Raw genomic sequence first — 132,584 nt, forward strand, 5'->3', positions numbered from 1 at the left:
ATTATTAGAAGCCATGGAAGACTGTTATCCCTCTTTACCTAGTGGAGAAACTTTGGAGATGGAATGTGAGGAGACTGTGGAAGAAGAAGAAGAATCCCAAGACGAAGAAGCCATCATGATGAAGATCAGATGGCCAGAACAAGAAGCCCATTTAGTCTCCTGTTTTGCTACAGTCCTGGCAGAAAAAAATGAAAGAATTGATCAAGGAAGAGTGTTATGGATGTCACAACGATCATCCCAGTCAAATTCAACACGACAAATGTCTAATGTTGAGTCAAGAAGAAAAATTGGACGAATATCTGGACAAAGCTTGGGTTCTCATCGAGATAGAATTCGTGTTGAATGAGTGGTATAAAGACTTGGATAAACATTCTTCTCCTCCATTAACGTCTCTGGAGTGCCGTCGCATCGAATCTCTCTTTGACCAGAGTAAGAAGTCGGAGCTAAACGCCTTTTACTTGTCAGACATTTTCAAGCAAAAAGTCAGGATCGAATTTATCACTTATCATTACCTGTGAAGAAGAAAAAAACCCACACAAAACATGGATACCTGGGAACTTTATTATCTTTTGAACCACAGTTCGTATACTGCTTCTTGGAATCATGTCGTATGTGCTAAAGATGAATTCCCTCATCGCAAACCTCAAGACCATCAAGCTTATGTGATCAACACGGACGACAGTCATCTCCCAGGAACCCACTGGGTAGCCGTCTACTTTCCTCAAGAAGGATGTGTTTAATATTTTGATTCCTATGGATTGCCTCCTTTGGAAGACGATATCATTGACTTTATGAGAAGAAATGCTCAGACCACCCGATTCAATAATGTGAAATTACAAGGCATATATTCCTTGGTGTGTGGACAGTACTGTGTGTATTTTCTGCATCATCGCAGTCTGGGCTATTCTTTAGAACATTTAGTAACTCAATTTGATCCTCGTTCTTCTTCTAGAAACGATGTGAAAGTAGATCGATGGTTTTGTGACCATTATACTGGTCTTTTGTCTCAAGCTAGGAAACGTAGTGTCCATCAATGGTCTAATGATTTCCAACAGTGGAAATCACAATTTCATTCGCAACGTTGCCAGCCCTGTCCAAAATAATGTGTTAGTTGAAAAAAAAATGTTTGTGATTAGAAAAAAAAATGTTTGATGTTATATTGTTTGATTATTGTTAAAAATGTTAGAGTTGCTTGTTAGTGTTAAGTGATTTTGAATAAAAAAATGTTGTGTTTTGAAGAAAAAATGCCTTTATGGTTTGTTTGGCTATAGGAATCTTGATTCATGCTCTTTGACTTCTTACTATCCCTCTCATGACACTCATTGAACGGTCCGACTCGAAAACCGTGTGGGGATGTTTTCCTTCACGTCCGCGCTTTGACTTTAAAACCGGGGCAGTTTCCAGTCTAACCATCCATTGCCGACTCATCCTCCTACGAAGATGTGCTCCAAACTAGCTAAGCTAATCGAAGCCTACGTGAATTTGCATAGGGTCAGACACAGTCTGATACCGAAGCCAGAAGAGATAGAGAATGTGAGAATGTTAAAAGTCACAGAAGACCTGATAGAAGAGCTCTTCAGAGAAGAAATTAACAGGGAGAAAGAAGAATGGACAGAGAAGTACAGATTTCAGAAATAGCAGAGAGAGCAGCAACAGCAACAACAACAACAGCAGCAGCAGCAGCAACCTGAACCTGACAGAGGCTTTGTCGACTGTCGTATCGACACCAAAGAGTTCTTCTTCTCTTTCCGAAGAAGCAGACCTATCGTCAGAAAGTCTATCGTCAGAGGACGTCGCATTCTTAGAATATAAAAGATCGCCATAGCAAACAAAAAACAGCCCTTTTCAGGGCTACCCATACCTCTAGAAAAGAAATAACAATCGATTTGCCAATGTGTGTATGTAGAGTAGTGTGAATATAAACACTCACTCTTTTCTGGTGTGATTGTATGTGTTTGTGATTGTAAGCGATCAAGTACGTTTGTGTGGATAGTAGATAATGATAATGTTTTTATGCTGTTTGACGTGTGTGGAGAGTATATTTTGGTTTTGATTTGATTGCTTTGCGTATGTGGATAGTATATTTAAGTGATTAATGAAAATTTTTAGAATAGTGATGGGTAGTATAAAAAAGTGAGTGAGTATTTCTTTTAGGTCCGCGCGTTGTTTGGTCATGATCTAGGTAATATAAGTTTTGTCTTAGGGGGATGTTTTCCTTCACGTCCGCGCGTTTTAAGTGATGATCTAGGTAATATAAGTTTTGGGTTTTAGGGGGATGTTTTCCTTCACGTCCGCGCTTTAACTATAAATTGAAAATCGCTCGGCAGTCTAGCTACCCTTGTTGATTGATCAACACTAGAGAATGAGCAGAAGGCTGGCGAAACTGTTAGAACTTCGTGTGCACCTGGAATATGCCAGGCTCATACTGAATGAGCTGGCCGCAGACGCTATAGTGGAAGAAGGAAGGATGAAAGAGGAGGAGAGAAGAAAAAAAAGAAGAGGAGGAAAAGGAGAGAGGAATGGCTGTACCACAGACACAACAAGGAAATTTCAGAATCCCAGAGACAGAAGATTGGGATTCTGAAGCCATTCATTCCGCCTCTGCACTCCCAGCAAAAAGAGTGAATGGAGATTGGAGTAGGAGATGCGTTTGCGGTGCCGGGTCGGGGATGTGCAACCATTAACCATGTGCCCTGGAGTTCAAAACAAACAGCCCTTTTCAGGGCTACCCAATACTCTAGAAAAGATATAGTAACCCATTTGCCAATGTGTTTATGTAGAGTAGTGTGAATATAAACACTGACTCTTTTTACTAGTGTGAGTGTATGTGTTTATGTATATGATTGTGTGTTTATAAGTGTTAGCATACGTTAGTGTGGATAGTAGATTATTGGGATTTGATTTTAATGCTTTGCGTGTGTGGATGGTAGATTTTGGGTTTGTTTATTGCTGCTTCGCGTATGTGAATAGTAGATAATATGAGAAGAGAAAAGTAGGGGATGTTTTCCTTCACGTCCGCGCGTTGTTTGGTCATGATCTAAGTAATATAAGTTTTGTCTTAGAGGATGTTTTCCTTCACGTCCGCGCGTTTTAAGTGATGATCTAGGTAATATAAGTTTTGGGTTTTGGGGGATGTTTTCCTTCACGTCCGCTCTTTTCGTATAAGAACCCACAACGTTCGTCGTTCGCACCATTCTACAAAGAATAAAAAAGGAGATGGCTTCGAACCACCTTGATAAAATGAACAAATTGCAAGACGTCCTGGACAATTTGGGCATGATGGAGCAAATGTTAGTTAACCTAAACGAGGATCACTATTCGTATAGTCCCCATCGAGTGAAGATGGAGATCAACAATTTAAGAAAAGTAAAGGAAATCTCCAGTGATTTGTTGAAAGAAATAAAGGAGGAGAAGGAAGATGACGAGGAAAGGATAAGGATGAGAGCATGGAACGAAAAAATTGAAAAGGAAGAAGAAAATGAGAAGAGGAAGAAAGAAGAGGAGGAGAAGCAGAAAGAAGAGAAAAAGAAGAAAAAGGAGGAAGAAAAGAAAGAAAAGAATAGAAAAAGTGTAGGACAGAAAATAAGAAGCTGGTGGAGAAATAGAAGAAATTAGAAGAAGAAAAAGAAAACCAAAGGCCCTTTTCAGGGCCACTCCAATATCTCGAAAAGACCTTGACTTTCATTGCCTACCCCTTTTTATTTTTTTTTTAAAACAAAATAGAGACCCCTCCCTGTTTCAATTTTCGCCTGTTCCATTTCCATATACCCGTCAGGTCGGGACCATATTGAAATAGTGTCCCGACCCTGTTCCATTTGACGCTAAACAGTCCCAAATTCCCATGTTAAATTTACATAGACCCTATACAGTCCCAGGGTTTTTGTCCATGTTAAATTTACATATACCCTATACAGTCCCAGGGTGGTTAATGTTAAATTTATATAGACCCTATACAGTCCCAGGGTTTTTGTCCATGCTAATTCCCATAGACCCTATATCGTCCCAGGGGTTTTGTCCATGTTAAATTTACATAGACCCTATATCGTCCCAGGGGTGTTTTTAATGCTAATTCCCATAGGCCCTATATCGTCCCTATATACTACTAGCATGCTCACTAGGAAGGCACCATGGTTTATCCATGGTATAGATATTTTGACTCCCTTGCTAAAAGGTTAATGAATTGTCGTCTTGGCGGATTTTTGGAGATATATTCTGTGCCGTTTTTAAAAATAAAGATAGTACTGCACTAGTGACCGCTTAGCGACAGTCTGTAGGGTTATTTAAGCTTTATCTGTTGAGTCTGATTTGGGAGGGGTGTTTCTTGGTTTGGGTTCACCCTTTTGTGTATGGTTATTTAAACTTTCCTAGGCTTAATGGTGCCCCACTTTATGCAGCTGGGCCTGAGGGTCTTTTGGGGTTTGGACCACCTCATATTTTCTTAAGTTTAGGGTCCTAACTAGCATTTGGTTGCCGCATTGTGCAGCCGGGCCTGATGGTCCTTGGGGTTTGGATAACCTTATATGTATTAATTTTGGGGTTATAGCAAGTTATTTATCTTGATAGACTTTGCCGCCTTGTGCAGCAGGGCCTGATGGTCTTGGGCTTTTTCTACCACCTTGTATATTCTAGTTCATGGGGTCTTATCTAGATGTTCTAATTGTTTATAGTGTCTCGAGGAGAGGCTGTACTTAGTGCAGTTGCGTTTGTTGTACTACATTTACTCTGCGGTTACCTTGTGGTAAGAACAGATGTTAGTGTCCTTAATTTCATGTTGTAGGATTGTGGTGCCCTAGAAAAATAATTAATTTCCATGGTGGAACGAAGAATGTCAAGTAGCTCAAAAACTAAAACAAAGGCCCTTCATCGATTTAAACACAGAGGGAACTCCAATGACTTTAGGATTTACAAAAATTTGGAAAAAGAAATTAAAACAATGCAAAAGAAAAATCCTGGCAAGCATTCTGCTCTAACATAAACTTCAAAACCAACGCAAAACAGGTATGGGACAAGATAAAAGCAATAAAGGGGAAAAGCAGGCAACCAACTCCCAAACTGACTGAAAATCTAACCAATGAAGAAAAGACAAACTGCTTGGCATCACACTTTGCAAGCATGAGCAGCAACTTCAACCATACCCAAAATTCCAATAGCACCGCCAAAATGTAGAACAAAAGTATCCAAACCTTTTCTCCGACCTAGGATCCAAACAATCTAAATTAAATGAGGACTTCACGATAGCAGAATGGATAGCTGTACTTGCTAAGAAAACGGCAAGCTCACCCGGAGAAGAACAACTTGGCTATGAAATATACAATACATCACGGAAAACATAACCGTAATCATACTAGATCTGCTTAATAATAGCTGGCGGAAGAACCAACAATCCAAAAGTTGGAAAAAAGCTATCGTCATTCCAATACCCAAACCTGGAATAAACCCAAATGACATCAACGCATATAGACACATATCTCTAACTTATAACATATGCAAAATAATGGAAACTATGATTAATGACAGACTAAAATACCATCTAGAAAGCAACAACTTCACTGAAGAAACACAAAGCGGCTTTCGCAACAAAAGATCCACCCTGGACCAATTGTTCAGACTCGAAGCAAGCATCAAGCTAGCATTTAATGCAAAACGCAAATGGAATAGACATCTAATCTCAGTATTTCTCGATCTAGAAAAAGCATTCGATTTGGTCTGGACAAAAGGTCTCATTGCGAAACTTAATCTATGCGAAATAACTGGCCGCATAACTGGATAGCAGACTTCCTAACAGATCTGAAGATACTGACAAAAGTAGGGGATAAATATTCAGGTATATATCACCTAGAAAACGGTACGCCACAAGGAAGCATGCTGAGACTATAATTAACAAAAATAAGGTAGATCTATCCCAATTTGCTGACGATAGTACGTTTCTCGGTACATTCTTAAATACGGCGGTAACATGTTTTTCGTCGTACCCATTTCTACCGACAGGTAATCAAATTAGGTGAATTTCCAGATGGTGACTTGGGATGAGCTATATGTAAACAGAGAACGGACTTACACAAGATGACATCATTTAATCCCGTGAAACTGAGACGTTGTTCTAGATCATCCAATGCATGTGTATTTATGTGGGAATCTACATCCAATGATTATCCGGTCTGGGTGAGATGGTCAGTGAACAACTCCGAATCCCTGATTTGTCTGTTACGAAGAATAAATATATAAATAAATGAACAAATAAATAAATAAAATAAATAAATAAATAAATTTAAAAAGAAAGTGTACACCATTTTGCCACTATAGCAAGACTGAGCTCGCAAGAACAATGAATAAGGCTTTTTTTTTCTTGCAACGTAATAGTATGTTAACTACTTGCGTGTCGAATTGGAGATCAGTGGATAACATTTCCATACTTAGAATACTTTGTTATGTATATTAATTTGCATTGTTTGTAAGTTTTTATAAATTCATTATATGATACGGATACTCAACTTTGTCCAAAACCATGTTCGAGATTGTTCATGACTAACGGCACTGACGTTTTTTTCTTTTGTTTTTTTGGTAAACAAATAATACCTAGCTAATATCTTTATATGAGTTAAATATTAGGACCATTATCAATAGAAGTAAACATATTTTTGGAGGTTTGGGCCAAGGATATTGGTATTCCCCATGAAAATGCCTAGCCTAACTGAGGTTTAATTTACTACATCATTATTATACTTTTAGTAACAAATTTTATCTTGTAAATAACCCAGAATGTTCTAAAATGGAAAATTCCTTTAAGCCATAGTATTTACAGAAAATGATAATTGTAACTTAGTGTCAAGTAGAGGGCATTGCAATCTTACTTAGCTAGGAATGACTAATTCTTGATGTCAGATCCTGGTGCAGAATCATTTGTATTGTTGTGTTCAGTTTTAATTTGGACTTGTTTATTTATTCAATTTATTATTTACTGTAAAAAGAAAGTGCTCTTAAATAATATTCTTGGACAGAAACATTAACTTGGAGTTATAGTGAATTTCGACAAGGACGTCTTGGATTATTTTATTGTGATTAATTGGAAGATTGTTAGTACATCATTATATTTCATGCTACTGGTACATTGGCAACATTCAAGACAACGGCGCTGGATCTTATTTCGAACATGAATGGAATATGATTGGAACCTTATTCATTAGGACTCGTAATAGAACTTTTGGACTATATGGGATTTAGTTCGCAATACTGTAAGTTCTTTTTAAATTTTCACTTTGTATTCTACGGAAATAAATTACTTGGTTCCATTTTAAAAAAATAAAAATTGTTGGTTTTCGTTCTTTTCTATTACCTAGTTTAAAACACATAGAGTCCTAATAATGTGATATACGGGACCAAAGATTGTTCTCCTTTTCAATACGATATGTAACAGCGCAGTCTTTTGTCATAATCGGGCTTTACGGTAATGTCCCATTATGACAGCAGATGGCGTTTACCACACTATTCCAAATTGCCTTATTCTAACGTATTACATGCAACCTTTATTGTACTGCATTGTAACTTCCAGAATGTTAATGTCTTCATCCCGTTATAGTAATTAACTTATGTTATCGAATAAATTGTCAGAATGCAGAGAGTGTATGTGGAATACTGACGTGAATGATACTAAACGTATGTACACATAATCATTGGCATGAAATTTGAAGATGCACTATTCCAATAACACACATATCAAGTTCAGAAAGAAAGATTGGCAGTTATAAACTAGAGTATGCATCTTAAAGATAGAAACTAAATTTTTTAAAAGAACAAATATAGATAGTGTGATAATAGAAATAATAAAACTATGTCAGTGAACTATTTCATTAGCTGTTTGCGGACCTAAAGCATTTGCTAAATCCGGAGTCAGTAGATGGATGAACGTTTGAGTAATGAAAGGGAGACTGAAAACGCCTGAGTGATGGTATGGAAACTGTAAACGCCTGAGGGATGGTATGGAGACTGGAAACGCCTGTGTGATAGTATTGAGACCGTAAACGCCTGTGTGATGGTAGAGAGACTGTAAACACCTGAGTGATGGTATGGAGGCTGCAAACGCTTGAGTGATGGTATGGAGACTGTAAACGCCTGAGGGATGGTATAGAGACTGTAAACGCCTGAGTGATGGTAGGGATACTGTAAACACCTGACTGATGGTATGGACATTGTACACGCCTGAGTGATGGTATGAAGACTGTAAACGCCTGAGGGATGGTATGGAGACTGGAAACGCCTGAGTGATGGTATGAGACTGTAAACGCCTGAGTGATGGTAGGGAGACTGTAAACGCCTGAGGGATGGTATGGAGACTGTAAACGCCTGAGTGATGGTAGGGATACTGTAAACACCTGACTGATGGTATGGAGATTGTACACGCCTGAGCGATGGTATGAAGACTGTAAACGCCTGAGGGATGGTATGGAGACTGGAAACGCCTGAGTGATGGTATGAGACTGTAAACGCCTGAGTGATGGTAGGGAGACTGTAAACACCTGACTGATGGTATGGAGATTGTACACGCCTGAGAGATTGTATGAAGACTGCAAACGACTGAGGGAATGTATGGAGACTGTAAACGCCTGAGGGATGGTATGGACACTGTAAACGCCTGAGGGATGGTATGGAGACTGTAAACGCCTGAGTGATGGTAGGAGACTGTAAACACCTGAGAGATGGTATGGAGATTGCAAAAGCCTGAGTAATGGTAGGGAGACTGTAAACGCCTGAGGGATGGTATGGAGACTGTAAACGCCTGTGTGATAGTATTGAGAATGTAACGCCTGTGTGATGGTATTGAGACTGCAAACGCTTGAGTGATGGTATGAAGACTGTAAACGCCTGAGGGATGGTAGAGAGACTGTAAACTCCTGAGTGATGGTAAGGAGACTGTAAATGCCCGAGTGATGGTATGAAGACTGTAAACGCGCGAGGGATGGTATTGAGACTGTAAACGCCTCAGTGATGGTAGGGAGACTGTAAATGCCTCAGTGATGGTATGTAGACTGTAAATGCCTGAGGGACGGTAGGGAGACTATAAACGCTCGAGTAATGGTATTGAGACTGTAAACTCCTGAGGAATGGTATGGAGACTGTAAACGCCTGAGTGATGGTAGGGAGACTGTAAACGCCTGAGAGATGGTATGGAGACTGCAAACGTCTGAGTGATGGTATGGAGACTGTAAACGCCTGAGTGATGGTATTGAGACTTTAAACACTTGAGTGACGGTACTGAAAATGTAAATGCCTGAGTGATGGTATGGGGACTGTAAACAGCTGAGTGATGGTATGGAGACTGTAAACGCCTGAGTGATGGTAGGGAGACTGTAAACACCTGAGTGATGGTATTGAGACTGTAAACACTTGAGTGATGGTACTGAAAATGTAAATGCCTGAGTGATGGTATGGGGACTGTAAACAGCTGAGTGATGGTACGGAGACTGTAAACGCATGAGTGGTGGCAGGGAGACTGTACACGCCTGAGTGATGGTATGGAGACTGTAAACGCCTGAGTGATGGTATGGAGACTGTATACGCCTGAGTAATGGTATTGAGACTATACACACCTGAGTGATGGTACTGAAAATGTAAATACCTAAGTGATAGTAGAGAGACTGTACATGCCTGAGTGATGGTAGGGATACTGTAAACGCCTCAGTGATGGTATGTAGTCTCTAAACGCATGAGGGAGGATATGGAGACTGTAAACGCATGAGGGAGGGTATGGAGACTGTAAACGCCTGAGTGATGGTAGGGAGACTGTAAACTCCTGAGGGATGGTATTGAGGCTGTAAACATCTGATTGATGGTAGGGAGACTGTAAACACTTGAGTGATGGTATGGAGACTGTTAACGCCTGAGGGATGGAATGGAGACTGTAAATGCCTGAGTGATGGTAGGAGACTGTAAACGCCTGAGAGATGGTATGGAGATTGTAAATGCCTGAGTAATGGTAGGGAGACTGTAAACACCTAAGTGATGGTATGGAGACTGCAAACGCTTGAGTGATGGTATGGAGACTGTAAACGCCTGAGGGATGGTAGAGAGACTGTAAACGCCTGAGTGATGGTAAGGAGGCTGTAAATGCCTGATTGATAGTATGAAGACTGCAAACGCGCGAGGGATGGTATTGAGACTGTTTGTTTTTATTTTGCTTTTTTTGTAGGGTTTAACGCCATTTTTAAGCACAAGATAGGCTATACATGGCGGCCAGTATAATTGGTGGAGGAAGAACCCTGGAAAACTCCGGGAAGAACCACCGACCCACGACAAGCTACTGGCAGGCTTTCTCACCTACCAACGTTAGCCGAGCCTGAGACTCGAACTCACGCAGACAGAGGTGAGATGGCAGTGATCCGTAACGGTGAGTGCTTTAGACCACTCGGCCACTCGGAGCCCCTATTGAGACTGTAAACGCCTGAGTGATGGTAGGGAGACTGTAAACACTTGAGTGATGGTACTGAAAATGTAAATGCCTGAGTGATGGTATGGGGATTGTAAACATCTGAGTGATGGTATGGAGACTGTAAACGCCTGAGTGATGGTAGGGAGACTGGAAACACCCGAGTGATGGTATTGAGACTGCAAACACTTGAGTGATGGTACTGAAAATGTAAATGCCTGAGTGATGGTATGGGGACTGTAAACGCCTGAGTGGTGGCAGGGAGACTGTAAACGCCTGAGTGATGGTATGGAGACTGTACACGCCTGAGTGATGGTAGGGAGACTGTAAACGCCTGAGTAATGATATTGAGACTGTACACACCTGAGTGATGGTATTTTGAGACTGTAAACACTTGAGTGATGGTACTGAAAATGTAAATGCCTGAGTGATGGTAGAGAGACTGTACATGCCTGAATGATGGTATGGAGACTGTAAACGCCTGAGTGATGGTAGGGATACTGTAAATGCCTCAGTGATGGTATGTAGACTCTAAACGCATGAGGGAGGGTATGGAGACTGTAAACGCCTGAGTGACGGTAGGGAGACTGCAAACTCCTGAGGGATGGTATTGAGACTGTAAACACCTGATTGATGGTAGGGAGACTGTAAACACTTGAGTGATGGTATGGAGACTGTTAACGCCTGAGGGATGGAATGGAGACTGTAAATGCCTGAGTGATGGTAGGAGACTGTAAACGCCTGAGAGATGGTATGGAGATTGTAAAAGCCTGATTGATGGTATGGACTCTGTAAACACCTGAGTGATGGTATGAAGACTGCAAACGGTTTAGTGATGGTATAGAGACTGTAAACGCCTGAGGGATGGTATTGAGACTGTAAACGCCTGAGTGATGGCAGGGAGACTGTAAATGCCTCAGTAATGGTATGTAGACTCTAAACGCCTGAGGGACGGTAGGGAGACTGTAAACGCTCGAGTAATGGTATTGAGACTGTAAACGCCTGAGTGATGGTATGGAGATTGTAAAAGCCTGAGTAATGGTAGGGAGACTGTAAACACCTGAGTGATGGTATTGAGACTGTAAACACTTGAGTGATGGTATTGAAAATGTAAACGCCTGAGTGATGGTATGGGGACTGCAAACAGCTGAGTGATGGTATGGAGACTGGAAACGCCTGATAGATGGTATGGAGATTGTAAAAGCCTGAGTAATGGTAGGGAGACTGTAAACACCTGGGTGATGGTATTGAGACTGTAAGCACTTGAGTGATGGTACTGAAAATGTAGATACCTGAGTGATGGAAGAGAGACTGTACATGCCTGAGTGATGGTAGGGCGACTGTAAACGCCTGAGTGATGGTAGGATACTGTAAATGCCTCAGTGATGGTATGTAGACTTTAAACGCATGAAAGAGGGTATGGAGACTGTAAACGCCTGAGTGATGGAAGGGAGACTGTAAACTCCTGAGGGATGGTATCGAGGCTGTAAACACCTGATTGATGGTAGGGAGACTGTAAACATTTGAGTGATGGTATGGAGACTGTTAATGCCTGAGGAATGGTAGGGAGACTATAAACTCCTGAGGGATGATATTGAGGCTGTAAACACCTAAGTGGTGGTAGAGAGACTGTAAACACCTGAGTGATGGTAATAATAATAATGAGTACTTTGTATAGCGCATAATCTTTAGGAGCTCTAAGCGCTTTACAACATTAGACAACATCTATAATATAAAAAAAAAAAACATATAATGATATTACAAAAACAAACACCATGAAATTAGAAAACATTAAGAACATGCTGAGAATATTTAAGGTAGGAAACATTGTTAGGTCTTTAAGTTTGTTCTTGCAGTCGAAATAAGTCAGTTTTGAGAACCCTCTTGAATGTGATCACTGTGTCTTTGTGTCTAAGTTCAATGGGTAATTCATTCCACGTTGCTGGGCCCTGGTATGCAAACGAACGCTGTCCATATGACTTTGTTTTCATAGTGGCAATAATGAGTATATGATTGTCAGAAGAGGAGCGTAAGTATCTTGCTGGTGTGTACACATGGATGAGGTCGGATAGATATGTTGGACTAGAATCCGACAGTGAAACGTAGCACAAAGAATAAATTTAGTGCTTGATTCCGGATCGAATGGATAGCCAGTGTAGGGTACAGAGCAGCGGGGAGGTGTGCTCTGATCGTGGTACTCTACGTATGATCAGAGCGGCTGTGTTTTGAACCTTTGGAAGTTTCTGGAGCAGATACTGAGATGAACCGGATAGAATTAAGTTACAATAGTCGAGTCTTGAAAGTACTAATGAACACACAAGTGTTTTAGTGGCATCACCTGAAAGATATTTACGAATTGAGCTGATGCGTCTCAGCTCAAGATATGCAGCCTTGCATATGTTCATGACATGTTGGTGCAATGTGAGAGTACTGTCCAGAGTAACACCTAGGTTTCGTACTGATTGTGTGAATTTAATGTTGGTGCTGCTGATATTTATTGTTTGAGGTAAAGGATGTGAATAAGAAAGTCTTTGTGTCGTGATCAGAATGGCCTCAGTTTTATCATCATTCATCTGTAGCTTGTTACATGTCATCCATGATTTCACATCAGAAATGCACCTCTCTACACCTTGGATGGTAGCATCAACTTCAGTTGGGTGGCTAGATTGGTATATTTGGGTGTCATTAGCGTACAATTGGTGAGACACTGGGTGATGATCTATGACACTTCTCCGGATGAGAGAGAGAGAGAGGTATTAATAACATCAGTTAGTGAAGGCAATACTGGATCTAAGCACTCAAGCAGCAGTGAATCAAGTTCACATGACTTTGGTGCACTCTTCATCACGATTATACGTACGAAATCCATAGAGACAGGTTCAAATGCTCCTAATGGTTGCCGCTCAAATTCTGTATCCCAAATGTATGGTGACGACGAGTCAATTGAAATTGTGGTGTCAAGGTTATCTCTAATGGTTTGTACTTTGTCACGGAAGAAATTTGCAAACATGTCCGGAAGGTCGACTGGAGAGAAGGTAGTTGGAAGTGGTGTATATTTGTTTCTTGACATTAGCTTGTTTGTAATCTCGAAGAACTCTTTGCAGCTGGAACTTTCCATGATCTTAGTAGTGTAGTGTGCTGATTTCGCTGCATGGACTATATTTGTGAAATTCTTCTTAGAGGCTTCATATATTTACTTATGAATAGTGAGTCTGGTTGAAAGCCAAAGCCTCTCAGCTTTACGGCGGTCTCTTTGCGCAGTGCGAAGCTGGTCCCTAACACTGCTATACCATGGAGAACACTTTTGAATTGATACTCTGCACTTGGTAGTTGGTGCATGTTTGTCGAGCAATGAACGCGGGCAGTTATCAAGTTGATCTGCGTTAGGAGGAAAGCAAGTTGTTAAGTTAGCTTGGATGTCGTGCATTAGTTTGGTTCTATTTATCATACGGAGGTTTCTCTTAGTAGCAGATAAAGGTGGAGGGTTAGGGACTGACACGTCAAGATGGCATATAATGCAGAGGTGATCTGATGCAAGGTCATGGGATACCAACGAGGACCGTAGAATATTATCATTATGTCTATGAAGAATCCAGTCTAAAATGTGACCATGTTTATGGGTGAGTTATTTAACTGACTGTGTGAGGTTGAAAACATTAATGGAATCTATGAGTTTTGATATATTTGTGTTTGCTCCAAAAAGAGACAGCCAGTTTGTTTTTTTCTACTAGGAGAAGGGTGGTATAGGCAGAAGCAATGGACTAGTTCAAACGATGTGTGGTCGAAACTGAATGTTGTGGTGTGGTTAAGACGTTTTATCATGGTGTTCTTTGTGATGACAGCATTCCACTTTCGCGAGAATTACGGGAGAACGACTTGATTGTGTTATCAGTGGATGTTAGATCCGCACACTTGGGCTCATCGCCTGATGTTTTTAGCCATGTTTCTGTCAGGAAAAATAGGTCAATATTCTGGTCGTTGATAAAATTAACTATTTCTGTGCGCTTTTGCGGTGGTCCTACTGAATGGGCATTGAATAATGCAATACGCAGAGGTATCTCCTGGATAGTTGACACAAAGGTTGACGAATTAATAGAGATTTTAATTAGATTATCTAAATTAACGGTCGATTTTATTTTTAAATTGTTGAGCCGAAATAAGGGATATAACTGGAATTCTTCTTCCTGTTCTACGCCGGCCAGCTTTGCAACAAGTTTCTTTTTTCGTTTCTGTATACATTTACTTAATGATGAATGTAGTCCCAGTTCGTTTAGTCTAGAGCACAATGTAGTGTGGAGTGCCAAAGAGTGATCATTTAAAGCAATTAATGAGTGTCCATCGTAGCATAAACGGGTTGACTGGCGAGTATCACGTGATGGCAGTTTGTTCAAAAACAGTGGAGCAAGACAGCTGAGAAAAAGTCTAATTGCTCTCATTTCCAAAACAAGGAGATGAAGAAACACATACGAATTTAACAGCCAATACATAATGAACACAATAACGAAGATGAAAACAGGCAACAAGCACATATATCATGAAAACGGCAATAAAAAACGGAACAGCTGCTTCAAGCCGGTTAAGCAATAGCGGCCATCTTGTTATATCTGGTAGGGAGACTGTTAACGCCTGAGTGATGGTAGGGAGACTGTAAATGCCTGAAAGAAGGTAGGGAGACTGTAAACACCTGAGTCATGGTAGGGTGACTGTAAACGCTTGAGTGATGGTAGGGGGACTGGAAACGTTTGAGTGATTTCAGAGAAACTGTAAACGTTTGACTGATGTAGGGAGACTGGAAAAGTTTGAGTGATGGTATGCAGGCGAGAAACGTTTGTGTGATGGTAGGTAGAATGTAAACGCTTGATTGATGGTAGGGATACTGGAAACAAAGAGTGATGATGGGGAGATTAGAAACGTTTGAGTGATAGTATGGAGACTGGAAACGATTGGGTAATGATAGGGAGACTGGAACTGTTTGAGTGATGGTAGGGAAACTGGAACCGTTTGAGGGATGGTAGGGAAACTGTAAATGCTTGAGTGGTGGTAGGGAAACTGGAAACGTTCGAGTGATGGTACAGAGACTGGAAAGTTTTAGTGATGGTAGGGAGACTGAGAACGTTTGAGTGATGGTTGGAAGACTGTAAATGCTTGAGTGATGGTAGGGAGACTTAAAGATGATATAAGAAAAGATATGACAATTACATCTCTTTGGAAAGGAATGGTCTATTATGCGGAAGTCAAGGAAGACAGCCGTATTACTATCCTCGATATAGCAAGCGATTTTCATATTTCATGCGGAAGTGCAGAAAATTTCTGACCAAGAGATTATGAATGTACAAGGTTTGTATTCATTGGGTGTCCATATTGATTGATAAAGAGCAATAGGATTTAAGGGTAAAGATCTGCGTGGAGCTTTAATACTGACACAAATCTGAGGCTATTATTTCCTAAATAAGATCGTAACATGTTACAGTTTGGATAAACTGCTTTTAATCTGAGAGCAAGAAACAAAGCAGTGCGTAGATGCACACAGTTTGTCTTATCCTATAAAAGCAATTTTTCCCTCTCTGCTAGAAAGATTAGGTATGTTATGTTTTGTAAAATACAATGTATACTTTTAAGTCACATGACACAAGGGAACACCACATTGCATGAACAATACTTTAAGACAGTAATCAAATAAAAATGTTTTTGAAGATAATCACAAAATGTGTCCCGATATACTGCGGGTGGTTTTATTTTGCACCAGGATAACGTCCCTCAACCCTGCATAAGTTTGTACTGTATTCCTTACAAAAACTTTGCGTTGAAACCCAAGATTGAGCCCCTTGCAACTTCTGGCTCTCTCCAAAATTGAAAGATTCGTTACAGGCAAACAATTACGAAAGTGAAGAAGAACTAAGTCACGGAATCAACCATTCGCTAAGAATGTTGTCACGTGACGGGCTGCTGCACGTGTGCATGGCACGAGTCACAAGATGAGAACAAGTTCATTAATGGGAAAATAAAATGACTGAGAGGTTCGCGCTAACGTTATTGCAAACAGGTAACTTTATCTTTATATGAATTGTTATAGAAGCTTGTAATCAACTTGCTTTTATGTAATTATAACTGTGACAAACAGAAAAACAAAATCGTAGCAGGTAGGTTTGACGTAATGTTCGGGGTAAAGAAAACATGGATAAACTTCGCATTCAATTCGTCAAAAATAAGCAGGAACAAAATATACTTCATTATTGATTTTGTTCTGTTGATCTCATTTGTTGATATCGGTATTATTATTTTCCTATTGACCTCATTTGTTGACATCAGTATTGATAGTTTTCTAATGACCTCATTTGTTAACATAAATTTTGTGTATACTAATAAAGACATAAATATACGTTGAAGCTGTAAATGAAGTGTGGACAAAGGGAGACAACTTCCAGAAGAACATACGTGACGGCTGTATGTATTGCGTGGAATTAGCCTCACGATTACACTAATTGCATGGGGAATATTGAATTTCTAAATAAAATATTTCGGTCAGGGGCGTAACTACATCTCCCGCCACCCCTACAATGGAGGCGGCGTATGGGGATTGTAAACAGCTGAGTGATGGTATGGATACTGTAAACGCCTGAGTGATGGTAGGGAGACTGGAAACACCCGAGTGATGGTAATGAGACTGCAAACACTTGAGTGATGGTACTGAAAATGTAAATGCCTGAGTGATGGTATGGGGACTGTAAACGCCTGAGTGGTGGCAGGGAGACTGTAAACGCCTGAGTGATGGTATATATGATTATTACGAAAATGTTTTATTTAATTTTTCTTTCTTTCCGATTGGTGCAATCTCCATATCGTGATTCCCGTGGGAACATCTTTTAATTTATCTTATTTTGTGTTGCTTTTATCGATGTTGTATTGAGTCAATAAGGCCTGTTGTTCTCGAACGAAATGTTACGAATCATACAACTTTTTCCTATTAATCAATATGACTATACAATTTATGATCATGTTTTCCTATCCCTGAAAATGTGATATCTAAAATGTCAACTGTTTCGCCTGGTCTTTAAAATGGAACAAGATGGTTGTGTCATTTAAATATAAGTTTTGATGGCATTTCTTTGGCTTCTTCATTGTACAATATTTAGTAGAACTGCATTTACTTACCCATGCAAGATATAATAGGTATTCTAAATTTATAAAATGTGTGTGTGTGTGTGTGTGTGTGTGTGTGTGTGTGTGTGTGTGTGATTTGGATTTTGAATGTAGCTTTAACAATTTTTCAGAAATAACGTGACGATGTCTGCAGTGTGGCATTTTATAGAGATGTCTAACACTGGGGCATCATGTCGCAGACACATAGCATGATGTCCCACCCAGTCACATTATCCTGACACCAGGCCGATCAGTCTTAACACTAACCTCTTAATGCTGAGCGCCTAGCGAGGCAGCTGTTAGTACCAATTTTATGAGACTTTGGTATGACTCAGCCGGGGTTCGAATCCGTGACCTTCCGCATCACATGAGAACGCTCTACTACTAGGCCACTGGAGTGGTCCAGATAAAATATTTTTGAAGAATGTAGTTCTGTTCCTAAATATAATATTGTACTATGAATCCTTACAGTAGAGGGATCAGCAGTTAATCAAAGCAGAATGTTGCGGTAAATGCCGTGAATGCAGTCTAAGTTTTGTACGATTAAAATTTAATCTGAATCCAAATCAAACAGTTTCAGCAGCGAGAAAGGAAGTTTTTACGTGTTTGAATGCGGCAATCTGGAGAAAAGAGTTAAATCACGAAAAAGAAATTAGAGGAAAAACATTATCAAGATGTGCAAAGTGTATGGCCATTTTGTGTTGGAATAAGAACGGAAAAGGTATATCATATATAATCTTAGGCGCTATAATTAGCATAAGTACGTATTTTATGTAGTCCATCCATATTGCTTAGATCTACCACTAAAGCTCAATAAAGACAACCATGCCTAGTCCAGCAGTCTGTAATAATACTTTGTAGGTGGGTCGCGAAGAGAGGGAGAGGGAAGATGATACAAAGTTTGACTCCACTGTCACATGAAAACACATCCGCTTCAGTCCAAGCCAGACAAAAAGAGAAAGCTGAACTTGTGTGAAGGGCATAAACTGATTAGGAGATATAAAAAATTATGCATATATATTTCTTTTCAGTACTATACAAACATTTTGCCTGATCAGGTACGGTCTCACTACGTTTCATATTTCAAAAAGATCGAAATGAGAAAGAGATAAAGGGTTACCTGGTGATATCTACACAATCTTGGATATAAATTCGAAATCTAAAACTTCCATACAATTTATTGATGTCTGTTAACATATTTGATCTTTTTCTCTACGTGTTGAAGAAGATCTGCCTAGATGAAACTCGGACAGACGGCCAAGACACCGTGACCACCATTTTGTGCACACGGTTAGAAAAATCTTACTCAAGCAAATCCTGATCGATCAAAAAGCTGCTGCATTGGTCAATTTCGAATCAAATTTCAGTCTGGTGTGAAATTTATTAATGGAATTGATGAGTCCTGCTTTATTACAGAACGGCTGGTACAATTGTTTCACCTAAACAATGATCCCCATATTTCTAAATTCAAAATGATTGCTAAAACATGACATCAGCACTAGCTGATTGCGTGGATGTATCATAAACTATACTTCAGTTACTAAAATATTTTAATGTCTGTTTAGTCGGTGCAGAAGGGCACTGTAGCAATTTATTAGCATTCTGTCCGCCAGGTTGTCAGCCATCAGGCTTTCTTGGGCATTGACGTGAGATTAGTATTATTTCCTCCTGGAGTTGATTAGTTTTATGAATATTGCCCGTTTTGTCTCGGAACCTTAACATACTGTACTACGTAACATCACATCAAAACGCCACTAGACACATTCATACGTATACCTTAACGATTGTTTCTCTCTGTGTATCATGTTTTCATACATATGGTTAATGTCCCAAGCTACCCTCCACTCATGAATTATCCTAACCAACTAGCCAACTCACCGTAGTACAATCAAAATTTCAGTACTATACATATATCCCAAACCATATCCCAACATATATAACTGTTTTAATGATGGACATATGGTACTGTACAAAAGTATCTCTCGATTTTTTATAATATCGCTATCTTGACTTCACAGAGTTGAATCAGCCTTATCACTCAGTTTAACCAAAGACGGATTTAAACAGATTAGATGATCTTCCTATGTTTAATCATTTCATATTACTTAAAGTTACTTATATATATATATATATATATATATATATATATATATATATATATATATATATATATATATATATATATATATATATATATATATATATATATATATATATATATATATATATAATTACAAATATACAACTAACAGAACATTTTTAACCCTGTATGATAGTATTATTTTTCATTATATTATTTATAATATTTATTTATTTATTTGTTTATTTATTTTGTACGCTAGTAGTTTATTATTCAACAGCAGAAAAGAAATTAAAAACAAAAGCAAATCACAATGACACCATTTAGACATGTGTACCATTTATTGTTTTATAACATTGCATCGTAGTGCGTGTCCATTTTTTCACCCAAGAGTTACAAATGCATTCAATTGAACACCTGGTACTTGAAAAGCGCTTAGACACTGCAAAGCTTTACCTATCGTTCCAATAAATAATGCCGTCGCTGAAATAAATTGTTTATAGTTTATCTTGCAGGAGTACTATAAAAGCTTCATGTTGCACCTTTTAAATTCATCCCAGACACAAATTCAACTCAATTTTATTTACAGTCAACTTAACACACAGGATTTGCTCCGTAAACGGATGCTATCATCTACATATGTATTGTGCATTAAACTTTGAAAGGTTGACAAGCTCTGCAATATACAATAAGGCAAGATTAAGTTGGAGTTAAGTAAGCTATCGACTGGCTGTATCTATAAACTAGGAGACCTTCCTGGACAGCTCCAAGCATATAAACAATTACAAGGTTGGGCACTGAAAACCAGCGCTACTAATGAAAGTTCAATCATTAAAATATATAAGATGATATAGGCGATGAAACTGGAGAGACAAAGAAGACGGAGAGCTCAAGGAAATAAAATATTGCACAGTATACGTGATTTAATTTATGCATTATGGTTTGCTAAATACATCTATTTAAAAAATTTGTTTACATGAATTGTTTGGTTGGTAATTTAATATATATATATATATATATATATATATATATATATATATATATATATATATATATATATATATATATATATATATATATATACGAACCAGACACAAAGATCAATACATTGCGGGAATTTTCATTTGTCAATTCTGCGTGTTATTTAATATCAGATGTCAGTCGCTCTTTTGTTAGCCATTGTTCAATTGTTAATTGACACTGGAAACGGAAAACGCCTTTTAAAAGTGTTCCTTTCACAGCTCACTTTCGAAACTTAATTTATGAGTTGAAAAATCGAATCAGAAAAGGGTAATCATCAGGTACTGTATATGAAAAGTACAGGGAGCAATATGAAATGATATGCGAATCACCTAACACCTCTGCTGATGAGTGCTGGAGAAAGATTAAAGCTCACCTGGGGGGGTACAGTGCAGTTGGTTTGAATATCCTTGATATCTGATGTCAGTATTTCGTCACAAGAACTCAATATGCAGCGAGCAATGAAACCAAACGTCCAGTAAATTCCAACGCAGAGGAGTTTGCATGATAAAGGTAAGATATAATTTGATAATTAAAACAACCTTGAGTGAAAATATAATTGATCACAATTCTTTGTCTATTTCGCCTTCTGAATGCCTCTCTGCGCCTCTAATGCCTCTGCCTTTCGTTCATTCGGTATTGTCGCATTTTCGTTACAGTGTGTACATACACATGGGAAAATTTAAATGCAGATATCGCAAAAACATAGGAATATACTTCAAACAGCTATCACAAAAATTTGTGGAACTATATATATATATATATATATATATATATATATATATATATATATATATATATATATATATATATATATATATATATATAGAGAGAGAGAGAGAGAGAAAGAGAGAGAGAGAGAGAGAGAGAGAGAGAGAGAGAGAGAGAGAGAGCGTGTGTGCGTGTGTGTGTGTGTCTGTGTGCCTGTGTGTGTCCAGTCCCATTTTGTGGCGCTACTGAGTCTCACCCAGGACGAAATGACTTAGTGCGCACGAAACGAAGATAATAATGAATTGTGCAGCTATAGACATACGATGAATTTGGTCAGTGTTTCAAGATCTCGCATGACCAGTGCAGGCCTCGGTCCTCTCATAAATGAATACAATATCGCGTTCATTCTCGATTTTTCAGATCTAACGACCCACATTACAATGTTTCGTGACCTACTTCACACAATAAATTTTTGTTCCTAACTAATATATTTAGTAATGGGATGAAGTTACCGTATTCGTAGAGGTTTTCTCTTCTCTTGTTTCTTTTATTTTAAAAGATTTCTTTGCATTTGCAACTCAAAACGTTGGGTTATAATTTGTACCCGTTTTGTATATATGCCTGCGCCCATATATGTCTTTACCTATATAATCTGAATATTTCATAATGAAGCGAAAGTCCTCCTCTAATTCTTAAATAAAAATAACGGATGAAATTCAATATTTATATTCATAATGAAATTCAGTATTTATATTCATAATGAAATTCAATATTTATATTCATAATGCATTTTGTATTGAACTGAAATTGCAGTGTTTTGAAATATAACTGCATAATATTTTTCATGACTTGTCATTAATAATAATAATAATAATAATAATAATAATGATTATCACCATCATCATCATCATCATCTTTCTTTAACGAAAATAATACATTTGTTTATGACTGACCCATCTGCCATGTGGTCCTCGTTTTTTGTAATTGGCTATGTTAAAAACAATACAAGACCATGCACATAATCAGGTATCGTCACACACACATTCATACATATTTAATATGAATGACTATCTGTGACTATACTGGGAAATATATACCTGTGAATAATATTCTACACACAGGTACATATATTTCAGCATAATTCGTACGTATTATATACATATATATATATATATATATATATATATATATATATATATATATATATATATATATATATATATATATATATATATATATATATATATATATATATATATATATATAAAATAAGATCTGGACATATTATTTATGGATATAATGATAAAGTTTTCTATTCAAAGCCTTTAATGTGTCATTCCAGCTGTCAAGAAAGAATTTCTTTAATGATATTTTAAAGGAAGCAAGGGAATTTGAGTTACGTATCATCCGTGGTAAGGAATTCCATACAGTAGGTGCTGATACAGTAAATGAGCTTATGTAATGATTGGTTTTCGACCACGGAATCTGGAGATCGTTGTTAGTCGTCGATCGGTGATTACGCTCAGTAATTGATGATCTTAATTAGGTTAGAGATCTAATCTGAAGAAAGACTGTTTAAAGACCTATATGTCATGATTCCCTTACAATAAAGGATACGTTTTGTATAGGTAGCCATTGCAGACGTGAAAACAAAACATTGGAGGGAGTCATAACAGGAAGTTTCAGTATTATTCGGGATGTCCTTTTCTGGAGTTTATCAGTTCTGGACGGGTTAAAATTGTACGTGTTTCCCCATATGGTACAGCCATAATCTATTAGTGGTAGTATATAACCCGAAACATACAGTTCAAGTGATTGGGGAGGTAGACAGTTGGAAAGCAGTTTTAACAGAGTTATTCTTTTGACTACCATTGCACATAGGTGATCGATATGTGTATTCCAGCTGAGATGTTGATCAATGTAGATACCAAGCAGTTTTTGAGTTTTGACAGTAGATACGTCAAAGCCATTTTGAGGTAGAAGTAATCAAGTATCATGACTTATTTTCGTTATAACCCAACACAGTTAACAATGCCAGGGTGTGGCTCTTTGTAATTCTGAGAGAGAGAGAGAGAGAGAGAGAGAGAGAGAGAAAATACACATCATATGACGAATGGTCCTTTCTCATGCAATGGATCAATCAAGATATCGCGCCCACCAGAGGTTAGGAATACATCTGAAGAAACAATATAAAGACAAAATGTAACAACAAACAGTGAGATACTTGTTTCTAAACTCGCCTGGGCGCTTTAAATTCTCATTGAATCTTTGTCGAAGGCAATTACAAAACAGACAAACAAAACAAGCAATAAATACAAAACGAACGCCTAACTTGCAATTTTATCATTGATATTCAAACAACTAAGTTGCTGTGTTACCACTGAAGTTCAAAAGAAAAATGCGCGACGTTAAAATTGTCAAGCAACACCTCCATTAAACATCTTGTGGCAAAGATTTAGTGAAATTCGAAATCGCCAAGGCTAGTTGAAAACGGTTTATTTGCACTGCTTGTTGTCATTATATATATATATATATATATATATATATATATATATATATATATATATATATATATATATATATATATATATATATATATATATATATATATAATGTTAATTTATTACCACCCATATAGATTCCATGTCTTTGCGCATCCAAGGCGGTTGTCTTGTGACGTCATTTCTGACGAGGATGATACCATAATTAGGAAGTTATGTTCAGTAATTAATGTAACGGATATCTCAATCAACGTTAGTATGAGAAAATGGCTAAAATGCTTGGATTAACAGTAATAAAGTTAAGCTTCGAAGTTTTTAAATGATATGAAGCACTTGCATGGACTTGCAGTCTATGTATGTATGTATATATGTATGTATGTATGTATGTATGTATGTATGTATGTATGTATGTATGTATGTATGTATGTACGTACGTACGTGTGTGTGTGTATGTATGTACGTATGTATGTATGTATGTATGTATGTATGTATGTATATACGCACGTACGTTTGTATGTAATGCGCATATACGTTGCAAAATTAGACGAAATGTTATTAATCTTTATATGATTACAAGACAAGATATTTAGCGATTTCAAGTCTAAAATATCTTCCCATGGGGTATGTGAAAATGTATAAAGTTTAAATTAGAATTCCCAATCGGAAAAAGAAATCTAGATCTAGCCCATACTGTTGAATAGACGTGTTTCAGAGTATGTTTTCACTATCACAAATGCAAACTTTGGGTTAAAAGGCTTTCAAAGCCTTTTGACGGAATTTAGCCCTCTTCAATTCATCTGAAAGACATCAATAATATCTAATCAAACAGAGCTGCACAGAAGCGGGACACATTAGGCTATTTGAATTTACAATCTCTTTCTTGCATAAATAAATGAGTGAAAATCTATTTTAATATTCTCGACTGTATGGATAAAGTGATAAAAGACATAAGTGTACACAATTACTGGTGTTGTGCAAGCCCATCTACCACAGTATACACGTATTTAACCTAGTTAGCATTGTGTCAACACTTCTTCTTAAACGTTGTTGATTTTTCTCATTCTTTTTTCCGTGGTCTATTCATAACATCCCACTCTACTGTTACGGTGAACAATAAGCGTTCGATTAAATTGAAGTTATCTGACGGGAAGATACAGTACAGGAATCAATTTTCATAACTGAGCAGCACTTATAATTACTTGCCCGTATAACTATACTGAATAAGATAGTGAAATTAAAACGCAAAACGGGAAAACATATATTAAGCTTTTAAATAGGCATCAATAGTTACTTAGGTTATTTTGGTGTTTTGTTAAGATCGGTAAAACCAGACTGGATTTGAACTCGAATTAACTCTCAACATGCCACGCATGGCCTATGACACCTTTTCTTGTCGAGTAATATCACAGTTTATCGATTTAATCAGTTTCGTTTACAGATTTGTCTTGTGCTACGAGTGAGTATATATACACATTTTCCCAACGAAGATTAATCTAAACAGCATGTATTCTCACGTTGTGTATTTTACTGATGTGGTCAAGTGTGTCGGTGTGTGAGAGTTGTTGCTTTTAAGAACTGAACTTTCATAATATTAATTTTTCCCACATTGTTTTTTTTAAAAAATGTTATTAAATATTTTAGTCGTGAATTTTTGTTGAATTACAATCAAATTCAATTTAATTATATACCTTCGCAATAATTAACTGATTCTTATCAATTGGAAGGTACTTTCCAAATTCCCTCAAACAAATCAAAATTATGGTCGATTGAATTCGGTGGAAATTGCTTTGATCAGTGCATATTCTTATGATGTTATACGGTCCATTATAATCTACACGACCGCTCCGGTGGCCTAGTGGTTAGAGCGTCCGCCTCGGATGCGGGGGTCGTGGGTTCAATCCCCGGCCGAGTCATACCAAAGACTTACAAAAATGGTACTAACAGCTACCTCGCTTGGTAGTTATTAAGAGGTTAGTGTTAGGACTGGTCGGCCTGGTGTCAGGATAATGTGACTGGGTGTAACATCATGCTAGATGGCTGCGGCATGATGCCCCAGTGTTAGACATCACTATAAACTGCCACACTGCAGACATCGTAGCAATATGACTGAAAACTTGTTAAAGCTACGTTAAAAATCCAAATCACACACAATCTACACAGCCACCACTACCACTGCCTAATTACTATTATTATAACTACTGCTACTCGCTACTAATATTTCAACTAAAACTACTGATTCAGTTACCACTGCTACTAATACCAGTACAGCCATCGCCACTACCACTACTACTATCACCACTCTGATTTCCACATTAATACCAACAATGCTGGTACTCCTACAGTAGCAGCAATGGTTGTAGTAGTAGTAGTAGTAGTAGTAGTAGTAGCGTCAGCAAGAACTGTTGGTAGTAGTAGTAGTTGTTGTAGTATTTGCTAGTAGTAGAGTCATCACTATTTTATGTCTGCGATAGTTCTTGATATTAACTGGAAGGAAACGTTAAATGATGTAGTGGAACAAATTTGGAAGTGCATTGTAATTTGAATATCTATGAAGACAATTGTCCAAACAAAGCCGTGATCTAAGTACATGTATTAAGATTCTTGCTTAGATATTCACAAGGACTTATGAAAATACATGTCCTATCTTTCAGGTTCAATCTCTACTTGGGATTACTGTTTAACAAATCTGTCAGACGTTGTTCAATCAGAGTCGGATATTGAAGTCGACGGTATTGGTGTCTTCTAAGTGTGTACTATTCAAGGAACACAAGATCAAAATTTAAAAAATAAAGAGAGATAATAATGCAAACGAACGGTTTCTCCCGGTCGTCGACAATGTCCGGCAAGCGACAAAGCGACGACCCTATCAAGTCTCCAGTTAAGTTTGATTATAGCGAAATATACAGCGAAAATGATGAACTAGATGAGGAACTAGACTTGACCAAAACGCATATAAATAGAGCGCAGTATCGAGCGCGCTCAGATTTGGATGACAATATAAAACAAGTCAAGAAAAATGCTGAGGGTATGAAAAATTTGCAAGAAGCTATAAAGAATTATGACTCAAAAGAACTGTGTAGAAGCATTTCTCGGAGAGACATTAAACCTGTCCGAAAACCTAACGAGGAAACCAATGAAAATACGACAGCCGGTCTCGAGAATAGGACTGGATCAGAGGAGCATGTTGTCCGTGAGAACAGTACAGAGAACAAGAAAGAGTACGAAAACAATGCAAAACCAAGGAACACCCTGACCATGTTTCTGATGTCTCTTCACAGAATGCAGACTGCGAAACAAGTAAAGAAACATTCATTGAAAGAGGAGGATGACCAGAGCGAAGAATCTTATCCGCTGAAGACGCAGACTACTAGTATCCAATCTGCCACCCTAGGAAGAAGCCGGAGTTTTTGCTATGGTCGACCCAGAGCCGACAGCCTCAATGCCCACATCAAGGGGATGAGGCCACGGATCGCTTCATCAAGCACATACAATGCAGACAAACAGCATTCGCGTTCTCGTAGACAATTAGAAAGTATCAGCAAATTGGAGCAGAGTTTTAAGTTTGATAAGCCAAGCGCGTATGAAGAGAGACGGAAGACACTACTGGCCAATTCGAAAGAAAATGCCGACCTACAAATGCGTGTTAAGGTTTTTCTCAAAAACATTGACGAATTCAAAAGCAAGAGCAAGACCAATTCGTTGGAGGAAATGTTCAGTCGTGGTGTTCATGTTACACAGAGCCACACTGTTCTTGGATGAATTAAAGTGATCATTGTTATAAACAGATTCAAATTCAACTCGAATTCCCGTAGAACAAATCCCGGATCCCCGCCTGCGTGTATCAGGAAAACGAACACTTTCTACTAAAGATAATCTTTTATCGTTTATGAGTACGGGAAATCGAAATGATTACATGGTTGACTATCCGAGATGGAAGTTGTAAATATAATTTTTAGGACTGTAGTATGCTATCTTAATAGAATTTGAAGTATTAACTCAAAGAAAAAAGTTAGCAAAATATATTGCACACATTTTATATTACCTATGATTTGTAAATAAACGGGAATCATCCCTAAGTAATCTATAACGTAATTGGTTTAAGCACGAAATCGTTGTGTACAACAGAATACAGTTCGAATTTTGGTTGCAGATGTACGTCTCAAGTGTAGGTTCCCACTGAAATTCGCCTGTAATTTTCAGATGTACGTCTCAAGTGTAGGTTTCCACTGAAATTCGCCTGTAATTTTCAGATGTACGTCTCAAGTGTAGGTTTCCACTGAAATTCGCCTGTAATTTTCAGATGTACGTCTCAAGTGTAGGTTTCCACTGAAATTCGCCTGTAATTTTCAGATCAGAATAGTCATCTGTTCATGAAACTATTAGTTTCTATGCCATAAAGGGAAATTTATGATTTAGACCCTGTTTCTATGCCGAAAAGGGATATCCACGATTTAGACCCTAGTAGTTTCTATGCCGAAAGGGAATTCCGTGATTGTAGGCCCTATTAGTTTCCATGCCCAAAAGGGAAATCCATGATTAAGGCCCTATTGGTTTCTATGCTGAGAAGGGAAAGCTATGATTTAGGCCCTATTAGTTTCCATGCCCAAAAGGGAAATCCATGATATTACAGCCTGTTTACAATAGGTGAATGAATTACTACCTGTAAATTCTCAATTTCCTTAACAAAAGAAAATTTCTATCATCTAACAATCGTGTCGTTAATGCTCTTCGTATGATCCATTCGATCTAGTACATACAACTGCTTTCTGAAAGAATTTTATTCGTCATCAAAATGAAGAGACCTCCCCTAGAGTTTACTTACTGCATCTAAATGTAAACTTTACATTATGAATAGAATCCAGAATTCTGACTGCGTGCGTTTAATGCTGATTTAAATTTAAGATTACTTTGGTGAAATCGGAACTAGAAGAGGTAAACGCCAAATAAATCACCTCTTCCAAAGAACAAGCAAATCTATTCCACTGATGATATAACGGTAAAAGAACAGAAGAATATTAGCTGTTGAAATGAAAAATTACCGCTTTCTATGAGGCTACCTGTACGGCGTAAAAAAATGCAGTTTCTTCCTTTGCAAACGTTCGAGGTTGCTTAGGGTTATGATCAAATAAATCACGTATTCATCATTGGGTTGTTAGTTTATTCAACAAGTGATTTTTAGTTATTTCACCAAGCGTTTGTTGATATATTAACCAAGGGTGTGCAGGTGTGATTGTAACACTTGTGTGAATGACATACCCACAACTCATCATTAGCGTTATCTTCATTTTTATTGTTTGAAAAAGGCTTGATATTTATCTTCATTGACTGCACCCTTCATGTACCCTTCTAATATATATTATTAAATTGCTTACCAATCATAGCCATCAGTAAAAGTTAAAACAATGAATGCACATTACTGTAATTATCATCATATAACACGGTCATGTTACGAACAAATTAGACATCAATTTAACGTGGATTAACGCACTGACTAGTCTTGGAGAGAACTATTTTCATAGAGTAATGCACTGGTTAGTCTTGGAGAGAACTAATTTCATAGATTAACGCTCTGACTAGTCTTGGAAAGAACAATATTCGTAGATTAACGCACTGACTAATCATGGAGAGAACTATTTTCATAGATTAACGCGCTGACTAATTTTTGGAAAGAATTATTTTCATAAATTAATGTAATGACTAGTCTTAGAGAGAAATATTTTCATAGATTAACCCTCTGACTAGTTTTGGAGAGAACTATTTTCATAGATTAACGCACTGACTAATCATGGAGAGAACTATTTTCATAAATTAATGCACTGACTAGTCTTGGAGAGAACTATTTTTATAGATGGACGCGCCGACTAATGTTGGAGAGATATATTTTCATAGATTAACGCGCTGACTAATCTTGGAGAGAAATATTTTCATAGATTAACGCACTGACTAGTCTTGGAGAGAACTGTTTTCATAGATTAACGCACTGACTAGTCTTGGAGAGAACAGTTGTCATAGATTAATGCACTGACTAGTATTAGAAAGGATTATTTTCGTAGATTAATGCACTGGCTAGTCTTGGAGAGAGCTATTTTCATAGTTAATGCACTGACTAGTCTTGGAGAGAACTATTGTCATAAATTAACGCACTGACTAGTCTTGGAGAGAACTATTTTCATAGACTAACGCACTGACTAGTCTTGGAGAGAAATATTTTCATAGATTAACGCACTGACTAGTCTTGGAGAGAACTGTTTTCATAGATTAACGCACTGACTAGTCTTGGAGAGAACAGTTGTCATAGATTAATGCACTGACTAGTATTAGAAAGGATTATTTTCGTAGATTAATGCACTGGCTAGTCTTGGAGAGAGCTATTTTCATAGTTAATGCACTGACTAGTCTTGGAGAGAACTATTGTCATAAATTAACGCACTGACTAGTCTTGGAGAGAACTATTTTCATAGACTAACGCACTGACTAGTCTTGGAGAGAAATATTTTCATAGATTAATGCACTGACTAGTCTTGTAGAGAACTATTTTCATAGATTAACACACTGACTAATCTTGGAGAGAATTTTTTTTTATAGATTAATGTAATGAAAAGTCTTCGATAGAACTATTGTCATAGATTAATGTACGGTAATGAAAAGTCTTAAAGAGAACTATTGTCATAGATTAACCCTCTGACTAGTTTTGGAGAGAACTATTTTCAAAGATTAATGCTCTGGTTAGTCTTGGAGAGAATTATTTTCATAGATTAACGCTCTGACTAGTCTTGGAGAGAACGATTTTCGTGGACTAATGCGCTGGCTAGTCTTGGAGAGAACTATTTTCATAGATTAATGCACTGACTAGTCTTGGAGAGAACTATTTTCAGAGATTAACGCTCTGACTAGTCTTGGATAGAATTATTTTTATAGATTAACGCACTGACTAATCTTGGAGAGAACAATTTTCATAGTTAATGCACTGACTAGTCTTGGAGAGAACTATTTTCATAGATTAACGAGCTGACTAATCTTGGGGAGAACTATTTTCATAGATTAACGCACTGACTAGTCTTAGAGAAGACTATTTTCATAAATTAATGCACTGGCTAGTCATGGATAGAGCTATTTTCATAGATGAACGCGCTGACTAATCTTGGGGAGAACTATTTTCATAGATTAACTGCACTAACTAGTCATGGAGATAGCTATTTTCATAGATTAACGTTCTGACTAGTCTTGGAGAGAACTACGTTCATAGATTAACGCGCTGACTAGTCTTGAAGAGAACTATTGTCATAGGTGAATGCACTGACTAGTCTTAGAGAGGACTATTTTCATAGATTAATGCACTGACTAGTCTTGTAGAGAAGTTTTATCAGAGATTAATGCACTGACTATTTTTGGAGAGAACTATGTTCAAAATTAACGCGCTGACTAATCTAGGAGAGAACTATTTTTATAGATTAACGCGCTGCCTAATCGTGGATCGAACAATTTTTTTTTATAGATTAATGCACTGACTAGTATTGGAGAGAACTATTTCCATAGATTAACGCTCTGACTCGTCTTGGAGAGAACTATTGTCATAGATTAACACACTGAGTAGTCTTGGAGAGAACTATTTTCATATATTAACGTTCTGACTAGTCTTGGATAGAACTATTTTCAAAATTAACACGCTTACTAATCTTGGAGATAACTATTTTCATAGATTAATGCTCTGACTAGTCTTGGAGAAAACTGTTTACATAGATTAATGCACTGACTAGACTTGGAGAGAACTATTTTCTCTAAAAGCGGAAAATCGTTTAAACCACCTGCTGTAAAGTAACTGTTGACATGGTGAATGTTGTCGTGGTGAATGCTGTCATGGCGACTGTTGTCATGGTGAATGGAATGTTTTAATGTCATGATTAGTGGGCACGTGCTTTTTGTTAGCTAAATCTCAATATATCTATTCAACCTTTACTTAAAAATATTTATGGATTCTGATATCTTGGTAAATCTGCACGACTACAAGTTTTTTTTTTTCTTCTTCGTAGGACCATCATTGCAACGTGAATCTTCGGATGGGATTTTGCATTGTATGTCTGGGGTTGTAGCCCTGGATGTAATGTTCTTACAAGATGTTACAAAGTTTTACATTCATAGTGTTAGAACTAGTTGGTAGAGATATTTGGAATGTTATTTGCTTTAATTAAATTAAATGAAACAACCAAGTGTTTAATGTAGTAAGCACTGGAGCCACGAAGTTGGATATTTTCAAAACGTTTGCTTGGTATACGTTACCTCTTATGTTAATTTATTTTGAAAATGAATCTTACTAGAAAACATATTTACTGATTGTCACAAGTATCTCAGAACAAATTTCTGTGTGCCAAAACAAGTACAAACCTGTCTGTACCCGCAATCATGCTAAAATTTTATGGATTAATTTTTATCCTATGTTTATAGTTTCTATCGTACGTTTTAATACAAAATGTAGTTTGTTTTGTTCATTATATTCTTTTTGTAAATATTCACATAAACCGGTCACTACCCGAAAGTATCCACATTTGTTTTGCTGTCAACATCTAAATGATACTGTAACGTGCTGACCCGCTAGTACCAATGGAAAATAACCTGTTGGAAAATTTATTAGCAACAAAAAGAAGGAGATCATTACAGATATATGATGGAATAAAATATTACCTTTCTTTCTGGTATCTTTAGACGGTTAAGAGCAAAACCATTTATCTCTAATTAACTTCTCACAAAAATATACTTTTACGCTATTTAGACCAAAATCATGGCTAGGAAATACATAATTAAACTGACTCTTTTCCTGGCCCATCCTCATTCGCCTAAAAAAGAAAAATATATTTTTTTAATTATATCAAAACTGATGAATTCTTTAAATGTGATTGCTTATATATAAAAGACAAATCTTTAAATTTGACCCACCGCCACCCCCACACACCAATAATACTAATAATAAACATTTCTTACTTATCTTTAGCATAAATGTAACGTATATTTCCTTTATTTTATTGCAGTTGGTGGTAACAGTTGCATTATAATTACTCGCTCAAGGCCTGATCTGACACATCATTCATCAACTGTCGGCAATGAGATAAGACGCTATCATGTAGGGCTGATTGATATATTGAAACTATAACTGCAAAAAGTATAAACCAAGCTTGCGTATCTGATAAAACAGTATTATTTCGGCCTACTATTATGCGATAGATTAAGGTGCATTTGTGCACGATAGGAGTTCAAATGGTTCGTATTATAATACCGTCCCAATGACAACTTATTATTTCACTTTCATTTAATAGGCCTAGCACTTCAATAACTGATTTATAGATTGTGCTTGCTTAGATTTATACCGCCCGAATATTAGATATAATTTTCTATCTAATATCAATTGTACCAGTAAACACCATGTAATCAAACCGATCCTTGAAACATTGATTACCCTCAAATATCAAATTCTTAGGAAGACAAACGGTGTTAGACCTATTTTTTGTACCATTATAAGCATGTGATAAGTGTGTTGTTTGAGAATCTACGCTAAGTGGCGTGAAGAATGTATTCAACCATTTCAAAACTTTAGATACACTTTATGAAACAAAGGTGCAACCTTGCCAATGATTAACAATGGTGCCATGACCTAACAATTTTAATCTTCTACTAATCAGCCGCAAGAGTGAAAAGAATATTATGGGAAGAAAAGCATGTGGTCAAAAACAGACCTATTTCTTGAAAGACTTAGACTTATTTTGCCTTGTGAGAGGACGCTATACGTTCATATTATATATGTTGTATTTCATACACTTATTTATGGGCTATTTCCCCCCTCTTAAAATTGAGTATTACTTCCTTATTGGACTGTATTTCTCAGCTTCATACAAGGAAGGTTTACTGGATGTCAAGAAGGTGTACCCAGTATTGAGATGGACTGGCCAAACTACTTAGTGTGTAGAATAGTTGGAATCATTTTTACCTTTCTCTTAACATAGAAATATGATGAGCACGCAGTTACTCAGCAGAACAGCCAGTCTAGGTTTTTAAACGAGGTCTTGGCTCCGAGGGTAGGAGGCACACGAAAGGAAATATAGTCGATAGTCTCTGAGAGACACGTAACCAGGAGTGTAAGGACGGTTTTGCAAATGGGGAAAAATGAAGCTAACTTCAAAGCAGACGGTACATTGTCTTAAATTCATGTTTTTTTCTTTAATCATGTCTTAAGATAATTGCTTGAATTTATTTGTTTAAATGCCATACGAATCATGTATGCTTATAATGATTATTATTAGGTTTGTTGGATGTTCATGCCTTGCGAATTGTTTCTTAGCAATTGCTAGTATAAGCTAAGAAATGAATTTTGTTTGTTCTATTTGTTTAACTACAATGCGAATACTTTTATCCAATGAATTTGATTGTATTACTGTTTGAGATGCATGGTGGGACATAAGGCTATTTATGTTCAGCCTATGTTTGCATGTGCCATGTAGTTCAACATAGTGATTAATAGTTCATAATGCAGGGGCTTAACTGTCAGGAGCAGGATATCGATCAACTAATAATGGTAACTATATATATTGGAAGAATACATTAAGTTTCCTGTACTATGTTAATGGTATATGGAAAAAGAAAAAGCGGGTATGTAGGCCCATACGACAATGTTTGTATAGAATGCAAGGTTGTGATCTGAAACCAATTAGCAATTAGTGTCTGTTTTGAAATACGTTACTGTTTAATTCCGAAAACGAAGAGAGAATGTATATTTAGTTCAGGGTGTGAGAAACACGAAGTCAGTTTTAGTCCGGATTTATTTTATTTAGTCTTTTGTTTAGGAAATAGCTCCCAAGACTGGAAAGAGAGTGAACAACCAGTAAGAGACTGGACGTAGACAGAGGCCACTAAAAGCAGGAACGGAACGAGGAGGCCAAGGGCCAAACATCTGGAGGAAGACATTGGCCATTAAAGGCAGCAGCGCATGAGGAAGCCAGAGGGAACAATTCGATTCCAACCGACTAGATGTGTTGAGTCTGGAGAGTGACCTGCAACCAGTTATCAGGTTATTCAGATATGCCAGACAATTAAGTTCGAAACGATCACTCAGTCGATTTCATGATGAAATTTGCCGTATCAATGTAAGGGATCTGCTAACTGCGTTTTAGAACTTTGTGTTAATTTATTTTTCTGCTTCAGGTGCACCCCACAGTTGGTCTTTTACAAGTTTATTTTGTTTATTTAAGTAATTCAATTTTTATATTCTGCATACGGGGGCTCTTGTTATTCTGTTATATACGTCTGTTCAGATCTCCAGTTATTCCATCAAATAATTTCATATCTTAATATAACAACGTGGTCGAATGTCCTCAAGACATCGATAGCCACCATGAGAAGGAATTAAACCACGGTGTTTTCATCTTCACTATCCAAGGTTCCGATGTGTTGATCCTATCTACGTCTGGGCATATCGTTCAGATATTTCGGTCCTTAGGGTATGTGAATTTTATTCGATGGGCCGGCAAGCCACCGTACCTAATCAAAATCAAGTTGTTCAAATCTGAACACTGTTCCTACAAGATCGAAACAAGTGGAGCTCACAACTGGAATGGACCCATAAATAAGCAATTTTCCACTACCGGTCAGTGTTTGTACAAATACATCATTTCCCTCTAATACACATGTATTGGCTTCTCTATGGTATATAGTCATACCTTTGATCTTAAACTTGCAAAGTATACTTTTGAAGTTGATTGCCTCCACTGTTTTCAGCGAACGTACACGCTATTGATTATTTGGCATTACATACTAAGAGAGACAACTCATGAAATCCAGTAGCTGTCACTAGGACAAAACTCTGAAATGTCTGTACAATCCGCCAAGATGTAGAGTAGGTTAACACATCGGAATCGTGGCTAGCGAAGATGCGGTTGTTTTTCGATTTTAGATTCTTAATGTTATTGGATTATGTGTACTGTTTGTATTGGGGGATGTGGCTCTCATTCCTTCCCCCAGGAGTAATTAAATAGTACGCTGTGCGTGCATTAAACAGTCATACATGCTCCATTGGAGCGAAAATCACTTTAATCCAAGTAAGTAAGTAAGTAAGTACTGTTTGTATTTTGTGACTACTTTGATTTCATATTACTCTAAGTGAATGGCTTCACGTCACAGTTTCTTACGAAACCTCATACTAAATAGCACAATGATCTGTATAAAATGTGTATTTTGGATTAAGCATGAAATTCAAGAAATAATTTCTACTCTTGTAACACTACAAATAAAACTGAATTAACAACATTCAACTTCGTAAAAAAACCACGAATGATTTTTTTTCATTATTACTATTTATCTTGCCGAACAATTTTAACCTTTTTAGCGAGGCATAGTTGCGCAATATGTATGACTTTTGTGACAGCGTCCTTGGAAAGCTGCGTCAAGTAATTTTTGCTTAGGGTTGGTTAATGCTAAACCAGACTAAAGCACAAACTGTTACGAGTTTTACTACCAACTACAAAGTAATTCTTTGTCATGATATTTGCATGCTTTCTCTGACATAGTGCTGTATACGGTCATGAAACTTGATACACTCATATGCCTAAAGGTTTATAAAGAACACAGTCATTAATTTTGACGCACATATGTACTTACCTTCACTCCTATAGAAATATACTCAACAGAAACCGTCATTTTATTTCAAGCATAAATTATTTTAAAAATTGCTGCAACTATAATATGTTCTCCAATACTCTTCTGTGCATGCTTACATCCATCCGAAAGTTCGCGTGTTACATCATGCGTTTTGACTCAATTCAAACGAATTTACGCAACACGAATGTAGTCATTCTGTCTGTTGACTGTGTTGTTTTTGGAGAACACATACTAGTGGCATTCTTTAAAGCACCCTCTCCCCTACTATGACCCCTCACAGCACAGGCCACCTATTTTAATTTCAATTTCTTATCCAGAACTGTCTACAAGTAAAGAAAACAAACTGTAAAACATGTTATAGGCCTATATTAATATATATATATATATATATATATATATATATATATATATATATATATATATATATATATATATATATATATATATATACACACACACACACACACACACACACACACACACACACGTGTGTGTGTGTGTGTGTGTGTGTGTGTGTGTGTGTGACGTCTACCCAACCATTGTCTTGTATCGCACATGCTCTTCTGTCTGGGTCTAACGCTGCAGCCTTTAGGCACAATAAATTTCACACGTCTTTAGACCCTCTTACCTAATCGAAATTTTAGTGCGGCACCAGCGAAAGAAAGCTATGGTTATAGGCGTCGAGGGTTCACTGCCGCTGTCACGTGAGTTCTTTAATATACATATTAATACTGGCTGTCCTTTGTTTCCGACATGATCGCATTAATCATTAGCAATTGTTATTATTTGACGCCAGTCTGATCGTATCGTGTCATATATTTTGTTTCTAGTGATTTAATTTGTACACATCACAAGAGAGAACAGGGAAAGATTTGCACGCATAGTCACGTTTTCCCCGTGTTGCATACAAAAATTAAATTCTCCAAGGGAGAAATTACGTCAATGACACAAAGTTGAAACTGCTAAATTATTCAAGTTTGTCAAGTGTAACCATCATGAATGCATTTTTGGGTCTTTGGGCAATAGCAAATATTCTGCAAAAGCACATGCTTAATTGAACCAGGATGACTACATCTGAGGATATTTTCCTTAGAGCTAATTGTTACTATTTTATAAGAAATTTTAGTTTATTTAGATGTCAGTTAGGGAACAGTGTAACAGCGCCATATATGATGACATTATTTCACAAATTAGATAGGTACTAGACCAGTTAGACGTACACACTAGCGCAGTTACAGAGCGAAAATAATCAAATGTTTCAACTACTATGTATATATAACTCTGTAAGTTATCATTACAGTAAAAGTAAACAAATCTGTTTAGTCGTGTTGAAAGCAGCGTGATTTACAGATCAATTGGACTGTATTTCAGATCATAACACGGGTCAGTTTTCTATATCCATGAGAATCAACTTGGTGTTGATAGAAATCACTTCAAAACATAATCAGATCAAATACAGTTCGCGATCAAAATTAATATAAGATCCGCGATTAGGAATTGATTCTAATGGTGTGCATAAAAAGCAAGAAATGCAAAAAATACAAAAAGAATAAATGCAATTTAAAACGAAATGAAAATTGCTGAAAAAATATGATCATTTCCATCGTGATTCTTGAGCAAAAAAGACGCGTTGCACAATTATTATATGTACGCAACACGCTCACTAGGAAGTCATAGGCAAAAAGGTTTTAAGAAAACGATTATTTTATGAAACACTGGTCAGATCAAATTAGGATTTGCTGTAAAAGAAATCTGGCCTCCCTTGGGTTTGGGAAATGATGCGCTTGAGATAAAATCACCAATTGAGAAAGCAATTATAGACGGCGAGGTTTGAGATAAATGTCAATGATCATATTACACTTGCTAAAAACTAAATATATCAAAGTGAAATGCTTCCTGTTAATTATATAAAAAAGAACGGAGTCAGCTAATTCGGTATTCTACATAACAATGCTAAAATACAAAATAAGAATAAGCACAACTTTTTGAATACCTTCAAACTAGAATAGAATTAAGAAATATGTATGTATGTATGTATGTATGTATGTATGTATGTATGTATGTATGTATGTATGTATGTATGTATGTATGCATGCATGCATGCATGCATGCATGCATGCATGTATGTATGTATGGACGCTAAAAATATCGCACAATCAAAGACAAAGTGAAAAAGGTTAAATCTTTAAAAAGAATGCCAAATTCACAAAAAATATCTAGCAGATTTTTAAAACGTTTCAAACCTTCTCAGCAGGAAAATTATAACAGGAATTATATCTGGACAAATGAATGAATCCATCGTTCTTCGTACGACAAGAAGGTAAATATATTGGACCTGCTCTACTTTACAGAGTCAGCTGAGGTGGGGGCAGGGGCTAATAAGACATTTGAATAGAAAGAATTTTAATTTATCATAGCCAGAGGATAGAAAATTAAAAAATGTAAATACGTACAGACTTGTAAGAAGCTTCATTTACATAAAACCATTTTTGAAAAAGATCGTCATTGGATAATTTCAACAATTTGATTTTGTAAATGTTAAATTAGACTTAACGATTAGACTTATGAAGATTCTGACATAAGACGGTCAACAACTTGTGTAAGGTCTTAACAATAAATTATTAACATAATAAACACAAGAACAATATATAATGTAATTTAACGAGTATTCGACAGATTACATAATAAATGAAGAGAAAAAGAAAAGACCACATAAATTGTATAAATTGGAAAAACCATTTTATTTTACGGAATTTGTTTCTAAACAACAAGCGCTCATGCAGATTAACCAACAAAAGACATTTCGAACAGACACAGTAATGGGTTCGATATATGTCCGGTATAAAATAGATGACAATAGAACATTTCAAAATGAATTTTACATCTATGTACCTGTGGATAAGATATTGGAAGGATGAGACAATGATAAGAACGTTCACGTTGCAGAGTGCAAACTGCTTAGAACGACTAAAAGAGAGCGTGAGGAAGACACTAACAGGCTAAACATTATTAAATCAATTGGTCCTAATATCTATTAAGCTGGAAGGTAACAGTAAAGATAATTCGATAGATATAATGCACGAAACGGTTTGTAAAAAATTGTAAAATTCAGCAGCTATTAAGATCAGTTTTAAAGTTCTGTAAATAATTTATTGTTATTTGTACCATAGGAACAACCCAAATCATCACAATGAAATATCAACGGCGATCAACACAGATAAACACAATCCAACTTGATTTTGTCTCCATCTCAAATCAGTTCAAATAAAATATAAACCAATTGTTAATAAAAGCATATAGTGTATTGCGATGCTTGAGGTAAATTACATCACTTCTTGAACATTCAAATAAAAAATTATTGTGTGAACATTTCATTTTAATATGCTTGATTTATTTATATTTACTACTAGTAAAATTGGCAAATATAGTATAGCGTCTTCTACAAAATCACTGGATTTTATAAACGATCGAGTATATTAACCATCAAGTTTTGATGTTTTGAAAATATTGCTGTATTTGGGGCATTTAATCTGCACGTTCCTTACTGTTTGCAATGTTTGAATAGCATTAGAGAATGAGTTCAATCACTGTATAAACAAAGACTTGAGCATCTCGACTCATTTTGCTGCTGTCATCAATCTGTGACGTGGACGTCGATGGCTCGTGGGATTTAATACAGTCAATGTTTCCAGGCAGTGTAGTACAACTATGGAATCATATTTCGATAACAAAAACTAATAAATATGTTCAAAAGCACATTTTATGTGGTCTAGAAATAGGTGAGCAAGAAAATCACGATTTCAGTTGATGATAAATTATTTTAGAATTAAACACAATTTATAATGTTTGACATAAAATTAAATAGAAAAGAATTAGCACATCATAAGAAACCCAGAAAACATTTTGAGCGAGTGCTTCACAAAAGCTGGACCTGTCGAGTAAAACACCACAGTTAATGATGTGGTAAAATAAAAAAGTGACCAGATGTTGACCCCAAAGTACTGGTTCAAAAGTATTTACAAAACACGAAAATGTTTCCTACATTGCAAGAAACGCAACCTAAATATCCGCTTGAACCAGCAATCACCATTTGAGATCTACTAAAAAGCCATGATACATACTGTGAAACGCATAATAAATTCAAATTAATTTTTTGATAATTAAATATCTGATGGTAAAATATTGATTATTAGCACAAAAAGATTTAAGGTGGATAATATTCACCTGTAGTGAAAATATTTGTTATTATACAATGGAAAATAGAGTTAGACGAATAGAATCAACGACACTGGGCATTGCAGAGCATGACAAAGGTACAAGGTACACTAAAAAAGACATCAGCAAAGAAACGGACACAAACAGAAAATATGTATTGCTAGAACACTTTGACGGTGTTCAACGCATAGAAGTTCAAGCAATTGGACAGTTGAACAGAAATTGTAGAGGAAATTTAAAGCAATAATAAAATGTTAGAGATAAAACTAAAATTAGGCGAAAGGAGAAAATATTCTTTAGATAGTTGTAACAATGGCTGCTTTAGATAAACTGATATTAAGCAACAGTTGCTCAGGCTACACAACATCGTACTCCTCAAACTCTTGTTCTACATGAGTCTACTCATTTCACTCTCCATTTTTGTTACCTATTGGTGATGTTTTTATGTCATGTTTTCTTTCTCTGGTACGTTATCAATACAAGTTCTCCCCTTCAACCACTAAACCCATTCTTTTTAAATTTGTAACATTATAGTAGTTCGTTATATTACAAAACTCAAAAGTTTTCATGATCCGCCATGCTACATTCTATGGATTGTATTCCATCCAGCTATACTGCGCCGTTACCTCTTGCAGGTGGATGCTTTCAGGGCTTGAAACGTCATTTTTATGAACAGTCTATTGTCAGCTGGTTTACAACTTTTCAACAATTCGTCATATCAATTGCATTATTTCACAACCCCATACCTTTTACCATGCAACATTTTTACTAACATGCAATTTGACCTTTTTTTGTGTCCTACTGCGTAGTGAAGTATTTAGTATTTTACTTTCCAGAAAATCGTAATTTGTTTTGTTGTAAAACGCTCTTTCACAACTTCTTTAAAAGCGTTGTGTATGCAATCCTTTTTTCCTTCACTTATTCAACCCTGGATTATTTCAAAGAAACATTATTGTATAGTCTTTCCGACGATATTAATGTCGTATTTCAACTGGTCTAGTAGTTTTTAAGTTTGAAAAACAATATCCTCAGGTTCCCCCCTCAGTGTGTCTGTCTGCCTGCCCTGTCTGTCTGTCTCTGTCTGTCTGTCTGTCTGTCTGTCTCCCTCCCTCCCTCTCTCTCTCTCTCTCTCTCTATATATATATATATATATATATATATATATATATATTTATTGATTTATTTATTTATGTGTGTGTATGTGTGTGTGTCTGTATATATCTCTATGTGTGTGTGTGTATGTGTGTGTGTCTGTACATATCTTTGTGTGTGTGTGTGTGTGTGTTTGTGCGCGCTATGGCCAATGGATTAGTTCTAACACTAAGAAACCAACCATTTCATGTAGATTATTCATTACATATTACTTTACAAACACATATTAAGCTTGTAAACGACTGATTGAAAAGAAGGCAGATCCAGTTTGGAAAACAACGTTTTAAATACTGAAAGTAAGAAACGAAGATACATATTTCATATTCAGAAATTGGGAACTTTTAATTTGTGGCATTTTGTCACCCTCACATACCAATGAAACTATGCTCTACTTTTGTCAATGTCCCCATACCGCTGTAACATCAGGTATTATTTATTACTGTAGTGACGGAGATGTTTATTTGATTATATATAACCGAAGGAAGTCATCCTTTTAGTGTATTAAAGAACCAGTTAGGTTTTTCGCTGTTTGTTTTGAACGTCATATATATTATCTCGCCTTATTTGTAGGTGAACTAAACATAGGTATTATCCATAGCATAAATAATTTAAATCCACATACGACATTCTGATAACCTCTCAGTCTGGCATGTGCAGGTTTTGCAATTTTAAAGTTATTGTTAATGGGGTTAATATAGTGCGTGTAAACATTTCATTTATTTTGCAGACCACCACCTAAAAAACTGTTTAATAAATATCAAAGCAGTTTTTGAACTTTCTAATACAATAATTGACATTTACAGCTGAGCCTCACAGAACTTCAAAACTTACTTTTAAATACATAATTGATGTCAAAGGCTCTAAATTTAATTAAATTAAACTCGCTAGGCTTATTTGTAGGCTCACTGTTGAATTTGGCTGCACACAAGGTAATACAATATTCAGTCGATAGTTAAAATACGATCTTACATATTATGTTTGGATAACATAATTTGTGTGCATGGGAGATATTTAAATTGACGTGGAGTTATGTGTACCCAGATCCCACTTTCGTACGTATTCCCAGTATAAGTGCGAAAAACACCCCGTTATTGTTTCCATAAAAAAACTGTTCATCAAATCATACCAGTTATTTGAAGACAGTACGATCATTTTGGATTGAAATTTGCTGTGGCCGCCTTCGTAAATGTAAAGTTAACAACTTCATGCGACTATGTCTTTTTGGATGAAGTGCAATACAAGCATATCTTCATTTTTACTACTAAACTATGGTGAGACGTAGTTTTATTTTGACGAAAAACGAGGAGGAAACAGTACAGAGGCCGTCAGTGTATTATGATTTGGATTTCTTTTATCGTAGCTTTAATAATTTTTCAGTCATATCGCGACGATGTCTGCAGTGTGGCAGGTTATAATGATGTCTAGCACTGAGACATCATGCTGCAGACATGTAGCATGATGTCCCACCCAGTCACATTATCCTGACACCAGGCAGACCAGTCCTAACACTAACCTCTTAATGCTGAGCGCCAAGCGAGGTAGCTACTAGTATCGTACTTTTATGTCTTTGGTATGACTCGGCAGGGGTTAGAACCCGCGACCTACATCATCCTAGGCGTACGCTCAAACCACTTAGGCCACCGGAGCGGGCACAGTGTATTCGGAGTCCACTCTATGGTTGTTTTTGTTTGTTTTTTTTTTTTGTTGCTTTAAAACGGGCTTTGTTGCGTAAGAATGCAGGCTCACTGCAGTAGAAAAGCTGGCTGGAGGCGCCATAGACAAAATGCGAAGATCATTATAAAATGATACTATTTTCAGGGTCTTACAAGCTTTGATTAAATTTAATTTTAGTACAGAAATTTTAAAATTTTGTTACCTCTGATGTCCTGACTACATCGATATGACAATTCTTGAAAAGTCTTAGAACAGTTCAGACTGAGTAATCATAACAGTTTTGTAACTGTTCCATGCTCCTTTGTGCTCAAACAGACAGTGTATAGGAATTTACTTCAAAAGCATAAAAGGCACCCAGATTCCAGAATATTATTATTTCCTTTTTTATATAGACAATTATAATCAACACACATACAGATTATGCCGAGAGAGTGAGAGTACGCGCGTGAGCGCGCGCATGTGTGTGTGTGTGTGATGATCGTATGCTACTTCGACACATTCTTCAGTTTACAATAAAAATGCATAATTTAAAAACTATTAGGTGATCTAATAGAGTTTGCTTTGATAATTTTTAAAAAATCCTAAAGGATTGAGACATCATTTATACTGACCAAAATAATCCGAACTTTTCGATCATTTGTACATTGTTTCAGCGTCCGTCAAACACATGAATGGGAAACTATCTCATACCACCCGATTGCTTTCTGCACGTAGAGTAGTCTTAAAATATGAAGATTTATTCATGTTGGTAAGCTTTACCATTTTCGGTGATACTTGTGGTTTCTGGCACGAGTGACTTACAGAGACTCGTAATGTTTGTATCTGGATTTAACGGTAATGGATAACTCTACAGTATAGTAATTAGACGGTTTGGCAGACACTTTTTCATCAAGACATTATCTTGAAAATTCTGTTTATATAAAAAAATAAATGTTAAGATGTACGAAAAGTGTTTTTATACGAAATTCTGAACTTATAATATAATTCAGAAACAATCGATATACTTCATATGACTCAGATGATATATTTCTCCTTTTACAAAGTGAGTACTTCGCGAGCATTGGAATTGTCGCTGTTATTTTGCGGATATCATAGGATGAGACAACACTCAGTATGACATACCCAGTATGACATACTTGTTGATATTTTCATTGTAACATTGCACCGAAGTATAAAAGGGTAGCACGTTGTTGTATAATATCGGTAGGAATCAATCATACATCAATTTTACTTGACTTTTTGAATTGATTGTAGAGTTTGTATCTGGTGCATCAAGGCAACATGCCACCTTCTGTCGCCAACTACATTGCCTTAGTGCACGCCTTAGTTCACGCTCTTTTCAGACAAAATCGCACTTTGTAGCCGAGAGCACGTTGTTATTTAGGGCATGTTTAGCAGCAGTTACACGTATAAATATATGCAAAATTTTAATTTTTTGGTACATGTATGACATGTTCTGACTGTTCGTAGGCTTCATAGGCCTGTCTTTTCCAAATGTACTCTACTTACAGGGCCGTAGAGAGCGATCACGTACCCTGGGGTAAGAAACACCGGGGCCTCTCCTAGTTCTTGTTCAAACAAAATGTTTCTTTCATAAAATTAAAACGTATTGTTCGGCCCGGGACCACTTACTGGCCCGGGCCCGGGCCTCGGGAATATATCTTCTGTTTCCACCCACCCCACCCTCTTTTCAGCCCTGTCTACTTAACAAATGTCCTTCTAGGGTCGTCTGAAGTTGTTAATTTTATGTTTGCAAGGTAGTCACCTAAGTATGACGCCACATCTTCATTTAAAATGTTGACATTTATTAATGTGTCATGATAGAACTAAGATAATAAATGCGAAAATGATTTATTTGTACACAAGGACGTTAAAGCTAAGTTGATAGACAGTGGTTGAATTATTCATAAGTGATATGATTAAATTATGTGCATTAACACGTCGCTATACATAATCGTGCCGACAGATCCGACCGCACCTGTTGTATTTTCCAGTATCTTAATTACGAAATACCTTTTTTTTTTAAAACAAACGCTCAAGAACAACGTATAGAATCTGTTCTTTTCGATAATGCTGTTTATATTCTCAAGTGTCAGACCGTTTTTAAGCGCTTAGAATATAAACAAACGATTGACTCTTGAATTAGTCGCATTTACTTTATTCTCACATTTGAATCCTACACATCATATCACATCAAAAATCACATCTCGGTTAAATTTAGAAGATATATTATTTTCAAAATAAACCAGACATTGTTCTTTCCCTTTAAAATGCAAGTAATAAGTAAACATAATTTGCTATTTATCCTTTACTTTTTCAACGTTTGTGACGTCAAGCTCAAGGGTTGTGTGTAACTCGTCATGGCAGGTGGTCTTTTCTTGGTAGTACGTTTGCGACAACTCTTGGATCACTTTACCAAATTCAATTCGTACGCATCACGCAAAAGTATATGCCATTTTGGTTTTACCAATAAGCAAATAAAGATTGCAAAGTGCCTGCAAAGACGCCATCGAAGAACAAAATAGACTCTTGAAACATTTTCAATGCCAATCCAACAGCTGAAAATCTGAATAAATACCGCTTATACCCAACTAAAACTCGTCGTACCATTAGAAAGATCAAGAGGAACACTCCAAAGTCCTATGCCTCTAGACTGAGCTCTCGTTCTTCAATTAAAACAACATGTACGAAAAACTCACTGGCAAAGTTGAAAGCAGCTGTATCAGTCAGAGTGCATACCATGCTAGTGCCCTCTGACAGTGGAACACATTGTTATCCAGTGTGTCGACTTCCACCCTGTGAGACAGAAGTAATTTGATGTGACCTATTTGACAAAAAACTGTATGTACCACCCGAGAAAATCTTGGAGTGCTGGTTATGATGTACCACCCGAGGAGATATTGGAATGAGGATTTTTAAAAAGAAACATTTGGCCGTATGTTTTAAAGATTTCTCAGTTCGAGGAGAAATTATTTGGCTCAAATGTGCTGAAACATCAATGGTATCTAGTTTTAATGGTACCCAGTAATGTTATAAGTTCTGTATTATTCAGATGATTTGGCATATACTATACTTTGCACGTATCGGCTGCACTTGCGCTTTAATGATCTAATACAATTCGAACATGCAAAGATCATAATTAAATTTATGAATATAATTTGAAATTGTTTTTAATATAACCTAGTTTTGCTATATATTTTTTACTTTAATACCATACTACCATAGGTCACTGTATTTCTAAATTGCTGGCTATCAAAGGCCACTTCGAAATATCCAACAGTTTGGCAGAACCGTTGATCCAAAATGAAAATCGTTTATCGTGACTAACACCCCAGTCGTTGATTACTGATGCAGTGGGGTAAAAATGAAAAAGCTAGTCTACTCAAATGTATGTGTTTCCTAGTAGCAACGCTTTAATAGGGCTTACCAGCATTATTTTAAATGTCACCATATAGCCACTATTTTGCTGTTTTACCATTACCAGCTGCTGCATACACTGTGATTCCCCTCGTGTTTATCTGTCTGTCCAGCCTTATGTCCATTACAAATTATAATTAAATGCCGCTTAATAGATGAAGTTGTTATAAATCTTTGATTTAATTATATCTGATTTAATGCATATTTATTTCAAGTAATTGTTTGTTAGTTTTTTTTAAAAATATTTTTCATTACACGATATTGTAATGTAAATTTATTCACTAAAGATGATAGTTTTTATTTAAAAAAATTATTTAGCTATCAGAAACCGGAGTGATCATTCTTTTTCTACAAGGAACTGTAGACTTCAACACTACAGATTGCAGCATACGTCATCGTCTTCCATCTTGGATTATTCCTAGGGATTCGAACGTGAAATCAGTAGAACATTTTGTTATTAGGACTACTAAAAAATATTTCTTGGATTATTCTTGGATTAATTTTGGACTTGATTCTATAAAACCGTAAGTTCATATTTTTTTCATTTTTACAGGATTTTTCCAGGGAAATAAATTATTGTATTTTTTTCCCAAAGCTTCTTGTTTTCACTTTTTCTTGTGTTACTGTTTATTCGAGCCTAAACAAGTAAAACATTTTCACATGATGAAGCGCATGGGGACCAGGCCACAAATATTCCGACAAGTCTAAATTTTAGTCCAGGCTTAAGACTTTGATTTACTAATTTTAAGTCAAACTCATATCAGCCAATCAGATCGTTGGATTCTAGACTTGCACATGTCTAGACTAGAAATTCTGTTGGTTAAAAGGGGTTATTATCTTTAAACTGGTTCCTAGGGGCCCAGGCGTGTGGCCATAATATTACATTTCTGAATGAAAGTGTTTGTGTGTGTGTGTGTGTGTGTGTGTGTGTGTGTGTGTGTGTGGATCGCCTCCAGGAAGAATTTTTTTAAAAAATATGACTTTTTTTGCAGCATCACTAAGTAAAGGTTTGATGTGGTACAGGCTGCTGAGAAAACGTGTTGGAGATGGAAATCTAAAGTTCACTATTATTATTCACTGATTTATTAGTCTGACCACTGTAACCACATAATTATTTTACAATGAATCGATTTTAGCTAAAATGGAATGTTTGTGGGCATTGTGCTATAATTGTCAATATGTGTCGTGTACTGGACATTGTGTTGATCAGAGTAAAGTTACATGTCTAGGGACATTCCACGGTAACCGAACCGGGTTGGTCCAAACTAATTTTATCCTTCACGAAAATGACTGATTGACTCATTAATATTATTGAGGGGGGGGGGTCAAAACAGTGGACCATTGTTCTGTAAGTATAAAGCCACAAAGGTTTAGTTAGCCAAGTATATCGGCTTAAACCCAAATAAATATTTTTTGTTGGTCAATTATTCATTGCAGGCTACAGAAGGGATGAATAAATGGCTGACATTGACCTAGAACGATTAAAGAGGAAAGCAATTATCAGGAAATGTAGTTTTTATTGGAAAATGTACACTTGCGTTATAACCAACATACAAATATCTTATAGGCATAAGCAAGAAATAAATATCCATTTTTGACTTGTAAAGACAACAAACTTTGAATCTGCGTACAATTACAACATTATGAATTTACAAATTGACCGCAATACTACTAAACGATTCCAATGTATTCGATTTATGATAAGTTAATTTCAGTCATTTACACATGTTTCTGCTAGTTACATTGCAGATGGTTAAATATAATGGACTGGTATATTGTAATATAGATGAGATTCATTTATTATTTGTAAGTTAATCCCAGATTGCAATAGTATGAACGTTGAAATTTAAAGACAACAAGCAAACTATCAAACAAAATAAAGTAAAAGAATCTTTCGTCATTAATAAAATAATGTTAAATCTGAGTATATTGATTTATATTTCTTACGTAGTGTGCCTTGGCAACCTTCATTAGCTGAATTTCATGACATCTTTTTCATTTCATGGGCGCTTTAGCCTCAAAGATCACTACTATTAGGTTACAGACTTAAGGAGAGACAACTTTGTCTCAACTCATCATCATTCCTAATGCGGAAGGTAGCTAATAGTGGTAAATGTTATATTTGAAATTATTACATTCAAACCAAAGACCAAAGTCCGCAAAGAAAGCAATGTACATATAACAGTAACATAAATATATTAAACATAATTGCATAACAGTGCAAATAAGCAATACAAATTTATGTACAATATTTGTAGACCTAGAGACCAGCTCCAATTTGTAAGATTTATTAAAATAATTATGGTTACCGAAACAGCCGAAGATCTTTTTCTTTAAAATAATCTATATCACGTCCAGCGCGAAATAAAAAATGAAATAATGTTTTATGAGCAGCCTATCTTGCATAAAAGAAGCCACGCGCAAAAAAGTAAGTTATTAAAAATATATAAAATATCTATTACCAAGAAGCACATGAAAATCTGTTATGTTTGCTCTTTTGTAATTCTGCCGTACAGAGTCCTGTCTAAATTTAATTGAGCAGTTACATATGAGAGCTTAAATAATAAGGAAACGTGCATAATAGTCGGTTCCAAGAGATATTACGATCTAGGCATGATGACAACTGAATGCCCTCACAATTCACTCTATACGTTTTTCATACTATTATCCCCTACACCAAAATCATCGAAATCTTTTACTCAACTCTTCCAGAGCCATTTCACACAAAAATTCCTTACGTGGAAATTTAGACTAATTATTCCAAGTCATAGCCGCGATGATCAACGAATTACTTCGTCGGAAGTGTATTACTTTACTTCTTGCAAGTTTTGTGCCAATCCTGTGAAACAACCTTTCAGATTAATGGACCAATGTATATTCTAAACTAAACACAAATATATAGGCCTATAACGTCATATTAAACTATCCACAGGACACCTTTAAATTGCTATAGCAACAGAAAAAGGGTCTGTCACTCAAAAAGTTTTGATAAATGTGAAAGAAGTACTAGTCTATTCAATAATCGGTCAATAAATGAATAGTTTATATTTTGCAAACCTCTGTCAGTTTTGGTTCCTTTAATTTGTTCTTAGTATTTTTCTTTAGCCGGACATCCTGGCGTTCAGAACAAAACAAGAAAGTTGCTTATGACTACAGTAGCATAGTATATGAAAGACCCGGCACTATAGATGACAAACAAACGAGAAGTTCCATTTTTTCGGTCAGCTTTTTGCATCTTCACTCGCTGCTCGCTGCAATGTCGCTCCCCTGCTACTTAATACGATATTTTATCACACAAAAATGACACAGTGCCTAAAACCCACACTGTACTACAATAAATGGATGAGCACATATATTTCTTACAAGATATATTGGCAATTTATCTTGAAAATGATAGAATATTCAAGAAATGCATTTTTATCTGCTTAATAGTGATCTATTTAACTGTATGTATTATTTGATATGTTTATATTACTCATTTGTCTCTTTTATTTTGTTATTTTGTTATTGCACTAAAAGGCTCGTTTGTCCTTTCAACATCGAAACAAAATTGAGGACGAAAGTAGTACAAAAGTGGATGCTAGGATAACTGAAAGGTGTTAGTTAACACGCTTCAATTAATAACATGAACTAATTAATATAGATAATCAAGGCAGATTTAGGCCACATCTAAACAACATCCTACACAATCAAACCTGTAAAAGAATTAAATCAGTGGGATACAGAAGGAATCACGAATACACTATGGACTTTTTGCAAGATATTAAACTCTGCAATTATTGTGGCAACGGCTGCAAAAACAAAAGAACACAGCTATGGCACCAGAGTGGATGTCTAAAGATCTATTCCACTCGGTGTCAAACCACGCACAATCACATAGCCTATCACGAGATCTGATATAGTGATTGGTATTTATATATTTTTCAATATACCTTGTTGATGGTAGTTTTAAACCAAGTAGGTTTTCTTGCACCACGCTATAAATTGCCGTTAAGTTTGCTTCTAACGATGCGCGGTAAATGATATTTGTCATGTTCTCTCTTTCAGACGTTTTTCATGAGCTAGCCCAGTTTATTTGAACGTAATCCTAAAAACCTTGATCTGCAAATTTTCAGGGTTAAAAAGTTGTTGTTTTCTGCACAATTGCAATACTTACTGATACATCTTGCAGAAGTACTTTAAAAATATTCATTAAACCAAAATAGAATTATAGTTGTGAGTGGTATTAAATAAAGCTATGATATTACGTTTGTTTTCATCACCGACTAGTTGCAACGATCTCCCTTTAGGAAACTATTTCACGGCAATTGAGAATAACGGAACAAATTGTTGCATAGTTGGCTGGTTTGGTGAAGACTCTAGTTTTTAAATGATGTAGCATTCGTTATCAGGCAATGTGATATTTGCAATGAGCTAAAAAACATAACTTAGTTTTAATTATTCTTCTGAGAAGAAAATTTATTTTCAATGTTTCCATGATCATCCTCAATTTCATCTTTTAACTCATTGCAACGTAACTTAGTTTGTTCAGACTTTCTGCTATTTTTCTAGTTTGTTGAATAAACTGTTTAATTGATCTCTCCGTAGTTTAATGGTGTTTGACAGGTTTAGTATTTTCTAATTTTGATGCGTTTAATTTGATCGCTCTCGTGAAGATATTTGATTTCAACACATTGTGAAATAGTTCATTGTCGAGTAAGGGTAAGATGAACACTGTTTAGACATCCTAGCCAGGCGACAGTTAACAAAGTCGGTAACTACATGTCACTCATAGGTACAGACTATTTGTCACAAAACATCACTACTATATGCTAACTACTTGTCAATTAAAATTACTAAAAGGTACTAAAAAACGTAAATGAATGTACGAAAAAGTCACTAACAGTTAGTAACTGAATGACTATAATATGTACCAAACATTAGCAAGTGAATATCACCAGAACGTACCAAAAGACCTTAAGCTGATATGCAAAAATATTACTGAAATAATTTCATCTAGTATAATCATATCAATACAAATAGTCGAAGATAAAAGGATTACAAAAAGAGAGACGATGTTGGTCCATTGTGTTAAATACTTAAATATACATACTGAAAGTGTCATGAACAAAGACTTGTAGATGAATTCAAGAAAACAAAACAAAAAATTATGGATAGATAAAATGTGTGCAATGCTGCATGGAAAAGAAAAATTAAAATGCCAAAAGAAAAGAAAAAAGAACCGTTCATCATAAATATGGAAGAAAAATGAAATGTAATGATAAGGCTTCACTTTAAATAAAAAATTCACTAATTTAAAAAAACTTACTGTAACAGTTCTTGCAAATAAAGATTGACTAGTTCTAAAGCAAAAAATGTGTTTAAATTTTCGCTATTATAGCTGTTCACCGATAAATAATATAGTTGTGTATTTGATAAGAATAAATATCGAATTACTGTTAAACACGAATCAAAAACCTCAAAGAAGCAGGACATGATGGTATAGACGACGGCAAAGTCAATGAACATCTACGAAATGAATCCAAACTTTAAAAAATTAGATAAGCTTAGACATCACCTTTTAGTAAGTACGATGCGGATGAATCTGAAAGTCAAAGAATAGAAGGTCTAAGATCCTGAAGTAGTTCAGCTTTGAAGAGTGATACGTGAGCACCAGAGAATAATGATCAAACAGACTAACTTAATATAAAACTAATGCATCAAAGTAGCTAAAATTTAAATGTTGAAGAGAGCTTATAAAAAGGTGAACTGGAAAGGCAAAGAATGGAAATAACAGATGGTCCAAAACATATACAGGGAGTAAGCAGACTACAACGTAGACAACAAACAATTTGACAAAGTTTAATTAAGATTATAAAAGACTGCGTAATTTAAGAATATAGATGACGAATGTGGAAATAATCAAAACCTGTTCTTTAGTCATATAGAACCAAAACGTGTGAAGAAAATGGACGTTAGGAAACTTAAATATGTGAATCAGTGCAGTCCAACTAAATGATTGTTCTCACCAGTAGAGGACATACACTGAAAGGAAACAAAGAGAAGGTTTCATTCAAATAATTGTAAAGCTACTCTAAATTAAATTTAGATGAATTTATACTCTGTACTCTTAACTTGGTTTCATGACACTCTTATAAAATCTGATTCAAAGATACCTGATAACACTAAATAGATATTTTCCGACAAATATCTATTGTATTACGACACATATCGATTTTATCACGACAAATATCGATTTTATCACAACAAATTGTCAATTAGAGTATTCACCTCCCGGAGGAAGATCATACTAAGACCTGGGTGAAAATAAAAAAACAAAAGAAAACTTGTATAAACCTCAATAATATAATTGATAAATCATTTATTCATGTTATGTAATCAGGTTTAAATCGCTCCGTCTCTGACTCTCTCTCTCTCTCTCTCTCTCTCTCTCTCTCTCTCTCTTTCTCTCATACAGATACACAAACACACACACACACCTAAAGGAAATTTGTAAAGATCATTATTGTATAATATAGAGGACTATGAACATTGCTTTGATATATGTTTGGCAAAAATTATGAACTGGATGATGAATTGGATGATGAATTTGATGTTTCAGTTGATATTTACGAGACAGAAGATAAACAGATTTGACCGAGGAGGTTAATAAACAACGAGGAGTAAAACATGTTAGCATGCTAATCGTTTTTAATCCAGACGGTGATGACGACATCAAGGAACGTTGGAATAAAGATCTTTCAAAATGGGTGTAAAGCTAGATAAACAACCTTAATGCAAAATTAGTATCCGTAAAACAATGCTTATGTTTGTTCTATTTACAAGAAAAATAAAATCAACACTAAAGGCCATGCTACACTATACATAACATAATATATATATTATTAATGAAAAGGTTCTGTCATGAAATCTTAAAGTTTTCAACATCAGTTAAAAATATCATTCACTGTTTACTGCTAATTTAATAGCAAACTGATTAAGTTTACAGGGATGTAAGCAATGCAATGGTTTTGTTTGTACCTCAAATCAAAATACAAGACATAAACCAGTAGCGCGCGAGAGAGAGAGACAGACAGACAGAGAGACAGACAGAGAGACAGATTGTATTAATATATTTTACGATGCGTTGGGTAAGGTTGCAAAAACGTGTGGATAACTGAAACCGAAAAATGCAAAGCCCGATGGTATTCACAGTGTATTATAGAAAACATTATATTTCAATAAGCATATGCCACGTCTCGAGAAAGAAGATCACACCTAATAAAATTCGCACTCTTGACAATTAACTGTAAAATCAACAGATCCAGGACATAACGAGCGCGATGTAATTTAAATTACAAATATAAAAAATTCAAAAATATATCAATCATAACATTTTCGGTTATATCAGTCACTACTTTATCCTGAAAATGGTTAGAAAAGATGTTGTTCATGAGTCAACGATCGTATGGTATATTGTTAAGATAGGTGTTTAATTCAGCTTAGAATTCATAGTTGATATGTTCTTTTAGAAGGGGAAAGAATACCAGTAAAAAGGACAAACTTACCTTAGTTTCCGGTGTATATGACAATCACCGCAAAAATTACTGGAGAATTAAAGCGATGAAAATTTTGGCTTCAACAGCTGCAACATAACTATTTGGAGAAAAACTGTACCCAAATGGACGTATGTTGAGCTTTGAAATTTTATTAAAAATGCTATATCACCGGTAGAAAGTTCTACTCCTCTCTAAACATTTCCATTACAAGACGACTACAAGTGTGTTCAGGATGCATTGGTTTATTTGATCTGGATACTTCGGGGAACTTCAGAACTAATACGTTCAGAAAGATAAGTTGATGATATGTTCTGTACTTGAGGAGTTCATATACGTGTATACGAAAAAGTACAAACATTACCCCGCACAGTAATACGGTACTTCCGGTTTAGATCAAGAAGCTAACGGAGTATAATCAGAATAGTTAACTCATTACGATACATAACTGAAGATTGAGAGGCAGAACTAACATAATGCTGTATAGGTATTCGTTTCTTTTTAATGCACATTTTAATAAATGTATGTGTTCATCCATTAATTGTAGTATAGTATATGAGAACTCTGTCATTGTATCTTAAAATCTACTTTGTACAGTAACATAGAAGCCGCATGGAATGAGAGGAGCAAGCCCCACAGAGGTGTAAAGTGCGTCGTATAGAGGGGGAGCAGAGAGCCAAGTAGAGGTGGGGTAGGGAGCCGCGTGGAATCAGAGGAGCAAGCCCCATAGAGGTGTACACTGCGTCGTATAGAGGGGGAGCAGAGAGCCATGTAGAGGTGATGTAGGGAGCCGCATGGAATCCGAGTTGCAAGCCCCATAGAGGTGTACACTGCGCTGTATAGAGGGGGAGCATAGAGCCAAGTAGAGGTGGTGTGGGGAGCCACATGGAATTAAAGGAGCAAGCCCCATACAGGTGTACACTGCGTCGTATAGAGGGGGAGCAGAGAGCCAAGTAGAGGTGGGGTAGGGAGCCGCCTGGAATCAGAGGAGCAAGCCCCATAGAGGTGTACACTGCGTCGTATAGAGGGGGAGCAGAGAGCCAAGTAGAGGTGGTGTAGGGAGCCGCATGGAATCCGAGGAGCAAGACCCATAGAGACGTACAGCGCGTCGTGTGTATGGAGCCGCATAAAGTCGGAGTAGCAAGCATCGGAGATGTAAGAAGCGGAGCAATATAAAAATTGAAATGTCAATTAACTAAGTATATAATGCTGTCATATACTATGCTACCGGCTAGAGAAAAATTCAAGCCTCGTTCACTGAAAAGGATCGAACAAACTTAGAAATATAGGTAATTTTAACTGACTGACCTTAAGTGTAGTCCATCTGTAGATCTCATTTCCGTGCTCTAGGATTCAGATTGCCCTAAACATTGTCCTATCCATTTATGTTCAACATTTACTACCCGTTAACGTAAATTCATCATTCATTGGTCAGTCATATTAAGAAGCGTATTTATTAGTAACAATTCAAGAGTAAGCAAGGTAAAATGAAGAATTGCTATTCATTACCCACCGATCAGTGACGAATTTATAAAATCGGTTTTACACACTGGCCATATAATTAAGTCTTTAATTTAATTTAAAAGGAGTCATATAGTTCCATATGATTTGCGAGTTGCTAAGGAAAATTCCCATGATAAAACTTCACTGAATTTGTACAAAACACCCCAACCCCCAACCCTACATAACTTGATTAATATTTCCTTTTATTTGCTATTTGTACGTATATAATTCAAATAATCTAATTTATGATGGGAATTTTTGAATACATTTCTTAAGATGATGTGATTTAACATATTTCGTTTGCTGTAATATTTTAATGAAATGTACGTGTTTAAAGTTAAACTTGAACGAAGGCTCATTCTGTTAAATCCCTCGTCTAATCCGCCAAATGAATGAAAACAATTACGAAATTAAAATTTACAGTTAACAGCAATTGGTGACTCTTTTATAATACTTACAGTTGTAATGTCGCCAATTTAGGAAGTTGTGTCTTAAAAGCCAGATTTGTTTGATTAAATATTGACATAACAGGTCATTTGTATGATTGCTTTGTTTTAATCACCGATTGGAATAAACTCGCATCAGACATGATTGTGTGATGAATGCAATTTGACCCAAGTGATTTTAAGTTAACCCGATCATATAGTTATTGACCTTAAAGTTAGGACTATAATGCAAGATCAGTTTCGCATAACGCGATTCACTGAAGATAAAACTCACTTGATGACCTGACGAGTAATCTTTTTAATCTTGACCATGATCCAGTCATATTTGTCCAAGCATTCCCTAGTCTGACCCCGACCCACCGAAACCTGTTTGTCCCTGCCAGTCGTTCGAATCTGACTGGTCGCTCCATGGATTAGGCAATGAAGACACGGGTGCAAAAGGAGACATGGGATCCGTGGATCTCACAGATAACAAAGGATTCGGTTGCCCAAGAAGTCCGGATAACTGAGAAATGACTGGATGGAAATTTCGATGTACAGATTGACGGCTCGTGCTGAAAGTTACAGCAGAATTAATTCTGTGAGATGATACTACTGGACTTATATTATGTGATCTCCCATCATCATCATCATTATCATCATCATCGTTATTAAATACTACAGAAGACTGAGGACTTGACTGCAGAGTAAGCCTCTCGCCATTATTGTTTGATAGACCAATGCGCATGGTTTGAGGGGGAGAGTTTCGGCTAACCGTTACCCTAAAGACTCTATTTGTCCTAACCGGAGCTGGTCTGGGCCTACTAACGGTGATGAAGGTTCCAGTGTTCAGATGTACAACGGATGATAAAGGACTCTCATGTTGATCGTCAGGTCTTCCTAACAGTATTCCATCAGGACTTGGTCCAAATATTATTCCGTCATTTTGACTTTCGCCATTGTTGCTATTTTTTGTTGTATTGCTATTATGATTGTCATCGTCGTCATTGTCGTCGTCACTGTCGTGGTCATTATTTTTATTATTGCGTCGTATAGCTTCATTGTTTGCATCAGCTTGTACGAAATCAGCTACGTTTCTATTGATATTATCAGCAATGTCGTCATCATCATCATTGTCAGAAAAATCTCTTCTTCCAGTAGTGTCATCTCTTTGATCATCATTTGCCTCATCGATGTGGAGTTCAGTTCCTGGAACTCGAACTCCTAGTTTCTCTGGAAATAAAACGTGAGTTCGATCATCAAATTTATCAAACAAAACACGAGTGTGACCTACACCTTGGATATTATCGACTATTTTGTCTTTACTACTACATTTCAGATCATGACTAGTTTTTCCATGCAACAACTATATGATTTTACTGGCATTACGATAACTGTTTTTATGTCTATCGTAGTTATCACTGTCATTATCATTTTCATTGTAGTCGTCGTTCCCGTCATTGTCATTGTTCTTCGTCATAATCTAGATAGCTTTATCTGTGGTAATTTGAACTTTAAGTCTTTGAGTAACTGCGATATGTAGTTGGTCGTAAATTTCATTGGAATTAGTATCACCAGTTTTACCGCTGTGTATGTTATACTAAATATCATCTACCCCATCACCATCTATATTAATACCTGAAAATACATGCATAACAGGTGAGTTATCATCACTTGCTCTTCCGTCATCAAGTACATCGTCAAGGACGTCAGCTATGCCACCATTGTTACGACCATCGTCCTTATCCACGATCACTTCTAAAGCTCCTTTGATTGGTTTTGATATGACTTCTATGTTGCCCACGACTATCTTTGCTTTATTGTCATCTTCATTCTCATCACTGTCATCGTCATCATCTTTATCCAAATTAGTTTTATTTGAATTACGATGTATATCATCGTCCCCAACATTACCAACAGCATCCTTAATAGTGGCATGCAACTCTCCTGGATTTCCGTGGCCTACAGTTTTCACGTTACCCTCACCAGTGTCATCGTTACTATCATCTACATCATCTACTGCATCATGCAAGACGTCATGCAATATATCACTATTGTCATCAAATTCACCTACCTCTAAATCATCGCCAAGACCATCACCCAGACCATCCGTGCCACGTATACCATCGTCTAAAATTTTACTTGGTGCAAGATTCTCGCCAATATTTTTTACCAGATCTTTCGTCTTGTCCACTACCTCCCCAACAGAATCACCAACACCTTTTATTACCGTTTTAATACCTTCCAAGATATCATCGTCGCGGGAATCATCGACTATATCGTCTACACCTTCCAAAGCACCTTCAACACCGTCTTTGATATTCTCAACTGCATCGTCTAGGCCGTCTTTGATATTTTCTCCTGCTTTAGATATTATTTTTAATGTGTCTTTTAACTTATCTCCAGCTTCTTCAATGATTTCGTCTGATTTATCATCTGCATCATCAAGAACATCGTCTAATATATCTTTCACCTCATCCGATGCGTCTTTGGCGACGCCACCTAGATTTTCTACGGCATCTCCAATATCTTTTACTGTCAAGCCAACGTTATCTCCCATATCATCTCCTATGTCATCCACGTCAACGCCAGTAAGAACATCGTCAAAAACATCATCGGTCTTATCTGCGATTGTATCTACAGCATCTTTAACTAAATCAACAGCATCGCCCAGGGTATCTTCAACAACATCCTTATGGGCGTCTACGATTCCTTCCAAACCATCTTTTACTGTGTCGAGTGCATCGCCGACATTATCGACTACATCACTCGCAGCATCGCCTACAGAGTCAACGACGTCATCGACTACGTCCTTAACTGCATCTACGGCGTCTCCCGCTGCGTCCTTGACTATATCAGCGGTGTCGCTGACTGCGTCAGCAACTTTGTCCACCAGATCTGAGTCTTTCGCCGCTAGGAGCAGGACAGGGTTAATAGTGGTAGGTAATTTAACAGGGACACCGCCTGCCTATAATAATAATAATAATAATAATAATAATAATAATAATAATAATAATAATAATAATTCGTAATGAATGATACAGGTCCAAAACAAATATTTATAGGAGGTACATAATATCATATATATATATATATATATATATATATATATATATATATATATATATATATATATATATATATATATATATATATAGTATAAAGTTAATGTTTACATGCACTGTATATTTGTTTTGTATGTATGTATGTATATATGTATGTATGTACGTACGTATGTATGTATGTATGTATGCCTGTATGTATGTATGTATGTATGTATGTATGTATTTATGCCTGTATGTATGTATGTATGTATGTATGTATGTATGTATGTATGTATGCATGTATGTATGTATGTATGTATGTATGTAGGAAGGTAGGTAAATACGTAGCGCTGAAATAAAACCTAAAGGAGATATTATTCTATAATCTGTTGGAGCCCCGAGTAGCCGAGCGCTCGCCATTATCGATCACTGCTTTCTCACCTATGTTCACGTGCGTTTGAGTCTCGGGCTCGGCCAATGTGAGAAAGCTGCCAGTGGCATCCCGTGGGTCGGTAGTTCTTCTCGTTGTTTTTCTTCAGGGTTCTTTCTCCACCAGTTATGCTGGCCGCCAATGTATAACATATCGTGCGCTGAGAAATGGCGTTAAGACCTCAAAACAAGAACTGTTGCGGTTATATTAAATAGTATACTCCATGTGGTAAACCTATTGTCTGTTTTTTTCCTTAGGGTGAAACCAGTTTTCATAGGATTAAAAGGTTTTGTGTATATATGTTTGGAAAACAAATTATCATCGGAAACAAATGGAACAAACTATCATCTGAAATAAATGGAACAAATTATCATCTGAAATCAGAAACAAATGAAACAAATTATCATCTAAAATGAATGGAACAAATTATCATCTGAAATAAAAGGAACAAATTATCATCTAAAATAAATGGATATTTGTGAATGATTAGTGACAATGTTTGTTAGCGGAGCCTTATTTGGCACAAATAACAGTAATTTATGTCAGTTGCCAACCTCCATTCTCGCATAATGCATAATAAAAGCTAAGACATGTTCATGTCAATTAGTGAACCAACAAATAAATCCAAAATCAATTCAACCAAGAAATCCAACCGAGGGGCCACTTCCCTGAATCAAAACAGCTAATCAAGAAACCAAGATAGGAAACATTGAGACCTACAAAAATCAGCGTGTCATTTGAAAATGATGAGGATTTATAAAGTAATGGAATGGGTCAACATTAGGAAGTGGTTAATACGTTTTCTTTATCTGGTTAATACGTTTTCTTTATCTGGTTAATACGTTTTCTTTTTCTGGTTAATACGTTTTCTTTGGTCAATACAGATAATGGTTTAAGTCAAGAGCAAAACCATCACTGACTGGTCTTCTGCGTATGTTTAGGATTTAAAACTATAAACCCACATAAACATATTCTAATGAGTTTATGAAAATTGCGTATAAGTTTGTGTCTCTGCAATGCCATTATAAGTAACATTTGTTCTGTGGATGAAATTTTGCCAATGGTCATCCCTAAGCTATACTGCCAATGTCATTAAAGTTTCCGTCTTTTAAATATATTTTATGACTGCAAGTAATTTACATTGTAACACATATTCATTCCTAATTTAGTGTCGGATATACATTGTATTTCACAGGATGTTTGCCATAAATTGACACTATTTGAGCAATATGTTAAAAGCATGACGTATGCAAGGTCATCAAATCTCATACGACGTGACTTCATCAAAAAGACAGAATCTCATCTATCATTACTATGCCTACCTTAAATGAGTCATTAGTCTCATGTATATGCAAAGAATTATAAAATATTTCAAAGGAGGAAACGTTGGCATTAATTGCATTAAAACGAGAAAGAAAACCATTGGTATTTCTCGGAGTTATGAAGAAGAATAAACCCACACCAATTATTTTACTTTTATTATGACTTACCAATTATTTTGTTTTTATTAGGACTTTCCAATTAGATTTATTTTGCAATGTTTCTACACCCAATTCATGTGCATTATTTGTAAAAGACAAACCGGAACTACTGGAATTATTGAATATTTTCCACTAGTCAAGTATAAATTGTGTCATTTAGACCGGACCATGATTTCCCCTTAGGTAACATTTGCCTGTATTAACACCAGAACATTAATCTATACATTTATAACTTATCTTCTTTCTTTAAATATCTATTCAAAATCAATTGAAATTTCACAATAGCCACTATAAACGGTAATGACAATCCTCTAAACGTAATAATGTAACCACTGCCAATCTTATTTCAATTTTCTGTCGAAATTTGGTTTAAGTGTTCTCTTTTACGTCCGCATGAACTCCTTCGTTTTGTATCACAAGTTTTATTGTGTTCAATTACAAAGTAAGCAATGGAATTAACAAAAAAAACGTTTTTTCAAAACGACTCGACTGTTGAGAATTATTAATAAACATCAATGTACAAGAGGCAGGATTTGAAGAAAATATTGAATTTCTAAACCGTTGTTTTGGGAAAGAAATGTGAAACGATCAGAGTAATATTTCAAGATTTTAGAAGCATGAGAAGTAGATCAAAAGGATGATGACGATGACTAAAAAGAAGAAAAGCTTAATAGAAAGTGACACGCATCTATCACAAAACATAATGCAGTTATACAAGAGATAAGAAAATATATTGATTTGAATATTGTCGATACTTGTTTGCAAATGAATTCAGTGTTGGTAGTAGAAAATCAGTGGTTCCATTTCAATTATTGAAGATAGCTACGGACAGAAACAATCTGATAGTATATCAGAAACGTCTCTAGGTCCCTTGGGACAGACAGTAAAATGAGAAATATTCTCTGTCGATATCAATGTGTACTGTCGAATGAGTTAAATTCTCCATCGATGTTAATTATAACAGCGGAATGAGTTAAATTCTCTGTCGATGTTATTTAGGACAGTCGAATGAGGCAAATTCTCTGTCGACGTCAATTAGAAGAATGGAATGAGTTAAATTCTCTGTCAATGTTAGTTATTATAGTCAAATAAAAAGTATGTCGAACTTTCATACTAAATTCAGAATGAACAAGAAAGTTTATGTGTTAAATAAACTCGATACAGGTTATATTTCAATTGAATCTAAGTCTGTTTAATATAGTATTGCCTTTCTCTACCGCTTTGTTGAAGTAATGGGATTCTTTTTCTCTTTCTGCTTTTTTGTGCATATAGTAAAATAACAAGGGGAAAAAGTTCGGATCAGCGGGATTTCCTGTGTATAACTTTGCTTGGAGACAAAAATGAAGAAGACAAAAGCTCAGATTGTGGAATTTCCAGCGCCTAATTGTGCAAGGAAAAAACAACAACAGAAGAGGCCAAGAGTTCCTAACTTGTATGGCGTGTCACCTACCAATGGGTCCACGCTGCCGTCCAGTTTCTTGGAACCAAACTGGTTCTGTGCGAAATCTCCTGTCAGTGCATCGCCGTGTGTCCGGGAGTATATGCTATCGTCCTACAATGATAAAAACCGACAGATTAATGGCTTGTGTCACAGTTAAAATATCATCACCTCGTTTGTTTGCGTTTTGCCAGCACCTGTTGACAGAGCAAATCCATCGAGAACGGTCACTGCAGAATGTAGTATTTCCTTTTGCGAATTTTCTGTTTGATTTATTATTTCGCGCTACTAGAATATACTTTATACAACGATATGCTGTATTAGGGGCACACATAAATAATAGGAACCTACATGCTGTTCTCTGTTGTGTTGCTTTCTATGGAAACATTCAAGCGTTCCTTAGGGTATTTCTTAAGCTGAACTCTTGAATTCTATGTGAAATACTAACCACTAGGAATAAGTGTATTTTACATACCGACACATATCATTAGACCACGGTCATCCTAGGAATGGAAATAATCATTCATGAATGTATACGTTTGTCGTTTTATGAAAAAATACAAACATTTACTCTCGTTGTGATAGCCTAACTTAGCAAGCTGTAATAATGAATTTGAAACGAAAACACGGTTATGTCTAAAAGAAAATAAAGAAAACAGTTGCTGCAAGTATAAATATGAAGTTACAAAATGTATATTTCATTGGCTCAATTGCGTAGCAACCATTCAAGCAAACCCCGCAACAGGGTCCCAAAATTCTCATCAAACAACTTTGTTTTCATAAACCATTGCAGGGAAGACATGATTTCTTGATTTGCATCCGCATTTGCTATTAGTATTCTTGGTATTGATAAAGATGTTCTTTTGTTGTACATGTTAGCGATAAAGATGTTCTTATTATGCTAGTTATTGACAATGATGTTCTTATGTTATGCTAGTTATTGACAATGATGTTCTTATGTTATGCTAGTTATTGACAGTGATGTTCTTATATTATGTTAGTCACTGACAATGGTGTTTTTATGTCTTGTGTTATGCTAGCTATTGACAAAGATGTTCTTATATTATGCTAGTTATTGACAAAGATGTTCTTATATTATGTTATGCTAGTTATTGACAAAGATGTTCTTAGATTATATTAATTATTGACAAAGATGTTCTTATATTATGCTAGTTATTGACGATGGTGTTCTTATATTATGCTAGTTATTGACGATGGTGTTCCTATATTATGCTAGTTATTGACAAAGATGTTCTTATATTATGCTAGTTATTGACAAAGATGTTCTTATTTTATGTTAGTCATTGACAAAGATGTCCTTATATTATGTTAGTCATTGACAAAGATGCTATTATATTATGTTAGTCATTGACAAAGATGTTCTTGTATTATGTTAATCATTGACAAAAATGTTCTTATATTATGCTAGTTATTGACGATGGTGTTCCTATATTATGCTAGTTATTTACAAAGGTGTTCTTATATTATGCTAGTTATTGACGATCGTGTTCTTATATTATGCTAGTTATTGACGATGGTGTTCCTATATTATGCTAGTTATTGACAAAGATGTTATTATATTATGCTAGTCATTGACAAAGATGTTATTACATTATGCTAGTTATTGACAAAGATGTTCTTATATTATGTTAGTAATTGACAAAGATGTTATTATATTATGCTAGTTTTTGACAAAGATGTTTTTATATTATTTAGTCATTGACAAAGATGTTATTATATTATGCTAGTTATTGACAAAGATGTTCTTATATTATGTTAGTCATTGACAAAGATGTTATTATATCATGCTAGTTATTGACAATGGTGTTCTTACATTATGTTAGTTATTGACGATGGTGTTCTTATATTATGCTAGTTATTGACAAAGATGTTCTTATATTATTCTAGTTATTGACAAAGATGTTCTTATATTATGCTAGTTATTGACAAAGATGTTCTTATATTATGCTAGTTATTGACAAAGATGTTCTTATATTATTCTAGTTATTGACAAAGATGTTCTTATATTATGTTAGTCATTGACAAAGATGCTATTATATTATGTTAGTCATTGACAAAGATGTTCTTGTATTATGTTAATCATTGACAAAAATGTTCTTATATTATTCTAGTTATTGACAAAGATGTTCTTATATTATGCTAGTTATTGACAAAGATGTTCTTATATTATGCTAGTTATTGACAAAGATGTATACTGTTGTTGAATAAGATATTGGACTGTTTCTATTCGTACTTGCATAGAAAATTAAAAGTTATACAAACACATTGAAGTTTGTATATCTTACTTGTAAAGGGCAAACGTAGAAAGTACCAGATGGAAACAAATAAATGTAGGAAGAAAAAAACCCTATGTTTTAAATGTATATTTGATAGTAAAATTGTTGGTTTGCACATATATAATGTCAAAATTATTGATACTATCATTACATTATTGATCATTTAAAACAACATATCATTATACAATGTTATATTCATGTTACTTTCCACCAATATATGTTTAATGATGTGTGTCAGATTTGTATGTAACGAAATAACCATTAAAACATCCTGTTGTGATTTACAGCGTTAAAGATAGCTCTGTTGTATGGTTTGAAATTATCGGGAACATAATTAAAAGGTATGTATTCAAATATGCAAATTTGACATATGCAAATTTCCTTCTAGATTTATAATTTCCTTAATGCTGACAGTGCAAACAGGTTTGCTATAGTGATATACAAAAAGACAGGTAGGCGCGCTTGATTGTTGGCATATGTATTTCTAATTTTAGCTGCATTTCATCCTGGGGGAAAATGTATATTAAAATAGAGGCATTTTATAAATTTATGCCTCTACCAATGATAATTTTGTTTTCTGTTGCAAACAAGGAATACCAGTGATAGGGAAAACTGGTACGTCTGTTTATGCAGTGGAAGAGAAGAGAACCAAGTGGGTCCATGCTACAAAGACCGTATATAATTGCGCTCGGGTGTTGTTGTTGTTGTTGTAGGGTTTAACGCCATTTTTCAGCTCACGATAGGCTATACATGGCGGCCAGTACTGATGGTGGAGGAAGAATCCGAGAAAATCCCAGAAAGAACCACCGACCCACGAGAAGCTACTGGCAAGGTTTCTCAGATACCCACATTAGCCGAATCCGAGACAGACAGAGGTGAGATGGCAGTGATTCGTAATGGAGAGCGTTTTAGATCACTCGGCCACTCGGGGCTCCGCGCTCGGTTTTGTTTGTCTCTCATGCGTATCACGATACAAAGCTGCGAAAACGTCCGCGTGAAACACGCAACTGTACATGGGTCACCAATAATTAACCTGAGGTTGAGATAATTTCGGTGTTGAGCACGTAGATATAAATATATACATAAACAAATTCGTTTTTCCAGTGTTACTACCAGGTAATTTGTATCCGACCTGGAACCCATTGTATCTCAATAAAAGTTACTTTTATCCAATCAGAAACCTCATATTTACCATGGGGATAGAGAGACTAGTTTTTTTTAAATCTCTACGTTTTTCAAACCTCCACGACACTATGTATAGTATACATTATTTTATAGTTCGTCATATTGGGATTTAAATAAAAACAAAACAAACAACAAACAAACAAACAACCCCACCCTACCCCTCCCCAAATCCCCAAACCAAACAAACAACCAAAAAGTCTAGACAAGTCAAACTGATCAATTTGGGTGGAATTTCAGTGAAATAATTGTTTATACTGGTACAACTAACGCGTTATATCAGTTAAAGACGCGTTTCGGCAAGGAGTGCGGCTTTAAGATAAATGATATTTGTTTCATTGACAGTCTTTGATAGCGGCTATGTCCCTGAAAATGGTTGAAGCATCTAGGTGTATGTCATCGTCCACCATATATTCTGAGATATTTTTAACTTAATGATATGTACAATACAATTTCCCAAGCACACGTTTCGGTGCAAAATCAGTCGGATGTATATTTTTTTAAATATATTTGTTTGCAGATTATTAATCTAAATCATTGACGACTGGATACATTTACAGACGATTGCTGTATCTTGATGATATCCGTCTTTTCGAGATGTTGTATCGCTGAAGTCAATGTCAAGACGTGACACATATTGGCTCCTTTGAATGTCCGAAACCGAAGTAGATGTAACATCACACTAAAGAACTTAAAATTACAATTGATAACGAACTTGAAACACTTCAAGCTTCGGGAACTTTCGTTTATTAAATACATTTTTTTAGACAGTGAATAATTCAAAGAGTACGATAATTTACGTTACATCTTCTTAGAAAGAACTCATAAACGTTTAAAATTTTCAGAGCCTCTGGCAAAAGTATTCACATCGTACAAATGCTTATCAGCCTGCCTAAAGTATGCAAGGAGTCTGTATGTTTGTCCTTATGTGTCTAACCTTCTATCTGTCATTAAAAGTACCTAATTCAGAGAATAGACTGAGCACTTTTGTGTATTCGACTTTGCCGGAACACGAATCTCTGGTTCGATTCGTTGTTGAAATTGATTATCGGGCTTTTTCTAACTGCTACCATATTCAAATTTCTACCATATTTTCTACCTCTTCATTACCACAAAAGTTCGAAATATTTGTATATTGTTGAGTTAAGTCATGTTCTGCGAAGTCACCAGACATTGGTTGTTGACTTTCTTGTCTTTCCAGTTAATTTAAAACCGTCATGAATAAAGTTAAAAATTGCAGACATAAATTTGATTCCGATTATGTATGAACATCCTTTTAAATTATTCCTCTGAATCGACCATATTATTTCACATCTATTATTTATTAGACGTGCCTGACTATTAAAACATGTTTGCAACTCTCAACCTTTTCATTTTTAAAATTTTGGTTGAATTAGTTTGTCATATAAGTTTTGTAAATTTATTGGCTCAAACGAATTATTTGCTCAAGAGATATGTAACAAACTACAGACAATTAAACTATGACATCGATTTGTTCAGCAAGAGGAATGAATCAATAAAAAATAGAGATTTGAGGAAGGACATACATGTGAAGGGATAGTATTCCAAGATCTCTGGACATGACTGTGGTCAGTATGTCATGTAAGTGATCAATTATCGTTAGTGTAAAACACTCTTTCTAGGGAAATGCATTATGATGACTGATGGGACCCTCAAAATGAGACAATCGAACATTGTTGTTAGAGAGGACGTTATACAAAGGGAGCTTACTAATCGATACTAATTAGTAGATGTGACGTTTAGTTGTTTGGTCAGTCAGCGGCGGTCACGTCTTATGTCCACCGTGAGGTCATGATATGTTGTCCATCATAAATTGACATTATTAGTTCAGCATGATTTATGTTCATCCCACTCGACGCCATGACCATTAACTGTAAAAAATGTATTTTTAATACATAACGTAGCTTTAACAGAGATTACTTAGTATTTAAAAGACAATATAAGTTTATTTAAAATGTCTTGCGTCGCATAAGTCACATTTAAACAAATTAATAATTATTAGTAATTACATTTTTAGACCATATGAAATCCAATAATTCGACAAAATAATTTACGTTCACTGACAAAAAATACCAGAAAACATTACAATACGCCCAAGGTTGCAAATTCAATTACACAGTTTTTTTTAAAATAAAAATTATAGGTATTTGCTTATGTTCATTAAAAACGGTGACATTTGCACTAGAATAAGTCGTTTTCTAGTCGTTTAGTTAGAAAGCGAGACTCACAAGCTCCACAACGACGTAGTTAATGTATTAATATATTTTCGGATGATAATAAGAATGAGAGAAGCTAGATTTCAGCAAGGAATAATATAAACATTTGCCTTGTGAGACAGCTGTCACGCTCCTTATTCATCAACGTTCTCAGGGTTCACACTTAAGATCAGGTTTTGATTCGATAGGGGAAGAAGCTAATTTACATATAAGAGATCTTAAAATTGTGATGTTGTGCTGGATAATATTATTAAATATGGAAAATAGTTTAATGGAAAATAAGGACGAATGAAGGAATCTAAAGATCAGAATCTTCGTCTGAGTCTGATGAAATCCTGTACCTGTTTCAAAAGATGGAGGTTGATAATTCTCTGCTGCCTATCGACTACAGGAATTATGACGCAATGGCAACGAAATAAATACGGAGCCTGATCCTGATGTCAGTTGTAAAGGACTGTGATCGTGTTCTCTCCAGGTGATGAATGGATATATCAAATTTAGTATAGTATTCATTTTAATTCCCAGAATCGCATTTAATCATGATAAGAAAACTGTATCAGTTGTAAACAAATATATATATATATATATATATATATATATATATATATATATATATATATATATATATATATATATATATATATATATATATATATATATATATATATATATTTGTTTACAACTGATACCTGATACAGTTTTCTTATCATGATTAAATATATTTCTGATAAACCACCGTACCTGTGGCCTAAGTGGCTAGAGCGTCCGCTTCGGTTCGAACCCCGGCCGAGTCATACCAAGGACTTATTAAAATGGTACTAACAGCTGCCTCGCTTGACACACAGCTTTAAGACATTAGTGTTAAGACTGGTCGGCCTGGTTGAAAGGATAATGTGACTCGGCGGGACATGATGCCACATGTCTGCGGCATGATGCCCCATTGCTAGACATCACTATAAACTTCCACACTGCAGACATCGTAGCGATATAATTAAATTGTTAAAGCTACGTTAAAAGACTAACTCAGACACACAGTTTCTGATAAACCAAGGTCGAACAGACCAATGAATAGAATTTTAAACGATCTTTACAAAACTCATGTCAACGTCCAAAAATCAAAGATAAACTTTGAATATTTACGCCGATGCAGGGTAATGTTTCTTATATATTCTCATATAGTTAACGAATTCGGTCTTTTAACAACTGTGCAATTAAAGGTCTATTTCAGATTGAATCTGTATTAAATCTGATTAAATCTTTTTTTATTTATTATCAAAAGCTAAGAAATGCAGTGTTTATACAGGATGAACTGGTTATGTCATTGATATGTTATTTGTACAGCACGTCAAATTACCCACGACAAAGAGTGAGTCCATCCATTAACGTTGTATACATTGCGCATGTCTAACGTGCTGAGAGAGAGAGAGAGAGAGAGAGAGAGAGAGAGAGAGAGAGAGAGAGAGAGGAGTCGGGTGGTGGTGGAATAATCTTGTTGAATGTTCGCTCTTTTTATCTTTTACTTCAATAAGTTTTTGTTTCAAGGTGCAGAAAGTATATTACTTAATCAGCACTGTAAAATCTAGCGTTACACACTATATTTCAATAAGAGAGAGAGAGAGAGAGAGAGAGAGAGAGAGAGAGATTACAGCCTCCTACCTGATCCGGAAGCACCTGTCGGAGATTTCCGGTTAGATATAATCCAATCAGAATTCCAGCAATAGCGAAAAGGGCAAAACTTCCGACAACAACAGAATATGCAATCCATTTCTTCGTGCGTGCATTCGCCTTCAGTATTGCCTCCTGAAAAAGGTGCCATATATGTAATTGCTTTTTACCTATATCACCACATCATGTCTGTGCGAGAGAGAGAGAGAGAGAGAGAGAGAGAGAGATTTACTTTTTTGAAAATAAAGTTGTGTTCCTTTGGTTTATGACTAGACTATTTAGCATCAACATTAAACGTGAAATATCTTTGGGAAGGAATACAATCAGCATTGGAGTTCGTTGTCAGGTAGTTTCTAACGTAATGTCCTAAAAAAACGTATATTTTGTATTTAGAAATAGGTCTTCTGCAATGAAGTGTGCTTCGACAAAATTGATAGTTTCTTAAATCATGTTTGCACTGCAATCTCCGGCTGAAATATAATAGTTTTGATCTGATGAGCTAAACTATGTTTTTAAAATGTCTACATATATCTTTATTTTCCAATACATTTAAAGTTATTAAAATAATCAAACGTAGAGAAGAAATAAAAGAAAAATGAAATGACTTTAGGATATCACGGACGTGTACATTTTTTATATGGATACATAAATTTGTCTGTTTTTATTTAATATGAAATGCCATACATTATTATAGGACAGGAACAAAATGCAATGTCGTGACAACTATCAGTTTATGATTCGCATTTTTGTCTCAATTGACGAAGATGCTCTTTGGTTCATCCATAATACAATTACTGAGAATCAGGTATGCGATATAAAATTCTGAAAACTTTGGTAAGCATTTGGCTCAGCTTCCTATCCTTATATATTATTTGTGTCAACAGATACTGCTGTGATGTACATACCTGCGCATCAAATCCGTTTTCAGGGTCAGAAGGATGCCGCATGTTTTATCCCTAACTTTCCAAACGAAAAGATGTATCACGGTTCCTTGTTTTGTTACCGTCGGAATGAGTGTCTTCTCTTATAAATACATTTGCCTGTTTAGTGGGATGTTTGAGGCGTTTCCTTGAGGGCTCTTTATCCGAAGGAATCTGCCCATTTGGGGACATCTAAGGGGATATATATTGATATTTAGTTGTTTTGTTTTTCTTTTCTCCTCAATAGCGACGAAGGTAAACATGTTGCGTGAATTGATAAACTTCATAATTTCAGTATTATTTCCCACATTTTACAGACTATTTAAATTATTTGAATGAAATTCATTTTCCTATTGTCAATTAATACGATATATGTATAAAAGACAATTGCATAGCATGGCCTTCTGTGGCCCTCCGCTCGACATGACAACCTGTCATCTCTTTCCTAACCGCCTTTATTAAACTGATTCATCGTGCTGTCTCTGTGTTTCTCGTTTGAGTTATTTATCAACGGGGACGACGTAGATCACTACATGCATATATTTTGCGTCTTACATGTTCCCTGTAGTCTTTTGAATACGTTTTCACACGCTTTTCTGCCCTCGGGATCAAAATTGGTTGTATCAATGACAAGATACAACATATTAACAGAATATGTTTCGGTGCAGGCTAATACGTACTATCAACTGCGACGGACACGTGTGAGAAACGTTAATTTAATATGGGGTTAAACACCAGAGCATGTAAAAATGGCGCCAAAGGAACGACACTGACCTTTTTAAAACTTTTAGGTAAATCAGAAAATATTCGGGAACAAACTGATCCAAATTCCCGGAAGATGGACTTTCAAGAAATCCTAAAGTAACATAGGCCTAATTTTGACATTTGCATTTGTGCGTAATTCAGAAACATCGATACGTGAAGAATTTTGATGACAAAAGACAGTAAAACAAAAACTGTACCTCATATTGAATGTTGCTTGCACAACAAATTTGACCGGAGTCAACCTCGTTTTGAAATGGCATCTCTTGTTTTGCAATAAAGTTTTTATTAAAAGATCAACATATACTTACGCTAATGCTTGAGCTGGAAGCTTGGCATGACACTTTCTATTTTGTTTCGTAGCTAAAAACAAGTGCTTTCCAATACACAGTTAGACCAAGAAAAAGTTTTTCAGGAAGTCTTTATTGGCAGCAGCGATACTCGATCTGTTAATGGGAGGTAACCAAATAAGAAGAGTCTGGGCAAAACACGGACAGTACAAAAGCAAACACATTGAATTTATTGATATGGTGTTCGAATTCCAACACCCGACAAAGTGCAATGTATACTTTATTACACAGATAAAACGCGAATTATAGACACAACAAGTAATACCAGAGTTTAATTATAGTCATAATCGATGTGTATTGCTGTATTTTTATTTGTCAGTGATATTTAAACCAGTACAATTTAACTTGAAAAGATTTATTAAGGGACCTGTTTAGCTTAGTGGGACAATCCGGTTCTGCGCACTCTATCGTCTAATGTACAATGCCAGATTCGGCCATATGAAATGTCATCATGTGATAATATCATAACCGTGGATGGAAGTTGAATAAATGTGTTGTATAAATGATATTTAATAAATATTTTATACTAGCTCAGGTTCATGACAATGTCTCAGATTAACTCATAGTCGCTTGATGTGTATTGATCTAGGGATCGCTTGTTTGTCCCCGAAAAATCTTTGTCAGAATAACTGGCTAAAGTGTTGAAAATTCTTTTTTTTAAAACATTATTTCTCTCTTATATCAGATAAAATTAAAAGATATGTAGCCACAAGTAATATAACTTTATCTTAAACGCTTTAGAATAATGCACGGAAGCTGCAAAATCCGCAATATCATCATCGTCATTATTATTATTATTATTATTATTATTGCCTCTTGCTACGCGTTATTGGTCAACGATTACATTTACAAATGAGAGTGACATACTGGATATAAGATAATAAGAAGCTAACATATTAATAGTAGAGCATGGTGTTTTGGATATAGTCAATACTTTACCCAGTCACAGAGCATGTTTTGGATGTAATCAACACTTTGCCCAGTCTCAGAGCATGTTTAATATGTAGTCAACACTTTACCCAGTCACAGAGTTTTGGATGTAATCAACACTTTACCCACTCACAGAGCATGTTTTGGATGTAATCAACACTTTACCCACTCACAGAGCATGTTTTGGATGTAATCAACACTTTACCCACTCACAGAGCATGTTTTGGATGCAATCAACACTTTACCCAGTCACAGAGCATGTGTTGGATGTAATCAACACTTTACCCAGTCACAAAGCATGTTTTGGATGTCATCATCACTTTACCCAGTCACAAAGAATGTTTTGGATGTAATCAACACTTTACCCAGTCACAAGGCATGTTTTGGATGTCATCAACACTTTACCCAGTCACAAAGTATATTTTTAATGTAATCCAGTCACAGAGCATGTTTTGGACGTAGTCAACACTGTACCCAGTCACAGAGCATGTGTTGGATGTAATTAACACTTTACCCAGTAACAAAGTATGTTTTGGGTGTAATCAACGCTTTACCCAGTCACAGAACATGTTTTGGTTGTAATCAACACTTTACCCAGTCAGAAAGCATCTTTTGGATGTAATCAACACTTTACCCAGTCACAAAGCATGTTTTGGTTGTAATCAACACTTTACCCAGTCAGAAAGCATGATTTAGATGTAATCAACACTTTACCCAGTCAGAAAGCATCATTTGGATGCAATCAACACTTTAGCCAGTCACAAAGCATGTTTTGGTTGTAATCAACACTTTACCCATTCACAAAGCATGTTTTGGATGTAGTCAATACTTTACCCAGTCACAGAGCATGTGTTGGATGTAATCAATACTTTGCCCAGTAACAAAGTATGTTTTGGGTGTATCAACGCTTTACCCAGTCAGAAAGCATCTTTTGGATGTAATCAACACTTTAGCCAGTCACAAAGCATGTTTTGGTTGTAATCGACACTTTACCCAGTCACAACGCATGTGTTGGATATAATCAAAACTTTACCCAGTCAGAAAGCATGTTTTTTATGTAATCAACACTTTACCCAGTCCAAAAGCATGTTTTGGATGTAATCAACACTTTACCTAGTTACAGGGGACCCCGAGTGGCTGAGTGGTCTAAAGCGCTCTCCGTTACGGATCACTGCCATCTCACCTCTGTCTGCTTGTGTTCTAGTCTAGGATTCGGCTAACGTGGGTATGTGAGAAAGTGTGCCAGTAGCTTCTCGTGGGTCATGGTTATTCCCGGGGTTTTCCCGGGTTCTTCCTCCACTATTAATACTGGCCGCCATGTATAGTCTATCGTGTGCTGATATATGGCGTTAAACCCCACAACAACAACAACAACAACAGCCTAGTCACAAAGCATGTTTTGGATGTAATCAACACTTTACCCATTCACAAAGCATGTTCTGGATGTAATCAACACTTCAACCATTCACAAAGCATATGTAGGATGTAATCAACACTTTACCCAGTCACAGAGCATGTTTTGGTTGTAATCAACACTTTACCCAGACACAAAGCATGTTTTGGCTGTAATAAACATCTACCCAGTCACAAAGCATGTTTTGGATGTAATCAACACCTTACCCAGTCACAAAACCTTTTAGTGTGGATAAAATAAGTTTCTGTATGTTCAAAGGAAACATCGCATCCATTGTTAAACTACTTTGTGTCCTATTCAGTCACAAAGCGTTTGGCGTTGAAAAAATAAGTCGCCATATCTTTAAAGGAAGCGTTGCATCCATTGTTAATATTGGAAAACTGCAAACGTAGTACGTGTATAACAAAGGATCCTTCAAATTACATAACATTACACTAATGAGTTGTTTTTGAAAAGTTATGGAAATAATTAGTTTTAAGCATCTTATGTTTTCTTTTCTTCACAGTAATTCTACATTATTTCAACTCACAAATATGTACCACCGTGCATACACTGCGTTTGATTACAAGACTGGCACGTGTAGTCGTGTTTAATGTCTCTAAAGCATTTGGTCGGATTTGGCATAAAGGTCTGATACATAAATAAATGAAAGTGCATTGGCATAGATTGCTCTCTTATTGGTTCTCCGATTTAGTATCAATACATTCCGTAAAGTGTTTGTAAATACTGCCGCGTTTAGTGGCCCGCATGTTATGGCTGGCGTAAAATATGGCACTGTTTTAAGTCCGTTATTATTTATTTTGTATATAAATGATATCGAAGACAATAACTTGATTGCAACGAGACTCTTTGCTGATAATGGTTCACTTATCAAATGATATCGAACACAGATCTACAAACGACTGATGATTGGTCAGTGCAATGAGCTTCAATCTAGTTTGATAAATGCACACACACACACACACACACACACACACACACACACGTCTGTATTGATACTGAGAGACGAGTTGCGGATCTGAATTCACCTATTCATAAAATCGAAGAATTTATTTAAAGAGTCTTCTCCGTGCGACACAGGTGTACATTTTCGACACATATGGTATTTTGCAGTCTCTAAAGCACTCGTCGGTTGATGGAGGATCCTTTTGGAGATATATTCACACCATTTCCTGGTCAAATACTATATTTGACGACTTTTAAATCTACGTGGAATAACCATAACTCAGTCCTATATCCTGTGAACATTTAAAATTTTGTGACTACGTATGACTGTTATTAAATACCTGTAAATGTCTCATTTGTTCGCAGGTGTGTTCGGGAAAGATTTGTTTGAAGCAAAATTGCACATTTAATGAACCGATGACATCAAATTCACAAATCGTCCATCAATACCAATACAGAGAGGAGGAGAGGGAGTAATGTATTGGAATAGATTCAATCCAACCAAAACCGAGGTAATATTTCTTCTCGCATATGCTAACGCCTGTTTTTTCCTGAACTAAAACTCAAAAACAAAACCCGCTCTTTGGTTGAACGCCATAAACACCATGACGTAACTTTCAGTAGTCTAGGTAACTGGACCAAACGTCTTGATAACATATTTTTGTCGACCTAAACAATTATAAATGTGTAGAAAATACCAATTTATAAATGTTGCCTAACATCTTTATAGAGGATACATATTTCAACACCTTATTAGAATATACTGATGTCTGTTTAGGATGGCCTTTGTCGGCTGAAGGCTCTCTTTAATTGGAAAAAAAACTAGAATTAGAAGCAATGAGAAGTCTGACTGGTCTCACAAGAAACGTATGGTGTCGTAACATAATGAAGAAATGTTTGGTGTCGTAACATAGATAAAGAAATGTCTGGTGTCGTAACATAGATGAAGAAATGTTTGGTGTCGTAACATAGATGAAGAAATGTTTGGTGTCGTAACATAGATGAAGAAATGTTTGGTGTCGTAACATAGATGAAGAAATGTCTGGTGTCGTAACATAGATGAAGAAATGTTTGGTGTCGTAACATAGATGAAGAAATGTTTGGTGTCGTAACATAGATGAAGAAATGTTTGGCCTAAATTGGCAGATAGACGAGAGTTTATTTAGATAAGTAAAACAATTACTTTCATAAAATTGTTGACGTCGTCTCTCCTTCATATCTTGTTGAAATTCTTCCACCACTGGTTGGTGAGACAACTAGGTACAATCTTAGAAGTAGGACTAATTTTCTTGTAATTAATGACAAATAAGCAGGAACAAATTCCGACTCTCTTATATTCATGTTTTGGAACCTAGCTTCAATAAAAGGTGAAAGTAACTATTATATCCTCAAAAGTGAAATAGAGGTTAAGACAACACAAGTGCCTGCATATGTTTTAATTTGAACACGAAATTATCTAGTCTGTATACTAGCATTAAAAATAACTGTAGTGATTTGCACAACGATTTATATTTCTAATTATTTGACTTGTTACAAACTATTATTAAAGACGCAAAATGCTTTATATAATTAAGGAGTATTCAAAATTTGGTACTTAATGCAGTATTTGTCATTTTCCCTTGGTCATGTTTACTTGGATTAATTTAATGTCGCTATGCATGTAAATTTCTTATCGATGGTAAAGGTTTCTTTTTTTAAGTTGTGACTACTTATACGCCGACCCCAATTCGTAAGACTTGTGGCAATAATATTTGTTCAAATAAAAAAAATGTTACTTTAATTTTTTAAAATTTATTTTTATTATTTATTTTGGTCTTAAGCTACATAGTTTCATGACAAAACTAAAGTAATGCTAGTAGTGCAGCACAGTGGCAAGTGAGTAGTGAAGGGGGGCACCCTACGGACAATGGGAATTAGCATTACAGGGACCCCTGGGTCACTCTACGGACAAGGGAAATTTAACATGGAGAAAAATCGTGGGTCACTCTACGGACAAGGGGAATTAACATGGAGAAAATCGTGGGTCACTCTACGGACAAGGGGAATTGAACATGGCAATAAATCGTGGGTCACTCTACGGACAAGGGGAATTTAACATGGGATTTTTTTCTTTAAAAAAATAAAAAAGGGGTAGGCAATTCAAAGACTATCTCTTTTCGAGAAATATGGCTGGCCCTGAAAAGGGCCTTTGGGTTTTCTTCTTCTAATTTCTCCTTTTCCTCCACCAACTTCTTATTTTATCTCCAACACTCTTTCTCTTCTTTTTTTTCTCCTTCTCTTCTTTCTTCTCTTCCTCCTCTTCTTTCTTCCTCTTCTCATTTTCCTCTTCTTTTTCAATTTTTTCATTCCATTCTCTCATCCTTATCCTTTCCTCTTCATCCTCCTTTTCCTCCTTTATTTCTTTCAACAGATCACTAATGATTACCTTCATTTTTCGTAAATTGTTTATCTCCATCTTCACTCTATGGGGACTATATGAGTAGTGATCCTCGTTTAGGTTAACCAACATTTGCTCAAACATTCCTAAATTGTCCATCACGTTTTGCAATTTTTCCATTTTGTTAAGGTGGTTTGATGCCATCTTCTTTTTATTCTTTGCAGAATGGTTTGAACAACTAATACTGTGGGTTCTTATACGAAAAGCGCGAACGTGAAGGAAAACATCCCCTAAAAACATAAAATGGATCTTACCTAGATCATGACCCAACAACGCGCGGACGTGAAGGAAAACATCCCCCTACTTTCTCATTTCATATAATATAACCCTAGCTATACTCTCCACATTTGCTAAGAAACCCATAATCTACTATTCCCACAAACTTACCTGAGCTCTTACTATCACACTAACACATACACTTCTACTATTAATAAAGAGTTAGTGTTTATTTTCACACTACTCTACCTACACACATTGGCAAATTAATAGTTATTTCTTTTCTAGAGTATTGGGTAGCCCTGAAAAGGGCTGTTTTTTTTAAAACTCCAGATGCACCTATCTAATGGTTGCACCTTCCTGGCCTTGCGCCGCACACGCATCTTCTTCCCCAGTCTTCTTTCACCTTTCTTCTGGGGAGCGCAGAGGGAGGATGGTTCGCTTCAGCACCCCAATCCTCTGTTTCAGGAATATTAAATGACATCCTCTCTTCTCTTTTCTTTTCCTCTTCTTCCCTCTGTCTTCTCTCCTCTTCTTCCTTCTTTATTCTTGCTTCTTCTACTATAGCCTCCGCTGATAGTTCGTTTACTATCCGCCTGGCATATTCCAGGTGCATCTGGAGTTCTAACAGTTTCACTATTCTGCTAGTCATTCTTCTGGCTGTGTTGATCAATCAACAAGGGTAGCTGGACTGCCGAACGAGTTTCAATTTATACTGAAAGCGCGGACGTGAAGGAAAACATCCCCCTAATAACATAAAATTCATCTTACCTAGATCATAAACCAAAAAACAACAACAACAACAACGTGCGGACCTAAAAGAAACACTCACTCACTTTTTATGCTACCCATTACTATTGTAAAATTTTTATAAATCACTTCAATAGACTATCCACATACGCAAAGCAATTCAATCTAACACAAAATATATACCTCTAACAGCCCAAAAAACTAACATCATTTTAATCTACTATCCACACCAACCTATTTTACCACTTACAAACACAAACACACAAACACATACACTTCCACTATTAATAAAGAGTTAGTGTTTATATTCACACTACTCTACCTACACACATTGGCAAATCGATCGTTATTTCTTTTCTAGAGTATTGGGTAGCCCTGAAAAGGGCTGTTTTTTTGTTTTTGCTATGGCATTCTTTTTTAGTTTCTAAGAATGCGATGTCCTCTGAGGATAGACTTTCTGGCGATAGGTCTGCTTCTTCGGAAAGAGAAGAAGAACTCTTTGGTGTCGATACGGCAATCGACAAAGCCTCTGTCAGCTTCAGGTTGCTGTTGCTGTTGCTGTTGTTGCTGCTGTTGCTGCTGTTTCTGAAGTCTGTACTTCTCTGTCCATTCTTCTTTCTCCCTGTTCATTTCTTCTCTGAAGAGCTCTTCTATCAGGTCTTCAGTGATTTTTAACATTCTCACATTCTCTATTTCTTCTGGCTTCGGTATCAGACTGTGTCTGACCCTATGCAAATTCACGTAGGCTTCGTTGAGCTTAGCTAGTTTGGAGCACATCTTCTTAGGAGGATGAGTCGACAATGGATGGCTAGACTGGGAACAACCCGGTTCTTAAAGTGAAAGCGCGGACGTGAAGGAAAACATCCCCACACGGTTTTCGAGCCGCAACGTTCATGAGAGGGATAGTAAGAAATGAAAGAGCATCAATCCAACATTCTTATAGCTAAACAAAAGACAAAGACATTTTTTCAAAACACAACATTTTTTATTCAAAAATCACTTAACACTAAACAACAACTCTAACATTTTTAACAATAACCCAATACTATAACATCAAACAATTTTTTTCAAAACACAGCATTTTTCTCAATTGACAGTCTACTTTAAGCAAGGCTGACAACGTTGTGAATGAAATCGTGATTTCCACTGTTGGAAATCATTAGGCCATTGATGGACACTACGTTTCCTAGCTTGAGACAAAAGATAAGCATAATGGTCACAAAACCATCGATCTACTTTCACATCGTTTCTAGCAGAAGAACGAGGATCAAAATGAGTCACTAAATGTTCTAAGGAATAGCCCAGGCTGCGATGATGCAGAAAATACACACAGTACTGTCCGCACACCAAGGAATCTGTGCCTTGTAATTTCACATTATTGAATCGGGTGGTTTGAGCATTTCTTTTCATAAAGTCGATGATATCGTCTTCCAAAGGGGGTAATCCATACGAATCGAAATATTCCACACATCCTTCTTGAGGAAAGTAGACGGCTACCCAGTGGGTTCCTGGGAGATGACTCTCGTCCGTGTTGATCACGTAAGCTTGATGGTTTTTAGGTTTGCGATGAGGGAGTTCATCTTTAGCACAGACGACAGGATTCCAAGAAGCCGTATACGAACTGTGGTTCAAAAGGTAATGAAGTTCCCAGGTATCCATTTTTTTGTGTTTCTTTTCTTCTTCACAGGTAATAATACGTCGTCAATTCGATCCTGACTTTTTGCTTGAAAATGTCTGACGAATAAACGGTTATTCGTTCTGTTTCCTCACTCTGATTCAGGAGAGCTTCGATACGATGGATCTCTTGAGTGGTTAATGGTGGACAAGAATGTTCACGCAAGTCTTTATACCACTGGTGCAACACGTCTTCGTTCGAGATGAGACTCCAAGCTTCGTCCAGATACTCGTCCAATTTTTCTTCTTGACTCAACATCAGGCATTTATCGTGTTGAATTTGACTGGGATGATCGTTTTGACATCCATAGCAATTTTTCTTGATCAATTCCGTTATTTTGTCGACCAAGTGTTTGGCAAAACAGGAGACTAAATGGGCTTCTTGTTCTGGCCATCTCGACTTCATCAAAACTTCTTCGTCTTTGTCTTGAGATTCTTCTCCTTCCACGGTCTCCTTACATTCCATCTCCAAAGTTTCTCCACTAGGTAAAGAGGGATAACAGTCTTCCATGGCTTTCTAATAATCTAGAATGACTTCTCTCAAACTGTTGATTTCTATGGTATTATCGAATTCTGCATACAGGATGACGTTCACTGTATGGTCCAGTTGCTTTGCAAACTGAAGTTCCACACGAATCTGGCCAGATTTTATAGGGTGGAAATGTCCCTCGTCGCTGCCTTGGTCTGGAGTGAAATCGAAAGCCCACAAAGCATAGCCTCCTGCATAATCGTCATACTCAATGCCGTGACTGGTGTTGGTTCCTAACTGACCGGTGGCTTCGTACAGGGACAAGTACGATCTCAAGTAATTCATTTTTGTGGGATCAAAGTCAGGTTCGAAAGGTCGGGTACACAAGGTCTTGCCATCACGACTGACTTCGATTTTCTTCACGTCGAAGTGTTGAAAGTTGAACGGATTTAGTTTGATGGCTCCGTTGAAGGCTGAATTCAGGACCATACCAAGGATTAAACGCTTGGGTAGCTGTCCTTGGAACAGATGATCTTCGGTTATGGATTGCAGTCCAGCTGAAATGGTGAACGTTTTCACTTCCACACGTCGGATGGGATACTTGGCTGTCGTTCTGCTCAACGTTTGACTGATGTCGTTTGCCACTTTGGGTAACACTTCTACGCGTCGTACGTAGAGTTTGGCTTCTTGGATTATGCTTTTAGGAGCCTTGTCAAGATTAGCAGCCTGCAAATGGAAAGTGGCACTGCTGCGATTCAGTCTCAAGCGGACATTGACCCCGTTCAGCAAATATTTCTCTTGCAACCACATGTCCAAATGCAAACGATCCATCAGTTCTAAACTCTTTTTACCTAGGATTTTGTTTTCTCTTGCCTCAAAGCCTTCATTGCTTGTATCTATTGTGTCGAACTTGCCCGCTGTGTCATCTGCCCACAGCACACAGGCATTGAGATGACTTGTCTTGGCATCTGTTCCGTACGTCAAGAGATTTTCCAGGTAGGCACGGTAAGGGTAAGTATCCATGCTGCTGCTGACCAGTTTGTTATTCAAGTACAAATCCACTGAGCTGAACAAGGAATGCATGAAATTGTTGACGGGAGCTATATCGTCATCGTCTTCTACTCCTTTATCATCTTTTTTTAGAACTTGGACTTTCAAGTACAAGTAACTGCTATTCAGATCGATGTAATCTTCGGGCTGTCCTTTGATTTCAAACTCGATGGGAGCGGAATCGGTCAGTGAGGAGACGGGATGAAATTCCACCCATTGGGATTCTTGCATGGTCATCATGGTGGGGGGCATGGCAAACGGATCCAGTTCCGTCTTGGAACAAGCGCAAGACTCTCGGTGCATCATTTTGTTTTGTGTTTCAATAATCGAAAACGTCTAAGTCTCGAACGGTTCTTCTTTTCTTGGCCTTTCTCGCTTGAAGTCTGGTGAAAGGGTGTTTTCTTCTTCGTCGTCTCTTTCTGCCTTGTCCTTGCTGAATGCTTGACTCGGTAGCGTGCAGGGCATTTATAGGTGTGTCTCGTCGGCCCAAAATGTCTTTGCCCGTTTGCAGCAAGACATTTTTGCCTGCCCTCATGAAGGCTTCTTTAGGGTTTTGTTTGTCGATGATGACATTTTGGAGAAATTCTTTGCCTTGTGTCAGTGCCGCATCTTTCAAGGCGTGCAATCCTCGTGTCACCATCGGTTTTAACACCGGGGCCACCGAACGAAAGGCCGATTTTAACATGTCTCCTAAACCGTGTCCTCGCTGTCGAGCCACCCCTTGGTACACTGGATACATGACTTGCTTACGAGTCGTGAGAGAACCGTTTTCGAAAATGGAGTTTCACCGTGACTTTTCCTTTGGTGAATGGAATATTTTGTCCCAAATCTCCTTTTATAGTAATGTTGACCGTGTCCAAATACGACTTGCTGACCGGCAAATAGTGAGGATGGACAAATTCGCGGTGGACGTGATAAGTGTTTCCACCTTCCTCGTCAGCGTTTGTGGCAGAATCCACTTTGAAAGGAATGACACGCAGTAACGGCACGGAGGTGTGTCCCACCACGTTGTACTCCACCACATCGGAATACACGAAGATCAAATTCAGTCCCTGGTTCAGTTCTACCGGGAAACGAAAATACCTCGCAAAAGAGTCGTTGTCATGAATGACTGCTAATTCGGGGCTTTTTTTTCGTTCTCCTATCTTCCTCATCTCCGTGTCACCACCCAATATGTCAAACAATTCAGGACAAAATAAGAAAGACATGAATTTTTTGGACCCCTCAGAAAATTTCATCAGAAAGCGACGAGCTATTTTGTGGTATTCCAGGGTGACACTTTTTTGGACATTACTCAAAGCTTTATGGAACACGCCATTAAACCTGGAGGCTATGGCGCTGACCAAATGATCACCACTGAAATAATAGCCTGGGAGAATGGACAAGTTGTAGGTCCATGTTTTAGTTTTGTCATCATAGGTTTTATTGGTATATGTGCCAATCTTATCCAACTCATCTTGCAATTGTTTGTCATAAACTTCCACCTTAAACCAATTTTGCTGGGCAGTGATATTGTGGACTTGGGTTGGGTGAATCATTTCTACTAAAGCCACTTCCCAATGGGCTTCGTGATCTAAGGGGATGGCTTGAGGTAATTTGGCCGTGTAACAGCACAACGTGTTGTTGGGAAACACCTCCATGGAACTGTCACTGGGTAAGGTTAAGTAAAATTGGTTTTGGTGACTCATAATTCCAGAGTTCTGTGGCTGTCCGAGGGAATATTAGTGGATGTCAGAGGTGTGTCTCCGCCCAAAATGGGGTTCTGATTGTGGTTGGAGTGGTGACTGGCACTGGCACTGGACACAACGTTCCCGTTCGAGGAGAATTTCAGGGAGGGATTGGGAAGCAGGTAACCGATGCAACTGCTCAATAAAATGGTCCACAATTGTTTGTCTCCTTGTTGCAAACTCAAATTGGCGATGGCTGCCCCGATGACACAATACACCACGAAGATTTGGCAGAAAAAGACGATTTGCGTTTTAGGCACACGTTCTCCACACCACACCCACAAGGGTTGTTTTTGTAAATCTTGCACAGAAGAACTAGGGGAAGAAGGAGTGGTCGACGTAGCTGCGTCTGATGTGTGAAAGGGCATGATGGTCACTTCTTCTTTTTATAGTCGATGACTTGCGAAGCGTCGATCCAAGAATCGAAACTGGGTGGATATCCTTTCCAACGTACTTTGACTTCTTTGACACGTCGTTTGCCCACTTTACGGGTTCTGCGTTCGAGAATGCTTTCGATGTCGTACACGTCGTCTTCTTTTTTGGTGACACGTTGTAACTCGGGCAAATAAAACGTTCCTTTGAGTACTTCTCCGTTCATGTCTTCCAATTTATAGACGGCAGGATGACGGCCATGCACTCGTCCAGTGACGCGAAACAGTTCGGTCGTCCAGTTAGGTAAGTAACCTTTGTCGAAAGTGCGTTTGGTTTTGCCAATGCGCACCCAATCTCCTACGGCCAACTCTCCACTTTTCTTGGGGACAGCCCTCGTCGGGGACGTACCAAACAGGCGCTCAAACACCAACACTTCGTTGTCGGGAGTCACGTCTTGCGGGGCACGTCCGATGCTTCGATGGTAAGATTGGTTGTACGCTTGCACCAGGTGCGGTAAGATGTCGATGTACTTCAGAGTGTGGTGATGCGTAAAATATTTCCACATGCGTTCTTTCAAAGTGCGTTGAAAACGTTCCACGATGCTGGCTTTGGTTTCGGGATTCTCGGTGGTAAAAAAATGAATGTCACGTTTCTTTAATTCTTTTTGGAAAGCTTGGTTCAGAAATTCGGTGCCTTTGTCCGTTTGCCATCGAAGAGGGTGACGACCGCTTTGTTTCAACACTCGTTGCAGGGCTCGCACTAACTCGCTGCTCGATTTGGAAGTCAAGGGCACGACCCAGGCAAATTTGGAAAAGACGTCGATGACACAAAACAAATATTTGTAGCCGCGATTGTAGCTGGCCAAATGAGAGACATCGGCTAAATCGGCTTGCCATTGATGATCGATGCCTTCCACTCGGGTGCGACTTCTGACAAACTTACGTCGAATGGGTTTGTGTAAAGTGTAGGTAGCTTGTTCTTGTAACCATCGTTGCACTTGAGGTAAACGGAGACTTTTCAGTCGAGTTTTGGCAGCACGATACAATTTTTGAACTCCTGCGTAACCTGCAGGATGCGAGGGATCGTAGTAAATGCTGGCTAAGACTTTTTCCATTTTTTTGTGTTAATAAGGCACCCACTCTTGGAAGAGGCTACTCTTTTTCTCTTGGGGTATTTTCTTGGATTGCAAGGCTTTGCGTGTGCGACCGGCAATAGGTGTCGAAGAGGAGGATGTCTGAGCAGGGGATATCGGTTCTTGTTTCACTTCTGTCTTCACTTTCTTTTTCTCTTGTGATGAAGAAGGGGTGGCCATCATCTTTTTAATCCATCCAATTCTGGAGGTAGGTGGTGTTGTTAACTTGCGTACTTTTTCTGGTGGAGTTTGAAACCCTTCTTCTTCTTCTTCTTTTCCTTTTTCTTTCTTGACCACTGGTACCGGTACTGGTACTGGTACTGGTGATGGTGCTGGACTTTTCATCAAGGTCTTAAAATCTTTCAAAGTGGGTAGAGCTGTTTCGTCTAAAGCTTTCTGGTGAAAGAGTTGCAGTCGTTGCAAGAGTTGACCGTACTTTTGCGATTTTTCTGTTTCGGACAAATCTTGGCGATCCATCAAGGACTGCAATTCGTGTTGTAACTGGGACATCTCGCTCAAATTGGGATTGGGAGGTAAATGCGGGGTGCGTTGTTCTTGCCACCGATGGTATTCCATCCATCGTTTGTAAGGCACTAAAGCTAGTTTTCGTCCTTCCATGGGGTTGTCAGGGATGAATTCTGAGATCTTGGGACTTCCGAAGGCCTTTTTATCTTGCTCCCATCAGTCCTCCCAACATGGTTCCCAAGACTCCTTTCAGTATGGGGCCTAACAAGAGAGGTAAAATACCTCCACGTTGCACTAACATCTTCTTTTTTTGACGAATGGGAATTTTCTTTTGAACCATTTTCCGAAGAACGTGACGATGTTTGCCTAAGCATTGTTTCTGGTGTTTGGACAAAGGGATCGTGCCTTTCAAGACGTTCAAACAACATTCGCACACGGTATCGATGACCTCTTTGGAGGCCGTTTGAATGAGTTTTTTTCGTAGGGGTGGAGAAGCTTTGGACAGGACAGATAACAGGTCCCCATGTTTGGCTAAACGTGGTGGCAGTCCTTTCCTTTTCTTTCCTTGGGGTTTTCTGGAGGGTGACATCTTTGAGTCTTTAGGAGCACCTAAAAACACTGATACCCTACTCGGTCACAGGCCTTTTTTATACTGGAACGCGTCGCCACTGATTGTCTTTACGTTTTATCAGTTTGAGGACAGGCATGACACGTCGTGCAGGGGTACGTAACGGACTAAATCGAGCCAGTTCTTGCTTGGACAAATCCAGTAAACTTTGTAACATGCCCGATCTTTCTTGAACTTTGATTTTGGGAGAAGGTACTTTGTGAGCAGCAGCCACTGCCGCTAAATGGGAAGGTCCTGCCACTGGGGAAGTTCTTTTGGGGGTCATCAACGGAGAAGTTCTTGGTGTAATCAACGTCTCCAAGTACTCTTCAGTTCCTGGTGACATCAACGGAGAAGTGGACAAACGTGAGGCTGCCGGAGACGTTGTGGCAGGTCGTGGCTTGCGAGTGTAAGGTTGCGTCCTGGCCGAAGTGCCTCTCTTGCGACTAGTTTTCTTCTGTGGACTTTTCTTTTTCTGGGGACTTTTTCTCTGTTTCTTTTTCTTGGGGCTTCTTTTCTTTTTCCGGGGTGATGGTGGTGGTGTCTGGTAAGAGGAGGGTCCTGCCACTGGAGAAGTTATTCTTCTTGGGGACTTGGTCTTTTTCTTTTTCTTCTTGGGGCTTCGTTGAACTTTTGTCTTAGGGATAACTTTGGGGGCATTAGGATCCCATCTTAAGAGTGAGCGAATGATGACCCCTCCTAGAGTACCGCTCCCTCCAGGTTTCAAAATGATTTGTTTTTTGGTTTGAGTGTCGATGCGGGGATCGGCCAGTTGGACCAAAGCGACTTTGTTTCGATCGAAAAAGCGTTGGGTTTGATGAGGAATCTGAATGATTCCTTGGAGTAATTGACGTGCCGTCACCGTGAACCATCGTAAGACTTCTTTGAGACTAGCTTCTAAGACACGGGCTCGTGTTTGTGGATCTTTTTCTCGGCTGATGCCATACAAGGCACGAATCAATTTGACGGGAAGATGCGACTGAAGGGACGTCATGTTCACACTGTGTGAGACAGACGAAAAAGGGTCTGAGGTTTTTATAGATTTTTTCATGGGGAGTGAAATGAAGTCGAGGACGGAGACGTGTACAGGACAGGCCCTCCGTCTTGGCACCAGTGGTGAAACAAGTGGGTACGAAATCGCAAATCCTCGGGGGTCGTAGGTTTCAAATCGACGAGTAAATAGGCGTGTGGCGTTTGAGTGGCATCGTCGTACGCCTGAGTCAGCCAAGGCGTTCCTAACTGTTTGGCTAAGACTTGCACTTGCGATTTATCACGAGGGCTTTTAAACAAGACCACGTAATGCGCATTGAGACTGATGGTGCGATGGGCTTTACTTTGTTGAAACAAATTTTGGGTGATGTAAACGACACTGGCATTACGGTGATGCCCTTTGCGCGTGAACCACAATTTAATTTCTTCTTCGTCTTCTCCTAACATGTCGTCGAAAATGACCAAATGGGTTAGACGGGAGTCAGAGACGATGCCTTCGTCTTCTTTAGGAATGCCTTCCACAAACACGATGGAATCGCCTTGACTTTCTCGCAAGAGGTTGTAAGCCGATTGCCACTCTTTGTAACACCACACGATTCGTTGAGGGGGTCGATCGATCAAATGATGTTTATGTTCGATCAAACGTTTGACGAATTCGGTTTTGCCCGAACCGCTAGGTCCAGCAATGAGCATGTTAAAGGGATGGCGAAGATACAAAGCCTCCCAACTGGCACGATCTAAGTGTTCGTCGATGACTTTGACAGTAGAGGAAGAGGGAGCAGAGACAGCAGAGGTAGCCATGGTATGAGAAATGTCACTTGTGACACGAAAAAACAAACAAGACAAGAGTTTATATACTTTTTCAGAACACGTTTATTGAATGTTTTTTTTTCAAACATGAATACGAAAGACAAAAATAAATACAACCCAAATAGTGATGTACAGGAATATAAAACACAGCAAAGCGATCAAAGTGAAATATAAACAAGTGTCTGTACAACATGTTTTGGTTAACCAAGATGTCCTAGGGACAGTGTGTAATGTTCTTACAGTTTCTACATGAGGTATTGTCACACAAGTGTCCTCCCGGAATGACCTTTCAGGCATGTCCATGACAGTCCTGTCCTGAAGCGAGTGGTTGTTCTCGGTGACGGGTTCTTCTGGCACCGTCACTAACACGGGTTGAAAAGTAACTTTTTTCCTTGAACAACTCTTGTGCATACTGAGCCACTTCTTGGGTCCAAACCTCAAAACCCCCCTTTTTCCAATCACGAACATCTGTCCAATGAGGGTGTAAGTCACAAGCTACACATACATCGTCATACACGTCTTGGGTCGCTAAAAGTTGACGAATCTTTTTTTCCTGTTGAGGTCGAGAAGTATCCAGATGAAAACGCAAGGCTTTGAACAAAAGGAGTTTTTCGTGACCATTTAAGGCCATGGAGGTGGTAAGTACTGATCGTAAAGAGTCCACAAAGAATCGGCTGGTAAACGAAATCCCAAAAAACAAGTCACTAAGACACACACCACTTGTCGTCCAAAATTGAATGGATATAGTTCTTGTAATAATTGATGGTAATGATCCACGGTTTGAATATGGTCATTGAGTTCCTTCCACGGAATCTGTTGGATGACATGTGACATAAACCGTGGCATGACAGCCTCTTTTTATATTCTCTTTTTTTCGGATGCAATACACGTACTTTCTAGCCAGAGATCTTCGTTCTCCAGTAGGGAATCTAAATCTTGCATACTGTAACCGAAACGTCAGAGTTCGTTTAGGTGTTTCCTCTTCCGCTAAGCAGATTCCATGTAACAAATGTTGGTAATCCTTTAACTCGTCTTCCTCAATGCGTTGCACTAGGTGAATCTCGAAGTAACCATAATCATGAACATGTCGATCATTAGCGACCTCAAAGTTTTGAACAATGTCTGACCATTGAAAGAATTTCTGACGAATCAGTTCTCTTATACCATTCAAGTACCAGTGGTTAAAGATCTGGTGACGTATCGGATGCAATTGTTCTTTACGTTTCACTTGTATTTTGACCAGCTCTCGGTAAATGCGTTCTCTCAACTCCACAGGCAAAGCACGAATGTTCTCTTGTAAAGTATCCATGAATAGGTCATACTAAATCCTCTTTGGTCTGACACAAGAAATGTACTCTTTGCACAAACATGGTTTCACTTCAGTGTCGAATTTAAATCGTTGAGTCACTAATCTACACATTACAATTCGTTCAGAAGTTTCCTCTTTCACCAAGTTGACATTGTGTGAAAGATGTTGGTAATTCGTTAACTCTTCCTCTGGAATTCGATGCAGTACGTTTACAATGTAGTAGATAGAATCGTCCATACCAAACCATTCCTTTTTATAACCAGGAGGTCGTTGATCAATGTCTGTCCAATGGAACACTTTCAATTGAATCAGTCCTTGTATAGCCTGAAGGTACCAGTGGTTCAAACACCGGTGACGTATCGGATGCAATTGTTCTTTACGTTTCACTTGTATTTTGACCAGTTCTCGATAAATGCGTTCTCTCAACTCCACAGGCAAAGCACGAATGTTCTCTTGTAAAGTATCCATGAACAGATGATTATGGTAAAAAGTTTCTTCAATGTCTCGGTCCCACTAAGGGTAAGTAATGACAATTCGGTGACCATCGAGCATGTTCAACGTAGGCCGAATCTTGCGGTTCCCAGTGGTGAAGTGACACACCGCAACTGAAGCACTTGACTTTATCTCCTTCGCCCAAGTAGAAAAATCCGGCTCTGGCTAATTCTTCGGGGGTCGGTCCTCCCAGATACTTTGGCCATTTTCCTTTGAACGATTGAAGACGATTTTCAAAGTCGCAGTATTCCGACAAACGCACAGGAAACGAATATTCGTCTTTCACAGGTTCGTTTCGATAAGGGTTGGGTGACATGAACAGGAGTTTGCTCAGGGCTGGATGACATCCGTAGGGGGGTAGACGTGAAGGTGAACATTCCCCTTTAAACCCGGTAAAATGTCTAAGAGGACGAGCGGCATCGCTTTCGCATCCCTCAGGTTTGACACGCACAGCATCACTTTCCATGACAGGGGCAGTGAAAACAAAGTTCCCATGATGCTTTACGGCATCGCTCAGGTCACAACGTGCAGCATCGGTCCCATCGCAAGGCTCACAATCGCACTCGTCTGCAAACTCCGTTACGCAATTACAATGGTAACCACATGGACAATCGCAGTTTCCTTCCGGACATTTTCCGTCGCAATGCATGGGTCTTATCCATCCAGTATTAGTCACACTAGAGGAAGATACAACTTTTTTACAATCCCCAAACTGGAACGATGTCTTTTTCAAAGTATTCATCTTGTTCGCTCGGTCTTGGTAGTCACAATGAACTATCGATCTTGACCATAGCCCTTTTTTATACTAGTCTCAATGCAGTCTCCAACTTGTACATCTTTCCTTTTTTACGTTTTTTATGTCCTGTTCTGGAAGGTACCGTCTCTAAGGTACCGTCAACATTGTACCGTAGTGTGATGGATGGAAAGGCCATAGAAAGGTAAGGGCAATTCGGAGACCATCGAGTATGCTCCAGAATAGCTGAATCTTTATAGATACATAGATCCATTCGTAACTTCAGTCCGCAAGCGAAACACTGTACCTCGTATCCCAATCCTGACTCAGGTCCCAAGTAGACAAATCCTGTTCTAGCTAAAACATGCGAAGAAGGTAATCCTTCCCTATCCGTAGGCCATTTCTGAAACGTGTCCAATCGACGGGCACAATCACAATAGTCAGGTAAGAAGACTGGAAAATGGTAGGGTTTGAACTTGGAGTTCTCATCGGGTTTCTCACTCGATTCTTGCTGTGGCGAAGTCATCTTTCTGGTGGGTGGCTATCCTCTTACAACCAATGTTTTATACCAACGTGTCCATAAGGTAAGGTGAAATGATTGGGAAGTCGAACTCGCTTCTGGTATACAATTTGATAGACTTTTTCCAAGGGTCGACTGACGATGTGGTGAGTGGGTAAACGTACAATCTTGTTAGGTTGATAGGTGGTCACTTTAAAGTTTCCATCCTCTCCCGATTGCAAGGCTTCTTTCATTACCCCAAAGTTGACCACTCGACTGGTACGATAATTCAGAGTCAGTCCTTTCACTTTGCACGTCGTGTGCACTTCTCCTTGTTTGTCACGGTATTCGTAGCCGTAATTTTTGGGACCGCCACTGACAAAACTTAGAATCTTGTCGTCGGGATGCTCGTCTGTCCAGGCTCCTAAACGGTCTCCTTCGATGCTAGGGTGATGTTGAATCGGGTGATGGATGTAGATGCAACTGTCCGTGTCAAAGTACAGGACGCGTTCTTCTAACAGTTCTAAAGCTTCGTACAATTTTAAGCGAGCATGAGCTGTCACGTAAGCCGCAATGATGACATTTCCAAAAGGGTCGTCTTGTACAAAGTCCAGATCTTCTTCGTAATTGACCAAGATTAAATTCTCTCGAACGACGTCCACGTGTTTCATGTATTTGGTTTTGTCGTGAATCATCTGGAAGTAGCGGGAAGGTTCTGTCAAATATTCCGTCTTGGGTAAACACGGCCGTTGTGCCATTTTACCCCACAAGCAATTTAACATCACTTTGGCAAACGATCGCCTGCCTTCGTTTTTCTCGATGTGGTCTAAAGTGATGCCTTCTTGTTCGTAATATTTCTCTTTGAATTTTATTTGGTCTTGGGGAGTGTGACACCAGGAAGGATAGCCGCTAGCTTCTTGCTTCAGTTTCAAAAAGGCATCCACGTAGTCGGCGAAAATGCCTTTCTGAGTAGGGTCACCCTTGCGATACTGTTGTGTCTTGGGAAAGTGGCAAATTTCGTACACTTCTAACAGTTGGTATCCCATGTCCAGAGCTTTGAACAATTCCACGCTGACCCAGGTTCCCGTCAAGGCCCGTTCTTCCTGGCTGTGCTGACAAGGCTGGTCTTGGTTGCACGTTTCGGCACAAGTACGGCACAAGGGAAACATCAGTTTGCCTTGACAATGGTGAGGTAAGACGGGATGGTATAGGTTCGTGGGAGGCAAAACTTTGCACTTGATCAAGCCTTCGTATTGTCGAATGTTTTTCAGGTCGATGTGTTCCGTCAGCAATTGCGGGTGCCCTACGGGAAAGCGACAATATTTGCACACGTAGGGATACAGCGAACACACGTCCAAGTATTTGATTTCTTCTCCTTTCTCTTCGTCGGCTTGGTACAGCAAACAGGTGGCATTGGTCCTTCCTCCGTACAAACTATCCCTCGGATTCAGCGGGTCCACGAACTGGTAACTTTCCACGGCACGTTTAAACTCGGGATCGGTTTTCATACGGTGATCGTACTCGTGTTCCCACATTTCCACCACTTGGTATCCTTGCTGTTCTAACTTTAGGCGTCGCTGACAAGTGTCCTGGTACAAGTCTTCCATGGTTCGTTGCAAAAACTGATTTTTAGTGCCACGGTCAGGGTAACAGACGGGACATCCGTGAAATAAGCAACCGTTAAACTCGTACACGATCTTGGGGTTTTCTAAGTCCCAGCCATCGACCGAATACGTTCCGATGGTCTTTTCACCCCCTCCGTTGCGGGCATGCTGAATCCACTTGTCTTCCTTGTCGCACAAGTAATGTAACCAACGTAGGGCTTTGACCGAGTATTGACGTTTGACAAAGTGGGTCGTTTGAGGACTGATGACAGCCACGGTCTTTTCAGGCATGAATCGTTGTCGATACACTAAGGAACACGCTTTGGCAATGGTGCAAGCTTCTTTCAAAGGATCGACCCCTCCGTGTTCCATGAACAGTTCTCGAAATTTTCCACAGCAACGCCGTAAAATGTCCACGTCGGAACGACAATACTTCAGCATTTCTTCCTGAAAGTCGAAAGGGTCCGAGGCGTGAGCCTGGTACCAAGCGTAGAAAGCTTCTCGTTGTTCGGTACGCATGTTGTCGGGGTCGTAATAGTGAGCCTCAGGTAAATGGGGTAGAACGGCATGTTGATTGGCTTCCGTATTGAAAAAGTGTGGAAAGTACCCTTTAGCCATTTCTGTCATTCCAAACGTTTTAGGCATTCGACTCAAAGGCATGGCCAAATAGCTCATCGAATCTTTAAACTGTACTTGTCCCACTTGCATGAAAATGATTTTGGCCCCGTTCAAAGTCACTTTAGGACGTTCGGTGCCTTGTTCCGTATAGTACCTCAAAAGAAACTGTCCATCGTATCCGGAGAAATTGTGAGCCATCACCGTGGCATGACGATGACAATCTCCGTAACGTTCGATGTCCTCTTGGCTCCACGTCTTGTCGACGGGGTCTAAGACCCATTGGGCAAAATCGGCTAACGTGTTTGGTCCCCGAAAGATTTTTTCACGCCCTCCAGGAATCTTGCTGCAGTGAGGGCAATGACTGAAGATAGGTTCTTGAATGCACTTCTCGCACGCTCGATGAGACACGCAGAAATTAGGAATGTGAATGCCAGTCTCTTGCATGCATTCGAAATCGAAAAAGATGAAATTGCCTTTCTTCTTGTGACCGTCCTCTTTCTCTGGTGGGGGTTGGTATTTTTGCACGTAACATTGGTGTTCCAAGTCCACGATGTGGTGACAAATGTGACATTTTTTCTTTCCTGAACATACGTGTGCCTTGGTATTATTGGTACGTATGACTTGTTCACACGTAGAGCACAATCTCAGCAGTTGACAAGCACATTTCTGCTGTGAACCTTGCGTCTTCAAATGTTGTTGGTAACATTTAGGGCTGACAAACGTGCGCAGACAAGTGGAACAAGGCACTGGTTCTTCGCTCAGACAGGGTGGAGAGGCCAAACATCCTGAGCATTTCCATCCACAATGTTTGTGTTGCTCTCGATTATTATAACCATGGTCACATTTCTCACAATAATAAACATATCTCAGGAATCCAGTGATACTGGTAATGGTATCGAAATGGTCATCGTGATGATAAAGGTGAATGTATTTTCCGTCCTTAAAGTCTTGGCCTCGAAACAACAGAGGTCCGCGCACTTCTTGAGGGTGCACTTTCAAGGTGTAGCGTGGAGCTAGGGCATCTTGCAATTTTTGCATCTCAGGAATGCCACAGGGTGTGTCTTTGGGCAGTCCGGCTTGTTGTAAGAGGAGTTCTGCTTCGTTTCGTTGTTTGGCTCGGTCGGAACGTTGAATAGTGTCCCAGGTTCTTTTCCATTCTACCGTGTCGTTCTTGTTGGCATAGGTTCGTCCCACCACGATGGCACGGGCTAAACACATCTGGTCATGAGGGTTGTTAATTCGGACGAGACTCGTTTTGGTGTTGCGAAGGTCGTCCACCAATAACATCTTTTTGCGTCCTGTCCCTTGAGGAGGAGAGACGTGGGTCATGTCCAGTGTGGCTTTACCATCGGTGATGTCAAACTGATCGTTAGATTGTTGTACGTGTTGAATCTTGTCCATGACTTTGGAAGCAGTCAATTCTGCAGGGGTGCTAAACTCGATCCAAACAGGGGATTTCAAACCGTCGTGTTGTATGGAAAGTCTCAAGCGATCGTCTTCTTTGGGTTGACATTGCTGCTTGAGTGAAGTGAGCAAAGAATCCCACACCTCGGTGATGAACCCTTCTGCTTTCTCTAACGGCACTTCAGCCTTGAAATCTTTAAACTTCACCGTGTATTTGTAAGCCGTGGTTCTAAATTTTCTAGAGGAGCGCTTTTCCGTCTCTCGAATGGAATAGTACTTTTCAGGGTTGACTAAGGGTGGTGAACTTGGTTTAGAGGGTTCTGATTCTGGTTCACTCATGTCCTCTTCAAAATCACTGGCATGAATTTGTGCCAAGATTTCAGCCCTGGTACGAGGCGATAGATCACGTTTCTGCCTCTTACTTTCTTCTTCTTTCTTCTCGAATGAATGGGATCGTTTCATCTTGAAAGCAAAAAGTCAAATGACTCAAGTTCAAACACCATAAACTACTTTATAGTCATAGCAAACCAGCGTATATAAAAGGGTGTGTGTCTTGTCCTTTCACTATTCATTTCACTCTCAAACCAAGCACAACGATGGAAGAGACTGACCAGATGGAACGTTTCGTCAGAGCTTTGCGAGGGGTCATTAGAAAATTCTCTTCAGACCAGCCTACGGACTACTCTCCTTCCTTTAGAGATAAAAGTCAAGATACTTGCTATATCTGTCAGAAGAAAGGGCATTGGTCTTCAGAGTGTCCAGACCGTCAAAAAAGAAAAAAAACAGGGGATAAAAAAGACAAAAGTCAAGATACCTGTTATTATTGTAAAGAAAAAGGACATTGGTCTCCAGATTGCCCAAAAAAGAAACAAGAGGAGTCAGAAGAAAAGAGGAATTCTTCAGAGGAAGAGAGGGATTCTTCTGAGGAAGAAAGAAGACAGGTGAAGAAACAGGAGAAAAAAAGAAGAAGGGAAGAAAGCGAGGAGGAAGAAGAAGAAGAAGAGGAAAAGAGTGTGACGGTGAAGAAATTCAAAAAACAGAGAGACTAAACAAGGAGAAAAGAAGAAATCAATTAACTTTTCATTAAAGTGTTGTGTTGTGAATTGTGAATTGGATTGTAAAAAATGGAGAAAAGAATAAATGAATGATATAAGGTAAGTGTCTTTGAGTTGTGATTTTAAAATAAGAAGCTACACTCACGCACTCATACACAGACACGTACTAAAAGGGTAACATGGGTGAGTTTTTTTGAGTTATTGGCAAATTGAAATTGTATTTCTTTTCGAGAAATGTGGGTGGCCCTGAAAAGGGCCTTTTTTCTTCATGGTGTAGGGGTGAGTTTAAGCAATCAATTTTAACTGCCTTAAGCCTTTGCCACGGCCAAGGCCTACTTCTGGACTGCGTAATGTTGATGATGATGATAATGATTGGGTTGAAATCACTAAGGGTGGTACGGTAGGCTTAGTCACAGGGTTGACGTGTTTAGCTCGGGAAGGTCGTATTCTCTTCGGTCGTGATAAAGAAGTCTGATACATTTGTTTCAGACTTCTTAACTCCGCTAAAATGTCCAACAGTACCGTGACCGTTTGATTTTCACCCTCTTGTTTCTTTGCTGCTACTTCTTCTTGCTGTTGTTTTTTTCTTACCTCTTCTTCTTGTTGCTGTTGCTGTAGGAGAAAAGTCTGTTCCGCTTCCTTTTGTCGTTGTATAAATTTCTCCAATTCTTCTTTCTGTCTCTGTCTAAAATTCTCCACTTGCGGTAATGAAGAAAGTAACGAAGGTTCCGGAACAAATTCTTGCGAGGAGAGAAAATCCACAAAATCCCAATTCACCTCTTCTGAAAGTAAGTCCGGGTTCCCTTGGGCAGTCTCCCCTGCTGGTGCACCCCACTGGATCGTTTTCTGAGTTTCCGTCATGTTGAATCACTGTCGCATAGATTGACTGCACACAAGCGCTAGCGAATCTATATTGACTACGTGACGTCACAGACTGCTCTCTTCGGATTGGATGCGGCTGGCTGAATTTTGTAACGCGTGTTCGGATTGGTAAATGAACTCAATCCGTTTCAATCCTTCCTCCGCCTATAAATAAGCGCCGTTGACTGCATTGATTCACCTGTTCTCGTCGCTTCAAGATGTGGACTACAGTTGAGTCATCCACCCTTGTGTCTTCCATGATGTTTCGGACAGACTTGCTCATGTATGTCCGATCGAAGTGGACCGTTGTCCACAGGACCAACACCAGCCTGTGGATACGTAGGATCTACGTTGAAAGACAAGGATGCCTAAAAAGAGTGCTGATGTACGGACCAACAGTGAGACGTAGCCTAAGAACAAGAAGAAGACCAATGCGGTGCCATTTATGTTAATGAATACATTAACATAAAACCCAAAGGCCCTTTTCAGGGCCAGCCATATTTCTCGAAAAGAGATAGTCTTTGAATTGCCTACCCCTTTTTTAAAAAAAATTTAAAAAAAAAAAATCCCATGTTAAATTCCCCTTGTCCGTAGAGTGACCCACGATTTATTGCCATGTTCAATTCCCCTTGTCCGTAGAGTGACCCACGATTTTCTCCATGTTAATTCCCCTTGTCCGTAGAGTGACCCACGATTTTTCTCCATGTTAAATTTCCCTTGTCCGTAGAGTGACCCAGGGGTCCCTGTAATGCTAATTCCCATTGTCCGTAGGGTGCCCCCCTTCACTACTCAAGTGAACGTCCGAAAAAAATATAGAAATAATTTTAAGAGACTGTAACCATCAACCTGTTGCTTAATTTAAACGTATGACAGGAAATACACGGTCTTTTATCCAGGTGTGACTTTGCGGCGGCCTTTAGAAGATCATCGATCACATTAAGTGTCATTATTTGTGACGGACGTGGCCTGTTGATTTCAGGTGACACAAGAACAAATAAAACGAACTGGTCACGAAAGTAAGAATGTTATTTTATTTCCGGACATTTCGACTGCCTCTAGATTTTAGCGGTTTAATTTTGATTTCTTTTTACAGAGAGTGAACCCATGCATTTTTCTTGCCATATTTGGTCGAACAACACTTCGATTATTTATTTATTGCATAATATAGTTGGGTTGTTTTTCAGTGTTTACTAGTAGATTCATGAGTTTGACATATTTAAATAAAAATAAAACAAAATGGAAAGTCATTAATTTTGCTGCCTGATATTCAAGGACACTCGGGTGTGGTTATGCTTGTTATAAAGGAAATTAAGTCACTACGCCACCGGATTCATTGGCACAAATTACGTCAACACCCACCGGGCTCATTAGCACAATTGAAGTCACATGGCCATTGGGCTAATTTTCAAAAATATTTAAGTCACATTTGTTTTAAATTTCAGCTAGATATTTTAATTTTCAATGCGGAAATTATAAAATATATTTCCAGGGATTAAAGTTCAAACTCAATGTGTTTGTTCTGAAAACTAAGAGTATATATTTAAATATCTCTTAATGGACCTGACCGCACAACGTAGTGCTCGTTTACTCATATTTGTTTAACACGTCATTTATACGAGCACAATTTTTTTTTTACAATTCGTATTGTTTCCGTAGAGGGGAAGAAAGTATTTCGGGCACTAGCGAATTTTATTGCCTGACCATTCGTTACTCCAAGTAATTTATCAAAAGAGAATGCGTGACACTCATTAGTCTTTGTACGCAGTACATACACGAGCCCTTTTAGTGACGGTTTACTTCGCAAAAGAAACCCTCTTCTCATAATGGTTGTTTTACTTCAAACGGAAGGAAAATGTTTAGTATGCAGGTAATACCTGTAACGTGTTGTGCATGTAGAAAACGAATTCTTTTCATTATGGCCACCCACTCATTTCTTTAAATCGAGTTCATTTTAGAAAATCGTTACGGGAATATTCCTTTAGGGGGCTAATACTTTTCTCAGTGCTACAGAATTCGTAAAATATATTCAATACGAAATGTTTGCAGTATTATTTTTGAGAGAAATGAACGATTATAAACTGTTTTCAAACGAAGCACGTATCAGGCCATATCACATCTTAGGGTAAACATTCAAACAAGTTTCTTTCTAGAAGAGTGTACCAATAAACCAAAGTTAATTAATTAACACCCAATAGGCTGCTTAAGATTTTGATGATGGATATTATTAAATGATGAAATTCACCTGTGTAATAAGACAGTTTTTTTTTAAACTGTCTTTTATCAGCAGAACAAAACGCTTTATTTGACTGTCTAATAGAGTATAACTACGTGAAATCTAATAGTGTATAACTACGTGAGATCTAAGTATATAACTACGTGAGATCTAAGTAAATAACTACGTGAGATCTAATAGTGTATAACTACGTGAGATCTAATAGTGTATAACTACGTGAGATCTAAGTAAATAACTACGTGAGATCGAAGCAAATAACTACGTGAGATCTAAGTATATAACTACGTGAGATCTAATAGTGTATAACTACGTGAGATCTAATAGTGTATAACTACGTGGGATCTAATAATGTATAACTATGTGAGATCTAATAATTATCTGTAAGTGGGAACATGAAACAAACGTAGAGCATTCATTTTACGAGAGAGCAACAGCCACGTGTGGGGAAAATACTATATGAAAGAAATAAGAAATAGATGCTATTATGTCTGTATGTCTGTCTGCTTATTTCCCGTCTCTTCTGTAATATTGTTATAGGTCACGATAATAACGTTTTTAACTTTTTCTAACTCAAGTTCAACCATGAAGGTAAAAACTAATTTATATTGTAATCCAAATTTATATCCTGAGATTATTGTTTTTCTTCCATGTATTTTTTTCTGTTTTGTACTATTTATAATGAACAACCTTTTCTCAATTATATATTTGACATATTATATCTGTATCTGCTTTTCATTGGTATTTGTTTTAGTTTTCGTACCAATGGTCTTCTCAAATCTCCTTATACTCTTAAAATTAGTCTGTCTGGAGGAATACAACAAATAAATATTGATATATGATGTTTTCGTTGTAAAATCTGTACATTAAATTCGAGTAAAAAAAAAGTCTCAATGTTTTAAGACTATGCGAAAAATCGTAATCAGTTTCTTTACTCCTGCGGTGCAAGACCAAAACTACAGAAGAGCTCTTTAAGGAATATGTGTTAGTCATGGTGAACTTATCTAAAAATAATGTAGAATCTTGACATGTAACTAAAAATAGAAAAGCCTCAAAACGAGACACCTTTCATGCACGCCTTATGAAGACGTTCAGTCTATCATGATGTGAGTTAAAAGGCAACCAACACTGCTTTTGTTTTCTTTTCTCTCACGTGACCCATCCCCGAGTTTCTTGGGTAAAAAGAGATGCAAGGACATGCACTATAAATAATTGTTCATATTTCTTGCATCATTTAATCGGAAATTCTTGTCTCTTTAATATGACGCCCTAGATAAAAATTCGACGCTTCAATATCTATGTAAAAAATCAAGCACTACAACAACAACAGCAACAATAACAACATCAACTACTACTACTGCTAGTACTACTACTACTTCTGGGACCTGCATGGCCAAGTTATCTAAAGGGCTCGCTTTTATCAATCATTGCCATTTCACCTCTGTCTGCGTGGATTTGAGTCTTAGTCTCGGCCAGCGAGGTTATGTGAGAAAACTTGCCAGTGGCTTCCTGTAGGTTGGTGGTTCTTACCGGAACTTTGAAGAGTTCTTCTTCCACAAGTTTTACTGGCTGCCATGTATATCCTATCTTGTACTGAGAAACGACGTTCAACCTCAGAACAACTAACTACTACATCTAGAACTACTACTAATACTAATAATAACACCAACAACAACAGAAGCATGACTTAAGATCAAATGTCTTGTCTTTTAATTTCTTTCTTTCTGTATATTAAAATGTACAGATGAGATTTCACTAAGACCGAAATGACCTATGTACTTATTTATATGCTTCGTGTGCCCTCTTCTCCATTTTTGTATTAGTAAACAATCCTATTCATTGTAGAAAATGACATCTCCATATTTCAAACTCCACTTGAGTGGGTCGGTGAAGGACAGCATACACTTACGAAGTCTATTCGTGTGAAACGTTACATTTGAAACACGACAACACGGAATTACGCCGACATTAAAAACATTCCAACTCGATGATGTCATCTATATAGAGCTGATACAAAGTCTGAAAAAATCCTTTTCTTTACATTTTATCTATGCAAATGTGATGTTCAATGAAAAATAAAACATACATCCCCCAACCCAACCCCTAAAAAACAAAACAGCAACAAAAAAAAGAACATAAAACACCTACAGCTGCATGCTAGCTATAAAAAAAAAATCGCAAATTGTCATATATCACTTTATGACGACCATACCATTGCTATGACATTAAATGACAAATATCACATTTAAAGTTACGCTTTTCATCTTCAAATCATGTGTGTGTGTGTGTGTGTGATATTACTACGATGTCTACAGTGTGGCAGCTTTTAGTGATGTCTAGCACTGGGGCATCATACTGCAGACATGTAGCATCACGTTCCACCCATTCACATTATCCTGACACAATGCCAACTAGTACTAACACTAACTCTTAATGCTGAGCGCCAAGTGAGGAAGCGGTTAGCACCATTTTTGTAATTCTTTGGTATGATTCGGCCAAGGATTGAACCCACGATCTCCCGCATCCAAGGGGGACGCTCTAACCACAAGGCCACATAAGAAGTCTCTTCAAATCATGACAAGCAGGTCAAATATATTGGTTATTTGTTCTCTATTGCTCTCGGTGCGTCGTATAAATGTCACGGTATTGGAAATATAAAGACACTCAAAGAAACGCGCGCAGTTATCCATATAATTGAAGAACTTCCCTCTTGTATAGGACACACGGCACTAATGACATGGAAAAATGGGAACCAGCCTGGAAATGGATGAACATAAAATAGAGTATATATGGGTTTGGCTGACCAGGATTGGTTAATAATGTAAGTTATGTTTTAGGATAAAGAATCTTTTGAAGGCTTATCCTAGTTGTAACTGAAAAAAAATATAGACATTGTTTTATTGACGGAATTGCAGTCATTTTACAGTCTTGAGTTTGGAACACTCATTACTAAAATTAGCACCGGACTCTTTGATGAGAAATTGAAAGCACATGTTTCAAACACATGCATGTCCAGAAAATGCAGCAGCTCATATCCTTTCCTCTACACAGAAGCTGACATTCAGGTTTCGTCTATACTGATCAATATAGGTTTGATCATGAGCACTCAAACGTTTTAAGTTATTGAATTTTTAATGTCATGGTGTTTGCATAGGTTACTATGGGAACTGAATTATTACTGTGAGTCCTATAAAGAATACAAATCATATGGCGAATAACAGTGCTTTCAAGTGCACTGGATCCAGCAAGGGATAACGTGTGTCAGGGATTAAGATAAATGCAATAAACTGACAACGAACAGTGCAAAACTAGTATCTTCATGAGTCTTTTTCAAAGGCAAATACAAAACACAGACAAGACAAACAAATAAAACAGAAAAACCGTTGCGTTTGCAAAACTTTACATGACTATTTCTACATGAATTAAACGTTAAAATTCATTATATTTCAACTTGTTTATTTAAACTTGTTGAAAATGCTGGAAAATATTTTATATTGACCTAGAAATCGATGGGCAATAACGACATCTGTTATTTTAATGCAAATGTATGCAATCGCAAATTATATCCCGGATATTTCATTGTTATGGTAGTAATTATAGGCTATTCGATGACTAATATGCAAATTTGGGTAATTATTGAAAAGAAAATGTGTCAGCTGCAAAAATACAATTTTATTTGTGCATGGTTGTCTTTTTCTAGCCTTCTTGGTTTAAACCACTTGGTTTCAATGTTCTAAGGCGGCATATCCAGTAAGATTCCTTTTCTTTTTTAGGTTCCGAAACCAGACAAAAAGGAATCTTACTGGATACGCCGCCTTAGAGCATTGAAACCAAGCGGTTTAAAGCAAGAAGACTAGAAAAAGACAGCCATGCTCAAATAAAATCATTATGTGTGTGTGTGTGTGTGTGTGTGTGTGTGTGTGTATATATATATATATATATATATATATATATATATATATATATATATATATATATATATATATATATATATTGCATTGAATAGATGAAGGAAAGAAAGTTGCTAGTACGTGAATTGGTGGGAAATTTAAAAGGGGAAAATTGTATATATGGTCGACAGCTAGTTTGGTAAATTTAGCGTCCTGCAGCATACAGAAATAAGTGTTATTTTTTAAAAATATTGGCTTGAATTAAATTGAAGAGCATGACAATTCGAGTTCAAATATGCATATTGATTGTTAAGCAGGCATATAAAACAGACCCACAAAAACATAAGATTAAAACTATCGCATTACGACAAATGCAAGATTCGAACCTTCAACGGCGGGTCGAAAGTCATTCTTATTAGGGGCTTAGGACTAAAGAATGTGAGTCAGCTGTTAATAATAATGGAAATTAGGTAATGTTGGCCCACCCCTCTCCCGGTTTAATCTGCATTTACGCTGCATACCATTATACTTAGTGACTGAATATATTTAACATTGCGCCAATTATTGTGACAGTTTCTCGTCATCGTCGACACAGATCTTTAGAGTTTCTCGTGTGACAATTAGAATATGGATTTTGTATTCTGAATGACAGCAGCTTCTGATTTGAACAATAATGATGGATAGTGCAACATTTGCATTGAATGTTGGCATCTCGGTTTCTTATCACCAGACACCACCCTTTCCAATTCATGTGGCTTTTACATACCAGTAATGATGTAATGAACTTCTTTGTGTACTATCACTTTTAATATCAATGCATTGTCAGTAATAATCGAATAAGAAAGAAATTAAAATTTTCTTTTCTTCTTTCTTCTTTCTCTCTTTTCTCCTTTCTTATATTCCTTTTTTTGCGCCATTGTCGTTTATCCTTTTTATCATAATTTGTCTTTTTATGACTTTTGCAATCGAATAGCAACAGTCAGCCGAGTCTTAGGTTATCTACATTTTACCATTTTACTAACTAAGCCAATGAGTTGTTATTGCATTGTAAAGCAAATCATTAATATTTTTCTATGATCTTTCCAAGAAATTAGATTAACTAAAAGAATGTTACGTGCATTCATTTGAAAACAGCATTAAAAACCTATAGAGTATAATGTTTACAGAGTTCAGCCTCTTCGTATTTGAATGCGATGACAAAGCCTACAGGTTTGATTCTGCCCGTTCCGGAATGGTTATTTGGACTAAAAATTCCAAGCAAGCCATTCAAAGGAACTAGAATGCAACATAATACATGCTAATTTTTGATAAGAGCATATTTACATTAGCGCCTAGCGTAAGGTCGATAGTCTTGGCGCGTCATGAAATATAATTTAATGCACTGGATTTCTTTAAAATGACCGGGCAGGAGTATATTTACAAAACAAATGACATTTTTATATATTTTGTTTCACAATTTAAATATCTACAAATGGACCAAACTTTAATAAAATTTGCCTTTTAAAATGAAATAATGACATTTATTCTATCTAACACAAACATATCAGGACGTATTATGTAATTTCAATATGAAACAGCATCAAGGCATAAATACAGTGTTTATTGAGGTTATTGAGGTGTGGCTTTTGCGTAGTATGTGAAAGCAAACACGTGTTATCCAAGAAAATGCAAAATAACGATAGAAATATATTTCTAATTACTTCATGAAGGGGCATGTTTTCTTGTCTGCGAGCACGTTAATGCTTCAGCGTGACTCCATTTCCAAAGTCAAGGTAGCGTGTCGTATACCGTAGGATTGTCCCTTAGTATTTCAATTATAAATTGTATTTTTTTTTAAACACACAAGAAAACAAATAAACAAACATTTAGAAGCTGTTCTGTCTATCCTGCTTTACAGGTCCATGCATTTATTACTGGAAAAAAATTAAACCGTCATATTTTTTTGTTATGATGTATTGTTGTGGACTTAGTCATATGTAAATAGATAGAGTCTATTATATTTTGGAACTGTTGATTGAAAAGATACACATAACACATATGTCAGTGCAGATACAGTAGCTACCAGTTTATGTGGCTCTCAAACAGAATGCAGCCTTTGCGGGCAGGGTGTATCAATATGCATATTTGAATCATTTTGAATAAGTACATCAATCTTACAAACGTTTTAGTTTTTGATGCATCAGATGATGTACAAATACATGGATCAACACGTGCGTACTTTTTCATGGCGTTACTGAGATAAAGAACGCGTAAATCTGTTAACATTTAACTAAATTTCTAAATAGTTTTTAAAAAAATTGACTTTTTGTTATCAAATAATAGCGTAGATACATTGTCCATGCATACGTGTCTTCTTTCTGCTAAACAATGAGGGAAACACAACACAAACAATACACACAATAAAAATAAACAAAAAAACAAAAACAAAACACACACACACACACACACAAACAATACACACACAATGTTCAACAAACCCAATTGTGCTGTTTAGTGACTGCCATGCGAAGTATTCTACGCAATTCTCAATGTCATCTTGATGATCGTCTCCTTTTAAAGAAACATCTACTCAAATGTCCTTGAAATTAATTGCGGTATACAATCATTAAAAATGTTAATTTGTACATTCATTGCATATATCATTAATGTTAGAGACATATATATATAACAGCACCTACATTGTGTAACCACCAAGAACCACAGGCTTGTGCTATTATGGCTCTATTACAGACAGAAAACAAATCTAGGCCATTTTGGGTCTAGTTTGTTTTCTTGTTTTACCTTAGACACCGGGACCCCGAGTGGCCGAGTGGTCTAAAGCGCTCTCCGTTACGGATCACTACCATCTCACCTCTGTCTGCGTGGGTTCGAGTCTAGGATTCAGCCAATGTGGGTATGTGAGAAAGCTTGCCAGTAGATTCTCGTGGGTGGGTGGTTCTTCCCGGGGTTTTCCCGAGTTCTTACTCCACCATTAATACTGGCCGCCATGCATAGCCTATCATGTGCTGACAAATGGCGTTAAACCCCACAACAACAACAACGTTAGACATCAAAATATTAACTGATCCTAGTACCGTATATGCAAGTGGCAGCCTAGTTCGTAAAATAATTATGTTGCCTGTAAAAGGATCCCAGGTAAAGACAAATACAACAATTTCCAACATTTCACCCCATAATACCACTTTTCGAAATTCAAAAGGGTTCCTCCTCTGAGAGCAAAACATTTATTTTATCTACTTTTTACTTACTATATTATTCAAGAACATCTAATAGCAGATATAATCCTTGTAACGTTTCAGAAAATAAAACCAAATATCCGCACCCTCCCCCGGACAAGACCTATTCCAGGATATAAACTAAACTGTAATGTTGTTTAAATATCATCCAAATATATCTAGAAATGTGTATTAGAGACAACTTTCGCCTGTCTAACACTAAAGATGACACTGAAGAAATCAGAATGTGTACCAAGTTCTAACAGACAAATTTAGCTACATAATACACATTGCCGGATAAAGACCTTCCAGGGTCCAAATGAATAAAAATAGTATGGTTACCCTCTCCCACCTTCCTACAAAATGTGACCCCACCCCCAAAAACATTATCAAAAGCTACAAAGGTGGGAAAATACCATTGTTGCCATCATTCCAAACCAAAATACTCGTTTTTCGGGTGCCCCTGTTGGGCTAGTGCCATAAGCACGTGCTTAGAGTGCTTGATGGGTAATCCGACACTGATAACACACCAAGACGTAGAATAACCGTGAGCTTTACTTACCGTCAATATTCGCTTGTAGGTCGCGACCAACTGCAAGCGACATTGACCCTGATCGCCCTCAACATACTTCACAGATTTATATTTACCGGCAAATAATGCGACGGCAGATCTGGGTTTGAGTAGGTTGGAGTTTGACTCATCCTCTTAACAAGCATGTACACCAGCTGGTGAAATCAAATACATACGTTATTCAAATGCAACCTTAACATTTTTTTTCAGAATCAAGAAATGTTATTTTTATCGGTAATTTGAAAATCTTTTAAAACCATTCGGAATATCGTGTTTCTTATCGATTTCTTTACCATAAAAGTGAGTTCCAAATGACGTAGTGTCAGAATTGACCCCATCCCTCGCCCCGTGTGTAAACAAGTACTAAAATCCCATCAACATCAACATGAAGAGATATTTCCATTCCATATGTAATCAAGATGATGTGACCGATTCCGATTTGTTCAGATGATTATGATGCCATAATAATTTACATAAGTAAGTTGATGTAATGTGGAAACATGCCAGCAAGACAACGTAGATATCCTACTTTATCGTCATATCCAGATAATCATGTCATTTTTGCGGGTTTGAAATATTTCTTTATCGCACATGCAGTCAAGTCAATGGCATCTTATTACTTCCATACTGATAGCTTGATACTTAATTAGGTGACGCAAGATTTTTAGTTTGTTTTAAAGAGGTATGCTCTCTTCAGTAATACATAGGTAATATCATTAAGTTTAAACGGTTAACATAGTTAATATCATTAAGTTTAAACGGTTAACAGTCTTTACTCTATCTTAAGTTTTAAGTATTTTCATCTCATTTTACCTTCAGAAGCTAAATAACTAATATATTTCTGCATTTCATCAGTTTATATAATAATTCTAATAATACTAATACTGCTAATGCTACTACTACTACTACTATTACTACTACTACTACTAAACAACTATAACTTAACGAAGATAACACATTAGGTCATGGCTGACCCATCTGCCACGTGGTCTTCAGTTTTTGTAATCTGCTATGTAAAAAAACCACCAAAAATATTTTTAAAAATCCACAAAACGAAAATACAAGACCATGCACATAACCAGGTATCGTCGTACACTCATTCATACATCTTTAATATGAATGACAATGTGTGACAATACTGGGAAACATACAAATATGAATAATATTCAATACACAGTACATACATTTCAGAATAAGTCGTACATATATATATATATATATATATATATATATATATATATATATATATATATATATATATATATATATATATATATATATATATATATATCGAATAAGATTCTGGACATATCATTTATGGATATGATGATCACGTTTTCTATTCAGAGCTTTTAATATATCCTTCCAGCTGCTCAAGAAAGAATTTCTTTAATGATATTTTAAAAGAAGCAAGGGAAGTTGAATTACGTATCGTTATTGGTAAGGAATTCCATACAGTAAGTGCTGATACAGTAAATGAGCTTGTGTAATGATTGGTTTTCGACCAAGGAATCTGGAGATCGTTGTTAGTCGCTGATCGGAGATTACGCTCAGTATTCGATGATCTTAGCTCAATTATGTTAGAGATATAATCTGGAGAAAGACCGTTTAAAGACTTATATGTCATGATTCCTTTAAAACAAAGAATACGTTCTTGTATAGGTAGCCATTGCAGGCTTGAAAACAAAGTCATAGCAGAAAGTTTCAGTATTATTCGGGCTGTCCTCTTCTGAAGTTCATCAATACTGGACAGATTATAATTAGAAGTGTTTCCCCATATGGTACAGCCGTTAAATCTATGTGAGACAAACACGTTTGCCTTGGTGTTAAATCGATAAGATACGCGTTTGCTTTGGTGTTAAATCTATGTAAGACACTTTTGCCTTGGTGTAAAATCTATGTAAGACAAGTACTTTTGCTTGGTGTTAAATCTATATGAGACAAACACTTTTGCCTTGGTATTAAATCTACAAACACGTTTGCCTTGGTGTTAAATCTATATGATACGCTTTTGCTTCGTGTTAAACCTATGTGAGACACTTTTGCCTGGGTGTAAAATCGATATGAGACAAACACTTATGCCCTGGTTTTAAATCTATATGATACGCTTTTGCTTTGGTGTTAAATCTATGTGAGACAAACACTTTTGCCTTAGTGTTAATTCCATGTGAGACAAATACTTTTGCATCGATGGTAAATCTATTTGAGACAAAAACCGAATAATGTTATACAAATCGAGTGATCCACACTATGTATATATGCAGGCGACCGAAATCGAATGGAGCATCGAATACATTTGAATAAATATAAATATCAATCTGGCAATTTACACATTAGTTAAAGACATTGGACCTTTCAAACTACGAATTTACCTATAAAATGTGATCGACGGTTTGAAATTCAAACACATTGCAAATTTTTTTTTTTATTCCTTGTAGATGTGTGATACATTTGTTACTTTTAAATTTACAAGACAACATGTGTCGATACAAATATATACATTTATACAAATTGAAAAATAACAATATAGGTTTTCATATTACATTACAAATATATGAACGACGTACATATGCTCGCACCGGCTTACCTGGTAGGTGGTCTTTGACCCCATCATTTAGGATATCATTTGATAGAGTGTTTTTCATGACTTTTGTATAAAGGTTGATAAGATCACTTGTCATATCAAGTACACATTGTGGTAAGTTTCTTTTGAAATCTTGCACAGAGACTTTTAAAAAAGTGCTCTGACAACAGTGACATTATATTGGAATATGACACTAAGGAAGATTTGTGGTATGTCTAAAAAGGCGATTTCCTTGTTACCGATATATATATATATATATATATATATATATATATATATATATATATATATATATATATATATATATATATATATATATATATATCTGTGTGTGTTTATGTATGCATATATATATGTGTGTGTGTGTATGTATGTATGTATATATATATGTGTGTGTGTGTTTCTGTATATATATATATATATATATATATATATATATATATATATATATATATATATATATATATATGTGTGTGTGTGTGTGTGTGTGTGTGTGTGAGAGAGAGAGAGAGAGAGAGAGAGAGAGAGAGAGAGAGAGAGGTTCTCTTTACAGGATGTTATCCAAGTGAATCAATGTATTAATACAGTGTATTAAGTAGCCCATACAAAAGAAAAACAACTCGTAAAGGTCTTCTATGGTTATGTTTTAAAAATGTATTGGTGCATTGATATAATGTACAAAAGCATTCCTTTTTAATTTTTCCTGAATCTCGAATAGGTAAATAAAACACTTTCTAAATGAGAGCTATAGAAGACAGATTGAGACAAAGATATCATCTCCGATCTCATTATTTACACAAAGTTTACAGACGATATCTGGCTTGTCTCTCTTCCAATTGGACGAATGGTCAGAAGCGAAATAACAACTTCTCAATAACATAACTTTATCTTTAAACCAATAAGGTTTTGTTTAACATCTTACCACTTCATAAAAATATATTATCCGTTGATATTAAAAAAAATATACAAGTCGAATTTACCGATATTCTACGTGGCAAACGATCAACATATCCGGCGGGGCCCCGAGTGGCCGACTGGTCTAAAGTGCTCACCGTTAGGGATCACTGCCATCTCACCTCTGTTTGGGTGGATTGAGTATAGGGCTCGGCAAATGTGAGTACGTGAGAAAGCTTGCAAGTAGCTTCTCGTGCGTCGGTGGTTTATTCCGGGTGTTTCCCGGGTTCTTACTCCACCATGTATACTAGCCGCCATGTATCGCCTATCTTGTGCTGAAAAAATGGCGTTAAACCTTATAACAATAACAGCAGCAGCAATAACGTGTCTGGCGAGTTATTTTAGTGGGGCAAACTGATTAAAACAGGTAACTAAGGCTCATGCGCTTTTACGTCACAAGTGTGGACGACAATCCATTGGCATTTCGAAAAAACCGCAAATAAATGACACGTACTTCAGGTGTAGGGGGGTTCGTGACAAGAGTGGGTAGCAATCCATTAGAATTTCGAATAAACTACAGCTGACTGACAGATGTGGAGTTGAAAGATTCGTGACAAGTGATACTGGCAATCCATTTAAATTTCGAATAAACTACAGAAGTAATGAAGGAGGACGGTATAGCATAGCTTCGATGGGAAAATACCCCACAGATCCCCCCCCCCCCCCGCCATGATGTAGCCTGGACATTGGCAACAATGTTACAATGGTCTCACCTGTAGAGATATAGACATAGACATATATAACACATAGACACAGGTTGATGAACATCAATCTATCAAATCTAAAATATAAATTCGACCAAAAAAAAATTAGGCAAGAGAGTAAATGTTTTTGGAGGCAAGGATAAAATATAAAATATAAAATCGACTAAAATACATCAAAGTTTGTTTATTTGGCTATTTTGTCTGCTTTCGCTTTGTCTATCCCATTGCTGTTGATAGTAGCGATCCGGAAGTTTGTTTCTTCCATTTTTGCTTCACTCCCAGGTGCCGCATCACTTTTATATAGAATTTAATTGTATGTATTTCAGTTAAAGTTGTTATATTCAAATTTTTTTATATATTTTATTTATATTATATATACATTCCTGTGGGACTCTGGATTGGTCCCAGAGCCTCGTTTGATTGGTTGCTGTTTTCTGTAAGCTGTAAGTCGTTTATGGTTTCCATGTCTGATTCGTATTCGCTTTCGTTTTCTGTGTCAGTTCCATTTTCGTTTTTTTTTTGTTTGTTCTGTTTTGGTTTCAAGGTCCCTGTCTTTGTCTTTGGCTTTCCTTTATTTCATGATTTTAGCCTTTACGGGCGGGATTACTGTTCCTTGGGTTTTGTTTAGTATTTGGTACATATAGCTCAACTCCCCTTCAGGGGAGGAGTCAAGCGACGACGTGGCGTGTTTGTGCTTCAGCGCCGGTGTTGACTGCGCTGGTGTTGATGTTGATGCATGGGTTTGATTCCTGGTGACTCTTCTTGTTTCCCCTCACTCTCTTGGAGAATTTCATCCTCAAGTTGTATTAGAAAATACGGGTTTTTCCCTAATATTTCATCCTCGTATTTGGGGGTTCCTGGACGGCAGGTCTTTTTGGGGGTGACAAAGTCTTCCCACTCTAGATCTTTGCCGGTCGTATTTATTGTGGGTGTCTGAGTGTTTCCATAAGGTGTGGTTGTTGTGTCATTTAGTTGTGAGGTTGTCTGGTCAATTATGTCAATATTTACGAAATCAATCAAATTTTCGCCATTTATTTCCTCATCAACAGTTTTTGTTGTATTTGTAGCATCCGCACATGCGTATGTGCTTGGGGCTAACGGATTTGTACAGTCTCTGGGCGCATGCCCAGTTTTCCTATATCGTGTACAGGGACGCTCATACTCACATCCCTTGTACCACGCTTTTAGCAGGAAATCCAAAACATAGAAAAATGCTGGGAGCTTGGCTGTGTCCTCTTTGGCAACTGTAATGATTCTTACCCTGGTTTATATTTTCTGGTACCCCCACACAGTTGCTATTTTTGGATTGTTGTTGGAGTGGTTATTGTTGGAGTGGTGACTGACGTTGGACACAAGACTACCGTTGTTCCCGTTTGAGGAGTTTTTCAGGGAAGGACTAGGAAGAAGATAACCAATGCAACTGCTCAATAAAATTTCCCACAATTGTTTGTCTCCTTGTTGCAAACTCAGATTGGCAATGGCAGCACCGATGGTACAATACACCACAAATATTTGGTAGCAAAAGACGATTTGCGTTGTAGGCACACATTCTCTACACCACACCCACAAGGCATGCTTTTGTAGATCTTGCAGAGATGAACTGGGTGAAAGAGTGGTCACTGTTGTAGTGGCAGCTAAGACAGTGTTGAGGAGCATGATGGCCACTTCTTTTTATAGTCGATGACTTGCGAAGCGTCGATCTAAGAATTAAAACTGGATGGATATCCTCTTTAACGTACTTTGATTTATTTGACACTTCGTTTTCCGAATTTTCGGGTTCTTCGTTCGAGAAGGCTTTCGATGTCGTACATTTCGTCTTCGTTTTTGATCACACGTAACTCTGGCAAGTAAAACCCACGTTTTAATATTTTCCCGTTCATGTCTTCCAATTTATATACGGCAGGATGACGGCCACGCACTCGTCCAGTGATACCAAACAATTTGGCGTTCCAGTTAGGTAAGTAACCTTTGTCGAAAGTGAGTTTGGTTTTGCCAATGCGCACTCCACCTTTCTTGGAGGCTGTCACCGTCGGGGACGTACGAAACAACTGCACAAAAACAGTTACTTCGTTGTCGGGAGTCACTTCTTGGGGGGCACATCCGATGCTTAGATGGTAAGATTGGTTGTACGCTTAGACCAAGTGCGGCAAGACGTCGATGTAAATGAGAGTGTGTTGATGCGTAAAAGATTTCCACATGCGTTCTTTCAAGGTGCGTTTAAAACGTTTCACGAGGCTGGCCTTAGTTTCAGGATTCTTTGGTGCAAAAATGAATGTCTTGTTTCTTTAATTCTTTTTGGAAAGCTTGGTTCAGAAAATCGGTGCCTTTGTCGTTTTGCCATCGAAGAGGGTGACGACCGCTTTGTTACAGCACCAGTTTTAAGACTCGCACTAATTCACTGCTGAATTTGGAAGTAAATGGCACGACCCAGGCAAATTTGGAAAAGATGTCAATGACACAAAACAAATATTTATAGTCACGATTGTAGGTGGCCAAATCTGAGACCGGCTAAATCGGCTTGCCATTGATGATCGATTTCCTCCACTAGGGTGCGACTTCTGGAAATTTTCTTCGAATGGGTTTGTATAAAGTGTACATGGCTTGTTCTTGTAACCATCGTTACACTTGAGGTAAACTGAGACATTTCAGACTGGTTTCGTCAGCACGATACAATTTCTGAACTCCTCCGTATTCGGCAGTATGGAATGGATCGAAGTAAATGCTAGGTAACACCTTCTCCATTTTTGTTAATAATTCGCCCACTCTTCACTGATTCTCCTCTTTTTTCGTGTGGTATTTTCTTGGAGTGTATTGCTTTGCATGTTTTGAACCATCATCTTTTTCTTTTGACGGATGGGTATTTTCTTTTGGACTATTTGACGAAGACAATATCGACCTTTGGCTAAGCATTCTTTCTGGTGTTTAGACAAAGGTATCGTTCCTTTCAAGAGATTCCAACAAAATTCGCCCACGGTATAGATGATAACTTTGGAAACTGTTTGAATGAGTTGTGTTCGCATGGGTGGAGAAGCTTTGGACAGGACAGACAACATATCCCATTGTTTGGCTAATCGAGAAGGAAACCCTTTCCTTTTCTTTCTTTTTTTTAGCCAGAGAGTGGTGTGCACTTATTTTATGGGACACCCTTTTGGTTCAGAAGCAAAAATTACGCTGCGGTCAAACGTTTGACACGCTTCCTTTTATCTTATTTGTCTAAGAAGGTTTGAAAACAAATCCTCCCTTTTGGTTGCTCCTCTTTTTCTTTTGACGACCATGTCTTTTCAGGGGTAGTCGTCAATGCTTGGCAAAGTGTTTTTTTCTTCAGATGACGAGAATGTATTTTTACTTTTTCCTTTTAATTTTGGGACATAAGAACGACTATGGTGGTAACGGTGTGCACTTCTTTGAGCGGACATCATTGGGCGTGCAGGAGCACAAAAGCACTGAGCCCCATCCTTTACCGCTGCTCTTTAGTTTACTGTAATGCTTCGCAGCTAATTGTCTTTACGTCGTATCAACTTGATGACAGGCATCACACGTCACGGAGGGGTTCGCAACGGACTAAATCGGGACACTTCCTGCTTGGACAAATCCAGTAAACTCTGTAACATGCCCGATCTCCCTTTGACTTTGATCTTGGGGCAGGTACTTTCTGCGCAGCTGTTACTGCCGCTAAAGAGTAGGAGGTGTCACCACTGGAGGAGAAGTTCTTGGACACACGTGTTTCCATTGTTTCAAGAGGAAGAACGGCCGGGTGTCAGATTGGGCTTGGCTAGCATTAGCAGCAACGAAGAAGTGGAAGAACCTGAGGCTACTGTTGACGCGGTTACCGTCTCTGTAGGTGGTGGCCACTTGCGGAAAGAAACATTTTGTTGGTCTTGTCTGTGAGCTTTTCTTTTTATTTTTCTGTGGGCTTTTCTTTTTCTGTTGCTTTGACCTGGTCTTTAAACCAATGCTCTTTTTTCTTTTGGGTCCGTCTGGCTTTTTGGGACAGGCTTTTTCCTTGGGGAGAACTTTAGGAGCATTGGAATTCCATTTTAAGAGGGAGCGAATGATGAGACATCCTAGAGAACCTCTACCTCTAGGTTACAAAATGATTTGCTTTATGGTTTGAGTGTCGATGCTTGGATCGGCCTGTTGCGTCAAGGCTACGTTGTTGATCTCAAAAACGCGTTTGGTTCGTCGTGGAATGTAAATGACGAATTGAAGCAATTTACGTGCTCTCACAGTAAACTATCGTAAGACTTCTTTGAGACCGTCTTTTAGGACGTATTTGTGGATGTTTGTTGCGACTAGTTCCGTACAAGGCACGAATCAATAAGACGGGAAGATGAGACTGAAGGGATGTCATGTTGACGATGTTTGAGACAGACCCAAAGTGTCCGAGGTTTTTATAGATTTTTGTTGTGGTTGTTAAGTGGACGACGGGGACATGTACACGAAAGGGACTCCGTCTTGGCAACAGTGGTGAAACAGATGGGTACGAAATCGCAAATAATCTGGGGTTGTGGGTTTTTAAATCCACGAGTAAATAGGCGTGTGGGATTTGAGTGGCATCATCGTAGGCATGAGTCAGCCAAGGCGTCCATAACTGTTTGCTTAGACTTCCACTTGCGATTTATGGCTAGGGCTTTTAAACAAGACCACGTAATTAGCATTGAGACAGATGGTGCGATGGGCTTTACTGTGTTAAAACAAATTTTGAGTGATGGAAATGACACTGGCATTACGATGATGACATTTAGGCGTAAGCCACGATTTAATTTCTTCTTCGTCTTCTCCTACCATGTCGTCGAAGACTTGGTTTGACGGGTCAGACACGATCCCGTCGTCTTAGCCAGGAATGCCTTCCACAAACACAATGTAATCGACTTGCCGTTATCGCAAGAGACTGTGTACGCCGATTGCCATTCTTTGTAGCACCATACGATCCGTTGAGGTAGATGGTCGATCAAATGATGTTTATGTTCTATGAAACGTTTGACAAATTCGGTTTTGTCTGAACCGCTAGGTCCAGCAATTAACATGTTAAAGGCATGGCGAAGATATAAGGCCTCCCAATTGGCACGATGTGAGTTAAAATTTCGTTAATCACTTTGAAAGTGGAGGAAGAGGGAGCAGAGACAGCAGAGGTAGCCATAGTAGTTTAGGGAATGTCACTTTCGACACGAAGACAGAGAAGACGAAATTTTTTTAATACTTTTTTCAGGATACGTTTTATGATATTTTTAAGATGGAATAACACGAACGACAAAAATACATAAAAGCCAAATGTTTAAATAGAGCGATAAAATACACATCAAAACGATCAATGTGGAATATGAACAAGTGACTATGCAACATGTGTTTGGTAACAGAGGTGTCCTCGGGACAGTGGGTAATGTTCGTACAGTCTCTATTTTGGGTACAGAAACACAGCTGTCCTCCCTTAAAGGCTTTTCGGGAATGTTCATGACAGTCGTGTCCTGAAGGGACTGGTTGTCTTTGGTGACGGGTTCTTCTTCTGACACTATCATTAACACAGGTTCAAAAGTTACTTCTTTCACTGTACGTTTGAATTTAGGATCTCAACCTTTGGGTATAATTGGCCACTTCTTTTGTCCAAGCCTCGAAACCCCAACTTTTTCAGTCACGTACATCTGTCCAGTGAGGGTGTAAGTTACAAGCTACACACATATCGTCGTACACATCTTCAGTACCTAAAAGTTGACGAATAATTTTTTCCCACAGAGGTCGAGAAGTATCCAGGTGAAAGCGCATGGCTTTTAACAGCATGAGTCTCTCGTGAAAGGGACCCCTTTCATGTTGTATTTGGTAGTAGGTACTGTTCGTAAAGAGTCCACAAGGAATCGGCTGGTAAACGAAATCCCAGAAAGGAAGTCTCTAAGACACAAATCAAACGTCGACCCCAATTAATGGGATTCAGTTCTCGTAATAAGTGTTGGTAATCCTCCACAGCTTGAATACTCTCATTGATTTCCTTTCATGGAATCTGTTGTATCACAACTGATCAAGGTCGTGGCATGGTTGCCAGTTTTGATACCCTCTTTTTTCGGAAGCAATAAGTGTACTTTCTGCACAGAGTTGATCGTACTCTAGTGGCGAATCTAAAGTGTTCAGTCATTTCCAGGCACATCACTCGCAGTTGAGAAGTTTCCTCTTGAACTAAATTATCACTGTGTAAACATTTTCTTAATCCTCTAACTCTTCTTCTGAAACTCGTTGCAGTATGTCTACCTTGAAGTAAAAAGTCACTACCAATCCAGTCCTTCTTGTCCACGTGTAGTTGATCAATGTCTGACCACTGGAACACTTTAATCTGAATCAGCCCTCTTATATCATTCAGGTATCAGTGCGTTCAACATCGGTGACGTAACGGATGCAATTGTTCTTTGTGTTAAACTTGTATTTAGACCGACTCTTGGTAAATGCGTTCTCTCAACTAAAGAGGCAAACCACGAATGTTCTCCGATAAAAGACACATGATCATGTCAGTCGCCGTTTATATCCATGTTGGGGTCACTTCTAATTGTCCTTATTTTATTTCAATTTTTTTCCTAGAGCGTAAAATATGGACATAGTGAGTAACGGTCAAGAAAGGTAATCACATTTTCTGATATAAAAAAGCGGAATAATCGAATGAGCGCAGACTTGATCCAGAAAAATCTGACGAGTTTGTTGACTTCTATCAATTTCCTCCTGTGAATTTCAAGATACAAACGTTCATCATTCACCAATTGAGATTTTGCTATTTTAAGTCCATGCCAAATGTCCTTGTAGATCTTCTTTTGCAATTCGTTTTGTAATACTTTAATATTATTTTTAAATGGGGTTTAAATACTTGTCTAGATGTTGTACAATGTTTTACTCCTAGTCAAGCTGGTTTCTTAAACGACATGGTATGCCACTTCAATGACTAGTGTCCCACTAAAGGTAGGTAATGACAAAACGGAACCCATCGAGCATGTTCCAGGTAAGCCGAATCTTTCTGCTCCCACTGGCGAAGTGACACATCGCAACTGAAGCACTTGACTTTATCCCCTTTGCCCAAGTAGAAAAATCCGGCTCTGGCTAATTATTCGGTGGTGGGTCCTCTCAGATATTTGGGCTACTTTCCTTGGAACGTTAGAAAACGACTATCAAAGTCGCAGTATTCAGGTAAAGGCGCAGGGAACGAATATTCGTCTTTCACAGACTCATTTCGATGAGGGTACGTTGAAACCCGGAAGAGTTTGCTCATGGTTGGATGACATCCGTAGTGTGGTAGACGCATGGTCTCGTGTAGAGTTTGACATCCAACATGAAAACCGGTAAAGAGTCTGTGATAATGAGTGGCATCGCTTTCGCATCCGTCAGGTTTGCCACGCAAAGCATCACATTCCATGGTAGGTATGGTAGTAGTGGTTGTAGTCATAGCAAAGTTCCCATGATATGGTACTGAATCGCTAAGGTCACAGCGTACGGCATCCATGCAATCGAAGGGTACAGCATCGCACTCCATTCGAACATCCCATATCTTGTATGATATCTGTTTAAAAGTATTCATCTTTCTCGCTTAGTCTTTAGAGCTACAATGATTTATTGGTTTTGGACATTTTCCCTTTTTATATGCGGACCACTATTGACGTGTCCGTACGGCAAAGTAAAGTGGTTGGGATTTCGAACTAGCTTATATTACACGATTTGATACACGTTTTCCAAAGGTCGACTGATTATTTGGTGTCTGGATAAACGTACAATCTTGTGCGGTTCGTAGGTGGTCACTTTAAAGTTTCCATCCTGTCCAGACTGCAAAGTTTCTTTCAGCACACCAAAGTTCAGCATTCGACTGGTGCGATAATGGAGAGTTAATCATTTCACTTTACACTCGACGTGCACATCTCCGTGTTTGGGACCGCTACTAGCAAAACTTAGAATCTTGTCGTTGAGGTGCTCATCCATCCACGCTCCTAAACGGTCTCATTCGATTTTAGAGTAGCAGGGACCCAGACGATTGATGTCAAAATACAGCACAGGAGCTACTAACAGTTCTAAAACTTCGTACAATTTAAAGCGATCATGGGCTGTGAAGTCGGCTACAATGATGACATTTCCAAGTTCGTCGGCTTCTACAAAGTCCAGTTCTTTTTTGTAATTGACCAGAATCAATTCCTCACGAAGGACATCTACAAGTTTGATGTATTTGGTTTTGTAGTGAATCATCTGGATGTAGCGGGAAGATTCGGATAAAATACTCTGTCTTGGGTAAACACTGTAGTTGTGCCGTTTTGCCCCACAAGCAATTTAACATCACTTTAAAAAAAGATCGCCTTCCTTCGTTTTTCTCCACGTGGTCTAAAGTGATGCCTTCCTGTTCCCACTATTTCTCCTTGAATTTCGTTTGGTCTTCGGGAGTGTGGCACCAGGAAAGGTAGCTACTGGCTTCTTGTTTCAGTCTAAAAAAGGCATTCACTTAGTCTGCAAAAATACCTTTCTGAGTTTGGTCACCATTGTGGTATTTTTCTGTCTTGGGATAGTGATACATTTCGTATACGTCTAACAACTGGATACTCAGGTCTAGAGAAATGGACAATTCCACGTTCACCCACGTTCCCGTCAAGTCGCGTCCTGGGTGTGCCGACAAGTTCGGTATTGGTTGCACGTTTTGGCGCAAGTACAGCACAGGGAAACATCAGTTTTCCCTTTTTAATCGTGAGGTAACACGGGATGGTACAAGGCCGTGGGAGGCAACACTTTGCACTTCATCAATCCTTCATATAATCGAATGTTGTCCAGGTCGATGTGTTCGGTCAGCAATTGCGTGTACCCTGAGGGAAAGTGACAATATATGCATAATTAAGGATACAGCGAACACACGTCCAAGTATTTGATTTCTTCTCCTTTCACCTCGTCGGCGTGGTATATCAAACAGGTGGCATTCGTTCGTCCTCCGTACACACTGTCCCACGGGTTCAGTAGGTTCACCAGCTTGTAACTTTCCACGATGAGTTTATACTCGCTATCAGTTTTCAAACGGTGATCGTACTCATGTTCCCACATTTCAACGACTTGTCATCCTTGTTATTCTCACTTCAAGCGTCGCTGACAGGTTGCCTGGTACAAGTCTTCAATGGTACGTTGTAAAAACTGATTTTTGGTGCAGCGTTGAGGGTAACAGAGGGGACATACGTCAAATAAGCGTCCGTTAAACTCGTTCACGATCTTACGGTTTTCTAAGTATCAGCAATCCAATAATACCTTCTGATGGTCTTTTCGCCTCCTTCTCCGCTGGATGCATGTTGGCTCCATTTGTCTTCCTTGTCGCACAAGTAATGTAGCCAGCGTAAGGCGTTGAGTGTTGACGTTTGAACAACATTGGGCACTTGAGGGCTTATGAATACCAATATGTTTTCGGGCACAAATCGTTGGCGGTACACTAAGGAACATGCTTTGGCAATGGTGCAGGTTTCTTTCAAAGGAAAAATCCCTCCGTGCTCCGTGAATAATTCTCAAAGTTGTCCTCAGCAACGTCGTAAAATGTCCACGTCGAAACAACAATACTTTAATATTTCTTCATAGAAGTCGAAGGGGTCCGATGCGTGAGTGTGGTACCAAGCGTAGAAAGCTTCTCGTTGTTCGGTGTGCATGTTGTCGGGGTCGTAGTAGTGAGCATCTGGCAAATGGTGTAGAACGGCGTGTTGATTGGCTTCGGTATTGAAAAAGTGCGGACCATAGCCGTTGGCCATTTTTGTCGTTGCAAACGTTTTATGCATTCGACACAAAGGCATGGCTAAGTAACTCATCGAATGTTTAAATTGCACCTGTCCCACTTGCATGGAAATGATTTTGGCTTCGTTCAAAGTCACCTTTGGACGATCGGTACATTGTTCCAAAGAGTATCTGAGAAGGAACTCTCAATCGTATCACGAGAAATTGTCAGAAATCACAGTGACATGGCGACGACAATCTCCGTAATTTTCCATGTCCTCTTGGATCCACGTCTCGTCGATGGGGTCTAAGATCCATTCGGCGAAATTGGACAGCGTGTTTGGTCCTCGAACGATTTTTTTCACGTCCTCATTAATCTTTCTGCAATGAGCACAATGACTAAAGATAGGCTCTTGGATGCACTTCTCGCACGCTCGGTGAACCACACATAAATTAGAAATGTGAATTCTGGTCTCTTGCATGCATTCGAAATCGAAAAAGATGAAATTAATTTTCTTCTGGTCATCGTCTTCCCGTTGATGTTTGGAATGATATTTTTGAATGTAGCATTCGTGTTCCAAGTCTACTATTTGGTGACAAATGTGACATCATTTTTTTTCCTGAACATACATGAGCTTGGCATTAGTGCTACGTATGCCTTGTCCACAAGTAGGGCACAATCCCAGCAGTTGACAAGCACGTTTCTGTTGTGAACCTTGCGTCTTCAGATGTTGTTGGTAACAGATAAGGCTGACAAAAGTGCTCTGGCAAGCAAGACAATGCACTTGTTCTTGTCCTTCGTCCAAACAGGGTTTAGAGGCCAAACATCCCTAAAATTTTGATCACAATACTTGTGTTGCTCTCAATTGTTATAGCCATGTTCACAATTCTTACAATAATAACCGTATCCAAAGAATGCGGTGATACTGGTAATGGCATCGAAATGTTTATCGTGATGATAGACGTGAATGTATTTACCGTCTTTGAAATTTTTGCCTCGAAACAACAGTTCTCTACGCACTTCTTGAGGGTACACTTTTAACGTATAGCATGGAGCCAAGACGTCTTGCAATTTTTGCATTTCAGGAATACCACATGGTGTGTCTTTGGGTAGCCCAGCTTGTTGTAACAGAGGTTCTGCTTGTCTTCGTTGTTTGGCTCTGTCTGATTACACTGGACAACAAATTTTTACAAAAGTCATGTTACTGAAATAAAATTAGTCAATTCTTATCAATTTTTATGTGCTGAACACGAATATGACAGTCAAATTGCAAAATTGGCTCTAGTTTTTTTGTAATCTGCAAGAAATTAATGTTTACATAACGAAATGCATTCCAATAGTAAAAGGTCAACTGTAATAGCCTACCTATAAAAAATCAAGTCATTGACTACATCTTAGATTTCTTCGCCTGTCTCTTGTACAGCTGTTCGGGAGCATCTCTGAGGAGTGTCCAGCAGTAGTCAGCCAGCATTGTAGTGGACCATTTTCCCTGGTATCTTTGTTCCATTGTTGCGATATCTTGATGAAAACGTTCGCCGTGTTCATCACTAACAATACCACAGTTGCTAGGAAAGAAATCCAAATGGGAATGAAGGAAGTGAATCTTTAGAGACATATTGCAGCCAAGTTTCTTATACTTCATCAACATGTCTTCTACTAGTTCCTTATAGTTTTCTGCCCTAACATTTCCGAGGAAGTTTGTAGAAACTAGGCGAAAAGCATTCCATGCTTGTTTCGCGTCACCTTCCAGCAAGTTGTTGAACCGGTCATCTTTGAAAAGCTCTCGAATCTGAGGACCCACAAAAACTCCCTCTTTAATCTTTGCTTCGCTGAGTCGAGGGAATTTTTCATGCAGGTATCGGAATGCTGGCAAAGTCCGGTCAATGGCTTTCACGAAGTTCTTCATCAAACCTAGTTTGATGTGAAGGGGTGGTAGCAAGATTTTCTGAGCCTCAACCAGAGCTGGGTGTTGGATATTCTTCTCTCCAATGGCTACATTCTGCCTGTGAGTCCATTCCTTCCTCATGTAGTGCATTTCCCTTGCTCGGCTATCCCACTCGCATAAGAAACACATGTATTTTGTATATCCTTGCTGCAGTCCCATTAAAAGGGCAACTACCTTCAAATCACCACAGAGGTGCCAGCTGTACTTGTTATACTCAATGGAATTCAGTAGCTGCCTTAAGTTATCGTATGTCTCTTTCATGTGGACAGCATACGCTACTGGAATAGATGGAAGAATGTTTCCATTGTGCAAAAGCACAGCCTTGAGACTCAGTTTCGAAGAGTCCACAAATAGTCTCCATTCTTGTGGGTCATGAGTGATTTTTAAAGCATTCATGAGGCCCTCAATATCGGAACAGAATATCAGATTACTTTCCTTTCTGAAGAAAGGCTCCAATTGCTGGTGGCGCTTTCGATATGCAGTAATTGTGACATCTTCTTCTAGAAGATTCCATTGTTGGAGTCTTGATCCTAGCAATTCTGCCTTGTTCTTTGATAAGTCCAAATCACGAATCAGGTCATTTAGTTCTTCCTGTGTTATTCTGTGTGGGGTTGATGATGCACCACAGTGAAAATCTGGATCACTGCATGCTGATGGACCAGGAGAAGAACAGGTCGACTCACCTTTGTCTTCGTCAGATGAATCAAGAGAATATTCTGCTGGAGGTTCTGGAATAGGAAGTCCCTCACCATGTGGAACTGGTCTCAATGCAGACGGAATGTTTGGGTAGACTATTCTCGACTTCTTTCGCTTCGTTATTCCGCCGGAAAGAGGAGGAACCAAGCAGAAGTAACAGTCATTTAGGTGGTTGCTTGGCTCTCTCCACACCATTGGGACTGCAAACGGCATTGATGACCTTTTGCAATTCAACCACTGTGAAAGCTGTGTTGTACATGTAGCACAGCATATATGCGGAGCCCAAGGCTTGTCTTGGTCACCAACCTTGCATCCGAAGTAAAGATGATATGCCTTCTTCACTTGAGAATTGATACTTTTCTTCTGGTTGGCAAATGTCACTTCCCCACAAATATAGCAAAAATTGTCCGCGGTATTAACACACTTTCGAGGCATTACTGTTCTTTATTGTACGTAAATGGATAAAATAATAAGTTTTATGTAACAGTAGCTTGAACTGTCTCGCACAACGTCTAAAATATTTTAAATGCTGAACCTATCTGATTGGGCTTTATATAGTACGCTGCTTACGTCAGCTTCAGCAGCCGCCTGGCATTAGTATAATAGGCCTACACATGTATAGTACACTGCTGACGTCAACTTACTTCAGCAGCCGCATGGCATTAGTATTGCATTGCATCAGAAAATGATGCAATCAACTGTGGATGATGTGAGCATGATGGTATTATGCAATGTTACATCATTATTCCGGATGTTGCTGCAGTCCTACTGGAGAAATTTACACAGTGAAACATAGAAAATGAGGTATATGAATATCTTCAAAACGAGAGCCAATACAAATTTTTCACGGTTATATTCGTGTTCGGCACACCAAAATACTACAGATTAGGGCCTTTTCAAGTCAGTAATGATTTCACTGTTGACCAGTGTTATCGAATAGTTTTACAGGCTCTTTCTTATTCTGCCGTGTCGTTCTTGTCAGCATACGTTCTTCACACCACGATGGTACGGGATAAACACATCTGATCTTGATGGTTGTTAATTTGAACGATGCGAAGGTCGTCCACCAAAATAAATTTTCTGCGTTGTCCGGTCCCTTTGGGAAGAGAAACGTTGGTCATGACCAGTGTCGCTTTTCCATTAGTGATCTGAAGCTTGTCGTTGGATTGTTGTACGTATTGAATCTTGTCAATGACTTTAGAAGGTGTCAATTCTGCCGGGCTGCTAAATGCAATCAAAACAGGTGATTTAAAACTGTTGTGATGAATGGAAAGTCTCAAGCGATCGTCCTCTTTGGCCTGACATCGCCGTTTTAGTGTGGTTAACAAAGTATCACATACATCGGTGTTGAACTCTTCTGCTTTCTTCAGCGGTACGTCGGACTTTAAATCTTTAAACTTCACCGTGTAAGTGTAAAAGTAGTTTTAAACTTTCTGTAGGATCGCTTTTCCGTTTCTCGATTGTGGTAGCACTTTTCAGGGTTTGCTAGTGGTGGTGAACTTTGGTTTGGTGTAGACTTTCTGGGTCTGGATTCTGGCTCACTCATGTCATCTTCAAATTCGCTGGCATGAATTTGAGCAAAGACTTCAGCTACTGTGCGAGGCGATAGGTTACGTTTCTGTCTCTTATTTTCTTCTCTTTTCTCCAAGAAATGATGCGATCGTTTCTTCTTGACTGCAAACAGTCAAATGATTACATTTTAAACGCTATGGGTCCCTATATTAATATCAGGCCAATGTCTTCCCTATATAAAGGCTCAGTGTCTTCCATCCCAGTATTCATTTCACTCTCAAGCCGACAAGAAAGATGAAAGAGCCCACACATATCGAGCTTCTGATCAGAGCTTTGCGAGTTGTCATACGAAAGTTTTCTTCAGACAAGCCGACGGACTGCTCACCTTACTTTCGAGATAAAAGTCACTATACTTGCTATATCTGTCAGAAGAAAGGGCATTGGGCTATAAATGTCCAGACCGTCTAAAAAGCAGGATAGGTGTCAAAAGAGACAAAGTCAAAATACCTGTTGTCATTGTCAAGAGAAAGGACAACGGTCTTCAGACTGCCCTAGAAAACAACAGGAGCAATAGGATTAGAGGGGTTCCGAATAAGAAGAAGAGGTACCCTCCAAAAAGGAAGCGCCCTGACAGGTCCAGAAAGAAAAGAAAGAGACGAAAAGATGACGAGTCAAAAGTAGGAAGAAGAGGAGGAAAAACCTATGAAAGTAAAGAAATTATTTTTAAAAAACATAGAGAGTAAATATAAAGATAAAGAAGAAGTCTACAAACTTTTTAAAGTGGCGTATTGTGCATTGGATTGTAAAATTTGTACCAGAATAGACCAGACAGAAAACGTAAGTGCCTTTTGGTTTTGATGTTTTAGAATAAAGACCTACACTCACGCATTCACAAACGTTCATCATGGGGAAAAAAGGGATTTTAAGTTTAAATTGATCTTGGCAATTGGAATACTATTTCTTTTCGAGAGAAGTGGGTGGCCCTGAAAAGGACCGTTGGATGTTTGTTCTTTTCAACAACAAAAAAAAAAAACACAACTCAGGAACGGGATGTAATCAGCTTAACTGCCTTAACCCTTTCCCACGGCCAATGACTATTTCTGGACTTGTTCCTGTCGATGATTTGGTAGAAATCACTAGGGTGGGTATCTCAAGCGTCGTAACAAGGTTGGGCTGTTTGACTTGGAAAGGTCTTTTTATCTTGTGTCGTATTAAAGAAGTCTGATACATTTGTTTCAGACTCCTTAACTCTGCCAAAATGTCTAATAGTACCGTCACCGTCACTGTCCTCTTTCTCTCCTAGACTTTGTTTCTTCTCTGCTGCTTCTTCTTCCTGTCGTTTCGTTCTTCTTGTCTCTTCATCTTCTCGCTGTTGCTGCTGGAGGAGAAAAGTTTGTTCTGCTTCTTTCTGCTGCTGTAAACATGTCTCCAATTCTTCTGCCTCTGTTTAAAATCAACGATGTGTGGTGAAGGTGCTGGAACCGGAAAAAATCCTTGAGAGAAAATCCACTAAATTCCAATTAAAATCGGTCTTTTCTGGAAACAGGATTGTGTTGAGGTTGGTCGCCTCTGATATGCCATCGCTTCTCGTCTCCACGGCCGTTGCACCCAATTCATTCTCTTCTTAGCTTCCGTCATGTTTGAAAACTCTGTCGCATTAATACACGGCGTACAGATACTAGAGCACCTATATAGGAAATGTGACGTCACGGGTAGAACTCTTCGGATTGGAAGACAGACTCCGCACTGTGATTGAATTTTGTAACACGTCTTAAGATAGGAGAAAAAATTCAATCCGTCTCTATGCGCTCTTCCGCTATAAATAACCCCGCTTCTCGTCACAAGATGTGGACTAACGTTGAATCATTTACCCTCGTATCGTCGATGCTGTTCCGCACAGACTTACCCATGTATGGCAAATCATCATAGTCAATCATCCAGATCACCGATACGAGCTTTTGGAAAAGAAGGATCTATTTGGAGAGACATGGCTGTCTGAAGAGAATCGTCATCTACGGTACACAAGTCAGAAGAAGTTTGCGGAAGAGAAGAAAAACTATGCGATGTCCTCTATGTTAACCGAATGATGTTAACACAAACATCAAAGGCCCTTTTCAGGGCCACTCCATTGCCTCGAAAAGATTTCCTTTCTTGTCTAATTATTTTTAGTTGATTTTATATTTTATAATTTATCTTTGCCTCTAAAAACATTTACTCTCTTGCATAAATTTGTTTAGTCGATTTTATAATTTAGGTGTGATAGATTGATGTTCATCAATCAATGTCTTTGTGATATATATGTCTATGTTTATATCTCTGCTGTATTTGTCTCTACCTAGAGATGCATGTATTCAGGTCAGACCCTTTCCACAGTGTTGTCAATGTCCAGTACCGTGACATCACACACCTGTTCCATTCTTATTGTCGCTATACAAAACCCAACCTTTTCCGATTGAGGCCATATCGCCCCAGTGTGTGCTAAAAAATGTTGAGGCTATATCATCCCGGGGGTGGAGGTCGTCTGTTAAGTATTTTCCACTGAGGCTATATCGTCCCCGTTCACTACTTACAAATGACTGACAAGTATGTAGAATGTAGGTGCTAGTAGATTACTCTGATTCTAACAACAATAATCTCTGGAATTGAAATTCAAATAGTTTCCTAAATTTGAGGTTAGCAACTCGGTGAGTTATTACCATGTACGGTGTGAAATCTTGAATATTATTCTACATGACAGTTACATTTGAATTTTACTCGGTCGAATCGTTGATGAATACATTTATTCTTACAATATTAGTTTTAACTAAACTTGAACTACAAAACTCAACTGGTGAATAAAAACTGGTTTTGCATCGAGATCAGAACACAACAATAATTTTATTGGAAACCTGGTACAGCTCAACGCATATCAGCAGGCGAAGGGTCGTCCATCCACCACGACGTTGTTGTAGAATGAAGTTGATCGACCATTGGCTTGCGAAGATGATGTCGACAGAGATAAATGTGCAATGCACTTAGGTAAATATTATAGTGAACAAGATGGTATGATCCAAAGTTAGGGAGAGCAGGTTGTATACTGTCCATCCAAGTAAAAACTAAATCAGAAATTATTTAGTGTTCTTAAAGAAAGACTCGAGGCACCCCATTTATCCATTATTCGGCATATCGAGACTACGTTTCTCAGCAATTATCGAAACTTTATGCTGGTTGCTTAATTATGATCAATATGTACACTGTTGTTTTTGGTATTGTAGAAATAAACGGTTAAATTTCTTCATTTGAAATCAAGCTTGACCCTGAGATCCCACACAAATGCAACCAAATCACAAGAAGTTACGGGCCTGGTGGAGGCCTGGTACATTTCAACCAAGTAACGCTATGATATCAATGATTACCATTAGTAAAACAAGCGACTAAGGTAACTTTATGAGATATTAATATTTGTGATTCGTAGCTATTGGGTTATAAATACTATATAGAGACAGGACAGGGAGATAAGGTGCGTATTGTTATATTATTTTTTATTTTGGGGTGGGTGTTATTTCAGTTTCTTTTTTCTTTCTTCAGTCCTGAAGGACATAAAGAGGAAAATTAAATTTAAATAGTAGTAATTCATTGGTCGCTGAAGGACATAAAGAGGAAAATTAAATTTAAATAGTAGTAATTCATTGGTCGCTGAAGGACATAACAAGAAAAATTAAATTTAAATAGTAATAATTCATTGGTCGCTGAAGGACAAAGCTTAACATAATTTACTTACCATTATTTTATTTATTTCTGAGAAAAGACTACAAAATAATAATGAGAGATGGTATAATACGGGGAGAGAGAGAGAAAGAGAGAGAGAGAGAGAGAGAGAGTGAGGGAAAGAGAGAGAGAATATACTATTAAGCCACACTATTTATAAGTGTCAGCTAATAATTACAGTGCGAACTACGGTATAACCGCTCTAGAATATCAAATAGTTTCACGAAATTAATAGACACTCTTTTCTAACATCGCATGACGAGTTTTTAGTTTGATAATAACGGTAGACATAATATGACGTCAATTGACAGTAAAAACGATGGCATAAGTTTCCTTTTTATTTCTACCTGTTAATGATGTTTTCATGAGGTAGAATGACCCTTGCTGAAAATAACAGACAAATACAACGGACTAATTAATTAAAGGAATGATTCATCAGCTTGAAAAAGAGGTATGTCCTGATATTAAAACCCTTGGAGCAAAACTTACCAAGTTTTTTTTTTACAATTCTGGACATTATTGTACTGTACAACAAGTTCTTCATAAGTAAACATTACGACAGTGCAGCCCCTTAAAATAATCCACAAGCACATCTACACAATCTCTGTCTAATTATGCAATTATTAACTGACATGTTTTTACTCTAACTTTCTGGTATGTCGTTAGTACACTGGAAAAACTGAATTTTCAACCGCAACGGCTTCTTTCAAATCTTTTCTATCCCACCTTGCCCACCAAAAATCATTTGGATGGCTAATCAGGGATGTAGGATGGACTTTGGAGCAGACGCATAGATGAATACGTCAGATACCGGTGCACCGACGAGTGGTTTGGTAGTGATGGAAATACTTTCGAGTGCTACAAAAATGCAGCGAGTAAAGCACAGTGACATGGAAGACGTGGTCTTTTGCATATAAAATAATTCGTATTAAACTCTCTTGATTGACATGCTACGTCTAGCGATTTCTGGTCTCTGCTCGAATTCTTCGATCCAAACTTTATTTTTTCCTCTTGAATAGGGTTTTAACAAAATGTAGATACATGCTTCATTATTTGTGACAATCACATTCAAACATCTTTGGTCACTCTTGTTATATTTGGCGACTAGCTGTTAGGTGATTTTAAACCGAATCTTCAATATATTGAAAACAGCTAACGAATTAATGCCCGTAAAAAATATCTTCCATTTTCATCAATTGCTCCCTTCACAGCCGCATTTTCGCTGACAACGGTTTTCCAGGATGTGGTATCTTTCATGGATTCTCAACTATCTTTAAAATGATGAAACCACCTAAAAATTCCATCCATTGTATCAGCTGGAGAGTACCCTGAGAGCGCTCGCATTTTACAGTGTATTCTTTCCGCAGTAGTGGAATTGATATTTTGGGGTCAGTGTCATTTATCTACGTTAACGTCACACGCATGCATGTGCTGTGGTCCAGCGTGATGCATGCGCATCTGCAGATGATATATAGAACGTTATCTTGTCCATTAGTTGACATTAACTTTATCGACGTGTTCCACGAAACCAACGTTCTTTGAAAATATTCAGAACTTTTCAAATAACTTGGGATATGCCTCTGCTGAATCTGCAGTTTTTTTCAAGGTGTTTTGTATATTTGAAGATACAACGCCATGTCACGTGGTTCTTGGAAGGAGAGGAGAGTGTGTTCAAATAGAGCCTGGAATGTAACTGTGTGCGTGTGTGGAAGCCTTTATTAACAGCAGAATAACACTAAAGCCACCCCACCCCGACAGAGTTTCTGCTGAGGCAGAAGTACGAAAGGAAAAAAATGAGATAATGTTCGTAAGGATTTACAAATTGTACATGATACTTAGCTAAATTTGCGAATTGACAAGTATTCCAGTGTTTGAGAGTTAGCCTTTCTTTTTGGCAAAGATTTTTATCTCGCATTAAATGACAACAGTATTATAGCTATTTGTGGCTGACCCTCGTTGTTGAAATTTATTCAACATCTCGTTTAGGATACGAGAACATGCAAAATAAAAATGTAAAATAAAGGCCAGAAAAATTATGTTTCGAAAATAAATATTAAAAATCACTAACATTTTTATGTCTTAAGAGAAAGTTTATACTCAAAATTAAAAATTACCCAAGCAGCAAGGTTCTATTATATTTTTTAATTTTTTTTAATTGCAAGAACAAAATACGTTCACCTTAGTATCTCAAGAACAATCGAATATATTTTGCTGCGACATCTCAAGTTCTGTACTACTTCTCAAGTCTATGCCATTTATTTTGCTGATAATGTATATATTAAAAAAACCCAGCTGCATCAGCGCTGTACGCCATTGTATGTGTACCGGTCTCAAATCAGACACTTTCCGATTAAGAATGCATATATATTGTATTAGATTGTAATACAGAATCATATCGAAAGACCAGTTAAGAGGGTTTCTTTTCCGTTAATGAAAGGGATTATACATGTAGTTTTCCACTAATATAAGGGATTAAGCATGTAATATTCCATTAGTATAAGGGATTTTACATGTAATTTTCCATTATCATAAAGGGTTTTACATGTAATTTTCTTAAAGTATAACATAATTTAAACTTATTATTTATTTTCCACTATGTGTCATCATATTTATTAAAATTTGCAAATAATTCACGCGTAGAATTTCTGAGTCGAAGCTGCACCAAAGATGTGTGCTGTGCACAGAGACATTCTGACCGTCGAGCACCTCGCCTCGATGACCTATGGAGGGTGTGCCTATGTAAAAGAAAATAAAGGAATATTTTTATATCTGCCACATTATTATCATAGTTGAGAAAGCTATAAGTGTTTTGTAGAAATAAACGGCAATAATAAGTTATTGAAACAAGTCAACCCATTTTAATACTGAACATTTTATGACGAGGTGAAAACGTCTGGATGGGCTGGATAGCGATCTCACCACAGCAGAAAACATTTGTGGAATACGAGAGCAATTCCCATAGACTGGAAAATCTGCCATGCAACAACATATACACAATATTTTTTATTTTGTAGCAAGAGTGCTTGGTACAGGAGAACAAGACTGTGTTCGGCTCTTTTGACTGGAAAACAAGCGTTCAGGCAAAAGGGTAATTTGTTGTGTTTTTTTTTTCTGGTGCTGTAAATTCATGACAAAACCACAAAACGATTGTTTTAATTTTCAAGACAGATTGTGCTTTTCAACCACACATAGAGTGACCCCTGTTTATGCAAGAATCTGATCACAACATGCATCTATGTAAAGCTGACACTGCTTGCAAAGGACATAATAATAATAATAATAATAATAATAATAATAATAATAATAATAATAATAATAATAATAATATTTTATTCAATAATTTAGGCCACCGGCCCATATTACAAAATACAATACAAGAAAATATAATGTGCGCCATGGTTAAATATGGTGTTCATCATTAGCATAGATACATAATTTTCCAATAATCGGTGCATTATTTTATATAGATGTTACTACTTCTAAGTATATTATTTACCATTCGTTTTAGTTATCAAAGACTGTCTAAGTATGTATGTATGTATGTATGTATGTATGTATGTATGTATGTATGCATGTATGTATGTGTGTATATATATGTATGTATGTATGTATGTATATATGTGTGTATATGTATGTGTGTATGTATGCATGTATGTATGTGTGTGTATGTGTGTGTGTATGTATGTATGTATGCATGCATGTATGACTGACTGACTGACTGACTGACTGACTTTATTTCCTCTCAAAAAAGAGATTACATCAGATTAAACAAATTCATGATAATACAAGATCATAAAATAGAACAGAAAATTGACAAAAATACAATAGTAATACTGTGTCAGCTACCGTATTGACAAAACGAAATATCTCAATACCTGCAATTATGCAAATCTGCAGTCATTTGGCAGAGCAAGGCACTAATCTTTTAACAGTTGCTTGATGATGATAATATTTCGAAAAGTTAATACGTCTATAGTGTTATGTGCTTAACATATGTATGTATGTATGTATGTATGTATGTATGTATGTATGCATGTATGTATGTAT

General features: G+C 37.6%; 3 protein-coding genes across 3 annotated transcripts in view; 1 reads left to right on the top strand and 2 right to left on the bottom strand.

Moving 5' to 3' along the window:
* Positions 1 to 20,922: 20,922 nt before the first annotated feature.
* Positions 20,923 to 29,016, top strand: LOC149801134 (uncharacterized). Its single transcript, XM_089955160.1, has 2 exons — positions 20,923 to 21,173; positions 26,524 to 29,016. Exon 2 carries the CDS (start codon positions 26,675 to 26,677, stop codon positions 27,629 to 27,631), a length of 957 nt encoding a protein of 318 aa, XP_089811286.1. The 5' UTR covers positions 20,923 to 21,173; positions 26,524 to 26,674; the 3' UTR covers positions 27,632 to 29,016.
* Positions 29,017 to 48,466: 19,450 nt separating this feature from the next.
* Positions 48,467 to 71,230, bottom strand: LOC149801135 (uncharacterized). Its single transcript, XM_089955161.1, has 5 exons — positions 71,112 to 71,230; positions 70,198 to 70,341; positions 62,838 to 62,939; positions 58,071 to 59,400; positions 48,467 to 57,665 (listed from the first exon to the last, which is right to left on the bottom strand). The coding sequence occupies exons 1-5, from the start codon at positions 71,151 to 71,153 to the stop codon at positions 56,794 to 56,796; spliced, it is 2,490 nt and encodes an 829-aa protein (XP_089811287.1). The 5' UTR covers positions 71,154 to 71,230; the 3' UTR covers positions 48,467 to 56,793.
* A 60,620-nt stretch (positions 71,231 to 131,850) lies between these two features.
* The window catches only part of LOC149801136 (uncharacterized), an 18,706-nt gene continuing 17,972 nt past the window's right edge, over positions 131,851 to 132,584 (bottom strand). The window contains exon 2 of the mRNA XM_089955162.1: positions 131,851 to 132,584. This exon is cut by the window's right edge and continues 3,602 nt beyond it. The gene's annotated coding sequence lies outside the window, so the exon portion shown is untranslated.

Source organism: Sinohyriopsis cumingii, chromosome 4 (genome assembly GCF_028554795.1).
Source record: "Sinohyriopsis cumingii isolate HCF-2022 chromosome 4, ASM2855479v2, whole genome shotgun sequence".
Classification (NCBI taxonomy): domain Eukaryota; kingdom Metazoa; phylum Mollusca; class Bivalvia; order Unionida; family Unionidae; genus Sinohyriopsis; species Sinohyriopsis cumingii.

Coding starts and splice junctions, on each gene's coding strand:
- LOC149801134 (XM_089955160.1), top strand. CDS start 26,675: ATGCAAACGAACGGTTTCTCCCGGTCGTCGACAATGTCCGGCAAGCGA.
- LOC149801135 (XM_089955161.1), bottom strand. CDS start 71,153: ATGCGGCATCCTTCTGACCCTGAAAACGGATTTGATGCGCAG. Junction 62,940..70,197: donor GACAGGTGCTTCCGGATCAG/GTAGGAGGCTGT, acceptor TTATCATTGTAG/GACGATAGCATATACTCCCG. Junction 59,401..62,837: donor ACGGCAGCGTGGACCCATTG/GTAGGTGACACG, acceptor TTATTATTATAG/GCAGGCGGTGTCCCTGTTAA.